Source organism: Salmo salar, chromosome ssa06 (assembly GCF_905237065.1).
Source record: "Salmo salar chromosome ssa06, Ssal_v3.1, whole genome shotgun sequence".
Taxonomy (NCBI): Eukaryota; Metazoa; Chordata; class Actinopteri; order Salmoniformes; family Salmonidae; genus Salmo; species Salmo salar.
The window spans coordinates 29,868,741-30,012,919 of record NC_059447.1 but is presented as its reverse complement, the minus strand read 5'-3'; the positions used below and the strand labels follow the sequence as shown (position 1 = coordinate 30,012,919).

Genomic DNA, 144,179 nt, shown 5'->3' with positions numbered 1-144,179 from the left:
GGCCTGATCACCGACAACGATGAGGCAGCCTATAGGGAGCAGGTCAGAGACCTGGCAGTGTGGAGCCAGGACAACAACCTCTCCCTCAACATGAGCAATACAAAGGAGATGATTGTGGACCACAGAAAAAGGAGGGCCGAACACGACCCCATTAACATCGACGGGGCTGTAGTGGAGCGGATCGAGAGTTTCAAGTTCCTTGGTGTCCACATCACCAACAGACTATCATGGTCCAAACATGCCAAGAAAGTCGTGAAGAGGGCACGACAACGCCTTTTCCCCCTCAGGAGACTGAAAAATTTGGAATGGGTCCCCAGATCCTCAAAACGTTCTACAGCTGCACCATCGAGAACATCCTAGTATGGCAACTGCTCGGCATCCGACCGTATTACAGAGGGTAGTGCGTATAGCCCAGTACATCACTGGGGGCAAGCTTCCTGCCATCCAGGACCTATATACTAGGCGGTGTCAAAGGAAGGCACAAAAAATTGTCAAAGACTCCAGTCACCCAAGTCATAGACTGTTCTCTTTGGTCCCGCACGGTAAGAGGTACCAGAGAGCCAAGTCTAGGTCCAAATATCTATGCATAGTCACTTTTCCCCTACCTAGATGTAAAAATTACATTGACTAACCTGTACCCCCGCACATTGACTCGGTACCGGTACCCCCTGTAAATAGCCTCATTATTGTATTTTATAGTGTTATTTTCTTTTTTAATATTTTCTTTTGTTTATTTAGTAAATATGTTCTTAACTCTATTTTCTTAAAACTGCATTGTTGGTTAAGGGCTTGTAAGTAAGGATTTCACGAGTAAAGTCTACACCTGGTGTATTCGGCGAATGTGACAAATACAATTTGATTTGATTTGGTCGATCCTGACAGAGGCGGAAGATGTCTATTTACTGTATTCCAATAGAATAGTTCTTGAATCTTGTTAAAAATGTCAACATAAGTTTTAAGAGAAGAACTAAACCATGGCGGAATAACCTACCTGATATCACTCAGCTGATTCAAATGTTGGAGCATATTTTGTATGGACTCTTCACTCACATCAGCACCAAGGTTGACCACAGGGATGTCATTCCTTTTTTTTAACATAATTTGACTGATTGAGCTACTGTAACAATGAATATTCATTTCAACATGAAATGATATTCATTACATTATTATGTGGCATTTGAATTATATCAATCACTGCAGCTGTAGCAGCCATCTGTAAATATCCCATCCAACCAACTACCTACCTCATCCACATATTTGTTTTAGTTTTTCTGCTCTTTTGCACACCAGTATTTCTACTTGCACATCCTCATCTGCATATATCACTCCAGTGTAAATTGCTAAATTGTAATTACTTTGCCACTATTGGCCTATTTATTGCCTTACCGCCTTACTTCATTTGCACACACTGTATATAGACTTTTCTATTGTGTTATTGACTGTACGTTTGTTTATCCCATGTGTAACTTGGTGTTGTTGTTTTTGTCGCACTGCTTTGCTTTATCCTGGCCAGTTTGCAGTTGCAAATGAGAACTTGTTCTCAACTGGCCTACCTGGTTAAATAAAGGGTAAATATATATATAGTTTTAGATCACATAAGCAAAATAACCTTGTCAAATGACACATCTGAGAAGGAAGGATAAAAATGAAAGGAAAATATGCTAATATAATAGAAATGCTGATATTAAAAGTGTGTGTGGGATCTTACCCAAGTTAACTATCAGGCTGTGGTCTGATCTGTAATCTCGAAGGGAAAAATTGCATTACATAAGTTAATGTTGAATACATTGTGATGGGAGCTCCACTTACCACTTCTCCATCCTTTTACAGACCTGCTGGCTGATTTGTATGTATCTATCTAGTTGGCAGGCCAGCACCTCTACATTGAGGAGGCTGGGCATAAAGAAGGCCTTAGCATCCCTCTTAAAATGGATGAGGAGAGGGCAGGCCATTCTGACAGCAATGATGACAGCCTGAACACTTGCAGGGCTTGTCCCCTGAGGCAGACAGAGGAACCTGTTCTCCTCAAACACCAACAGACAGGTGACCGCCAGACACTCCACAGCATCCAGGAAGTAATCCAGCTTCTCCAGGCCTCCCAGAGTGTCCTTTAGTACAGCTCCCAGCTCCTTCTCCAGCTCCTCACGCCTACTGTCTGCAGTCACCTGAGTCAGACCGCTCCATACGAACTCCCCAAACGCCTTGGCCTTGGTCGCTGAGTTACGGACATGGTCGAACTTAAGGTCAATTCTGTCTGCCCTCTCCTTGATGTCCCTCATCATTTCCAGTTCTGTCTCCCTCTGAAGGGCCCATTTGGAATGCCTGTCGCTGAACTCCCTCACTGTGTGAATGTGGCTGAGGGTGTCTGAGATGCACTGGCCCTTCAGATAGGAGCTTTACTATTGAATTTAGGATAATCAGTATATCAAATTACAAAGTTGGAGATACAGAGTGCCTATACAACTTTAACATTTTATTGGATGGCCTTTATTGAAAACCTTTGATTCTTTGTCAACACTGCCCTCTGTTGTCTATGTAAAGTAATCCAACAACACAGTAATTTATTGCCCCCAGTTATTAATAGTCTCACCGTGACATGGCGCTCTCCCCGCGTTTTGACATTTCCCGGTTTGGTTGATATTGTTACTGAACTGAATTCTAATTGCCTTGGTCATGTCCATTAACTGTGGATCAAATAGTCAACAATCATGAAAATTCGAGGTATACATTTCTCTTCTGAAATAATTTAGAATCAGGTGGGCAAACATGTTTAGATACTTTTCGAAGTACAACATTTCATTTGTGTAAAAAAAAAAAGATTTATTAAACATCACTCACCTTGACAAAGACCCTACTGCACGCAGACAAAACTGAAATGTAGTCTCTTTAAATGGGTCAACATGCTTCAATTCGACTGGGGAATAGCCAAGTACCAAACGAGCAGGGTTACCAGGTCCAGCTGAAATTACTAGATCAATGACCAGTCAAAACCTGCCCACAGGCCCCGAAAACTAACCTACATGTTGCAGCAAGAGAGGAGTTGCCACATTTATCCAATCAAGCTTTTTTTCATAACATTATGGAGCGAATTAAGAAGGAATATCGACGCAATTTGTAATGACCTAGGCTAAGAAGCAACATTTGGTTTTCAATCAAAATAGTAATTCTTTCATGTTTAAGAATATGTTGCCATATACCACAAACCTCTGTGGTGACTTATTGCTATTATAATCACGTTACCAACGTAATTAGAACAGTAAAAAGTAATTTATTGTCATACCAGTGGTACACGGTCTGATATACCACGGTGTTCAACCAATCAGCATTTAGGGCTCAAACCACCCAGTTTCTAATCGTAAATAAATCCAGTTTGCGCATGTTTTAGTTTAGTTTATTAATTCGACCATTTTACAAAACAAACACACATAAAACTTAAAAGCCATACATGCACATGAATAAAATCATGGAGGATAACACACTATAAAGTCTGGGACTTATTTCCATTGTGGTCCTCTTGAGACAAGATGGCTAGACAAGATCGAACACAGTATGGCAGTGAAATAATAAAACAAAAACATCTATCTCATCATTACATCATAGGGGTTAATCATATGGGCACAGAAGACAAAGATATTCTTACTTTATTTTTAAAGCTGTCCAGAGAGGACATTGTTTTTATAGGCAGAGGCAACTCATTCCATTCTGATGCTCCAGTATACAAGAAAGTACCTTTCCCAGCATTACTCCTGAACCTGTATAAGCACACATCAGCAACACCTGATCTGGTGCTGTGATTGTGTGCATCCCTAACACGAGGAAAGTAAACTCACTTAGATATCTGGGCGCAGGACCATAAATACTCCTGTAAACCAAACCTAGTCTAATCTCGGACACCCTAGCCTCAACAGGCAGCCAGTTTAGTTCCTGAAAGCAGCTCCTGCCTATGTGAGTACGTGGACTCACCTTCAATACTACCCTGATCAGCTTATTCTGGGCTATCTGGAGCTTCCCCTTCATAAGTTTAGATAAGCCCCCAAACCAGGAAGTACTAGCATAGTCAAAATGGCATTGAATGAGGGCAGTAGCTAGCACTTTCATGGAGTCCTTATGCATGTGCATAACTATAGATAAATCCAACAGGAGAGTTTGAGGAGAGTTTGCGTGATGGACGTTGGACAGAGGATCTTGAAATCTCTGTACAATAAATACTTGGACAAACTTAAAAAATATTATATTAAGCTATTTTCTGGCAATTGTGCTATTATTATGTGCCAGATGTTAAGACTACAAAACAATCAGTGGTGATTTTAGCATGTAAATCTTGGTGGAGCAACAACAACAAAAAGCGGGATGCATGCCAGCAAAACCACTACACAACACTAAACAATACATTAATTGCACTATACCACTGCTACACCTGCCTGTCAGCGGAGCCTTGTCTGGCAGCGAGTCAGTTAAGAACAAATTCTTATTTACAATGACAGCCTAGGAACAGTGAGTTAACTGCCTTGTTCAGGGGCAGAACAACAGATTTTTACCTTGTCAGCTCGGGGATTCAATCTAGCAACCTTTCGGTTACGGGCCCAACGCTCTAACCACTAGGCTACATGCCGCCCCATATGACAAGGATTAAAAAAGATTTGCCAGTAGATTGTCTACTTGTTTCATGTTGATTACTGCTAGCTAAGATTTTGAAAGTCCAATTAAACTGATTAATCATGTAACTGTAATTAACTAGGAAGTTGGGGCACCAAGGAAAATATTCAGATTACAAAGTTATAATTTTCCTAATATATCTGATCAATTAGTCTTCGAATTAATGAATTATTATTTACCTCACGTTAGTCTCATTCCAAACGTCGTAAATTGTTGGTTATCTGCAAGAACCCAGTCTTCACTATGAGTCATCCATACATAAATTGTCTTAAAATCATTTATTTACTAACTAGGTAATTCACAGAAATGCATAACAAACAGTAGATATGGTTACAAGGAAATTATAGAATGTGCCCTAGTGGGCTAAACCGGCATGGCGGCTTGTTAGACAAAAGGGGAGTGGGGGTCAGCTGAGGAGGCACTACAGAGTTGATAATTATAACAATTGAAATGCTAATCCTTTGCACATGAACGCTCACTCATTCGGGAATAATTGCAATCAATATATATATATTTACGCTCAGTGTGTTGTCGGGATCTCTGTTGAAAAGTTTGTTTCTGCTGGAGAGCTTGTCCGCTCTCTCTCTCTCTCTCTCTCTCTCTCTCTCTCTCTCTCTCTCTCTCTCTCTCTCTCTCTCTCTCTCTCTCTCTCTCTCTCTGCATGCTGGGAGTTTTTTGGAGTTTGAGTGTTTGGTGCGGAGGACTCTGGCCTAACTAACTTTCTAGACTCTTTTCTTGATCTTTTTCTTACATTTTATTTTCTATGGTGGAGGGTTAATGCAATATTTGTTTTAGCGGTATCCACCGTTTTTTTTCAGAGTTAGGGTGGAAGAAGACAGAGTAAGGTTTCTGGGGTTTGCAAGGTGTGGTATGCGCGATGGCTTCTCAGCCTAGCGCGGAGGAGACGCTGTCGATACGGCATGGATTCAGGTGTGTTCCTGAGAATGGAGTTAAGGTGGAGGAGGTTCTGCTCGCGGTCGGCGAACAGGTAGGAGCTGAATTTATACATTCTGCTTCTAGAATGAACAAAGCGGTGGTGGTGTTCATGAAAAGAGAAAATTTGGTTGGTAGGCTAATTGCTAGCGGAATATTTGTAAGGGATGTGTTGGTGCCAGTTTTACCTCTTTCTACCCCTTCGAGAAGAGTAGTTGTTGCAAATTTACCTCCGTTTATTACGGACGATCAAATCAGGAAAGAGCTGAGTCGTTTTGGTAAGTTTGCTAGCGGGTTTCGTGTACTGTCGGCAGGTTTTCAGGCAGCTGCTGTTAAGCACGTTGTTTCGTTCCGGAGGCAAGTGTTTATGTTTCTGAACAACAATGAGCAACAGCTAAATGTGCATTTTAAAGTGAGGCATGGGGAGGGGCTCTATGCAGGGTTTGCCAGCACAGACAGTCTACGGTGTTTTGAGTGTGGGGATTTGGGGCATAAGAGCTTTGCGTGCCCACATAAAGGCCATAGACAAAGTGAGGGTACAAGCGCCGGTGGGGGAAATCGAGGTCAAAGTGCAGGGGGAAATGAGATGCAGACAGCAGAGGCTGGGCCTAGTCATACCAGGGATGGTGGGGTAGCTGAGGCTGGGTCTAGTAAGGCAAGAGATGGTGGGGTAGAGGAGGCTGGGTCTAGTCAGACTAGAGATGGTGGTGTAGTGGAGGCTGGGTCTAGTCAGGCTAGAGATGGTGGTGTAGCGGAGGCTGGGTCTAGTCAGGCTAGAGATGGTGGGGTAGTGGAGGCTAAGCCTAGTCAGGCTAGAGATGGTGGGGTAGCTGAGGCTGGGCTTAGCTATGATATGGAGGATGGTGTAAATGATGCTGGGCCTAGTCATGCTATGGAGGGTGGTGTAGAGGATGCTAGGTCTAGTCAGGTTATGCTAGTGGATGAGGAGAGTATAGTGGGGAAGTGTAAGAGACTAGGGGGGGAGGAGGAGGGTGCCAAGCGGAAAAGGAAAAAGGGTGTGGTTAAAGGCACAATGGACATTTTGCCTGTTGCTGTGGGGGATGCCATGACCAGAGAGGAAGAGCAGGTGGTCAGGGTGGGAGATGGAGATGAGGAGGAAAGTGAGTCTGAGGAAGAGGATGAGGAGATATTTTTTTCAGACTCCTCTTCAATAGGCCCGGAGCTGACAGCAAGTCAAGCAGAGGGGTCTAAGTACACGTTGAGAGAACTGACAAGGTTCCTGAATGAGACCAAGGGGAAAAAAGTTAATCTTGAGGCGTTTTTCCCTGATTCAAGAAAGTTTGTACGATCAGTACAACATGCTGTGAAAAATGAGGGGCATGGTGTCCTCTCACCCAGGAAACGGTTTAGGTTGAGGAAGTGGGTCACAACAGTGCGTAAGGGTTTACCTTCGGACACTGTTTAGATGTATACTTTCTTTCTGACACTGGGGTTTTTGAGCTTTGCTATTGGTCTTTTTTCTCTGCTGGCTTTTCTCCCACTTCTTATGGAGACTCTACGGGTAGGCTCGCTCAATATAAATGGCGCCAGAGATGCGGGAAAGATGAGTGTGTTGGGTGAATATGTAAAACAAAAAAAAGTACAGGTGTTGTTTCTGCAGGAGACACATAGTGATGTGTTGAATGAAGTCGATTGGGGGCTCTGGTGGAAAGGGGCAAGTGTGTTGAGCCATGGGACAAATCTTAGTGCAGGAGTGGCAGTCCTTTTTGCACCGGGTCTGTCTGTAAAAATGTGCTCCTCAAAGGAGGTGTGTAGGGGTAGGCTCCTTGTTGTTAAAGCAGAAATTAACAACATGGGTTTTGTCTTTATAAATGTGTATGCGCCTAACACAGGGAGAGAAAGAGGGGTTCTATTTGGGAGTCTTAGACAGGAACTCTCACAGGTAGCGCCTGAGGAGACACTGGTGGTCGGAGGGGACTGGAACTGCACAATGGATTTTACAAAAGACAGAAATGGGGAAGAGCCTCATTCAGTGGGAGTGTTAAGGGACATTATTAATCAGTTCGACTTAGTGGATGTTTGGAGAACTAAACATCCGAACACAAGACAGTACACATGGGTGAAGGTTTTTGGGGCTAGGGTGAGTGCAGCCCGACTTGATCGGTTTTATATGTCTAGGAATCGGAGCAATAGGCTGTTGGGCGCTACCATTCTCCCGGTGGGGTTTTTCGATCATCACATAACCATGGCTCGGCTGTCTATTTCACCAGGGCCCCGGCAGGCATCCTATTGGAAATTCAATGTAAAGCTCTTACAAGATGCCACTTTTTGCGCAGGTTTCCAGACCTTCTGGGAAAGGTGGAGGCAGCAAATAGAGGAGTATGAGTCTCTGAGCCAATGGTGGGATGTGGGGAAAGTCCAAATTCGGCTTTTCTCTCAACAATACACAGCTCTCTCATCCTCAGAGGCTAGGAGAGTATTGGGGGAACTAGAGCGGTGTATTAGTGAGATGGAGGTAGAGATGGTGGGGCAAGGCAATGTAGGCCTCCAGGCTAATTTAGCTGAATTACGCAGGGACCTGGGCAGTTTTTTCCAGGTTAAAGCAAAGGGAGCACTTGTAAGAGCTAGATTCTCCATGCTCAAGGAGATGGATGCTCCCAGCTCCTTCTTCTTTGGTTTGGAAAGACAGAGCAGTGAAGCCAAGGGTATGCATTGTCTACGGCTGTCTGATGGGCGGGTGACCTCTGTGGTGGGTGAGATGCGGGAGCGGACTGTGGAGTTTTATACTGAATTGTATAGGGCAAAAGAGTGTGATCCTTTGTGTGCTCAGGTCTTGTTCACAGAACTCCCTAAACTCTCTCTGGCACAGAGGGACGATTTGGACGTTCCTCTGTTGTCCCATGAACTGGCAGAGGCCGTAACCCAGATGTCCCCCGGTCGTGCACCGGGGGTCGATGGACTCCCAGTGGAGTTTTATAAAAAATTCTGGGGAATAATTGGACAGGACTTATTTTGCGTGTTGCGTGAATGCGTCGGGGTAGGAGAGTTGCCGATGAGCTGCCGTCGGGTGGCTCTGACTCTCCTGCCCAAAAAAGGGGACTTGTGTGAACTTAAGAACTGGAGGCCTGTGGCATTGCTCTGTGCGGACTACAAGATATTTGCCAAGGTCCTCTCTAACAGACTGAAGTCCCACTTGGACTCGATAGTACATAAGGACCAAACATATTGTGTACCGGGACGCTCAATCACGGACAACCTGTTCTTAATTAGGGACATGTTGGACTTGTCGAGAGGTTCTAATGTGAACTTTGGACTGGTCTCTTTAGATCAAGAGAAGGCTTTTGACAGAGTGGACCATGAATATCTGTTTAATGTGATGTCTGTGTTTGGGTTTGGGAGGAGTTTTTTGACCTGTGTGAAGCTGTTGTATGCTGGGGCATCATGTATGGTTAAGGTGGGAGGGGGGCTCAGTAGGCCAGTCTGGGTGAGACGGGGCATTAGACAAGGATGCCCTCTATCTGGGAAGTTATACACATTAGCCATTGAGCCTTTTTTAGGCCTGCTACGCAGGAGACTGCAGGGAGTGTGCTGGACAGGTATGGGTGTGGTGACAGGCATAGCAGTGTCAGCATATGCAGATGATGTTTCTGTGATGGTCAGGGATGGTAAGGATATGCAGGCACTGGAGACCAGTCTGAAGGTGTACGAGGGAGCTTCATCAGCTAAGGTAAACTGGGGCAAGAGCAAAGCTCTGTTATGTGGGGCATGGGGGGATAGGGCTCCTCCTCTGCTTCCAGGGGGTTTGCAGTGGGGTTGTGAAGGGCTTAAAGTGTTGGGGGTGTACCTGGGCTCGGAGAGGTGGGTCAGGAAGAACTGGGAGGGGCTGTCACAGGCAGTGGTGTCAAGACTGGCCAGGTGGAGGTGGCTCCTGTCCCAAGTGTCATATAGAGGGAGGGTGCTGATAATTAACAACCTGGTGGCATCTTCCCTGTGGCATAAACTGGCTGTCCTCAACCCCCCCGCCGGTCTGCTTGCAGACCTGCAACGCAAGCTGGTGGACTTCTTCTGGTCGGGCCATCACTGGCTGAGGGCGGCAGTGTTGTATATGACCGTCCACGAAGGAGGACAGGGCCTGGTGGAACTGGAGAGCAGGATGGCTGCTTTCCGGCTAAAGGCGGCACAGAGACTGCTGTACCATACTGATGTTGGCTGGAGGGAACCAGCATGCGCGCTGCTGAGGAGAGCTGGAGATTTAGGGTTGGACCGGCAGCTGTTCCTCATGAAGCTGGAGAGGCTGAGTACAGCAGGTCTCTCAGATTTTTACTCTGCGGTGCTGAGGGCCTGGCAGCTGCTAAGGCACACACGAGAAGGGGGTGTGGAGCCTGGGCTGTGGGTGTGGGAGGAGCCTATCTTCCACAACCCAGCCATCCCTTTGAGATCGGTCCAGTCGGCCACCCTGCAGAGGCAACTGATGGCAGGGGGTGTAAAAAGGCTGGGTGACTTGAGACTCCTGGGAGAGGAGGGGTGGAAAAGCCCGGAAGTCTTGGCACAGCAAACAGGAATAACGTCTCTTAGGCTGCTGGAGAGATTCCTGGAGGAGGTCCAGGAGGCACTGTCTGAGCCGGTAAGGGGGATGTTTGAGCAGCCAAAGGGAGAGGGGCCACCAATGTTTCCGCCACTGCAGGTGACGGCAGAGACTGGAGACTGGCAAGGGGGTCTGGAGGACTTGTTAGATTTTAACACTCCGAGCCTGGGGGAGTTTGAAGGGGTGGGAGGTAAAGCCCTCTACAACCTCTGTGTTAAGGTGAGGAACATTAGGAGCCTAACAGGAGTGAAGGCACATCAGTGGCAGGGGGTATGTGGGGTGGAGAGTATGGTGGGTTTTAGATGGAGGGGGCTCTACAAACCCCCAGTACCAAAGAGGTCAGGGGACCTCCAGTGGAGGGTTCTACATGGAGCCCTGGCCACTAACAGCTGGTTGGCACGGGTTGAACCGGGAGTCGGGCAGGAGTGTCCTTTCTGTAAAATGAAAGAAACTGTGATTCATGTGTTTTCTGTGTGCACCAGATTAATGCCATTAATGTCTCTGTTGGAATGTCTGTGTGAGAGGTTGGGGGTGGTCTTTACTGTTGGGGTGTTCATAATGGGATACAGGTATTCAAGTAAGGAGAAGGAAAAATGTGTTTTGTTGAATTTTCTGTTTGCTCAGGCAAAGTTAGCTATTTGGCTAACAAGGAGGAACAGGGTCAAAGGTGGGGGGATAACAGACCCTTTATTATTGTTTAATGGGATGGTCTCTGCGCGCCTTAGGGTTGAGTTTGAGTTCTATAAAATGATAAAAAGTGTAGAGATGTTTCAGGAGATATGGTGTGTTGGGGGGGCTGTCTGTATAGCTGGGGAAGATGTTTTGGATATACGGTTGTAGGAGTGGGTATTGTCTTGAGTATTGTGATGTTGGCTTGTATCATGTGGTTGCTGGAAAGGCGAGTATGGTACATGTATGCATTACAGGATGTATTTTTGGTTTTATTTTTAAGGGGGAGGTTGGGTGGTGAGTTTTAAATGAAATGAGAATGTTTCAGTAAAGAAAGACAAAAAGTCAAAAAGTCTCTCTCTCTCTCTCTCTCTCTCTCTCTCTCTCTCTCTCTCTCTCTCTCTCTCTCTCTCTCTCTCTCGTGGTTAGAATGGATAGTTCAGAGTGACATTCATTCATGTCGTTATAGAATAGATGTTTCGGCGGTTGTCGGTCTTCGCGTTCAATGATACCGAATTCCTAGCTGCAGACTAGTAATTAATATCAAAGACTTGTTCTTATTCTGTCGGTATCGATAGTCTAAGAGTTTAACCACGTGGTATGGTTAAAAGTTCAGCAAGAGAAATGCTTGGTCTGCAACCTTTAGCCATCTCGTAATTGAGGTAAGCTTGGTCTCCTCTCAAACCTTGACCTCTCGTTATCGAGGTAAGCTGGTCTGAAGTGGGAAAACCCAGGAACATCGAAAGGCTGTCTCATGACGCCAGGTCCTGTCTGTGCCCCTGGGGGTGTGCCAATGACTTAGTGAAACTTTTTAGGGAATTTGAGTTTCCTTCATTAAACAGTCCAAAATCACATTACACAATTTCACAAACAGTATCATCCTCACTCATTCATCTTATACAACAATTAGATGTACGCCTCATAACTGAGGCTATTGTCTAAACAGCGTTATGGTAATGTGGCCGTATTGTCTCCCATGAGTTTCACAAAATTGTACCAAACAGACCAGTTCGTAGCTGGATTCTTCACCGATCTTTAATACCTTCTCCAGAACCTGAATATTGTTCAGTTGTCAAGTTCGGTGAGGTGGAAGAAATTCCTTTGTTCTCTCTATGAAAACTCACTCTCTCTATACTGTCTGGCCATGAGGCAGGATCTTCTATAGGAATTTACGACCTCTTCTGACCACAGCAGCCTGGGTGTGGGAGACAGAGGTAGGGGGATGGTGCATAGAAAAGGGCTGGTGCAGAGGGAGGGGGGGAATAGTGCTCGCTGTACCTAAAGAGGGCAACGTCATGACACCCCCTCAAAACATATTTTTTGTATTATAATTTTTTTGCTAAAAATGTGGGGCTATAAACAGGTGGGGCTCTGACCCCCCTGCCCTGAATGATGGGTCGCCTCTGCAAACAATTATATATTGCCTATTTACGAGATTGACTTGTTAAGTCAATTGGCATAGGCGACCGACTAAAATCTGGGTTTATAATTGCAATTCAACTTTGCCATGGTTTGTTGAGCTAGTTGCAGGTAGACTAGCCCCTGATAGGCCAATATCTCATTTCAGAGAAAAGTCCACAATGAAATTGACATTAAATGTGGAGAATGATACATTTGCGATAGAGCTGTGACCATGAACACAATTGATATCTTCCAATTTAATAAACTAAACATGGCTGAAGTAATAGACTAATACACTCCCTTTAAGAGTGTGCTCCTAATCTCAGCTCGTTACCTGTATAAAAGACACCTGGGAGCCAGAAATCTTTCTGATTGAGAGGGGGTCAAATACTTATTTCCCTCATTAAAATGCAAATCAATTTATAACATTTTTGACATGCGTTTTTCTGGATTTTGTTGTTGTTATTCTGTCTCTCACTGTTCAAATAAACCTACCATTAAAATTATAGACTGATAATTTCTTTGTCAGTGGGCAAACGTACAAAATCAGCAGGGGAACAAATACTTTTTTCCCTCACTGTAAGTATTTCCAGTTTCAGAGATTTTTGTAGTTCGTTCCAGTCATTGGCAGCAGAGAACTGGAAGGAGAGACGGCCAAAGGAGGAACTGGCTTTGGGGGTGACCTGTCACGATCGTCAAAAGGAGTGGACCAAAGCGCAGCGTGGTAATATGTTCAATGTAGTATTAATTTACCTTAGAACACTACAAACAAAAGGAACAAATGAATACGACCGTAACGTCTTGTAGGCTTAACAAGCAGTACAAAATTAAGATCCCACAACTACAGCTGGGGAAAGGCTGCCTAAGGATGATTCCTAGTCAGAGACAACGATAGACAGCTACCTCTGATTAGGAACCATACTCGGCTCAAAACAAAGAAATGTATATCATAGAATGCCCACCCCACACCCTGACCTAACCACATAGAGAAACAAACCCTCTCTCTCAGGTCAGGGCGTGACAGTACTCCCGGCCGCAAACCTGAACCTATAGTGGAGGGTCCGGGTGGGCATCTATACTTGGCGGCAGCTCTGGTTCGGGGCGTAGCCCCCACACCGCCTGCTGATCCCCCCGCTTCTGTGTCGCCGGAGGAACCAGACCGTGGATCATCGCCGGAGGCTCTGAACTGCCGACCGCCGCTGAAGACTCTGGGCTGCAGGCCGCCTCTGAAGACTCTGGGCTGCAGACCGCCGTTGAAGACTCTGGGCTGCAGACCGCCGCTGAAGACTCTGGGCTGCAGACCGCCGCTGAAGTCTTGGTGCTGCAGATCGCCGCTGCAGACCATCGCTGAAGACTCGGGGCTGCAGACCGTCGCTGAAGACTCTGGGCTGCAGACCGTCGCTGGAGGCTCCGGACTGGGGAGCGTCGCTGGAGGCACCGGACTGGGGAGCATCACTGGAGGCTCCGGACTGGGGAGCGTCGCTGGAGGCTCCGGACTGGAGAGCGTTGCTGGAGGCTCCGGGCTGGAGAGCGTCGCTGGAGGCTCTGGACTGGAGAGCAACTCTGTAGATCCGGACTGGGGACCGTCGCTGCAGGCTCTGTGCCATGGATCATCACTACAGGTTCCGCGCCATGGATCATCACTGGAGGTTTTGTGCCATGGATCATCACTGGAGGCTCCGGGCCATGAATTATCACTGGAGGCTTCGTGCCATGGATCATCCCTACAGGCTCCGGGCCATGGATCATCACTGGAGGCTTCGTGCCATGGATTATCACTGGAGGCTTCCTCCGTGGAGCTGAAACCGGTCTCACCGGACTGGGGAGACGCACAGGAGACTGGGTGCGCAGAGCAGGCACAGGATATACTGGGCCGTGGAGGCGCACTGGAGGTCTGGAGCTTAGGTCTGGCACACCCCGTCCTGGCTGGATGGTTATTGTAGCCCAGCAAGGGCGGGGCGCTGGTACAGGACGAACTGGGCTGTGCTGGTGAATGGGGGGTACCGTGGGTAGAGTAGGCGTAGGATAACCTGGGCCGTAGAGACGCACTGGAGACCAGATACGCTGAGCCGGCGCACTTCTTCCTGGCTGACGGCCAACTCTAGCACGGCAATGGTGAGGAGCTTGTACCGAGCGCACCAGGCTGTGAGTGCGCATGGGCGACACAGTGCACATCACCGTATACCACGGTGCTTGTTCAGTCACTCGCTCCCCACGGTAAGCATGGGGAGTTGGCTCAGGTCTTAAAACCGCCTTAGCCAATCTACCCGTGTGCCCCCCCCCCCAATTTTTGGGGGCGCTGCCTCTCGGGCCTCCGTTGTTGCCTTGCCTGTCGATCTCGTCGCTGTACCTCCCTCGCTGCTTCCACCTGTTCCCATGGGAGGCAATCCCTTCCGGCCTGGATCTCCTCCCACGTCCAGGATCCTTTGCCATCCCGGATGTCCTCCCATGTCCAGTCCATCGGCCCACGCTGCTTGGTCCTTTGGTGGTGGGATCTTCTGTCACGGTCGTCAAAAGGAGTGGACCAAAGCGCAGCGTGGTAAGTGTTCATCGTAGTATTTATTTACCTCAGAACACTACAAACAAAAGGAACAAACAATGAATACGACCGTAACGTCTTGTAGGCTAAACAAGCAGTACAAAATTAAGATCCCACAACTACAGGTGGGGAAAGGCTGCCTAAGTATAATTCCTAATCAGAGACAACGATAGACAGCTGCCTCTGATTAGGAACCATACTCGGCTCAAAACAAAGAAATAGACATCATAGAATGCCCACCCCACCCCACACCCTGACCTAACCACATAGAGAAACAAACCCTCTCTCTCAGGTCAGGGCGTGACAGTGACCAGAGAGATATACCTGCTGGAGCGCGTGCTACAGGTGGGTGCTGCTATGGTGACCAGTGAGAGGAGATAAGGGGGGACTTTACCTAGCAGGGTCTTGTAGATGACCTGGAGCCAGTGGGTTTGGCGACGAGTATGAATCAAAGGCCAGCCAACGAGAGCATACAGGTCGCAGTGGTGGGTAGTATATGGGGCTTTGGTGACAAAACGGATGGCACTGTGATAGACTGCATCTAGTTTATTGAGTAGGGTATTGGAGGCTATTATGTAAATTACATCGCCGAAGTCGAGGATCGGTAGGATGGTCAGTTTTACGAGGGTATGTTTGGAAGCATGAGTGAAGGATGCTTTGTTGCGAAATAGGAAGCCAATTCTAGATTTAACTTTGGATTGGAGATGTTTGATGTGAGTCTGGAAGGAGAGTTTACAGTCTAACCAGACACCTAGGTATTTGTAGGTGTCCACATATTCTAAGTCAGAACCGTCCAGAGTAGTGATGCTTGACGGGTGGGCAGGTGCAGGCAGCAATCGGTTGAAGAGCATGCATTTAGTTTTACTTGCATTTAAGAGCAGTTGGAGGCCATGGAAGGAGAGTTGTATGGCATTGAAGCTCGTCTGGAGGGTTGTTAACACAGTGTCCAAAGAAGGGCCAGAAGTATACAGAATTGTGTTGTCTGCGTAGAGGTGGATCAGAGACTCACCAGCAGCAAGAGCGACATCATTGATGTATACAGAGAAAAGAGTTGGCCCAAGAATTTAACCCTGTGGCACCCCCATAGAGACTACCAGAGGCCCGGACAACAGGCCATCCGATTTCACACATTGAACTCTATCAGAGAAGTAGTTGGTGAACCAGGCGAGGCAATCATTTGAGAAACCAAGGCTATTGAGTCTGCCGATGAGGATGTGGTGATTGACAGAGTCGAAAGCCTTGGCCAGGTCAATGAATACGGCAGCACAGTATTGTTTCTTATCGATGGCGGTTACGATATCGTTTAGGACCTTGAGCGTGGCTGAGGTGCACCCATGACCAGCTCTGAAACCAGATTGCATAGCGGAGAAGGTCTGGTGGGATTCGAAATGGTCGGTAATCTGTTTGTTGACTTGGCTTTCGAAGACCTTAGAAAGGCAGGGTAGGATAGATATAGGTCTGTAGCAGTTTGGGTCAAGAGTGTCCCCTCCTTTGAAGAGGGGGATGACAGCAGCTGCTTTCCAATCTTTGGGAATCTCAGACGACACGAAAGAGAGGTTGAACAGGCTAGTAATAGGAGTTGCAACAATTTCGGCAGATAATTTTAGAAAGAAAGGGTCCAGATTGTCTAGCCCGGCTGATTTGTAGGGGTCCAGATTTTGCAGCTCTTTCAGAACATCAGCTGACTGGATTTGGGAGAAGGAGAAATGGGGGAGGCTTGGGCGAGTAGCTGTGGGGGGTACTGTGCTGTTGACCGCGGTAGGGGTAGTGTTACGGGAATTAAGTTATCAATGTTCTTAAACCGAACTTCAATTTAACTACTCAGTTTGTATACCAGAAGGTGTAAGGTTCCGGTTGAAAGAAACAGACTGAGACCCAGCCTACAATGATCAGAATGTTTATTTACGAGGGCTCTAAAATTCATACAATGCACACAGCCTTTTATATTACCACACACACACACACACAAATAAACTTACATCAGTAGAGAACTCCACCTCGCTTTAGACGGCTGTATTTTTCCACAGTACACAGACCACCTGTCTCCTTATTTTTTGCCAGCCTAGCCGTTTTCGGTCAGTTGTTCCCCTCCCTAACTTAGGGAGGCCCATTTTCCTGTTCCTTTCACAAGGTCGTCTTATCAACTATGCCCTGTTCAATTTGAAATAGTAACAGTGTCTTAGTCTTAAACAGTCTTCTCACACACAGTATTGGATTATAGTTTTTAACACATTAATAATACTTATAAGTCTAATATATTTCACAAAGTTATATGGTATCAGGGTGAAATCATTTAGTCAAACCTTTAATCATATAATTTCCATTACAGGTAGCCAGGTGGAAAGCATGGCCAGCCATAGAAAAATGCTTATTGAAATTCTCAATTATAGTGGATTTATCAGAGGTGACAGAGTTTCCTATCCTCAGTGCAGTGGGCAGCTGGGAGGAGGTGTTCTTATTCTCCATGGACTTTACAGTGTCCCAGAACTTTTTTGAGTTTGTGTTGCAGGAAGCAAATTTCTGCTTGAAAAAGCTATCTTTGGCTTTTCTAACTGCCTGTGTATATTGGTTTCTAACTTCCCTGAAAAGTTGCATATCACAGGGGCTGTTTGATGCTAATGCAGAACGCCACAGGATGTTTTTGTGTTGGTTAAGGGCAGTCAGGTCTGGAGAGAACCAAGGGCTATATCTGTTCCTGGTTTTACATTTCTTGAATGGGGCATGCTTATTTAAGATGGTGAGGAAGGCATTTTTTTTAAAATAACCAGGCATCCTCTACTGATGGGATGAGATCAATATCCTTCCAGGATACCCGGGCCAGGTCGATTAGAAAGGCTTGCTCGCTGAAATGTTTCAGGGAGCGTTTGGCAGTGATGAGTGGAGGTCGTTTAACCGCTGACCCATTACGGATGCAGGCAATGAGGCAGTGATCGCTGAGATCTTGGTTGAAAACAGCAGAGGTGTATTTAGAGGGCAAGTTGGTTAGGATGATATCTATGAGGGTGCCCGTGTTTACGGCTTTGGGGTGGTACCTGGTAGGTTCATTGATAATTTGTGTGAGATTGAGGGCATCAAGCTTAGATTGTAGGATGGCTGGGGTGTTAAGCATGTCCCAGTTTAGGTCACCTAGCAGCACGAGCTCTGAAGATAGATGGGGGGAAATCAGTTCACATATGGTGTCCAGACCACAGCTGGGGGCAGAGGGTGGTCTATAGCAGGCGGCAACGGTGAGAGACTTGTTTTTAGAGAGATCTATTTTTAAAAGTAGAAGTTCAAATTGTTTGGGTACAGACCTGGATAGTAGGACAGAACTCTGCAGGCTATCTCTGCAGTAGATTGCAACACCGCCCCCTTTGGCAGTTCTATCTTGTCTGAAAATGTTGTAGTTAGGGATGAAGATTTGAGAGTTTTTGGTGGCCTTCCTAAGCCAGGATTCAGACACGGCTAGGACATCCGGGTTGGCAGAGTGTGCTAAAGCAGTGAATAAAACAAATTTAGGGAGGAGGCTTCTAATGTTAACATGCATGAAACCAAGGCTATTACAGTTACAGAAGTCATCAAAAGAGAGCGCCTGGGGAATAGGAGTGGAGCTAGGCACTGCAGGGCCTTGATTCACCTCTACATCACCAGAGGAACAGAGGAGGAGTAGGATAAGGGTACGGCTAAAAGCTATGAGAATTGGTCGTCTATGACGTCCTGAATAGAGAGTAAAAGGAGCAGGTTTCTGGGGGCGATAAAATAGCTTCAAGGTATAATGTACAGACAAAGGTATGGTAGGATGTGAATACAGTGGAGGTAAACCTAGGCATTGAGTGATGATGAGAGAGATATTGTCTCTAGAAACATCATTGAAACCAGAAGATGTCATAGCATGTGTGGGTGGTGGAACTGAAAGGTTGGATAAGGTATAATGAGCAGGGCTAGAGGCTCTACAGTGAAATAAGCCAATAAACACTAACCAGAACAGCAATGCACAAGGCATATTGACAATAAGGAGAGGCATGCTTAGCCGAGTGATCATAAGGGTCCAGTGAGATTCAGACAGCTAGGCGGGCCATAGGTAGCAAGCTGGCAGAAGATGGAGGGAGGTCTGTTTTTAGCCACCTCGTGCGTTTCCGTCTATAGATTAGTGGGGTTCCGTGTGGTAGGGGTGACCAGTCCAATTGGCAAAATAGTTATAGTTATAGTGGCCTAAGAAAATTGTCCGATTGACCTATTCAGATAGCAGCCGATAAGACAGCTAACGATTAGCGGGCCGCAGATGGGCGTTCAGGTTACGTCGCGATGGAGTGGCCAGTTGGATAACTCCCTCGGGCAGATAATGTCGGTAGTCCAGTAGTGAAGGCCCGATGGGGCTCCGCATCGGCAGTAAAACGGGTCCGGATAGGTGATTGTAGCCCAGGAGTGGCTGATGGAACTCTTCAGCTGGCTAGCTCTGGAATAATGGATGTTAGCTCCGGGGCCGACATTAGCCAATAGTCACTCAGGTAGCAGCTAGCTAGCTGCAAGATCCAGGTGTAAATGTCCAGAGCCTCCGGTAGAAATCCGGGGATATGGAGAGAAAATAGGTCCGGTATGCTCTGGTCTGAGTCGCGCTGTACAAAACTGGCGATAGCTTTTCTAGCTAAGGGATAGCTGATGACCGCCAACCGTGGCTAGCTGAACTCCAATGTTAGCCAGTGAACTGGCCAACCTCTGGCTAACCTCTGGTTAGCTTCTGTTGTGGATTTCACATTTGAGGTAAATAATATTTTTTAATTTTTTTAATTGGTGAGGTGGGTTGCAGGAGAGTGTTTTGAGGTTGAGTTTTTAGAAAAAAAATATAAAAAGATATGTGAAGAAAATATGTAAATATATATATATATATATATATATATATATATATATATATATATATATATATATATATATATATATACACGGGACACGACAAGAGGAGGACAAAGGACGTCTGACTGCTATGCCATATTGGAATGAAAGAATGAGGGGTTAAGACGGAGGGTGACACTCCTCTTGTCTGGACCCATTCTGAAAAACATTCAGTGCTCACTGAAAAGGCATGAAGTTCATTCACCCTCTTAGTGGAGGTAATGGCCAACAGGAATGCCACCTTCACAAATAGGTGCTTCAAAGTAATCAACTCTTGGGGTTCGAGAGTGGCTTAGCAAGCGCTGACAGCTCCACGCCAACGTTCCAGTTTGGCACTGAGCCACTGCTGGACACAGACATCGAACTCCCTTCATAAATTTGAGAGCAATGGCTAGCCAGCCATGGGTCCCTCTTGGCATCCGTCATGGCATACCAAGACAGCGGCTAAATACACTCTCAATGTTGATGGCGCTCGGCCCGCATCGAGCAGTGACTGTGAAAAACGTAAAACCGTTTGCACATATGGCTTTCAAACCAGGTACAGAATATGCCCCACCACAACTGATATGATGCACTGGTGGAAGAAACCATGGCATCCCGCAATGTGTTCGCCACATTGTTCTGAAGGCCTAGACTGGTCCACTAACGCCTCTCAGAGGTCAAACACGAAGCTGGAAGCGGTGCGGGTCCGGATGCCACAGTGTCTCCCCAGCCTGAAATGAAGGTCAGGCCTCAGGGGTAGCTGCCATGTGGTACTGAGAAGAGAGACAACAGAAGACTGAACCATGGTGGTCTCAGCCAGCATGGAGCTATTAAGAGCAGCTGGTGGCCAATCAAGATGACCCTGTCTAGTGTAGCTGTGATCAGGGGAAATGGTGGGAAAGTGTAAAGCGGCATTGCCGGCCAATCATGAGAGAGGGCATCGAGAACTAGCTGGGGCAATAAGTGTTCTCCTGAAATGCAAACCGGTCCACCTGTGCTCTCCCGAACCTGTCCCAAAGCTGTAGCACAGGTCCTGTGCACTCATCACCAACAGTTGACGGTGTCTGTGTTATTTTGGGTGCACAGCAAAAGACAAAGACAAAGGCTTCATCTGAACTCATTCGGAAACATTCAGTCAACCAGGGCTTCAACATTAGAAGACCCTGAGACATTAGAGGCACCAGAATTATAGTGGTGGCCAGCATCGGAATTGGAGTTCGCAGCCTTACATCACTGTATTCAGTGCCCATGGGGATTCCACTTGCCTCTCTCACTTTGGCCTTTGGACCTGTGAGAAGCTGCCAATGCCAGTGGCAAGCACCTCAGGGTGACAGCAGAGTGCCAACCTTCTTACATGCAGTCCGCTGCCTGTGGGCAGGGACACCTCGCATTTCTCAAGGCAAAAAGCCATGCTGGACATGGTAGTTTCTCTCTGTGGGAAGAAGAGATGGATAGTGTATACCCTGCAGTATAACAAAATAATATGGCAACCCCATCTATACACTGTGTAAGACCAGCAGTGTAATCTTGCTGTTATGGGAGTTTCTAAAGGAAACTAGGATAGTTACTGTCTGTACTGTAAACTAATGTAACAAAAATATAGTAAACCCAGCTATATATTGAAACCCTCAGTGTAATAGATCTGAGATGTGCGTTTCCAGGGGAAACTAGGAGAGTTACTGTCTTAACTGTAAGTACAACAGAAAACTAGTAACACCTGCAGTGTAATAGCTGAAAAGTGAGTTTCCGAGGGAAACTAGGAGACAGAAAAACTACAGTAAACCCAGCTACACACTGTGTAAAAAACAGTATTGTAATAGAGCTGTCAGTTTCCAATTAAGGGATAGTTACTGTCTGTACTGTAAAGTAGTGCAACAGAACTATAGTCAACACAACTACACACTGAAACCCTCAGTGTAATAGAGCTGTGATGTCAGTTTCCAAGGGAAACTATGATAGTTACTGTCTGTACTGTAAAGTAGTGCAACAGAACTATAGTAAACACAACTTCACACTGAAACCCTCAGTGTAATAGAGCTGTGATGTCAGTTTCCAAGGGAAACTATGATAGTTACTGTCTGTAGTGTAAAATAGTGTAACGAAAACTATCGCAACTGTGTGAAAAAACACCAGTGTAATCTCACTATGGTTGGGCTAACATAAACTCAGCCAAATACTGGAAAATTAAGCCAACAGTGTAATATTACTGTCTATAATATACACTGTGCAATACTGTACGATAGTATAGAATGGGACCTACAGTATCAGCCTTTGTCTCATAAACTATCTGAATGAGAGGAGACGTAAATGGGTGTACCTTTTCTTTGTGGAAAAATAATCAAGCCAACAGTGTAAACTGCCTGACCATGATAGGTTTTTTACCTCACACGTTTATAGCTTTTTTCTTGCTTTATACATGGAGGTGCTGGTTGGCAGGACTTAAGGGATAGTGTGTTTATAACCGTCCTTAGTCCTGCAATGGTCACCTCTCGTTAAGCTACTTTGCATAGCTCTTTCACCGTGGAACGCACAAGTGTCTAAACAAGATGGCTGCGCCCTGTGAGAGATGAATCGCGGTGCGTCTCACGACAACTAGCTCGCTCTCAGGGGAGAACTGCAAGCCAGCTGGTGTGAAACATACAGGTCCATTTTCTACATTGTAGAATAATAGAGAAGACATCAAAACTATAAAATAACATATATGGAATCATGTAGTAACCAAAAAAAGTTTTAAACAAATCAAAATATGTTATATTTGAGATTCTTCAAAGTAGGCACCCTTTGCCTTGATGACAGCTTTGCACATTCTTGGTATTCTCTCAACCAGCTTCATGAGGTACTCATCTGGAATGCCTAGTTAAAAGTTAATTTGTGAAATGCATTTCCTTCTAAATGCATTTGAGCCAATCAGTTGTGTTGTGACAAGGTAGAGGTGGTATACAGAAGATAGCCCTATTTGGTAAAAGACCAAGTCCATATTATAGCAAGATCAGCTCAAATAAGCAAAGAGAAACGACAGTCCATAATTACTTTAAGACATGAAGGTCAGGCAATATGGATAATTTCAAGACCTTTGAAGTGCAGTCATAAAAACCATCAAGTGCTATGATGAAACTGGCTCTCATGAGGACCGCCACAGGAATGGAAGACCCAGAGTTACCTCTGCTGCAGAGGATAAGTTCATTAGAGTTACCAGCCTCCTTTGTTCACTGTTTTATCCATTCATCCATTTACACACTCATAGATTCATTTATATGCATGTTGGATGTTTTTATTATTATACCTGCAACCTGCAAATGTATTATTTTATTTTATTTGCATTTATGCCACCGCAATCATAATGGCACTGCCTCTGTCCCTCAGTCAAGGTTAGTGATGGTGCAGGTTTAAAATCAGTTCAATAAAGTGAGGAGGTAGACAGTGCACATCTAGCATACAGAGTGGAGCAGAGAGAGATGAGGTGATTTGCCACCATGGCTCACAAGCAGCTCAGGTGTGTGAGGGACAGAGTGACGAGGGAAGGAAGAGAATAAGATATCACCATAGCATCTTTCTATGAAATAAAGGACAGAATAAGAGTATGTTGGGGAAAGGATTTGTTTGAGACAGAAGTGGAGGCATTGTAATAAAAGAAAAGCCTAGAGAGTGGTTCATTATTCCCCTGAAAATACTGCATATTTCCTTGTGTCTCTAAGTCACGTGTCTCTGTCCTTCATCTTTCCTCCCGAAGGCACTGGGTTCAGGGAGATTAAATATGGGCCCTGCACTCACATTGGGATTCCCCAGCATGTTCGCACCACACTACTTTGGTGGTGACACATTGCTCAGCTAAATAGATTGGATTGAAAAAGTGCTGTGACTGGGAAGGTCAAGTCTTCCTATACCACTGAAGCAAGCACAACCTGATTCAGCTCGCCTGCTTTAACCTGGTGCTGGGCTGGCAGACCCCTCCCCACCCCCCTACTCTCTTCCTACTAATAACATATAGTTAAAGCTGGGTTCCAACACGAACATTTACTGTAGATGTGGAATAAGAAAGCGAAAGCTGGTGGACGAAATTAGAACAATACTATAACTGATTGGTTTCATAAACTGATCTGTTATAACAAGCGAATTAGGGTCATATATGAAATACCCTTAGGAATAAAAAGGGAAAAAAACAGAATGAAATAATTGTGCTGCGTTTAACTGTGTCTTAATCAAAATAAAGCTGTACCTTTTGTCTCAGACCATTCTTTGTGACGTAATGCTGAGACAGAGGCAGAGATGGTCCTGCATACAGAGCCACAGCATACTGCAGCTAGAGAGAGAGAGAGAGAGAGAGAGAGAGAGAGAGAGAGAAAGAGAGAGAGAGAGCGTGCCCATTCACATACATTCGTATGCACAAATGTACACACACCCTCACCAATGTGCACAAATCAACGTTGAGATGATCATGACGTATACAACATACACCCCCTGAACATATTGTGCATGCAGGCTCTTTAAAGCGCACACACAAATTCACACACAAAGTCTCTGCTCACAAGCGGCAGCAGTCGGGAAATGTCTAATGGGCCAGCGCTGAAACTGGGAAACTATTTATAGCTATCGCCATTCATGGATTAAATAAGGTCAATATATGTATGTATTTTATTATCTCTTCACTGTGTCCCTGTTTTTCTTTTCCTGCAGAGTCTCTCATCTGCTATGTTGCTATCTAAAGCAATCTCTCAATCTCCCAAGCACACTTACACAGTCGCACGCATAGACCAACTCAAAAATACATAAACACAATTAAAAGAGCATGGAATATACATGGACATTGATCCAGGAATTCACAGACATGGTTTATGGCACATCTATAGGCAAGTGTGAACCAGGCTGTATGTAGCCTAGCGTGTGCAAGCTGAAGATGTGGATGAGGTGGAGGGCAGGATTGGTGCTGTTTCCATGGAAACAGAGCAGTCAGCACATCTGTATTTCTGCCACTGTCACAGCAGGATCTGCCGGGTACCCCCTGCTGCTTCTTTACCACTGCCCTCAGTACGATCTCGGGCTCACACCACACCACAGCATGCACAGCCCGCTCTCTAGTACAAACAGGTCTCAGAGCAGATTACAGTACTATCACAAGCAGCCATTGCAGAGCATCAATGATGTCATGAGCAGAGGCAGTTGGAACGGGATGTTGGAATATGAGGACTGCAGAAACTACACTCTGATCCATCTCCCAAACCCAGCATTTTGTACAAAAACCAAACTCTAAATCCTCACTCTCACTCTCGTCCATCTCTCTTTCTGTCCATCTCTGTCTGTGTCTGTCCCCACTCTCTCTCTGTGTCTCTGTGGCTGGGAGTAAGGGAGGCCAGAAGCTCTAATTAGAATGCGAGGGAGCGAGTCACTGCTGTAAATTGAAAACATATTGATTCCCTGTGCTCTGCTCTCCAGAGTGTGGAACCAGCAAAGGGAGAGAGAGAGAGAAAGAGAGAGAGAGAAAAGAGAGAGAGAGAGAGAGAGAGAGAGAGAGAGAGAGAGAGAGAGAGAGAGAGAGAGAGAGAATGGTGGACTACAGGGAAAAGGGGGATGAGCCTCACAGATGAAGTATTTCCTTGAAATGAACATGGGAATATTAGCATATAGTGGTCTCATAAGTCTTCCAAATTATAGTGCATTCAGAAAGTATTCAGACCCCTTGACTTTTTCCACAAATTTGTTATGTTACAGCCTTATTCTAAAATTGATCAAATAAAATGTCTTCCACACAATACCCCGTAATGGAAAAAGCAAAAACAGGTTTTTAGAAATTTTAGCAAATTTATAAAAATAAAAAACAGATACCTTATTCACATAAGACCCTTTACTATGAGACTCGAAATTGAGCTCAGGTGTATCCTGTTTCCATTGATCATTCTTGAGATATTTCTACAACTTGATTGGAGTCCACCTGTGGTAAATTCAATTGATTGGACATGATTTGGAAAGACACACATCTGTTTATATAAGGTCCCACAGTTGACAGTACATGTCAGAGCAAAAACCAAGTCATGAGATCGAAAAAATTGTCCGTAGAGCTCTGCGGCAGGATTGTGTCGAGGGACAGATCTGGGGAAGGGTACCAAAACATTTCTGCAGCATTGAAGGTCCCCAAGAACACAGTGGCCTCCATCATTCTTAAAAAATAATAATTATGTAACCTTCATTTAACCTGTTAGGGCTAGGGGGCAGTATTTACACGGCCGGATAAAAAACGTACCCAATTTAATCTGGTTACTACTCCTACCCAGTAACTAGAATATGCATATAATTATTGGCTTTGGATAGAAAACACCCTAAAGTTTCTAAAACTGTTTGAATGGTGTCTGTGAGTATAACAGAACTCATATGGCAGGCAAAAACCTGAGAAGATTCCTTAAAGGAAGTGCCCTCTCTGATAAGATCTTGTTGTTCTTGTCTCTGTTTATTGAAGACTGAGGATCTTTGCTGTAACGTGACACTTCCTACGGCTCCCATAGGCTCTCAGAGCCCGGGAAAAAGCTGAATGATGTCATTCCAGCCCCAGGCTGAAACACATTTGCGCTTTTGGCAAGTGGCCGATAAGAGGATAATGGGCTTAGGCGCGTAAACGAGTCGATCCCGTGCTTTATTTTCTGTCGTCTATTTTCCTAAACGCAGATTCCCAGTCGGAATATTATCGCTTTTTTATGAGAAAAATGGCATAAAAATTGATTTTAACTAGGGAAGTCAGTTAAAACCTCTTTGGGCTAGGCGTGCCTCAAGCGACCCACCTCAACAACATCCGGTGAAATTGCAGAGCGCCAAATTCAAATGACAGAAATCGTAATATTAAACTTTCATGAAAATACAAGTGTCATACGTCATTTAAAAGATAAACTTCTTGTTAACCTGTTAGGGCTAGGGGGCAGTATTGACACGGCTGGATAAAAAACGTACCCGATTTAATCTGGTTACTACTCCTGCCCAGTAACTAGAATATGCATATAATTATTGGCTTTGGATAGAAAACACCCTAAAGTTTCTAAAACTGTTTGAATGGTGTCTGTGAGTATAACAGATCTCATATGGCAGGCCAAAACCTGAGAAGATTCCATGCAGGAAGTGGCCTGTCTGACAAGTTGTGTTTTATCTGGGCTCTTTTTATTGAAGACTGAGGATCTTTGCAATAACGTGACACTTCCTATGGCTCCCATAGGCTCTCAGAGCCTGGGAAAAAGATGAAGGATATCGAGGCAGCCTCTGGCTGAAACACTTTATCGCGTTTGGCAAGTGGCCATTCAGAGTACTGTGGGCTTAGGCGCGTGCACGAGTCGACCGAATGCTTTATTTTCTTTCCTCTGTTTACCTAAATGCAGATTCCCGGTCGGAATATTATCGCTTTTGTACGAGAAAAATGGCATAAAAATGGATTTTAAACAGCGGTTGACATGCTTCGAAGTACGGTAATGGAATATTTACAATTTTTTTGTCACGAATTGCGCCATGCTCGTCACCCTTATTTACCCTTTCGGATAGTGTCTTGAACGCACGAACAAAACGCCGCTGTTTGGATATAACTATGGATTATTTTGGACCAAACCAACATTTGTTATTGAAGTAGCAGTCCTGAGAGTGCATTCTGACGAAGAACATCAAAGGTAATCAAACTTTTGTAATAGTAAATCGGAGTTTGGTCAGGGCTAAACTTGGTGGGTGTCTAAATAGCTAGCCGTGATGGCTGGGCTATGTACTCAGAATATTGCAAAATGTGCTTTCACCGAAAAGCTATTTTAAAATCGGACACCTCGATTGCACAAAGGAGTTCTGTATCTATAATTCTTAAAATAATTGTTATGTTTTTTGTGAACGTTTATCGTGAGTAATTTAGTAAATTCACCGGAGGTTTGCGGGGAGTATGCTAGTGCTGAACGTCACATGCTAATGTAAAAAGCTGGTTTTTGATATAAATATGAACTTGATTGAACAAAACATGCATGTATTGTATAACATAATGTCCTAGGTGTGTCATCTGATGAAGATCATCAAAGGTTAGTGCTGCATTTAGCTGTCTTCTGGGTTTTTGTGACATTATATGCTAGCTTGAAAAATGAGTGTCTGATTATTTCTGGCTGGGTACTCTGCTGACATAATCTAATGTTTTGCTTTCGTTGTAAAGCCTTTTTGAAATCGGACAGTGTGGTTAGATTAATGAGAGTCTTGTCTTTAAAATGGTGTAAAATAGTCATATGTTTGAGAAATTGAAGTAATAGCATTTCTAAGGTATTTGAAAATCGCGCCACGGGATTACACTGGCTGTTGCGTAGGTGGAACAATTTGGTGCCACCTAGCCCAGAGAGGTTAATCCAGCCGCGTTGTCAGATTTTAAAAAGGCTTTACAGCGAAAGCACACCGTGCGATTATCTGAGGACAGTGCCCCGCATACAAAAGCATTAAAAACATTTTCCAACCAAGCAGATGCATCGCGAAAGTCAGAAATAGCGAATACCTTCATCTGGTTGCAATCAAAAGGGTCCCTGTTACATAACAAATTATCCTTTTGTTCGATAAATTCCTTCTTTATATCCCAAAAAAGTAAGTTTATTTTGGCGCGCTTCATTCAATAATCCACAGCTTTGCCCTTGTTCAAAATGTATACAAAATGAATCCCAAACGTTACCAATAAACTTGGTCCAAACATGTCAAACAACATTCCTAATCAATCCTCAGGTACCCTAATATGTAAATAAACTATAAAATTGAAGACAGAAAATAGTATATTCAATACCGGAGATAAATAACCAAGTGCGCGCCCTCACCGGAGCGCGTCACAATAATTTTCCAACCAAGCAGATGCATCACGAAAGTCAGAAATAGCGATAAAATAAATCGCTTACCTTTGAAGATCTTCATCTTTTTGCAATCCCAAATGTCCCAGTTACACAATGAAAGGTCGTTTTGTTTGATAAAGTCCTTCTTTATATCCAAAAATGTCAGTTTATTTGGCACGTTTGATTCAGAAATACATCTGTTCCAACTCGCCCAACATGCCTACAAAGGAATGTTAAAAGTTACTTATAAACTTCGTCCAAACATTTCAAACAACATTTCTAATCCAACCTCAGGTACCCTAATATGTAAATAATCGATAAAACTTAAGACGGAATAAACTGTTTCCAAGAGAAAGAGAAAAACGAGGAGCGCGCAGTCATTCACGCGCACCAAAATACTAGAGTCCTTCTGAGTGACACTTAGAAAGAATATGACTACTTCTTCATAATAATTCGGCTTTCCCATAGAAAAGCATTGGAAAGTTGAATGACTTCAAAAAATAAATTCCTGGATGGATTGTCCTCGGGGTTTCGCCTGCCAAATCAGTTCTGTTATACTCACATTCATAATTTTATCAATTTTAGAAACTTTAGAGTGTTTTCTATCCAATAATACCATGCATATGCATACCTTAGCTTCTGGGCCTGAGTAACAGGCAGTTTACTTTGGGCACCTCAGTCATCCAAACTTCTGAATACTGCCCCCTATCCCTAAAAGGTTTTAAGAACTAATTCTTATTTACAATTGGCCTACATCGGCCAAACCCGGACAACGCTTGGCCAATTTTGCACCACTCTATGGGACTCACAATCACAAGCAATCGGGGGAGAAGGGCCTTGGTCAGGGAGGTGACCAAGAACCCAAAGGTCACTCTGACAGAGCTCCAGAGTTCCTCTGTGGAGATGGGAGAACCTTCCAGAAGGACAACCATCTCACTCCACCAATCAGGCCTTTATGGTAAAGTGGCCAGACGGAAGCCACTCCTCAGTAAAAGGCACATGACAGCCCACTTGGAGTTTGCCAAAATGCACCTAAAAGACTCTCAGACCATGAGAAACAAGATTCTCTGGTCTGATGAAACCAAGATTGAACTTTTTGGCCTGAATGCAAAGCGTCACGTCTGGAGGAAACCTGGCACCATCCCTACGGTGAAGCATGTTGGTGGCAGCATCATGCTGTGGGGATGTTTTTCAGCGGCAGGAACTGGGAGAGTAATCGGGATTGAGGGAAAGATGAACAGAGCAAAGTACAGAGAGATCCTTGATGAAAACCTGCTCCAGACTGCTCAGGCCTCAAACTGGAACGAAGGTTTACCTTCCAACAGGACAATGACCCTAAGCAGCCAAGACAGCGCAGGAGTGGCTTCGGGGCAAGTCTCTGAATGTCCTTGAGTGGCCCAGCCAGAGCCCAGACTTGAACCCGATTGAACATCTCTGGAGAGACCTGAAAATAGCTGTGCAGCGATGCTCCCCATCCAACCTGACAGAGCTTGAGAGTATCTGCAGAGAAGAATGAGAGAAACTCCCCAAATACAGGTGTGCCAAGCTTGTAGCCTCATACCCAAGAAGACTCAAGGCTGTAATCACTGCCAAAGGTGCTTCAACAAAGTACTGAGTAAAGGGTCTGAATTCTTACGTAGGTAAATGTGATATTTCAGTTTAAATTTTTTGAAAATTCTAAAAACCTAGTTTTGTCATTATGAGGTATTGTGTCGAGATTGATAAGGAAAAACAACTATGTAATACATTTTAGAATAAGGCTGTAATGTAACAAAATGTGGAAAAAGTCAATGGGTCTGAATACTTTCCAAATGCACTGTATTTGCTTAAGGCCCATTCACACCATAGAAAAAGATTGATTAATGAAGAAAGGACAGAGGGTGAGAATGATCAAGCATTGAAGTGGCACACCAGAAAATAGAAGCAGAGAGAGAGAGAAAGAATGGTCATTCATTACCTCCAGCCACACCCCCATTAAATATGGACAAACCCCTCCCCTTTATCCATTGTACACACCTGATTGATTATGAGAACAGGGTGAGAGTTGGAGGGAGGAAAACAGCGGATAGCGCGAGAGGTGTGTGTGTGTGTGTGTGTGTGTGTGTGTGTGTGTGTGTGTGTGTGTGTGTGTGTGTGTGTGTGTGTGTGTGTGTGTGTGTGTGTGTGTGTGTGTGTGTGTGTGTGTGTGTGTGTGTGTGTGTGTGTTGAGGGTACAATCAGGCCCTTGCTGAGCCTGTATGTCGGTTAGAAACAGAACACAAGCAGAAATGAAATGGGAAAAGACAGATGGTAAGTTCGAAGTGAGTAGCTGTCAGGTTGAGTCGCACACATACCTGTGTGTCTGCCCCTGGGCACTACAATAGCATCCTCACTCGGTACAGTACTGTCTCTCCATAGCACAGCAGTAACAATAAGTGCCTTCAACAGCACCAGGCACTGAACACATACTGCTCCAATGCTGAGATATTGAGTGTCATGTAGACTGGTCACGCCACTCTGCCAGACAGAGTGCCTTGCAGAAAGCATGCACAGCCTTCATGTCTTTAGTTGCACAATGACATTGATGCACCATGTAGGCTATGTTTCTGATAGCACTGACGTTGTACATAGGGAAATCACATAAGGTTATGCTAGATAGAGAGCCATGAAAAATACCTTTTATGGAACATTGGGTGACCAAGACAATGACCCAGTATTGAACCCTGATTGGATGCCATCCAGGCGGCCAGTGTGGATCACAGCCGCAGAACACCAGTCAGGTAAAGAAGCTGAGGCGCTGCAGCAGAGAGAGACAACCATGTCAGAACGCTCACTCAGCTCAGCTCAGAGCAGGCACCCGGGGATCAGAGAGGAACCGCTGCTGACAGGGCAGTGTCCTCAACATGCAACACAGCCGCAGAACACTGGAGAACACAGCTAAACAAAAACGCATAAGACTGAGGATCACAGCAGAACAGTGGAGAAGAACACAGGCTAACACAGGTCAACACCACATAACACAGTGGAACAGGACAGAGAGGAACCAAGGAATAGAGGAACCAAGGAATAGAGGAACAGAGGAACAGAGGAATAGAGGAGTACAGGAGCAGAGGAATAGAGGAATAGAGGAACAGAGGAATACAGGAACAGAGGAACAGAAGAATAGAGGAGTACAGGAGCAGAGGAATAGAATAATAGAGGAACAGAGGAATACAGGAACAGAGGAACAGAAGAATAAAGGAGTACAGGAGCAGAGGAATAGAGGAATAGAGGAACAGAGGAATACAGGAACAGAGGAACAGAAGAATAGAGGAGTACAGGAGCAGAGGAATAGAATAATAGAGCCACAGAGGAACACAGGAACAGAGGAATAGAGAAACAGAAGAATAAAGGAACAGAGGCATAAGGGAAGAGTAGATAGAGGGTTAGGGAGGAATTGTGGCACCTGTCATGAGAGTGATTCAATTCGTCACACAGATAATCTTGTGGAGAGAGGGGAGGAAGGTGGGGATGGTGGCAGGGAAGCTGTTTGGTACGTTGTCTTTTGACTGTCTGAATGTAGTTGGATGGAACTGGAATGCAAACAATTTTGTGGCACATGGACATGTTTCCACTGGCAGCCTGTTTCACAGGCTACTCTCAGTCTGAGAATGGGACTGCTGTGGAAACTGTGGTCTATCAGTTGGTAATGATGAGAAACAATAAGTAGGTCCAAGCCCCCCACATCTACCTGGTGAAGAGAAGACTAGCACCCCCTGGTGAAGAGAAGACTAGCACCCCCTGGTGAATAAGTCTAGTTATTCTGGAAGCCAGCTGCCAGTCATCAGCTTTATCTAAAATAACTGTCAATGGCCACAATGAAACATTATGCTATCCATTTAGAGGGGAAGAAATTGTTGTATTTTTACACTGTCCTGTGAAACAGACTGGAAAATGAAAGCAAGGGGTGACATTTGAGTGGGGTCAGCAATGGGATGAGCTTGGTGGATTTATGCAGTTTGTCCAACACAACCATATCCATTGTGTACCCTGTTAATATAGACTACAGAAGCACATGATGTACTGTACTGTTAGCCCCTATGGCAGCAGTGCAGCCCTGTCTCTGGGATCCCTTCCTCCCTGCCTCAGAGCAGAGCTGTAGAGACTAGAGAGATCAGCCCCAGAGACCAAACGGCTCCAGGGTAGAACCTCACCCAGAGACTCCCACTTAACGGGGATCACCTTCAATTAACAGGGATCGAGACGGCTGCTGCCTCCTTCAAAGTAGGCCAACACTTTTCTTCCCTCTCCTCCCTCTCCTCCATCTTTTTTACTCCAGAGCACAATTTACTTAAAGCATTCCTTAAGCCAATGCTCCAGGGGTGCTTTAGCAAGGCCCTGATTAGGCCGGATCTACAGATTGACATAAAGAGTCCATTTGGGAGTTGTGTGGGTGCGGAACTGGGCTCCCTCTGATTGGTGCAGGCTCGACCTGTCAGGGGTAATTGTTTAATAAACCCGAGGGTGTCCCAAATCCTGACCGCGACGGCGAATCAGAGAGGTCTTTAGTCAGAGCACAAGGCCCCCCTCCCAGCTGGGTAGTGGTAGTGTGAGTGAGGGATCCAGAATGGATGAAGAGAGGGGAAGGGCAAGCAAACGAAGACACACAGAAAGACAGTCTGAAAGACAGATATAGATGAAAAATACACACAAATATGAGGGTGAAATGAAGGTGCTGTTTATTGACATAGGAAAAATAGCATTTTCCACGGGACTAGGGATTACAGAGACTAAGCATTTTTCATCTTGACCCAGATGAGAGGAAGAGAGGAAGAAATAAGTAAAGGAGAGAGAGGACACAGTGAGCTGACAAAAAAAGTATGTGAGGTTTCCATTCACAGCAAGACACCGATGAAAATGTTTCATCTCAGTCGCACATTAAAGACCTACAGCGTGAGGGAGTGTTTCTCTGTTCAGAACTGATAAATGCTGAAGTAAGAGAAACACACATCACCTTGTCCAAACGTGTCACGGAGACATTGGCCACAGCTCATAACCTAATGCTTGGGAAGAAAATGATGATGACTTTTCTTTTATGATGAAGCTCCCAGCCATTCAACCTGCACAGACCAGATGACAGAGCCAGTGGTATGTGTGTGCCAGGGCCAGGTTTCTGCTCACCTTATAGGCTCAAGTGTTTATTTGATATCCAATGGAAGGGCTGTGTAGATCAGAGGTGGGTCCCATGGGTCTATTACATCAGGCTTATTAATGAGTGGGGCGCTAGGGACTGCCAATACAGTTAGTAACCAGGTTCAAAATGGCCTGCATTTTAAAAACACTCAAATTAGGACGGATGACTATGGCCAGCAGGTTTTCCTGATCATATGACTTGCCCAGGAAAATCTCCTGGCCCCGTTAGGTTGTACCTAAAACTAGGCCCAGAGTTTTTCCAGATCATGTCGATCTTGCGTTGACATCTCACTCCAACCCTATGCAACAGTCACTGTGGACCCAATACCCAGCTCCCAGTCCAGTGTTCATGCATCAGTTTATTTGCTCCATCGGTTTGTTGAGATCACAGAGTCCCTGGCCAAACTAGCAGTGCTATTTGTTTGCTAATTGCTCGGTAAAGCAACTGGGACACGGGCTAATGGGCCCCCAGATCTGTGCACATGGCTGGGTTGGGTAAACATTAGAGATGAGTGATGGAGGGAGTAGCCTGCCATAGTTGAAGAGTTGGACTTAAGAATCACCAGGAAGATCAAATTAATTCATATTAATATTACGAGGAGCAAGAATCGACAGGACTCCGCCCTAATGGAATGGCAGAATCATATCCATATGCAAACTATAGCCATACATTGCATGAGTTAATTGCACAAATGTATGGTAGGCCTATGGTTGGTTCTCTACGGAAGTCCAGAGAGCACATATTAATACAACAATTATTGCATTGTTATGTCGAGATCACAACTTATCTATCTTCTGATCACGACGTAACAAAAGTTGTTTTGTCGAGATCACAAGATAAACTCTGTAAATATGAGTGGCTGTATTGATGATAGATTGACAGCAGTGTCATAGTGGACCAAAAACAGAAAGACTCTACAAAGATCTAATATCTTTGATCAGAGCACATCTGTTGTCAGTGTCCTATAGGCCTGGACCTTCTCATCAAAGCTCCAGCAATATAAGACAAACTGAGGAATTACAAACAAACTGCACGTTACAGTATGGAAAGGGGATACCTAGTCAGTCGGACAACTGAATGCATTCAACCGAAATGTGTCTTCCGAATTTAACCCAACCCCTCTGAATCAGAGAGAGATGCCGGGGGCTGCCTTGATCAATGTCATCTGCACAGTGGTTTTTGGGGGTTAACTGCTTTGCTCAAGCTCAGAACAGCAGTTTTTTTCCACCTTGCCAGCTCAGGGATTCAAACCAGTGACCTTTCAGTTACTGGCCCAACGCTCTTAACCGGTAGGCTACCTGCCGCCCGAAATGTGTCAGTGAGAGGATTTTTAGAACTGGATGAATGGTGGTGCTGTCCTTCAGTAACACAACATTTTGCCCACCATTTATGGCTGAAATGACAAATAGACTGTAACCTTCATGAAATGTTTGAGTATTTAGAAACCTCAACATGTGATTCACTTCACCTGTTTTACTAGTTTTATTTTTCTGTTGACACGACTTCCGCCAAAGTCGGCTCCTCTCCTTGTTTGGGCGGCGTTCGGCGATCGACGTCACCGGCTTTCTAGCCATCGCTGCTCCATTTTTCATATATCCATTTGTCTTGTCTTGTTTCCATACACACCTGGTTTTCATTTCCCCAATTAAGCTACTTGTATTTAACCCTCTGTGTCCCATCATGTTTTGTGTGTAATTGTTTCATGTTATGTGGTGTTAGTTTACGTGCTTTACTTTTATGTTCTGTTTTTTGAGCGCGTTTGATTTATGCAGTGCTCTCGTTATTGAAACTATAATAAAAGTGTGCCTGTTCATTATACTCTGCTCTCCTGCACCTGACTTCGCCTCCAATACACCTTTTGACATCTGTACTAGTTTTTAATTGTTGTTTGTGACTGTGTTTGGCTGCTATTGACAGGCCAATCTCTCTGTTAAAACTATTCAAGAAATGAAAATAAACTTTCATTGGTAGTCTGCAACCACAAACCTCAATGTTAACTTTTCTTGCCATAAACATTCAACATTCAATTAAAATAGTAGTGCAACATCACTTTTACATGTCTTTAAAATTGGATTGTACTGGAGCCAAAACTGGAAGCAATATATAACTGCCAGACAAAAGGCAATTTCTGCCTGGGTTAATCCCTTATCAAAATAGAAATGGATGCATTGATCCACCCTTGGCTCTGCCTTAGCCATATTGTCAAGCTATCATCAATACATCCATTCCTATGTATAGAGTTCATCTCGTGAACTCACAAAACAAATTTTATGTAATGATCAATAGAAAATATCTCCACAATAGGAGGGAATCTTTTTATTTATTTATATGTCCTCTCTGAACTTCCGTAGTTCTTTCTAAAGCTGTTGGAATGAAACGCTCAATTGCAGTTGCGGCGCATGAAAGCTAGGGGGAGACAAGCTCCTGAACACTGAACGACGCTTATGGCGCGCGGAGGGAGCTGTCCTTTCAGCACTTTGAGAGTGGACCACACAATCAAGAGCAGTGGCGGACAACCCCCGCGCGTTTCTCTGGCTTCCTGCTGCTTATTTCTCCATTCAGAGTTATTGCAGTAAGGTGCGTGGAGTAATTACTTGTATAGGACCGAGAAAATATTTTGCTGGCAGTGGCAGGAGCTAATAAATCTGATTGCTTTGCAATTATAAATGACACCGTGATTGTTTGGATCAAAATGGCCAAGTCTGAAAACAGCCCAAAAGCGAGTCCATCTCATAAGGCTGTCCTGCGTCAAAATATGGAAATGTTATTTGGTAATTAAACAAATTATGATAGAGGGAGAGAAACCACAGCTGCACTAAAGGTGTAGGCTGTAAAATCTGAGAAATTGGCACCCAAAATCCAATCCAAGCGAGCACGAAAAATAGTAGAGTCACGCAATTCAGACTCAATCCAATAAATCATTTTGGGGGATTATTTTAGGAACATTATGAGCACCATGAATAGACTATCATAAAATCCTGTGGTGGCAATAACCCAAAGCACGTCAGGGCTTATAATGCTAATGCATAAATATAAAATACAGTTCTCCATAATCCTTCAACCAGTTCTAACTAACCCCACCCCCCTCTTTTCACACACACACACACACACACACACACACACACACACACACACACACACACACTATACCCATACACACACAAAACTAGCCCGCAACCCCCGCACCCCCTATCCACCCCTCCCTCCACTCCAGAAATGGAATTAAAATCTTTAATAGGCTATCTTTCCAGCATCGGTGGACGAGCACTGTAGCCTACTAAAGCCAGAGTATAGCACCAGTCAGTGTGGGAAGAAAATATACTCATAATCTTCAGCACTACAATCAGCATTCAAACACTGACATAAACCATCGTTTTAGAGGAGAAAACCTCAATTAAATGCATAGCGCTGTGACACTGACATCCAGAATATACGGACTCCAATTTGCGCCCCTCTCAACGGCTCTGTGGATCTGTGCTGTTGGGTCGGCGTGGCGTGCTGTCGGTCTCTTCCTCCGGTTGTGTAATATCTTTCTAGCCCAGCTACACACTCCTACACCCTCAGAAGAAAAGCTCCGCTCTCATCTGAACGAACAAGGGAAGGAACAAGGATTGGAACATATACTGTCGTTTTTTGCTTTGATTTGCAACTGAGTTTTCTATCAGATTATTTTCGATTTACATGGCGCAAGGGCTATGCAAGTGGGAAGGTTCTGGTTCCGGTTCTGGGTGTGATGCAACCGTGAGTTTGGATATCCAAGTAACAACGGTATTAACAGTGGTACTAAAACGGATCAGTTCCGGAGGCATCCCCAACTCCTCTTTCTCCTCTTCCCGGCTTTATGTCGAGTAATGGTCGGCTTGCCTTGCTGGATGCACCCCGCTCTCTCCGGATCGTCGACTGCACCCTTTCCAACCGCAAATCCCCATTTTCGGCGGAAACCTTCAAGGAGCTAAGGGCTACATATGGAAACTGGGGATCAGAATTTTAGGAAAAAGGAAATCTAGCGCTTGTTTAATTTGTTTTCGACCTGATTTATCTGTTTCTTTACTAATTAATTAATTTATTCATTGGGCTTGATTTCTTCATTCCATTGTTGGTTGATTTATCAAATTGATGCAAGCCCTATAGTATTTTACTTTCTTATATAATATAGACCCCAGGATTATTTTCATTTGTTTCCACTGGACTTGAATCGTCCATTTATTTACAATTGCTTTTCTTATTTTCCCTGTCCTTCATTCCCGTCCCTGTTTCTCTCCTTGCTTTTCCATCTGGACTATAATAGCCCTGACATAGGGTTATTCAAACACAATTAAACATCAAATATATACACATTCAGCATTATATGCCAACAATAATTGTAATTCATTTCGCATCTAAGAGACGTATTGACTTGCCAGGCAGAATTGTTGTAAGCCTACCATTACTCTAACACCACCCCCACCCTCTTCTCTTCATCCATTTGAGCTCATATTCATTCAGCGCTATCCATAGAATAGTACTTATCTGCAAACCTTGCACATCAAGAAACACATTTCCAGCGATCTACATGTGTTAAATGCTACATTGTAAAGCATGAGACAAAAGCTAGTCTCAAAGCAGAATAGCCTACTGAATTTTGATTGAGGCTATCCCCTTTTCCATTTATATTACAGTCTCTCTCTACCTATCACTTACTGTGATTGTATATTATACATAATATTATCTTTACATTAGTAGGTTTATGCTGCAACTGCCAGTGTAGGCTAGTTGTAGTCATAGGGATAACAGTTGACGCTATAGTCCATTTTAGAGGCCATTACCTTGTCCGTAATTCTTATATTTGGGGTAACATTTAGTAAGAACCCATCTGGGGAGAGAGACACTGCGTCCTCCTCCCCAAACTACCCTAAAAGGAAACCCAATTTCTCTTAGTCAGTCCTCACCCAAACGCAACCATAAGGTTCCTACCGCATCCACCTCCTTCCCCCTCCTTTCGCTCAAATATATCCCATTTTTTTAGTTTGGTTTGGTCCCGTAAATTTTCAAATATTTATTTCCTATATATCAAGAGGAAAGGGGGTCCCCCTTTCATGGAATGCGGAAATATGGGTCTGTTTGACCGCGGAGTTCAGATGCTATTGACCACGGTCGGCGCATTTGCCGCCTTCAGTCTCATGACCATCGCGGTTGGCACGGACTACTGGCTGTACTCGCGCGGCACGTGCAAGTCAAAGTCGGTCAGCGATAACGAGACCAGCAAGAAGAACGAAGAGGTGATGACCCATTCGGGATTGTGGAGGACGTGTTGCTTAGAAGGTAATTGAGCCACATGCGTTTTGCAGTCACCTTATTTTCTCCATGTCAGTATAGCATAGTGATTACATTTGAACCTTTAGCTACATGTAGTAAAACCTATCCCACTCGGTGACCTTATAACATGTATCCCTTCCTTTGCTTTTCTACTGACATATGCCATGTGGATCAGGTTTATCTTAGCCCCATACAGTGTATCAAACACATAATTGGGTCAATGAACTACTGTAAGAACCCTCCATTTCACACCTCTTAGGCCTATACACAATCCCCAAGTGACACCTTCAAAACATGACTTTTCTACATTCTTTGCCACCAGTCGATTGTATTGTTCAAAACAGCACCAAGTGACCATGTCATTCTTCAAGCATTTCTAATTGTGATAACATATGATAATGACCAGTGCACAAGAGCAACAGAGAGTCAGCCATTCCTGTCAAAGGTCTATTTCCATCCAGACCCCACCTTTGACCTCAAGATGATGGGGTGCCTTAACAGTGCTTGTCATTTACCCTTTGACCTGGCAGTGCTTAGTATTTTCTAAGTTGTCAAACACAGTCACCTCTCAAGCGCAGGTTCAAGACCACCTCCCACGTCCTGACTTGACACACAGTGGGGTCTTGTTTCCTGTCATGCGGAGGCGTCAGATGCTGACTTTGAGCGTAACCTTGTGAGGTCACGCAGCGTTACATCTTCTTAGCAGAGAGATTCACACAGGCCTCCTGTCTCTCTGCACACTCCTCTGTCATTTGATAAGCAGTAAGCAGTCAGTCTCAGGTCAGATCTCTGCTCTAACAGCCTGAGGTGAAGTCAGCCCTAGGAAGTGGTTTATGAAAATAATGTCAGTGCCACTCAGCTGTAAAGATCTGATGATTTGAACTCTTCAAAATGTGTATGATTGCACAGAATAAAGATATGTGTTTTTTGGCATGTTAAATTCACATTGGCAAAAATGTATTAAAACATTGGAAATTACAGGGATGTATTTTTCCTGGGCAATAAAAGTACTGTTGTATGTTCATTTATTAACCGACATTACTGGGTGATTTTTACCAAGGTAGGATGGCTGACGTTGGCCATATCTGTCAGGGCGGCCTAAGCATCTGCTTAAGGTTTGTTCAAGGTCTGTCTGACACCCTCCAGCTACCCTTTCCAGGAACTCTGCATCTCTTCTCCTGTGCTAGCCAGGACATACAGTGGGAGAGCCATTTTAGGTCTCAACGTGACCCATCACGGGTTAACTACAGCTGTGGAGAGGTTTTCAAAGACTAGAGATTTTTAACCTCTGTTGAAATTCACACTTATCTGTGAAGGTGTAGAAAATCAGTGGTGTGATATGACTGGCCTTTGCCTTAGTCAGGCTGTTATGTAATTAACAGACAATTGTTCATAGTCCAGACCTGACCAAAATCTCCTATACTTGGCACAAGGTGAATTATAATTACAAAGCCCATATGCCGCAGCTTCTCTTTTGTGGCAAGATAACAGCCATCCTCCTTTGAATTGGTGATCCAAATAGCAGGAAATGAACACTGATTTGTAATTTGCGATTCATGAATGGTCTCAGGCCTTGATGAGGGGAGGAAGCGGAGAACGGCACCATCGCATTTACACATCGAGGTCAGATTCATTTGAATACCAATCCAAACGACTTCCTGCTGTGGAAATTGGGCTTAAAAAAACCGCAATTGGGTAAATTTATTCATGGGTAATTAGCACAATTTATACCGAAATCTGTGATATTGAAAAATAGGAAGTAAACTGCAGAGCCGGATCCAGCTGCAGTGGAGAATAAGCAGCAGCTCAGCCACAAGAAGCTCCTGCTACGGACCAGGTGTGCTGCTGCTATGTCTGCCATCTCAGGTGGATACTGTAACTACAGCATGAAGAGGTTCATGCCAATGCTGAAATCAAGTGGGTACTTTGTATGGAAAATCATCATCCTACACATTGTGTCTCATATATCGGTAGCTACCTTGTTGCGATGGATGATGATGCATCCTGTCTGTATCACAACTGACAATGCAGACAGTGATTTGCTGTAGCCCAGCTCTGGCCCACTCATACAGCTCATGTTGTGTGCCCAGGTGGGCGAGGGGTTGTGTTTGTTTAATCAGCTCCTGTAGAGGAGAGCCCCTGATCACAGAGGGGAATGCCCACACAACCATCTACCACTCTACTGCTCACTCCAGTCACTGTAATACCATACCTAGCCTCACCCATGAGAAAGTAACCATACAGGCTGAGTGTGTGTGTGTGTGTGTGTGTGTGTGTGTGTGTGTGTGTGTGTGTGTGTGTGTGCGTGCGTGCGTGCGTGCGTGCGTGGGGGCGTGTATGCATGTTTGTGTGAAGGTAGAGGCACTTCTCACTGATCTCTCCTCCGGTGAACATTCAGGTCCTTTTCCCTCTCCAGCACTGGAAAGAGAGTGGAGCACTTCGATGGTTCCATAAAATATGGCTTATATAGATTTTGTAGATTTACACTTGTTTTCACTAGTCGCCTGTGCTATCAGTCATACTGAAAATGCAATAGCATATGCCATCGCCAAAGCATGCGATTAATTTGTGAAATCTCACATTGCCCTTGGAGCTGGTTCATATGAATGCTGAGTCCCTTGATCTGTTGCAGTATTTGATTCAATTGTCCTGACATCAGAGAAACCAAAAGATGTGTGCTATCAGCAAAGAGCCCTCCACAAGATTTGGCAACAATGTGCTCCTGGCTTACTATTTGGGCAAACAACATCTAACAGGAGTAACACAGTCCATTACGAGGAAGGTCAAAGATTAGAGTTCAGCATACATCACAGTTCTATGCTTGCTCCACTCATTCACATCAAATGAGACGCAGTCATTTGAATATGTTTTGTATTGTAATTTGCACTGTATTATACAGTAAATTGTATTATGTAGGTGGGTGGCCTTGTGAGAGCCAGAACGGCTCATAGGGCAGGAGTCATTTCCTGTTTCTGAAGCGTTAGGTAGAGGCAGGAGGTTATGTAGTGTTATGTATATTATTCACATTTACATGTTAGTCATTTAGCAGACGCTCTTATCCACAGTGACTTACAGTACATACATGTTCATACTTTTTTGTACTGGTCCCCAAGGGAATCGAACCCACAAACCATGCTCTACCAACAGGAGGATTATGCATATTATATTATGAATTTTAGGTATTTTATTTGTTGTTTTGTTTCCTGTTTGGACCCGAGGAAGAGTACTTAGGGATCCCAATACAATACTAAATACTAAATGCCTCTTCTATAGTGAGAAATAAATATCCAAGACTACATTTTAAACGCAGAATAAAATCCTTTGGAGCCTCTATTGTCATAGTCACCCTAATACACTAGCACCCAGTTATACTGGCAGTTATACTGGCAGTTATACTATCAGTTATACTAGCAGATATACTAGCATATATACTAGCTGTTATACTAGCAGTTATACTAGCTGTTATACTAGCAGTTATACTAGCTGTTATACTGGCAGTTATACTAGCTGGTATACTGGCAGTATACTGGCAGGTATACTGGCAGTTATACTATCAGTTATACTAGCATATATACTAGTTGTTATACTAGCAGTTATACTAGCAGTTATACTAGCAGTTATACTGTCAGTTATACTAGCGGTTATACTAGCGGTTATACTGGCGGTTATACTATCAGTTTTACTAGCAGTTATACTGGCAGTTATACTAGCAGTTATACTAGCTGGTATACTGGCAGTTATACTGGCAGTTATACTGGCAGTTATACTAGCAGTTATACTGGCAGTTATACTAGCTGTTATACTGACAGTTATACTAGCAGTAAATACTAGCTGTTATACTGGCGGTTATACTGGCAGTTATACTAGCTTTTATACTGGCGGTTATACTAGCAGTTATACTAGCAGTTATACTGGCAGTTATACTAGCTGTTATAGTAGCAGTTATACTGCCAGTTATACTAGAAGTTATACTAACAGTTATACTGGCTGTTATGCTGGCAGTTATACTGGCAGTTATACTAGCAGTTATACTGGCAGTTATACTAGCTGTTATACTGACAGTTATACTAGCAGTAAATACTAGCTGTTATACTGGCGGTTATACTGGCAGTTATACTAGCAGTTATACTAGCTGTTATACTAGCAGTTATACTAGCTGTTATACTGGCAGTTATACTGGTAGTTATACTATCAGTTATACTAGCATATATACTAGTTGTTATACTAGTTGTTATACTAGCAGTTATACTAGCTGTTATACTGGCAGTTATACTAGCAGTTATACTAGCAGTTATACTGGCGGTTATACTATCAGCTTTACTAGCAGTTATACTAGCAGTTATACTAGCTGGTATACTGGCAGTTATACTGGCAGTTATACTGGCAGTTATACTAGCAGTTATACTGGCAGTTATACTTGCTGTTATACTGACAGTTATACTAGCAGTAAATACTAGCTGTTATACTGGCGGTTATACTGGCAGTTATACTAGCTGTTATACTGGCGGTTATACTAGCAGTTATACTAGCAGTAATACTGGCAGTTATACTAGCTGTTATAGTAGCAGTTATACTGCCAGTTATACTAGAAGTTATACTAACAGTTATACTGGCTGTTATGCTGGCAGTTATACTAGCAGTTATACTAGCTGTTATGTTGGCAGTTATACTGGCAGTTATACGAGCAGTTATACTAGCAGTAAATACTAGCTGTTATACTGGCGGTTATACTGGCAGTTATACTAGCTTTTATACTGGCGGTTATACTAGCAGTTATACTAGCAGTTATACTGGCAGTTATACTAGCTGTTATAGTAGCAGTTATACTGCCAGTTATACTAGAAGTTATACTAACAGTTATACTGGCTGTTATGCTGGCAGTTATACTGGCAGTTATACTAGCAGTTATACTGGCAGTTATACTAGCTGTTATACTGACAGTTATACTAGCAGTAAATACTAGCTGTTATACTGGCGGTTATACTGGCAGTTATACTAGCAGTTATACTAGCTGTTATACTAGCAGTTATACTAGCTGTTATACTGGCAGTTATACTAGCTGGTATACTGGCAGTATACTGGCAGTTATACTGGTAGTTATACTATCAGTTATACTAGCATATATACTAGTTGTTATACTAGTTGTTATACTAGCAGTTATACTAGCTGTTATACTGGCAGTTATACTAGCAGTTATACTAGCAGTTATACTGGCGGTTATACTATCAGTTTTACTAGCAGTTATACTAGCAGTTATACTAGCTGGTATACTGGCAGTTATACTGGCAGTTATACTGGCAGTTATACTAGCAGTTATACTGGCAGTTATACTAGCTGTTATACTGACAGTTATACTAGCAGTAAATACTAGCTGTTATACTGCCGGTTATACTGGCAGTTATACTAGCTGTTATACTGGCGGTTATACTAGCAGTTATACTAGCAGTAATACTGGCAGTTATACTAGCTGTTATAGTAGCAGTTATACTGCCAGTTATACTAGAAGTTATACTAACAGTTATACTGGCTGTTATGCTGGCAGTTATACTAGCAGTTATACTAGCTGTTATGTTGGCAGTTATACTGGCAGTTATACGAGCAGTTATACTAGCAGTTATACTAGCAGTTATACTGGCAGTTATACGAGCAGTTATACTGGCCTATGCTTTGGAAGCCTGTGCAAACTAGTCTGTGTATTATTGTCATACTGAGGCAGAGCCATACGAAGGGGATGAGGTAGGGGGATTTGTCTGGGGCTATGTTCTGTGTGTGTTAAGCATACGGTAAACATGTGTGGTGCTAATGGATTGAGCCCCAGAGGGAGGGGGGAACACTGCTCCATCCTGTCTGGGCTGGGCGACTGCCTACCGGAGCATCCACATCGGTCGGCACGGCCTCCTCTCCTCACAGCCAGGTATAGCACACCGCCACGCCATCGCTCCACGCTAATCTGCCCCATTCATCTTCATTACAGCGCCCCCCTCTGCCTCGGCTATAGGAGGAGAAACGGAGGAAGGGAGGAGGAGGGAGGGCGGGCAGGAGGTGCAAAAGAAGATGGGAAAATCCTTTGACAAAAGAGGGCTGCTTTGGTGGCTGTGTTTCCCCCCCTTTCCTCCTATCACCTGTTGTATGAGTGGTTTTCTTCAGTAAGACCAATAATTCAACCCCTGCCTCGGGGTTCACTGGCAGAGCCGTTTCCCATGAAGGACTATCAGCAATAGAAGGAATACATGTGATTTGTTTGCTACCTTGATGCCGTTTGGAAGAGTAGTCCAATGCTTTGTGATGCCATATGAATGAAAATATATGGGGGCCAGCTTTACCCTCTAAACTTGAAATCCACCCACTTGGTACCCTTTCCTGGTTTCTCAGTTGTGGAAATGGACTGGTGCTGAAGAGAATGCATGTAGGATGGTTGAGGAAATGAATGACCAAACTCCAGGACTTGTTCGTGTGGCCTCCCTCGGTTCTTTCCTGTCAATCATCTTGAGACTATACCAGTGTGTGTGTACAGGCACTGTATCTTATGGTCTTCTACATGTGTATGTGGGTGTAGTGTTGTGAGTACATGACATTCATGCATTTTGAACAGGTGGGAGTAATGTACTAGTGTTTTCTCCATGTGTATGTTTTGTTGGTGTATGTGTGTTTGAGCCTGAGCACTTGTTTGTGTGTGTGTACACGTTTGTGTGTGTGTCTGTGTGTGTGTGGGTGTGAATGTTTACATGCATGTGTATATATCCGGTGTGTGTGTGTGTGTGTGTGTGTGTGTGTGTGTGTGTGTGTGTGTGTGTGTGTGTGTGTGTGTGTGTGTGTGTGTGTGTGTGTGTGTGTGTAAGAGAGAGACACAGAATGAGAGATAGTGCAGAGATTGTTGGGCTGGGCAGTGCCAGTGCTCCAGAGCAGGATTAGTTTCATAGTCCAATCAGATAAGGATTATACCGGCTGGCACATGCCCACCCAGGCTAATGACCCGACCCTAAAGTGGCATTAGGCTGTATTATGACACGGCTCCACTGTACACCCAGCTGCATGAACAGGATAACATGCCCGCATATCTGCCATCAAGGAACCCAAGCGTAGCCACGCACACCAGTGTACTGGATGGCCGTATCAAGTTGAATACGGAGTACTGTATCCGTGGCAGTTCAGAGTGGTCTGGTATTCAACCACTTGTTGAGATAGGGGCAATAGGGGTTCATGGACAATCCCTCCCTTAGTGTTTCATTGGACTGGCTCATTGGAATGACATCTGCCCCAGTCACATCCCTCCACTCAGCTGCTATCTAAGTGACTGGGCTCTATTGCACTGTCACCTCTCCCAGAGCCCATAGATAGATGGGATTCATTTAGCTCTGACCTGTCTGCCGCTGTGGCTACAGTAGCTCTGCTCTGCTGGGACTGCAGACAAACACTACTGGTCTGGACTGTTTTATTGGTCTGTACACTGGTCTGTTCTATTGGCCACTAAGGCCTGATTATTACAGTACAGTCATTACTGGATGAGGCTGTGTGGGACTCAATCACCTTCATTACGGTAGTACAGTGTCTGTGGTGTCAGTCTGTCTGTCATTGGGGTGGCAGAGTAGCCTAGTGGTTAGAGCTTTGGGCTAGTAACCGAAAGGTTGCAAGTTTGAACCCCCGAGCTGACAAGGTACAAATCTGTCGTTCTGCCCCTGAACAAGGCAGTTAACTCACTGTTCCTAGGCCGTCATTGAAAATAAGTGTCACGGCTGTCGAAAGGATCGGACCAAAGTGCAGCGTGGTTGTATTTCCACATTTTACTAAATCCGTGAAACTTTGCAAAACATAAATAACTGAATTTACAAAAACAACAAACCGTGACGCAGAGAGCAACAAACACTACTAAAAAGATAATAACCCACAAAAACAGGAAGAAAAAACCCCTACTTAAATATGATCTCCAATCAGAGGTAATGAGGACCAGCTACCTCCAATTGGAGATCAACCCAAATAACCCCAACATAGAAATAGAAAAACTAGAACTTAAACATAGAAATAGAAAACATATAAAAACACAAAACACCCCCTGTCACTCCCTGACCTACTCTACAATAGAAAATAACCTCTTACTATGGTCAGGACGTGGCAATAAGAATTTGTTCTTAACTGACCTGCCTAGTTAAATAAAGGTTAAAAAAAAAAATTGTCCCACTGTGGAGATGGCCATGTACTGTAGTTCTACTCCTTTATAATGTACTGTCCATTGCCTTGGAGAGAGTGAATAGTGGGAGTGATTATGGTTCAGTACAGTCTTATATGCTGTTGCAGTGTTTTGGTCATGTGTAGGTCAATCACTAAGCCCCTCCTTTCTGACATTATAACATGCTTTACTACAGTGAAGGTTATATCATTTTCCTATCTGGTTTTCTCATTCTCATTCTATGCTCCAGTATAGTGGAGGTGTGTAGTATGTAGGAGTCTCCATGCTATTCTGAATCTCCCCTCCCCCACACTTAGCTTACTGTACCTGCCAGAAAAGGCCTCTCCTGGCTTGGCAGTGGTGTGAAGCGGCATAATCCTCATCTCCATCTCCTCCATGTGCCCGTGTTGTGTGATGGGCTATGGAGAGGGAGATGCCATAGGAATTGGTTTAGGATATGATTAATGGCACTGATGGCTTTGATCGATGGGAAACGTGCTGTAAACTTTGGTAGCCCTGTCCCGTAAAAGCCGCCCTCCTGCACGCCCACCTGCCTGCCCGCCTGCCTGCCCGCCTGCCCACTCAGCGTGTAGGAGTCCCCCTGCTCCACTAAACGAGAGGGCCAGTCGTAAATTAGAAAAAAGGATACATGTCAAAGAGGGGACGGCGTCCGGGTCACCACATGATAATTACATCAGTCCTCTCCAGTAACTGAAACTCACGTGTGTGTGTGTGTGTGTGTGTGTGTGTGTGTGTGTGTGTGTGTGTGTGTGTGTGTGTGTGTGTGTGTGTGTGTGTGTGTGTGTGTATATGTGTGTGGCTCTAGCCTTCATTTACACATGTTATTTTTAGCTGCAGTCAGTTGTGTTGAGGGGGAGTCTATCTTTATCCTACATGGCCAGGGAACAAATCAATAGTGCACATGGGCTGGGCAGCTGGGCCAGTCATACCCTGGGCCAGTCATCAAACCCTGGGCCAGTCATCATACCTTTGGACAGTCATACCCTGGGAGAGTCATAACCCTGGGCCAGTCATACCCTGGGACAGTCAATATACCCTGGGACAGTCATACCCTGGGACAGTCATCATACCCTGGGGGAGTCATACCCTGTGAGTGTCATACCCTGGGAGGGCACACCCTGGGCTAGTCTCTGTAACACTATTGAATGGACAGGGGGCACTGGACTCTGGCTGCCAATAGATGTTATTGTACCGATTACAGTTGACTGTTATAGTACACAAACGTCATGAAAATACATGTGATGCACTGACACCAGAAACAGTGAGATGAGACTGAAAGAAATGAATGTATCCTGGCAGGATATTGCATGGTTACAGGCACAAATAAATAGTTCACTGCTCCTAACAACACAGTAGTCTCTTACCTTGGTTCCACATCGGCGGCCATTTCCTTAAGCAGTGGAAATCTCCCAAAGAGACCCAATAGTAAATAATAATTAACCTCAGATACAATCCATTCATTTTAAGGAGGTGAGATCCACTCCTTTTTCCTGCGATAGTGAGGAGAAACTACAGCAATCTGCCTTTTGATTAATTGGTGGTGTCCACAGTGCAGTTCATTTGCCATCTATTACACCGTATTTGCTTTGTGTCAGTGCAGAGCCCAAACACACTGCATCATCCCGGAGAGTGGGAGTGGGTAGAGTTATGTCTGCTCCCCAACACCCTGCCATACTGTATGGGGTGTGAGGTGAGCCTGCACCTGGATCCAGTAAGACCAAGGCCCCGGTCCTTCACGGGGTTACGACTCCAGCCCTAGCACAACATCCTCTCAGTGTTGCTGGGGAGAGGAGAATGAGATGTTCCCACCTCTGTAGAACCCTCTTAGCACCTAGTGGGAAAGGTGCTGACAGCTCCACTCCCTGCCTGGTCCAGGTATATTTACTGTAGAGAGCGTAGCTCCAGTTTCATATACTCTGCAATCAATGTGTTTTAGGTATAACAATACAATGGAGCTAGACAGAGTTGTAATATGAGATGTGCAGAGTTTTGAGGGTATTGGATTTCTGCACAGCTAAAGAGTTGAGTCCTGACTGCAGGGCAGACAGATAGAGTAATGATTTTGTTGTACTCACCTGAGCCCCCCGTTTCTTTTTTCATTGTCAATCGACCCGGGTCAGAGAGAGTAATGTCACATTTTGACAACATTATTGAAAAGTAACATTTGAGGTTGCAAAGGCAAATGGAAATCTTTCTCACAGCACACTGACTGAAGGTCTTCTGTGCCTTACCTCCTTTAAGGGGATGTCGGTGGCCATGTTTGTATGGGGGCCTGCAGAGGCCATACTGTGCTCTGACTGTGTGTCAATCTCCAAAGACGGGACTGGCCACTGTGTGTGTGTGTCTGTGTGTCTGTGTGTGTGTGTGTGTGTGTGTGTGTGTGTGTGTGTGTGTGTGTGTGTGTGTGTGTGTGTGTGTGTGTGTGTGTGTGTGTGTGTGTGTGTGTGTGTGTGTGTGTGTGTGTGTGTGCGTGCGTGAATGCGTGTGTTTGTGTGTGTACTCGCACATGTGTGTGCGTGTGGGGCTGTTCAGATGGTCCTGTTAACTGCACTCCAGAATGAGTTTTTACTGCAGCCGACAGAGCTGGCAGACCCCACTGTCACAGCAAATGGTGCTGTTGGGAAAACAAACACTTGTAATGAGACTCTATCTGTCAAATCCGACCGTCAGAAACTGCTCCAAGCTAAGAAAAAAAATGGAAGGTGGTGATGTCACTGCCTGACTTGAATTGGAGTAATGATGTTGACAAGGTCAAAGGGAGACTGCTGAACATTTGATTATTGGTAAAAAAAAATATATATATTTATAGTTATGCAATCCAAATATTTATTTTAAACAGAAAAACATTATTAAAGCCATCCCATTTTAACCTACACAAGCTTTGTGTAAGTTACACTCAATGTTATTTCAGAATGAGTCTGTCCCAACTTGTATCTTACCTGTGAACTGTAGCTTTAGCAGTGACGGAGTGAGTTGGGGGTTAATCTGAAGGCTGATGATGGAATATGTTCTCTACAGGAAATGATGTAAACCTGGTGTCCAGGTATGGCTGACACTCGATTATTCATGTCTATGGAGGGATAATGTATGTACTCTGACTCTGAAGCTCAGCCACAGCCTTGGCCAAAATGCTGACAACGCATCTGATTTTCCTGAAGATGAAAGACAATGCTACGGTAATCTCCAGATCAGGTTGAATCAGGGAGTTTGACAAAATGAAGGTGCTACATACTGATGTAGCTGGGGATAAGGCTCTGCTAAATCACAGAGGAAGATGCCAGTAAGGAAGAGTATGAATTGTTAATGGCGAGCAGCGTGGCTTTCCTTTGCTCTCTCAGATCGTTTTCCAGGACAGGAGTCTCTCATGAGTTCACAACAGCATGCACATGGACTGCTCCTGTGCCATAACATACACACACATTCACAACCAGGGTCAGGAAGGAATTCTTCACTATCACAGCTAGTGTGCACCGCTACTCTTACTGACACGCATACCTGACAAACACATGCATGCAGAGAGGGAGAAATACAGCAGCCTGTACTCGAACCAGCCTAAAGGTGCTGTAACCACCATACCCCAGACCTGCTGGTCTCATGGTGCTGTAACCACCGTACCCCAGACCTGCTGGTCTCATGGTGCTGTAACCACCATACCCCAGACCTGCTGGTCTCATGGTGCTGTAACCACCGTACCCCAGACCTGCTGGTCTCATGGTGCTGTAACCACCGTACCCCAGACCTGCTGGTCTCATGGTGCTGTAACCACCGTACCCCAGACCTGCTGGTCGCATGGTGCTGTAACCACCGTACCCCCAGACCTGCTGGTCTCATGGTGCTGTAACCACCGTACCCCAGACCTGCTGGTCTCATGGTGCTGTAACCACCGTACCCCAGACCTGCTGGTCTCATGGTGCTGTAACCACCGTACCCCAGACCTGCTGGTCTCATGGTGCTGTAACCACCATACCCCAGACCTGCTGGTCTCATGGTGCTGTAACCACCGTACCCCAGACCTGCTGGTCTCATGGTGCTGTAACCACCGTACCCCAGACCTGCTGGTCTCATGGTGCTGTAACCACCATACCCCAGACCTGCTGGTCTCATGGTGCTGTAACCACCGTACCCCAGACCTGCTGGTCGCATGGTGCTGTAACCACCATACCCCAGACCTGCTGGTCTCATGGTGCTGTAACCACCGTACCCCAGACCTGCTGGTCTCATGTTGCTGTAACCACCGTACCCCAGACCTGCTGGTCTCATGGTGCTGTAACCACCGTACCCCAGACCTGCTGGTCTCATGGTGCTGTAACCACCGTACCCCAGACCTGCTGGTCTCATGGTGCTGTAACCACCGTACCCCAGACCTGCTGGTCTCATGTTGCTGTAACCACCGTACCCCAGACCTGCTGGTCTCATGGTGCTGTAACCACCATACCCCAGACCTGCTGGTCTCATGGTGCTGTAACCACCGTACCCCAGACCTGCTGGTCTCATGTTGCTGTAACCACCGTACCCCAGACCTGCTGGTCTCATGGTGCTGTAACCACCGTACCCCAGACCTGCTGGTCTCATGGTAATGTAACCACCATACTCCAGACCTGCTGGTCTCATGGTGCTGTAACCACCGTACCCCAGACCTGCTGGTCTCATGGTGCTGTAACCACCGTACCCCAGACCTGCTGGTCTCATGTTGCTGTAACCACCGTACCCCAGACCTGCTGGTCTCATGGTACTGTAACCACCATACCCCAGACTTGCTGGTCTCATGGGGTTGCACAAGTCAAAAATGAACATATTGTGTCAAAATGAAGCTAAGTTGTGATGATGGGCTGTAAGGAGCCTGGCTTTTATATTTAGTTTCCCCTCAATACGCCTCATATCACCTGTTGGAGAGCTCCGCGGCAGATGGCAGACAAAGGCTCAGAACACAACACTGTATTACTGTCGGCCTCAGTGTCTGCTACTGACAATGTCAGTATCACTCATACAATTGACTGAATATCTCACTGGCTCACTATATCTGTGTAGGAGTGACATCCTACGGCAACCCTGTAACCAAGTTAGCCATTGTCAAATGTGTCTACAGTGGAAAGATGAGACTCTCACAAACACATACATGTTGGTTGTTTTGCTCTAGGATGCCCACAGGCCTCACAAGACTTGTCTGAAGGCCCCCAGTATCAGTTGGAAACATTAATGGAAGAACAGTTTACTGTATATGGAGACTGTTTGGTGCCAAAAATAAGGGGTTAAATACATGTAAAAAAAATAATGGTCATTATATTTCTTATATCGCTCAGATATAGGACATACACTTCGGAACAAACTTCCTTTACATTTTTTGGGGGGAATATCTGTTGTTCCATGTAGTGAATCTGTTATTCAATGCATTTGTATGGGCTTGTAAGGCCAAATTACATTTTTTATCAAATACATTTTTATATACTGTATATTGATTTTTTATACTTCAAGGGGTCTTAAAATCAAATAGCTAAATGATCCTTGGTTAAAATAATTCCATATACAGTGCATTCGGAAAGTATTCAGACCCCTTGGCTTTTTTCATATTTTGTTACGTTACAGCCTTTTTCTGAAATAGATTTTTTTTTCAATTCCTCATCAATCTACACACAATAACCCATAATGACAAAGTGAGAACAGTTTTTTACATTTATTTAAGCAAATTTATAAAACATTTAAAACAGAAATACCTGATTTATATACGTTTTCAGACCCTTTTCTATGAGACTCGAAATTGAGCTGAGGTGTCACGTCCTGACCAGTAAAGGGGTTATTTGTTATATTAGTTTGGTCAGGACGTGGCAGGGTGTAACGGCCGTCGTATGAATTGGACCAAGGCGCAGCGGGTTGAGTGCTCATATTTCACTTTTATTGAACACCAAAACAAGAAAACGTACGAATGAACAGGATGCAGGCTAAACACAAAGCTATGCAACTACAACTACCCACAATACCCCATACAAAACAATCCCTATACATAGGACCTTCAATCAGAGGCAACGAGAAACAGCTGCCTCCAATTGAAGGTCAAATCAATAAACTGAACATAGACGTAAACAACCTAGAACTAACATAGAATATACTAACCTAGAACCTAAACTTAAAACCCCGGTACACTCTAAACCAACACCCCTCTACATAAACACATAGCCCCAAAAAACCCGAAATCTCTAAACAAATACCCCTTCTACATAAACACATAATATAACAAACCCCTAAACACTCTAAACAAATACCCCCTGCCACGTCCTGACCAAACTACAATAACAAATAAGCCCTTTACTGGTCAGGATGTGACACAGGGGGTATTTGTTTAGAGTGTTTCGGGGTTTGTTGGGCTATGTGTTTTGTAGAGGGGTGTTTAATTAGAGTGTTCCGGGGTTTTGGTTTATGTTCTATGTTGGTATATTTCTATGTTCTAGTCTAGTCTTTCTAGTTCTATGTTTAGTTTATTGATTTGGCCTTCAATTAGAGGCAGCTGTTCCTCGTTGCCTCTGATTGAAGGTCCTATGTATAGGGGTGTTTTGGTAATGGGAATTGTGGGTAGTTATTTCCTGTTTAGTGTATATAGCACCTGATGGGACTGTTTATTGTCGTTCGTTCGTTTTTGTATACGTGTTTCTTTTGGTTTTTCCTTCTTTTATAATAAATAAGAAGATGAGTATTAATTTTCCCGCTGCACCTTGGTCCATTTCACACGACGACCGTTACATCAGGAGGAAGGAGCAGCAAGAGGACTGGACATGGGAGGACATCCTGGACAGCAAGGGATCCTACAGTTGGGAAAAGATCCTGGCCGGAAGGGATCGCCTCCCATGGGAACAGGTGGAGGCAGCCAGGAGAGCGGAGATAAGAGAGGCTAAAGAAGACCGGGAACGCTACAGGGGAACACGGCTGGCAAGGAAGCCGGAGAGGCAGCCCCAAGAAATGTTTTTTGGGGGGCACACGGGTAGTTTGGCTAGGGCAGGCAGTAGACCTAAGCCAACTCCCCGTGCTTATTATGGGGAGTATATGGAGTGGAGAGCGCCGGAGTATGCGGAAGTGCGCATGATCTCACCCATGCGCACGCACAGTCCGGTGCGAGCGATCCCAGCCCCTCGCAAGTGCCGGGCTAGAGTGGGCATCCAGCCTGGAAGGAGGATGCCTGCGCAGCGCATCTGGCCACCAGTGCGCCTCCTAGGCCCAGGCTACCCTACGCCTGCTCTACGCACGGCAACCATCAGGCTTCTGCACAGCCCAGTTCACCCTGTGCCAGCACTCCGCTCGTGCAGGGCTGCTATTTCCATCCAGCCAGGAGGGGTTGTGCAGAAGGTACGCTCCAGACCTCCAGTGCCTACTCATGGCCCGGTGTATCCAGTTCCCGCTCCTCGCACTAGCCCTGAGGTGCGTGTCTCCAGTCTGGTGTGTCCAAAGCCAGCACTACGCACCAGGCCTCCAGTGCGTCAGCCCAGTCTAGTACGTCCTGTTCCCGCTCCTCGCACTAGCCTTGGGGTGCGTGTCTCCAGTCTGGTACCTCCACTACCAGCCCCACGCACCAGGCCTCCAGTGCGTCAGCCCAGTCCAGCTCGTCCTGCTCCTGCTCCTCGCACTAGCCCAATGGTGCGTGTCCCTAGTCTGACGTGTCCTAAGCCAGCCCCATGCATCAGGCCTTCAGTGCGCAGTCCCCGTCCAGAGCTTCCGACAACAGAGCCTCGTCCAGAGCTTCCGGCAACAGTGCCCCGTCCAGAGTGTTCGACGACAGTGCCCCGTCCAGAGTGTTCGACGACAGTGCCCCGTCCAGAGTGTTCAACGACAGTACCCCGTCCAGAGTGTTCGACGACAGTGACCCGTCCAGAGTGTTCGACGACAGTGCCTCGTCCAGAGCTTCCGACGACAGTGCCTCGTCCAGAGTGTTCGACGACAGTGCCCCGTCCAGAGTGTTTGACGACAGTGCCCCGTCCAGAGTGTTCGACGACAGTGACACGTCCAGAGTGTTCGACGACAGTAACCCGTCCAGAGTGTTCGACAACAGTACCCCGTCCAGAGTGTCCGGCGACAGTGCCCCGTCCAGAGTGTTCGACGACAGTGCCCCGTCCAGAGTGTTCGGCGACAGTGCCCCGTCCAGAGTGTCCGGCGACAGTGCCCCGTCCAGAGACGGCCCACAGTCAGGAACCGAGAGAGACGGCCCACAGTCAGGAACTGAGAGAGACGGCCCACAGTCAGGAACCGAGAGAGACGGCCCACAGTCAGGAACCGAGAGAGACGGCCCACAGTCCGGAATCGACGCAGCGAGAGTCGCTCTACAGTCCGGAATCGGCGCAGCGAGAGTCGCCCTACAGTCCGGAATCGACGCAGCGAGAGTCGCCCTACAGTCCGGAATCGGCGCAGCCAGAGTTGCCCTTCAGCCCGAGGTCTCCAGCGACGCGCATCAGCCTGAGGTCTTCAGCAATGCACATCAGCCCGAGGTCTTCAGCGATGCGCCATAGCCCAGAGACTTTGGGAAGGGTAACAATTAATAAATATTTAGCGGGGGTGGACAGGTTAGGTTGGGGAGTAAGGCCCGAGCCTGAGCCACCTCCATAGTAGGTGGGTTGGGGAGGGGGGTGTGTAGCACAAGAACCGTCGGTGACGGTAGCCACCCTCCCTTCTCTCCCTTTAGTTGGGATTATTTTTTTTGGGGGGGGGTATTTTTGTGTTTTTTGTGTGAGGTGCATCCGGGGTCTGCACCTTTGGGGGGGGGGTACTGTCACGTCCTGACCAGTAAAGGCGTTATTTGTTATAATAGTTTGGTCAGGATGTGGCAGGGGGTATTTGTTTAGAGTGTTTCGGGGTTTGTTGGGCTATGTGTTTTGTAGAGGGGTGTTTGATTAGAGTGTTCTGGGGTTTTGGTTTATGTTCTATGTTAGTATATTTCTATGTTCTAGTCTAGTCTTTCTAGTTCTATGTTTAGTTTATTGATTTGGCCTTCAATTAGAGGCAGCTGTTCCTCGTTGCCTCTGATTGAAGGTCCTATGTATAGGGGTGTTTTGGTAATGGGAATTGTGGGTAGTTATTTTCTGTTTAGTGTATGTAGCACCTGACGGGACTGTTTAGTGTCGTTCGTTCGTTTTTGTATACGTGTTTCTTTTGGTTTTTCCTTCTTTTATAATAAATAAGAAGATGAGTATACATTTTCCCGCTGCACCTTGGTCCATTTCACACGACGACCGTTACATCAGTTTCATCCTGTTGCCATTGATCATTCTTGAGATGTTTGTACAACTTGATTGGAGTCCACCTGTGGTAAATTCAAATGATTAGACATGATTTGGAAAGGCACTGTCTATTTAAGGTCCCACAGTTGACAGTGCATGTCAGAGCAAATACATAGCCATGAGGTCAAAGGAACTGTCCGTAGAGCTCCGAGACAGGATTGTGTCGAGGCACAGATCTGGGGAAGGGTACCAAAACATTTGTGCAGCATTGAAGGTCCCCAAGAACACAGTAGCCTCCATCATTCTTAAATAGAAGAAGTTTGGACCCACCAAGACTCTTCCTAGAGCTGGCCGCCCAGCCAAACTGAGCAAACGGGGGAGAAGGGCCTTGGTCAGGGATGTGACCAAGAACCCAAAGGTCAGTCTGACAGAGCTCCAGAGTTCCTCTGTGGAGATGGGAGAACCTTTCAGAAGGACAACCATCTCTGCAGCACTCCACCAATCAGGCCTTTATGGTAGAGTGGCCAGACGGAAGCCACTCCTCAGTAAAAGGCACATGACAGCTGCTTGGTGTTTGCCAAAAGGCACCTAGAGGACTCTCAGACCATGAAAAACAAGATTCTCTGGTCTGATGAAACCAAGATTGAACTCTTTGGCCTGAATGGCATCCCTACGGTGAAGCATGGTGGTGGCAGTATCATGCTGTGGGGATGTTTTTCTGCGACAGGGTCTGGGAGAGTAGTCAGGATTTGAGGGAAAGAGAGATCCTTGATGAAAACCTGTGCTCAGGACCTCAGACTGGGGTGGAGGTTCACCTTCCAACAGGACAATGACCCTAAGCACACAGCCAATAGAACGCAGGAGTGGCTTCAGGACAAGTCTCTGAATGTCCTTGAGTGGCCCAGCCAGAATTTGGACTTGAACCTGATCGAACATCTCTGGACAGACCTGAAAATAGCTGTGCAGCAACGCTCCCCATCCAATCTGAAAGAGCTTGAGAGGTTCTGCAGAGAAGAATGGGAGGAATTTCCCAAATACAGGTGTGCCAAGCTTGTAGCGTAATAACCAATTAGACTCGAGGCTATAATCGCTGCCAAAGGTGCTTAATTTTAGGGACAGACGTTCCGCTAGCGGAACGCCTCACCAATATCCAATGGTAGAGCGTGGCGCGAAATGCAAATGCCTCAAAAAATGCTAGAACTTAAATTTCTCAAACATATGACTATTTTACACCATTTTAAAGACAAGACTCTCGTTAATCTAACCACATTGTCCGATTTCAAAAAGGCTTTATAGCGAAAGCAAAACATTAGATTATGTCAGGAGAGTACCCTGCCAAAAATAATCACACAGCCATTTTCAAAGCAAGCATATATGTCACAAAAACCATAACCACAGCTAAATGCAGCACTAATCTTTGATGATCTTCATCAGATGACACTCCTAGGACATTATGTTATACAATACATGCATGTTTTGTTCAATCAAGTTCATATTTATATCAAAAAACAGCTTTTTACATTAGCATGTGATGTTCAGAACTAGCATACCCACCGAAAACTTCCTGTGAATTTACTAAATTACTCATGATAAACGTTCACAAAAAACATAACAATTATTTTAAGAATTATAGATACAGAACTCCTTTATGCAATCGCGGTGTCAGATTTTAAAATAGCTTTTCGGCGAAAGCACATTTTGCAAAATTCTGAGTAGATAGCTCGGCCATCACAGGCTAGCTAATTTGACACCCACCAAGTTTGGTGCTCACTAAACTCAGATTTACTATAAGAAAAATTGGATTACCTTTGCTGTTCTTCGTCAGAATGCACTCCCAGGACTTCTACTTCAACAACAAATGTTGTTTTGGTTCCAAATAATCCATAGTTATATTCAAATAGCTCCGTTTTGTTCATGCGTTCAGGTCACTATCCGAAGGGTGACGCGCGAGCGCATTTCGTGACAAAGAAATTCAAAATATTCCATTACCGTACTTCGAAGCATGTCAAACGCTGTTTAAAATACATTTTTATGCTATTTTTCTCGTAAAATTGCGATAATATTCCAACCGGGCGACGTTGTATTCATTCAAAGGCTGAAAGAAAAAAATGGAGAATTCTCGTGAATGCGCCTCTCAGTCTCACTGTTCCCAGGCTGACCACTAACAAATTCTCCTGCTGTTTTTCGCCCAGAGACAGCAGACACCCCATTACACTTTCTGGCGCCTTCTGAGAGCCAATGGAAGCCTTAGAAAATGTCACGTTACAGCACAGATGCTGTATTTTCGATAGAGATGCTACAGAAGGACAAGAAATTGTCAGACAGGGCACTTCCTGTATGGAATCTTCTCAGGTTTTGGCCTGACATATGACTTCTGTTATACTCACAGACACCATTCAAACAGTTTTAGAAACTTTAGAGTGTTTTCTATCCAAATCTACTAATATGCATATTCTAGTTTCTGGGCAGGAGTAGTAACCAGATTAAATCGGGTACGTTTTTTATCCGGCCATGAAAATACTGCCCCCTATCCCAAACAGGTTAAACAAAGTACTGAGTAAAGGTCTGAATACTTGAAAATGTGATATTTCTGTTTTTTATATATTTTTTATTTGCGAACATTTCCAAAAACCTGTTTTTGCTTTGTCATTATGGTGTATCGTGTGTAGATTGATGAGAAAAAAACAATTAAATCAATTTTAGAACAAGACTGTAACATAACAAAATGTGGAAAAAGTCAAGGGGTCTGAATACTTTCCGAATGCACTGTAGCTTAGTGTTAGGGTTAACCCTAATTGCTCCAGGGTTGCCGTTGATAATGGCAGATCCTGGCTGTGACCCCACTCTCTGAGGGTGTCTCAGGTAGTTGGGATATGCAAAAAACACATTTCCAATTCACACATGTGAAGTGTGTGAAATAGCAAAAATATTATCACCCACCAAATTATTATTATTACTATTATAATAAAATGTGCTTATACTATGTGAAGGGTTTTCACACACAGGAAGTTTTACCCAGAGGCCTAATTAAAACGATTAATCAAGTGAATTAAGTAGAGATCACACACAGCCTTACCATTGCCCCCCAGGCCAAAGGCTGACCATCGCTAGACTACGTTTCTGCTCTAATGCTAATGCTAACCTAACACTGCTAGCTCTAGCCTTTTGCTAGCCTCGTTTCCTTATGTCTGTCTGATTTTGGTCAATGTTGGCACTAGTGCTGTTTGCCCTCTGTGTTTAGAAGATAAGCGGTGTGTAACAAACAGAGACTCTAGAGCTGGAGTCAGAAGCTTAGCCCATCATGTTGTGTGACTTGCTGCAGGGCGCCCATCTTTGTTCACAGTACAGAGTAATTGCATTGGATCGCAATGCTGCAGTGCTATGCTATCCGTATAGCTAGAGGCTAAAGGCTCCCGCAGACTAGATTTGGTTTGCTCCTAGCAGAACTCGGCTAGGCGAAGTGAACGTCTGTGCCTCGCATACTCCCTTAAAAGACCTTCGCTTAAAAAACGAGAAAAAAATGGCAATGTTACTGTTTGTCCCTTTTGAAACGCCGTAGCATCAACATAGCCAGTATACACTTTCTTAAAAAAGTCAGAAATAATCTAAGATAAACCAAGAAATCTGTAATTCATTTTGATGTTTTTGCTGAGGTCTAAAGCCTTCTTTTTCCTGCAGTCTGAACAACCAAAATGCTAATGGAATCGACTATTTCAAGCCACATTTCAAACCACCTTCGTTGGTGGTTTAAAGTCAGATACAAATCTGATCCCCGGCCATGCAACTTGTGTCTGAATGGTCAAATCTTATTATATTTGCCCTCTCGTGGTTTTTAGACTGTTATTTGGCATATCTTGTTGCTTGCTAGCAATTCTCCTGACAGTTTACAAGAACATGTGGTAGCGAACTAGCTTGTTAATTGTTTACTTGGCTCATCGTGATCTAGCAACTTCTTGTGGCTGGCCGGGTGCCTGCAGGCTGACCTCGGTCGTCAGTTGAACGGTGTTTCCTCCAACACATTGGTGTGGCTGGCTTCCGGGTTAGGCGGGTGGCTGTTAAGAAGCGCGGTTTGGCAGGTCATGTTTGGGAAGACACATGACTCGACCTTCACCTCCCGTGAGCGTTGGGGAGTTGCAGCAATGAGACAAGATCGAAATTGGGGAGAAAAAGGGGGTACATTTGAGCATTAAGGCCTGCAGTGTGAACAAGGCTTTAGTCATGCAATCTAACTAAGATGTTTGGTGCAGTATTTCTCAAGTGAAACATTTGCATGAAAACTAGTCATCTCTCGATGAATGACAACAAACACTTCCTTGAAGAATCCCCTATGAGTAGTACTGTCGACCAATCACTGACGAAGCGGTGTAGACTTCAGTTACCAAACTTCGACATGCCACAAGAAAATAATGTGTGTGCGTGAAAAACTGCCAAACACCAAAACAAACAAAAATATCACAACATTTCGTCATAATATATGCACAAACAATTTCGACTGGGAAGCTTTACACAAGCACCTAGGCCCGAACCTTTGTATTTTTAGGGGAATTTTGCCATAGAAGAGAATATAACAAGAGAACAGGTCATATGGCTACTGCTTCCCTCTGCCAAGCTACATTTTGATGAGAAGACAGTGTCATGGGTTCATAGCAACACTGTCAGGGCAGAAAGAGGAACAAAGACACTGATAGGAGGAATGAAACACTGTATTACAGCCAATTAAGATATTATATTCCCCTGTAAAAGATTCATGCTGAATTTTGGGGGATTCAGTTGAAGGCAAAGCGGCAAAAGAAAAGAGAAAGGGGGAGAGAAAGAACAACAGCAAGAAAGACAGAGAGAGACAGGAAGTGATATATCAGAGAGCACTGATGTGTCTGAGAAGCTGCTTGTCTTGTATGTGTTTGGGGACTCAAGGAGGGAGAATGCAAACACAAATCCAGCGACATTTACCTAGATGTAATAAAACAGGGAAATAGATTAATACCCTCCTCCACCCACCCAGCCATCTTGCCCTCCCTCCCTACTCCCCATCCCTCGCTCTCCCTTCCGCTGCAGAAGGGCAGAAGATGACATGTGGACACTCAGTGAATTGCCAATTGCCAGAGAGAGGAGAAAGGAGAGAGTGCGAGAGAGAGCACGAGAGAGAGAGAGAGAGAGAGAGAGAGAGAGAGAGAGAGAGAGGAGGTGGTTTGACGCATCCAGACTGCAACCATTGGCTTTTTTTCCTACATTAAAGATCAGAAAAAAAGAACTGCAGAGAAGCACTAGACTGAATACTGGATGTATTCTTCTCTCTCTCCCTCTCTGTTCCCTCTCTCTCTCTCTCTCTCCCCCATCACATATAGACACACCGATTCTCTCTCTCACACACACTCTCTCTGTCCCTCACTCTCTCTCACACACACAAACACACACTCTTTCTCTGTCTTACACACAATCACACACATTTTCTCTCATTCTCTCTCAGTCTCTCACACGTGCTCTCACTCTCTCTCACTCTCTCCCACTCTCGCTCTCTCTCTCTCTCACATACTTTCAGCTCAGAAAGAGAAATCAATAGCCACAAATTAATCATTGTGCCTTAGGCAGTCCGTGAGATAGGGGGAGGGGATGAGCCAGGGAGAGAGAGTGTGTTGTTTAGAAAGATAGAGAATTGAGGGGTTTTTGGACCACACACACATACACATGTGAACAAACACACACAGTGAATTTGACCATCAGGGTCCAGACTTGTCAAGGCTTAGTTAACAACAAGGTACAACAAGGTATTTCAATGAAACTGTCACACCTTGATCTGTTTCACCTGTCGTTGTGATTGTCTCCACCCCCCTCCAGGTGTCACCCATCTTCCCCATTATCCCCAGTGTATTTATACATGTGTTCTCTGTTTGTCTGTTGCCAGTTCGTCTTGTCAAGACTACCAGCGTGTTTTGCCGTGCTTCTGGTTTTCCTAGTCTCTGTTTTCTTACCCTCCCGGTTCCGACCTGTTCTGCCTGCCCTGACAATGAGCCCGCCTGCCTGACCATTCAGCCTGCCCTGACACTGAGCCCGCCTGCCTGACCATTCAGCCTGCCCTGACCTCGAGCCTGCCTGCCCCCCTGTACCTTTCGGACTCTGACCTGGTTAATGAACTTCTGCCTGTCCTCGACCTGCCTATTGCCTGCCCCTTGTATTTGAATAAATATCAGAGACTCAAACCATCGGCCTCCTGTGTCTGCATCTGGGCCTCGCCCTGTGCCATTATAGAAACATTAGAGGTAGCACACATTTTTGCTATTTGAATTAGCTACTGTATTGAATATAATCTTGCTCATTGCTGACAACTGGTTAACAATTCAATGTCTATGTAGCTGCCTGAAAGCACGTCTTTACCAAGACTCACCATTAGTTAAATATGTAGAGACGTACCTGAATTCACCTGATAGAGTAGCTATTTTTCATTTTTAGCATGACTCCATAGTGCTCCATTTTTCCTCCTGCAAAGACTTTGTTATCTACGCTGAATAACCTTATCTTCCAAACTGCACAAGTGTTGCTGAGGAATGCAATTGTAAGGAGCAAGGGAATTTTTATGGAATTATTTAAATTCAATGAGACTTCGATTTAAATCTTTATTTTTTGACGCAAGGGTATTAAGCACTTAGACACACTCGAATGTAATGTGCATAGACAGATACACTTGCCTGCATACAGGTAAGCATATCTTACCGCGTGTGCATGCAACCACACACACACAAACACACAAACACGTGATCGTTTGACACTGATCTAAACAGCTGCTGGTGCAATACTGTACTTAGTCTTTTTCCAAAGTTCAAACAATAACGAAGCGCCACCCCACCACTTGTCTTGGTAAACAACTGAAGAATGGGGCTTGAGAAATATAACCACTCTCAAGCTGATAGACAGAGCTATGGATGCCAGACGGACCATCAAGCCATAACATATGTTCTGAAGCTATACAGTCATCAATGAATTCATCAATGAATCTGAAATTCACTATAAAGTGCTTTGTTCACAGAATATCCACACGTTGTTTTCATCAGAAAAGAAAAGGTTGGAAATGTGTTCACTGTTTCCGGGCAATCAGTAAATACTACTGCACGAAAATGTGCATGTCTTTAACAGTAGTATGCCTGAAACAGGTCCACTATAGGGAAAGATCTAGGATTTTCTACAACATTGCAGAGATGCAGAGAATGAAGTTGAGTTACTTCTAAGTAACTTTGGGTTCCTCCTAAATCATCTCTCTCCAACATTGTGATCTTCCATTACAGAGCTTTGCTTTGGTGTGGACTGAGGCCTATACATTCATATCATTTGTGTTCCTCCACTCTATTCACTATTTCTAATGGAGATTGTGTTTCTGCCGCTGAAGGAAAGTCTACAAGCCTATGTATTGAATGCATGGAACTGGATTGTGATGATACCAGTAGTGAATAAATCCTGCACACAATGTGCTTAGTTTCCATTTTCTTCTTGATTAGGAATCATATTTGATGTGTATGAAACTGTTTGTTGTAATATACAGTACATGAGAGTAGAGTAATTACTCAGAATTCTGCACCTTTTGATAGTTGTATTTCCAGTTTTGATCGTCATGATTTAGTTACTGCAAAGAGAATCTATTAATCTACTGGGATTTAAAAAGGAACTTTCTGTTTGGACTCAAAAGATAAGTATGTTTGGCTTAATGTTTTTGCAAGAAGTTGTGTTCATTTGATGAATGTATTTACATTTTGACGGTGCAATATAGTTTAGATGAATGTATTTGCATTTTGAAGGTGTAATGTAGTTTTGATGAATGTATTTGCATTTTGACGGTGTAATATAGTTTTGATGAATGTATTTGCATTTTGACGGTGTAATATAGTTTTGATGAATGTATTTGCATTTTGACGGTGTAATATAGTTTTGATGAATGTATTTGCATTTTGACGGTGTAATATAGTTTTGATGAATGTATTTGCATTTTGACGGTGTAATATAGTTTTGATGAATGTATTTGCATTTTGACGGTGTAATATAGTTTTGATGAATGTATTTGCATTTTGACGGTGTAATATAGTTTTGATGACTTTACATTTTGAAAACGCATTTACTGTTTATCAAAAGGGTACAGAGTGTGTTTTGAAAACAGACAACATAGTTCCAAAGAATCCTTGTAGGTGATCGAGAAAAACTATAATTTAACAGTCCAAAACTGGATGTAACAACTGCAGATTGCTCCTTTAATGCAAAAAAACCACATAATTTATGTACAATAAAAATAAAAACATAATATATGTACAAAATGTAGTGCTTGGGTGACAGGGGAGTAACCTAGAACCATTTGGATATCTCCCTCAGCTACGTCCAAATCCAGGCATTTCCGACAGGATTTTGGTCCAACATTAACCCTGCACATAGCCTAGTGACTTGGGGTTGGTGCTTGAAGCGGTGGTACTGACTCCACCACCACAGTGTGTAGATGTGACAGGGGGTCTCACGTACAGAGAACACCTCTCAAGACATAAGCCTTGAGAAATCTGCACGAAATTTCCCCAGCTAGACCTTAAGCCTGCGTTCAAAACGGGAGCGTGTTCCCCATCTGCCAGTTCTCACTCCACTCAAAACGACAAGTACTTATTTTGCCTGGGGAAATGCTTCGCTTCTCTCTCTCACTGTGTTGGTGGGAGTGATCTTTTACCAGACACTTCTGAGAGGGGGAGAAAGCGGGGAAGGGGAGGGGAATGGGGAGGTAGAGAGGAAATTTGAAAGAGGGGGAAGGGGATTTAAGATTAAAAAGAGGGAAAGATTCATATCATATCTGTGCAGAAAGAGGAGAAAGCAGGAAAGAGAGACAGAAAGAGTGGGAGAGAGAAGGCGAGTGAGGAAGACCAACAGATTTATATGTTTATAATGCCTCATGCATGTAACGTGTATCTATTTGAGTCATATACATACAGTATGTGGATTGAGGTATATATATGAGATATGATTTATGAGAGACATATGAGTGATGTATAAAAGACAACAGGTCTAAACAGTGATTCATTTAGCTTTGTGCTATACTGAAAACAATGTAGCCTCCTCGCACCCGTAGCATACGTGCTTGCATATATGACTGTTTGTGTGTGTTTGTGTGTAATGCATGCATGATGGATAGGGAGTAATTGCTCATGTTGAAGGTATGGCATACAGGCCTTTATTATACACAGTTAACAGTTTTCTTTCACCCTCTCAAGCTGTTGGCAGCCATCCATGTCTTTATGAGATCTCTTCAATACGACGTAATTGATGATGACTTATTAGTGAAGGACAGAATACCAAACACCACCTCTCACAGACATGAAGGATTCACTGCCTACCAGGTCTAGAATGTTACTTTTGTGATACATTTTCTCATTTCATATAAAACTTGCTGAAGCAAATATTGGCAGATGGTTCTGCTATACAGAAATGATATGTTTTAGGAATAGATTCCTGATCCCTGCAAAATGCACCGTATTACAAATGTACTGTATTACACTGTATTACTGTTGTCATCACTCCCAGCGAAATAACATGGCATATGCTATCCTTTCTAAAGCGAGTCACTCTAAGTGTGAGCTCAGCCCTGTTTTACAATACAGTATATTGGCCTACATAGGGAAAGGGAAAGGGGATACCTAGTCAGTTCAGCAACTAAATGCATTCAACCAGAATGTGTATTCTGCATTTAACCCCTATGAATCAGCGCATGAAGTGAAGTGCTTTCCCAGCCGTGTGAGTATCCCAGTGTCACCCAATGATCTTTCTGGCAACCAACCTAAAGAGGTCTACAGTAACAACATCAACAGCTACAACAAATCAACACTGTGTTCAGCACCAATAGCTCCGTCAGCTGAATGGCGTGGCTTAGCTTGGCTTGGCCGGGCTTGGCTCTGTGTGCAGTGTGGGGATAACCGGATATGCCACTGGTGCTGTTGCTGGCAGAAGCCTAACTGAGGAGACGAGGCAAGTGGGAGAATGGAGGCTTCCTAGAGTATACTGGCAGACAAGACAAGTAGGCTCTGGAGAGTTGAGTCTGGAGCAAGATCTCAGTTCTCAACCCTGTCTAGCAGCACCTTGCAGTTGGATGGGAGAGTATTTGTGTGTGAATGGTGGTAATAGTTTGTGTTATTTTATCATTTTGTAGGTGTATATGTTGAGTTAGGTACTGTGTGTGTGTGTGTGTGTGTGTGTGTGTGTGTGTGTGTGTGTGTGTGTGTGTGTGTGTGTGTGTGTGTGTGTGTGTGTATGGGTGTATTTGGGTAGCATCCATCCCTGACAGCAGTGCTGAAATGTGTGAAACAGGAGAGTGTACTGAACCCAGAAGTCCCAGCGCAGTGACTCCCTCTACTGCTGTGTTCCTCTCCTGCACTGAGTCAATGGAGATGTTCATGGACACACACACACACACACACACACACACACACACACACACACACACACACACACAGTGCACACACACACACACACACACACACACACACACACACACACACACACACACACATCCTATGCAATTACACAGGAGCACACAGAGAAGAAATAAACATTCACATAGCCCAAGTCCACATTGAGGACGACTTAGTTGGCAAACCACACTCTGACATCAATCTGTATTTGTCCTACTCACATAGTGGTGGCAGGCAGTGTGATCGTAGTGATGTCATCATCAGTTCAGTAATCAGGGGGATTCAGGGGGCAGGAAGTCTCCCATGACGACACACCAGTGGAGGCTGCTGAGGGGAGGATGGCTCATAATAATGTCTGGAATGGAGTCATTGGAAAGGTATCAAACACATCAAACGTCAAAGGAATGTTTGATACCTTTCCATTGACTCCATTCCAGACATTATTATGAGCCCCCCTCCCCTCAGCAGCCTCCACTGAAATACACTGAACCCACACTTCCTGCCTGCTTGACTTCCTGCTTTCTGGCTCTCTCACTCTTTTTTACTCTCAATCTCTTTCGATTCTCCCCTCCATTCTCTCTCTCTCTTTCACCCCCCTCTCGCTCTATTTCTGCGTTACCCTCTCTCCCCTTGTTCCTCCCCATCTCTCCCTCCCTCCCTCCCTCCCTCCCTCCCTCCCTCCCTCCCTCCCTCCCTCCCTCTCTCTCTCTCTCTCTCTCTCTCTCTCTCTCTTTCTTTCTTTCTTTCTTTCTTTCTTTCTTTCTTTCTTTCTTTCCTTCCTCCCCTCCCTCCCTCCCTCCCTCCCTCCCTCCCTCCCTCCCTCCCTTCTCTCTCTCTCTCTTTCTTTCTCTCCCTCTCTCTCTCTCTTTAATCCTCCCTCTCATTCTTTAACCTCATCCCTTCCCGTCCCTTCCCTGCTTCTCCCATCTTCACATGCCCCCAGCTACTCTCTATCATTCTCCCTCCCTCCCTCTCCCTCTCTCTCTCTTTCGCTTTCTCTCTCTGTGGGTCAGTGCTCATACAGTCATCTTTATAATCTAGTGAAACAGCTGCATCGACCGCCTTTGATTTGTGATCTTTTATAGTCTCTAGTAAAAGTAACCCCCCCGCCCAGCAGATCTATCCTGAAGTGTTCACACTCTTATTAATGTTGGTTGGAAATCCAATTGATTTAGATAAGAGTACGACACGTCCTAAGATCAATGGCCAGCTGTTTTAAGGGTGAATTTATGATGCTCAGCCACTGCCTCACTGTGCTCACTGTGCAGATTTTACACTGATAGCATGAGCTCACTTCCACAGCAATAATGTAAATCATAGCAAAGGGCGGCAGAGGGGTCAAATCGCTTAGGTTTTCATGAGAGTATATGAGCCTCGGCCACAGCTTTATCACCTCTGTAGCACAGCGAACAATCTGCCTTGTAGATTGGGTTTTGTTACTGGCTGTTTATTAAATTAAATTGCCTTTGTGTGTTAACATGACTGGGCTGTGAACGCCTTGGTTAATGTGCGTCTTGCAGAAAAAAGTCAAATACATTGCAGGCTTTTTATCACTTTGCATGTGCTACATTTTCACAACTCTAAGCACACAAATCTAAACAGATCATCAACATGGCTCATGACTGAGTAGAACAAAAACTCACAAATCACTCGATCAATTTGGATACATATTCAATCTAAGTATCTGCTTTTCACTTTACTTTTGATATGATTTTCTTGTCATTTCTTAACAATAAAATGAACAATCACATCACACTGCTCCAAACAGATAACTACTGAATGAAAACGAAGTGCTGCCTAGTTAGCTTATTTACACTACATGTCCAAAAATATGTGGACACCTGCTTGTCGAACATCTCATTCCAATATCATGGGCATTATTAGGAAGTTGGTTCCCCCTTTGCTGCTATAACATCCTCCACTCTTCTGGGAAGGCTTTCCACTAGATGTTGGAACATTGCTGCAGGGACCATTCAGCCACAAGAGTGAGGTTGGGCACTGATGTTGGGCGATTAGGCCTGGCTCGCAATCGGTGTTCCAATTCATCCCAAAGGTGTTCGATGGGGTTGAGGTCAGCGCTCTGTGCAGGAGAGTCAAGTTCTTCCACACTAATCTCGGCAAACCACTTCTGTATGGACATCGCTTTGTGCACGGGGGCATTATCATGCTGAAACAGGAAAAGGCCTTCCCCAAACTGTTGCCACAAAGTTGGAATCACAGAATCGTCTAGAATGTCATTGTATGCTGTAGCGTTAAGACTACCCTTCACTGGAACTAAGGGGCCTAGCCCGAACTATGAAAAACAGCCCCAGACCAGTGCTTGGCCATGGAAACCCATTTCATGAAGCTCCCGACAAGCAGTTCTTGTGCCAACGTTGCTTCCAGAGGCAGTTTGGAACTCGGTAGTGAGTGCTGCAACCGAGGAAAGAACATTTTTACGCGCTACGTGCTTCAGCACTCGGCAGTCCTGTTCTGTGAGCTTTTGTGGCCTACCATTTCACGGCTGAGCCGTTGTTGCTCCTAGATGTTTCTACTTTACAATAAGAGCACTTACAGTTGACCGGGGCAGCTCTAGCAGGGCAGGAATTTGACTAACTGACTTGATGGAAGCATTCTATGACGGTGCCACGTTGAAAATCACTGAGCTCTTCAGTAAGGCTATTCTACTGCCAATGTTTGTCTACGGAGATTACATGGCTGTGTGCTCGAATTTATACACCTTTCAGCAAAGGTGCTGAAATAGCAGAATCCAATCATTTGAAGGTGTGTCCACATACTTTTGTATATATAGTGTATATAGTTTGATACCTGCTGAACACTATTTCTATATTTTTACCTCAGAAATGTGTCAGTTTGAAATCAATTTATGTTGGAAGATAAAACCAAATCATATATGGATGTGGCTGTAAATACTACATCATCATTCTCCATCAGGCAGTGTGCTTGAATAGGACAACGTGGAAAGAGTCACTCTATGTGCTACATGTATTGGTGACTAAACTTAATGTTCTCATGGTATTTCACACAAAACGTTGATTTTGCATGGATGACTCAGGGGTGAAAGTTGTGTGAAACCCCAATGAACGCACAAGATTCTGAACATAAAATAGGGGCATTACAAGTGTTTAGTTTAGAGTTTTGTACTTAGAGTTTTGAAAATATACCACTTACACCTGAAAAATGGGCCAAGACTGATTGAAATAAAATGAACAGAGTTGTGGGTAAATGTGTGTGTAGACGTATGTGTGTGTTGTGTGTGCATGTGTCCGTGCGTACACGCACGTGTTACTTTAATGTGTGTGTACACTTAATTGTGTGTTTACACAATATGATATCCATGCTGGATAGAGGCATCACGCGGGATAAAGTGGTTGTCCAATGGGGAAGGCAGCACTGCTACTGTATAATGCTAATAAAATTAGCCCTAGTGCTGCTAGGGACTTGGCCAGGCCTTAGCCTGCTAATGAGAGCAGCACAGCCACTCACCTGTTGGCTTAACAAATAACTGGCTATAGCCATATCACATCACAGCCCCGGACATGCCCTCTGTGTGTGTGTGTGTGTGTGTGTGTGTGTGTGTGTGTGTGTGTGTGTGTGTGTGTGTGTCTGTGCTCTGACCACAATGATGACATCACTACGATCACACTGCCTGCCACCACTATGTGAGTAGGACAAATACAGATTGATGTCAGAGTGTGGTTTGCCAACTAAGTCGTCCTCAATGTGGACTTGGGCTATGTGAATGTTTATTTCTTCTCTGTGTGCTCCTGTGTAATTGCATATGAAGAGTGTGTGTGTCTGTGTGAGTGTGTGTGTGTGTCGTTTTGTGTGTGTACGTGTGTGTGTGTGTGTGTGTGTGTGTGTGTGTGTGTGTGTGTGTGTGTGTGTGTGTGTGTGTGTGTGTGTGTTTGTGTGTGTGTGTGTGTGTGTGTGTGTGTGTGTGTGTGTGTGTGTGTGTGTGTGTGTGTGTGTGTGTGTGTGTGTGTGTGTGTGTGTGTGTGTGTGTTCTGACCACGATGCTGTGTGTATCTGAGTTCACAGACTATGCTCAATAGGGGCCAAATGTAAACTTTTATTAAAACATATTACTTGGTCTTATGCAACACATTTTCGCTTAGGGCCTCCAAAAGGCTCTGACTGCATATGTGGGTATGGATGTGGATACGCAGAACCGCCAGCCACTCTCCCCCTCATGATGAGTTCAGATTTTTTTGTGGCCCCCACCCCCATCAACGTTGTCCATCCCTGATGTAGGCTCTGTGTTCATGTAGGTGTAATAATTTGCATTCTGTGTATCAGATGAGGGAGCTGAATGTATCGCTGGTGTCCAAGTCACTTCCGGACCATTAACTCAGGGATTAGTCTGTGTGGGTATGGTTGAGCTTGGCTCCATGCTCCAAGCTTCAGCCTACTCATGCAGAGGGGAGTGTTTGGGTCCTGTGGCGGAGCAGGGAGGAGGGCCTAACGGCAGAGCCCAGCCCAGACTCAGAGCTCCATCTCCTGCCTGTTGACACAGATACAGCAGGGACAGGGATAGGGACAGAGACAGACAGGGCCAAGGGCAGAGAAAGAGACAGACAGGGACAGATACAGAGAAAGACAGGGACAGAGACAGGTACAGAGACAGGGATAGGGACAGAAACAGAGACAAAGAGAAAGGGACTGAGATAGAGACAGGGACAGAGACAGAGACAGACAGGGACTGGGACAGAGAAAGAGACAGACAGGGACAGAGACAGAGAAAGACAGGGACAGAGACAGGGACGGAGACAGAGACAAAGACAAAGAGAAAGGGACCGAGACAGGGACAGAAACAGAAACAGAGACAGAAACAGAGACAGAAACAGGGACAGAGACAGGGACAGACACAGAGACAGGGACAGAGACAGAAACAGGGACAGAGACAGAAACAGACACAGAGACAGGGACAGACACAGAGACAGGGACAGAGACAGAGACAGAAACAGGGACAGAGACAGGGACAGACACAGAGACAGGGACAGAGACAGAAACAGAGACAGAGACAGAAACAGACACAGAGACAGGGACAGAGACAGGGACAGACACAGAGACAGGGACAGAGACAGAAACAGGGACAGAGACAGGGACAGAAACAGAGACAGAGACAGAAACAGGGACAGAGACAGGGACAGAGACAGAAACAGGGACAGAGACAGGGACAGAAACAGAGACAGAGACAGAAACAGGGACAGAGACAGAGACAGAGACAGAAACAGGGACAGAGACAGAGACAGAGACAGAGACAGGGACAGAGACAGGGATAGGTGCAGTGTCATGCTGAAACGGGAAAAGGCCTTCCCCAAACTGTTGCCACAAAGTTGGAAGCATAGTATCATCTAGAATCTCATTGTATGCTGTAGCGTTAAGACTACCCTTCACTGAAACTAAGGAGCCTAGCCCGAACCATGAAAAACAGCCCCAGAGACAGATAGGGCCAGGGCCAGGGCCAGGGCCAGGGACGGGGACAGGGACAGGGACAGAGACAGAGACAGAGACAGAGACAGGGCTAGGGACTGAGACAGAGACAGAGACAGAGACAGGGATAGGGACTGAGACAGAGACAGGGATAGGGACTGAGACAGAGACAGGGATAGGGACTGAGACAGAGACAGGGACAGGGACTGAGACAGAGACAGAGACAAAGAGACATGGACCGATTGTGGTGGCTAATTTCTGCATTACCAAATGAGGAGAGTTACAAACACACCAGTCCGAGTTAACTACATCTTTAATAATTAAGATACTTTTGCAAAAGTACTTTGACCTTCAATAATGCACTCTCTCGAATGAACCAGGAAGGTCCCAACACAATGGCTACTGAGATATTTTATACCCAAATATCCACCCCCTTTTGACATGACAAACCACAGATAGTTAGGAACGGTTCACAAAGAGACTGTTTACTTTAGAGAGGAGTATTTACAGCCAGATAGCATTCGCTATAAATTATCGTTCAGTTTGATCCCTAATGACGAGGTTCTAATCTCGTCCCTGGTACTTCATAGAACAAAAACACCATTTCATCCAATGGCATATATCAATTGTCAACTCTAGATACTCCCATCTCAAGCAAACCCCCTCTTGACCCCACTCCTGGACAGGCTCACTGGGGGGAGTGAGCCTCTAGGCCATATACTATCACAGGATAAGTGTGAGATCTAAGAGAGGACATACGATGTTCCCAGACACTGCCATAAACCTCCCCACAATAAAGAAAAGGAGGGAGTGACTTGCTCACAGACATTGTGGAGACAAGTCATTGGTTCCCCCTTAATCACGCCATCCCTTCACATGGTTTAAGAATAAGTAAAGACACATTCACATATAAAAGACAAGTCTGACCTCTCCCCTCTCTGGGCCCCAAGTGTCTGAGCCCCAGCTAAGGGAAACGTGCAACTGAAACATACCAGAGTCCAAAGGACACTTTCTAATGACAAGTATCTCACATAAGCATATTATACTAATAAAACATCTTAATCATCTATGTTACCCAACTAATTCTGATTCATCCACCACACGATAGAGAGACAGGGACATAGACAGGGACAGAGACAGAGAAAGGGACAGAAACAGAGACAGAGACCCCTCACTCTTCTCTCTAGCCTCTATCTCTCCTCTCCCTCACCAGCTGTTTTTAGAATGCCCTACAGTCCCTGTTGACTGTGTGCTCCTCTTCCTCTCCTCCCAGTCCTGGAATCCCCTTTCTTTCTCTCTCTCTCTCTCTTCCTTCCTCTCTTTCTCTCTCTACAGTTCCCTCCCAACTCTGTACTCTTGTGTTAAGGTGAGAAATGAATCGGGGGCGACCTAAAAAAGTTTCCATCCTAACTGGGATACAAGTAGTTGTTGGATTTAGAATGTGTCTGTCTACAGAAGACTATGATCGAGGAGTCTGCTTTAAAACAAGCTAGATAAAACCACATATAAAAAACGGGTTGATATGACATGCCCTATTTTGTCTGCACATTTGACTCAGAGGCTAATAGAACAGCAGAGCTCCATCCTATTTAGTCTAATACGCATGCTGGCTCAGATCGTACACTGTATATACAAAAGTATGTGGACAACCCTTCAAATTAGTGGATTCGGCTATTTCAGCCGCAACTCTTCCTGACAGCTGTATAAAATCGAGCACACAGCCATGCAATCTCCATAGACAAACATTGGCAGTAGAATGGCCTTACTGAAGAGCTTAGTGACTTTCAACGTGGCACCGTCATAGGATGCCACATTTCCAACAAGTCAATTCGTCAAATGTCTGCCCCACTAGAGCTGCCCTGGTCAACTGTAAGTGCTGTTATTGTGAAGTGGAAACGTCTTGGAGCAACAACGGCTCAGCCGTAAAGTGGTATGCCACACAAGCTCACAGAATGGGACCGCCGAGTGCTGAAGTGCGTAGTGTGTAAAAATTGCCTGTCCTTGGTTACAACACTCACTACCAAGTTCCAAACTGCCTCTGGAAGCAACGTCAGCACAATAACTGTTCGCCAGGAGCTTCATGAAATGGGTTTCCATGGCCAAGCAGCCGCACACAAGACTAAGATCACCATATGCAATGCGAAGCGTCAGCTGGAGTGCTGTAAAGCTCACCGCCATTGGACTCTGGAGCAGCGGAAACAAGTGCTCTGGAGTGATGAATCACGCTTCACTATCTGGCAGTCAGACAGAGGAATCTGGGTTTGGTGGATGCCAGGGGGACAGTGCCTGCCCCAATGCATAGTGCCAACTTTAAAGTTTGGTGGAGGAGGAATAATGGTCTGGGGCTGTTTTTCATGGTTCGGGCTAGGCCCCTTAGTCCAAGTAAAGGGTAGTCTTAACGCTACAGCATACAATGAGATTCTAGACGATTCTGTGCTTCCAACTTTGTGGCAACAGTTTGGGGAAGGCCTTTTCCTGTTTCAGCATGAAAATGCCCCCGGGCACAAAGCGATGTCCATACAGAAATGATTTGCCGAGATCGGTGTGGAAGAACTTGACTGGCCTGCACAGAGCCTTGACCTCAACCCCATCGAACACCTTTGGGATCAATTGGAACACCGACTGCGAGCCAGGCCTAATCGCCAAACATCAGTGCCCGACCTCACTAAGGCTGTTGTGGCTGAATGGAAGCAAGTCCCTGCAGCAATGTTCCAACATCTAGTGGAAAGCCTTCCCAGAAGACTGGAGGCTGTTGTAGCAGCAAAGGGGGACCAACTCCATATTAATGTCCAGGATTTTGGAATGAGATGTTCCATGTACTTTTGATCATCTAGTGTATTAATTGACTTTGCACATGGATAGAAAATAGACACAAGTCTCCCATGTGGAGATAATGAGATGGTTGTGATTGGCATAGGTGGGTTGTTGTTGATATTGTTGTTGTTTACGCTGATCTTTGTTCTGAGAATGTCCTTGTCTCTCTCTGTGTGCTAGCCAGCGCTGAAGGACTCTTCTTCTGAGAATGGGGCGTCTCTGGCTCTGACTTTGTCTGACCAGAAGGCAGTGACGCACCCCACTTAGACACCCGTTACTCACTGACTCACTGTTCCTGGATCTGTGAAATCTCATCACTCACTCTCTCTCTCAGCTCCCATCATGCCCCTTCATGACCTCGCTTCCCCCAAAAGTGTCAAGATTCTCAGCTGGGCTCAGTCATCTTGGAGTCCTATGGGCAGTCAGGAGGAATCCGTCACTCCACTCTTTCCCTTCTCTCCCCTCTCTCTCTTCTCTCCCCTCTTTCCCTTCTCTCCCCTCCCTTCTCTCCCCTCTCTCTCCCTTCTCTCCCCTCTCTCTCCCTCTCTCCCTCTCTCCCCTCTCTCTCCCTCTCACCCCTCTCTCTCCCTTCTCTCTCTCTCCCCTCTCTCTCCCATCTCTCCCCCTCTCTGCCTTCTCCCCTATCTCCCATTCTCCCCTCTCTCCCTCTCTCCCCTCTCTACCCTCTCTCTCTTTCTCCCCTTTTTCCCCATCTCTCCCCTCTCTCCCCTCTCTCTCCCTCTCTCCCTCTTTCCCCTCTCTCCCCTCTCTCTCTTTCCTCTTTCCCCTCTCTCCCCTCTCTCTCTTCTCTCCCCTCTTTCCCTTCTCTCCCCTCTCTCCCTTCTCTCCCCTCTCTCTCCCTCTCTCCCCTCTCTCTCCTCTCTCTCTCTTCTCTCCCCTCTTTCCCTTCTCTCCCCTCTCTCCCTTCTCTCCCCTCTCTCTCCTCTCTCTCTCTCTTCTCTCCCCTCTTTCCCTTCTCTCCCCTCTCTCCCTTCTCTCCCCTCTCTCTCCCTCTCTCCCCTCTCTCTCCTCTCTCTCTCTTCTCTCCCCTCTTTCCCTTCTCTCCCCTCTCTCCCTTCTCTCCCCTCTCTCTCCTCTCTCTCTCTTCTCTCCCCTCTTTCCCTTCTCTCCCCTCTCTCCCTTCTCTCCCCTCTCTCTCCCTCTCTCCCCTCTCTCTGCCTCTCACCCCTCTCTCCCTCTCTCCCCTTTCTCTCCCCTCTCTCTCTAAACCCTTTCTCCCCTCTCTCCCCTCTCTCTCCCTCTCTCCCATCTCTCCCCCTCTCTGCCTTCTCCCCTATCTCCCCTATCTTGGCACTTTGGTTATACAGTATGTGGAAATGGCTTGTTGAAAATAGGGGCAGACACAAAAGAGTCGAAAAAGAGGGGAGAGAAAAACTTGAGAGGTTGAGAAGACTATAAATAATTGTATTTGTATTTATTATGGATCCCCATTAGCTGCTGACAAGGCAGCAGCTACTCTTCCTGGGGTCCAGCAAAATTAAGGCAGTTTATACCATTTTAAAAACATTACAATACATTCAAACTGTGTGCCCTCAGGCCCCTACTCCACCACTACCACATATATACAGTCAAAATCTATGTGTACGTGTGTGTATAGTGCATATGCTATAGTGTGTGTGTGTGTGTGTGTGTGTGTGTGTGTGTGTGTGTGTGTGTGTGTGTGTGTGTGTGTGTGTGTGTGTGTGTGTGTGTGTGTGTGTATGCTTCACAGTCCCCGCTGTTCCATAAGGTGTTTTTTTTATCTGTTTTTTAAATCTAATTTTACTGCTTGCGTCAGTTACTTGATGTGGAATAGAGTTTTATGTAGTCATGGCTCTATTTAGTACTGTGCACCTTCCAAAGTATGTTCTGGACTTGGGGACTGTGAAGAGACCTCTGGTGGCATGTCTTGTGGGGTATGCATGGGTGTCCGAGCTGTGCGCCAGTAGTTTAGACAGACAGCTCGGTGCATTCAACCTCTCGTAAATACAAGTATCCCCCCTATATCCCCCTGTATACCCCTGTATCCCCCCATATACCCCTATATACAGTACACCTGTATCCCCCTATATACCCCTGTATCCCCCCTATATACCCCTATATACCACTTTATCCTCCCTATATACCCCTATATACCCCTGTATCCCCCCTATATACCCATATATACGCTTGTATCCCCCTTGTATCCTCTTTGTATCCTCCTATATCCCCCCTATATCCCCCTTGTATCCCCCTGTATCCCCCCTATATACCCCTGTATCCCCCCTATATACCCTTGTATCCCCATTGTATTCCCCCTGTATCCCCCCTATATCCCCCATGTATCCCCCTTGTATCCCCCTTGTACCCCCTACATCCCCCCCTACATCCCCCTATATCCCCCTTGTATCCCCCCCGATATCCCCTTGTATCCCCTATATCCCCCCCTATATCCCCCTTGTATCCCCCTACATCCCCCACATCCCCCTTGTATCCCCCTTGTATCCCCCTATATCCCCCTTCTATCCCCCTATATCCCCCTTGTACCCCCCTACATCCCCCCTACATCCCCCTATATCCCCTTGTATCCCCCTACATCCCCCCTACATCCCCCTTGTATCCCCCTATATCCCCTTGTATCCCCCTATATCCCCTTGTACCCCCCTACATCCCCCCCTACATCCCCCCTACATCCCCCTTGTATCCCCCTATATCCCCCTTTGTACCCCCCTACATCCCCCCCCTACACCCCCCTTGTATCCCCCTATATCCCCCCTGTATCCCCCCTACACTACCTCCATCAACACATCATCACACAAGTAAACACTGAGACATAACCCCTCCTCAAGTCCCTACACGTTCCTCCATCTTCTACTGTACAGATAGTGTATAACTAGTGTGTCTGTACATCAGAAACACTTCCCATCCCACAGCTAAGGGCGGGAATCCCAGATTCTGAAAGACAGTCTGTAGGAAAAGATCTGTCGAAATGTATAGTCAGCGTTCTTCAAAGAGGATGATATGTAGATGTTTTGCAAAGAGAAGTCTGCCAGGATTGTCAAATCAGTTCATCAGTCCATCAAACATCAAGCAGTATTAGCACAGTAGAGAGAGCTATAGCTTATCCACAGCATACTGGCTTCTATTCCATTGCAGATTAGCAGCTACAATAGTCAATATGTATTTACAGTATGCTTTATCCAACACAATTATTATCATCCCCATGTCTCTCCCTTTCCTGTGTGTGTGTGTGTGTTTTGTGTGTTGGTTTGTGTGTGCGCACGTGAGTGCCTGTGTGTGCATGAGTGTACGTGTACGTATGTGTGCGTCTGTGTGATGCTGCGCTAGGCTCCCACCTTAGCAGGGTCATTATGAAGATGAATAGTGTGATTATAAGGATGAATAAGGTGATTAGGCCTGTTGTCCTTGCTGCTGGGTGCTGGGGCTGCCTACCACGTCATGCACACATTAACCACGTTACCCAGTCATCCATAGGGTACACATCCATAGGGTACACTTTAAGGACTTTTGAAAGACTAGTCCTTGGGCTAAAAGAGATCCTAATAAAATCTAAATCAAACGAAACTACGGTTTGGGGATGCCTCTGTAAGTGTGATACCAGGACAAGGGAGATGCATTGTGTTCACCTGAGTGCTGAGCTCTAGTCATGTCCTTAGTAGCTGTTTTGTATGTCTGCTGCTAAATAATACTACAGTGAGCTCCAAAAGTATTGGGACAGTGACAATTTTTGTTGTTGTTTTGGCTCTGTACTCCAGCACTTTGGATTTGAAATGATACATTGACTATGAGGTTAAAGTGCAGACTGTCAGCTTTAATCTGAGGGTATTTGTATCCATATTGGGTGAACCGTTTAGAAATTACAGCACTTTTTGTACATAGTCCCACCATTTTAGGGGACTAAAAGTATTGGGACAAATTCACTTATATGTGTATTAAAGTTGTCATAAGTTTAGTATTTGGTCCAATATTCATAGCACGCAATGACTACATCAAGCTTTGACTACAAATTAGTTAGATGCATTTGCTGTTTGTTTTGGTTGTGTTCCAGATTATTTTGTGCCCAATAGAAATGAATGGTTAGTAATATATTGTGTCATTTTGGAGTTACTTTTACTGTAAATAAGAATACAATATGTTTCTAAACACTTCTATATTAATGTGGATGCTACCATGGTTACGGATAATCCTGAATGAATCGTGAATAACGATGAGTGAGATAGTTACAGACGCACAAATATCCTACCCCCAAGACATGTTAACCTCTCACCATTACAGTAACAGGGGAGGTTAGTATTTTTGGAGGGGTAGGATATTTGTGAGTCTATAACTTTCTAGGTCATCATTATTCACGATTCATTCAGGATTATCCGTAACCATGGTAGCATCCACATTAATGTAGAAGTGCATCCAACAAATCTGAATAGTCACAAGCGTGATGTTGTCCAAAGTGTTGGAGTACAAAGACAAAACTGTATGTTATTGTAAGTTGTAAACGATCAAATAATATTTGATTGTTTTCAACTTACAATAACATATACAGTGAGCTCCAAAAGTATTGGGATAGTGACACATTTTTGGTTGTTTTGTCTTGGTACTCCAGCAGTCTACAGACATTATTCCATATGTGTTATTTCATAGTTTTGATGTCTTCACTTTTTATTCTACAATGTAGAAAATAGTAAAAATAAAGAAAACCCCTTGAATGAGTAGGTGTGTCCAAACGTTTGACTGGTACTGTATGTTATGTTAAACAAATCAAAATGTATTTTATACTTTAGATTCTTCACAGTAGCCACCCTTTTCCTTGATGATATGCTTTTCCAACAGTCTTGAAGGACTTCCTTCACTCTGCGGTCCAACTCATCCCAAACCATCTCTATTGGGTTGAGGTCAGGTGATTTTGGAGGCCAGGTCGTCTGATGCAGCACTCCATCACTCTCCTTCTTGGTCAAATAGCCCTTACACAGCCTGGAGCTGTGTTGGGTCATTATCCTGTTGAAAAACAAATGATAGTCCCACTAAGCGCAAAGCAGATGGGATGTTGTATTGCTGCAGAATGCTGTGGTAGCCATGCTGGTTAAGTGTGCCTTGAATTCTAAATAAATTACTGACAGTGTCACCAGTAAAGCACCCCCACACCATCACACCTCCTCCTCCATGCTTCACGGTGGGAACCACACATGCAGAGATCATCTGTTCACCTACTCTGCGTCTCACAAAGAAACGGCGGTTGGAACCAAAAATCTCAAATTTGGACTCATCAGACCAAAGGACAGATTTCCACCGGCCTAATGTCCATTGCTCATGTTTCTTGGCCAAAGCAAGTCTCTTCTTCTTATTGGTGTCCTTTAGTAAAGGTTTCTTTGCAGCAATTCAACCATGAAGGCTTGATGTTGAGATGTGTCTGTTACTTGAACTCTGTGAAGCATTTATTTGGGCTGCAATTTCTGAGCCTGGTAGTTCTAATAAACCTATCCTCTGCAGCAGAGGTAACTCTGGGTCTTCCATTCCTGTGGTGGTCCTCATGAGAGCCAGTTTCATCACAGCGCTTGATGGTTTTTGCAAATGCACTTGAAGAAACTTTCAAAGTTCTTGAAATGTTCCGCATTGACTGACTTTCATGTCTTAAAGTAATGATCGACTGTCATTTCTCTTTGCTTATTTGAGGTGTTCTTGCCATAATATGGACTTGGTCTTTTACCAAATAGGTTATCTTCTGTATACCACCCCTACCTTGTCACAACACAACTGATTGGCCTAAATGCATTAAGAAAGAAAGAAATTCCACAAATTCACTTTTAACAAGACACACCTGTTAATTGAAATGCATTCCATGTGACTACCTCATGAAGCTGGTTGAGAGAAAGCCAAGAGTGTGCAAAGCTGTCATCAAGGTAACGGGTGGATACTTTGAAGAATCTCAAATATAAAATATATTTTGATTTGTTTAGCACTTTTTTGGTTACTACATGATTCCATATGTGTTATTTCATAGTTTTGATGTCTTTCTTCACTATTATTCTACAATGTAGAAAATAGTAAAAATAAAGATGACCCCTTGAATGAGTCGGTGTGTCCAAACTTTTGACTGGTACTGTATAGAATGTTGCTAACATGTAGAGGTCGATGTGCAGGTGTAGCCGAATGCTATGTTATACTAATCTTGGTTAGCAACATAAAGGTGTAGGGCAGCTTAGTGAGTAGGAACACTGCATAAAGCCAAGTGAGCAGTGAGTCAGTCCAGGGGTTAAACACATCACTAGATTGGCCCAAACATCAGCTCCACCCATGTGATCATCTTCAAGTGGGTCCCAGATAACTGTCTCCATGGCAACCCCCACACCAGGAATCTCTTATTTTTTTTCACAGCGACTGGTTCTGATGTCCACATGGCAACGGCTGCCGTGGGGACAGTGCAGGGAGGAGGGAGGAGGGATAGAAGGGAGGGTGTGGGGATAGAGGGGAGGGGGATGTGTGGGGGTGGCTGCTGCTGACGCACTAGGTGGCTGCCTGCAAACTTTTCCAGAATTCCGCCCACCGGCACAGAAGTAAGCACTCGGCTGGAATCCGGTGCACCAAAGCTGCGTTTCCTCTCTCTTTTTCTCTCTGTCTGTCTCTCACCCTCGAACAACGCCTCCTACTTGAACCAGGCCTGTTGACCCTCCCTTCTTCATCCATCCACAGAATCTCATAGCACCTCCTCCATGGTTATGTCCCAGAACAACAAACCTCTGCCTGTGTTTCGGGAGCTGTGGTGGTGACATCACTGTTAGGAGGTCAGTGTGTGTGGGCGGGCCCTCCCGTGTGTCTGTCTGTGGCTAGGGGTCTGGGGATTGGCCGGTTCTCTATGTTCTGTTCTGTTGTGTCCTAGGGGAATCTCTGGAGTCTTAGACACCACTGATGGATGACATCAGCAGCAGCAGCAGGGGGGGTGGTTAAGGAAGAGGAGGAATGCTTAGCTCTCTCACCTGCAACCATACACACACACACACACACACACACACACACACACACACACACACACACACACACACACACACACACACACACACACACACTCCCATATTGTCAAGGATGAGTGTTTTTGTCTTTCTTTACCAGGACTGAGCTGACCGTGTCGAGATCATGTCTAGACATTGTGGTTTTTGTTTGGGCACAAGTGTCACATCCAAAATGTATTACACATGTAGTAGGGAGAGTATTTCAAGATGTCATATTAGTTGGAGAAGTTGAGGGGGGAGGTCGGGGGAGGTGGGAGGTGGGTCAGTTGGTAATTGAACACTCCCAATTATCTTGAATAATCCCTCAGTAATCTTTTCCTGTGAATGGAAATTGTGTGGAAAGAAAATGTGTTGAGAGTCAAAGATTACAATTAAAATAAAAATCACAATTTCTTCTGCCGTAATTTGGCCCATTGTATCTGGTGGCTCCCCGGGTTTTATGGGCCAGTGCTTATTTCTATCAGCCGGACGTTGGGAGAGAGAGCGAAAAAGAGAGAGAGAGAGAGAGAGAAAGAGAGTAAGAGAGAGGGGAGAGACAGAGAGAGAGAGAGAGAGAGGGGGGGGGGAAAGAGAGTAAGAGAGAGAGGAGAGACAGAGAGAGAGAGAGAGAGAGAGAGCGAGAGAGGGAAAGAGAGTAAGAGAGAGGGGAGAGACACAGAGAGAGAGAGAGGGAAAGAGAGTAAGAGAGAGGGGAGAGACACAGAGAGAGAGAAAAAAGAGTGAGAGTATGGTTTCCGTCCAAGTGGGGAAAACCACAGCCGACTTAAACCATCAAAAATCCCAAGCACCGGGGCCAAGAATCCTCTCCTCAGTGAAAGCCAGAGAGAAAAATGTAACTTTTCTCACTCTAGCTTGAGGAGATAACCAGAAGGCAGCCCAGCAGGGGTTGTGTTTGTGGCTTCAATAGCATTGGAAAAAGTACCTCTGTGTGATTCTTAAACAATTAACCCCGACCTTGGAATGTATTGATTTCAATATGAGGATGTTTATCCAGAATGTTGATCCCAACATGACGGTCATACCAATAGAGTAGGACTCCCCAGGGCACAGGCCAATTTACAAATCACAGCCTCATCACTGGAATCTCCCCATGAAGACACAACCTTGGAGACATACTATACAGCCATCTCTAGGGAACAGAAAATGGGGGCACATCGACCGGAATATCCAGGGGCTGAGCAGACCAGGAGCCTCTGTGGGATGGGTGATTGTAAATCTACACCCACCCACCAGCCCCACTCACTTGACCTTGTCCACCTCCCTCTTCCCTTCTTCCTCCTCTCCTCTCCTGAATGGATCTCAGTCTCACCCTGGTCTGCTCTAGTATTGAAGTGCTTTATGGCAGTGGGACAGGGAAGACAGGAGAGGACCTAGGTGTTAGGCCATAGCTCATCGCCACAGTAGGGGTCATGGTGGCCAGTGGTCGTCAGGGTGATTGAGGAAGTCCAGTGCTGACCCCTAGTATGGAGCCAGCTGATGGGACCCAGTGGGTCGGTCAGTGCAGGAGAGTCCCATGGCCTGGCTCTGCTCTTAATGCTAACTGCTTTATAAATGATTAGCACAAGACTTATATGCCCAGCTAGAAGGCTAGCTATACTTACAATGCCTCGATTGCTTTTTAACACTAAGCACTTTCAACGGGGCTGAGTATGTACTGACATGACGCTATTGTAGTACTACAGCTTGCTATAGTGAGCAACCCTCCGATAGAGGTAACATAGTGGATACTATGGCCTGTCTGTAAACGCTGAATGAAGATGTCGTGACCCACCAGACACCTGTTGTGGGTCCCCTGCCAGATAGGCCTCCCCCTCTCCCCCCTACTCTCCCACCTCCGCCCTGCTCCTCCCTTCCTCCCCCTCTCCGCCCTCCTCCCTTCCCTCCCCCTCTCCCCCCTCCACCCTCCTCCTCCCTTCCTTCCCCTCTCCCCCCTCCACCCTTCCTCCCCCCCTCCGCCCCTCCTCCTCCCTTCCCTTCCCTCCCCCTCTCCCCCCTCCACCCTCCTACTACCTTCCTCCCCCCACTCCCCCCTCCGCCCTCCTCCTCCCTTCCCTCCCCCTCTCCCCCTCCCCCTCCTCCTCCCTTCCTCCCCCTCTCCCCCTCTCCGCCCCTCCTCCTCCCTTCCCTCCCCTTCTCCTCCCTCTGCCCTCCTCCTCCCTTCTCTTCCCCTCTCTCCCTCCACCCTTCACCCTTCCCAGGGTCACACACTTTTGTACAGGAGGTTTCCGAAAAATAAAAATGTCAGTATAAAACATTTACCAGCGTGCTGAGTTTACATGTCTGACAAGAAAAGGACAGTTTGGAGCGCTTAAGTGTCACATAAATCTTTCAGCGCATTAATTGAAGTGGTTCCCCCAACAGGCTACTCTCTGCAGCTGCTTGAACAAATGACACAACTGTGGACGGGACAGCCAGCTAACTATACCATACTCCCACTCTGTGATGTCAGCTGTTGATAAGACAAAGACACATGGTGCACTGTGGGTGGATGCTGTGTTCTCAATGTTACAACTCCGTGGCGACTGTGCTGTGTAACTACATAAACAGTCGTATCCTTATTGAAATGGATTTGAAATGAAAGAGTTCAGGATACTCCTTGTTTTTCTCCTTCACTGCATTTGACCCACTTTTTGATAGATGTTGTTTATTGTGGAGGCTCAGTGGCTGTACTGTGGTGTCAGTGGTGGTAAGAGTCGCAAACTGAGTTTGATGTGCTTTTTAGGCCTATGAGTTTCGATCCAACAATGATGAAAGTGTGACAATGGAAGCAGATCTATCCCCCTCTCTTCTGGACTTCAACCTTCTCTCTGTTCATTGCCCTTCCTCTGTCTCTCCCTCTTTCCCATATATTCCTCCCTGTCTCTTGTTAATTGCCGCAGAGCTTGTTGATGGAAATCAATGAGTGCTTTTTGATTATGAGCCAGAGCTGGGGAAGGTGAGAGAGAAGTGGACACACACACACCGTCAGCACTTTGGACTCTGTCCACCGAGGAAGGATTAGTGTGTGTTTCACACGGAGGTTCCCACACTCCTCTGCTGCGGCCCAACTCCAACCTAGCATGGCCTCTGCCAACCGCTCGGTGAAAACTCAATGACATTGGAACAATCACAACAAACTCTCCTCTGATGAAACCTTAACTACCCTCAGACAGTTAACAGACAGTTACGTCTGTGGTATCAAACACCGTCTCCCCTCAGCCTTGTGAGCCCTACCACACACAGTGTGCACAGAAGGAAGAGCAGTGTTAAGTCTGTTTGATAGCTCTTCCTGCAGACGCCAGTCGCTCTCATATCCGAGCGGTTCTCGCCGGGGGTCCGTTCTCCGTACGTAGGGTCCATTCACAAAACCAGCCCCCCACCCAGCTGTACCCGCGGCACCCATCCTGCCTTCCCGCCATCTTCTCCTCGGCAACACCTGGCACCCGGCTAACAAACACCTGTTCACCTAATTAGACAGACACTGGAGGGAGAAGGAGATGAATAAGTTAATGAGACAGTGATCTGGCCCAATCACATGCCCCGGCGTCTGCTTCCTCCTCGTCTGTTTCCTCCTCGGCAGCAGGGGTGCAGTAATGACCTCTGTATTGGGTGATTCCTTCGCCGTGTGACCTTGAGTGACCCCATCACGGATGGACCTTCTGTGGTACCACAGCATGGAGGAATGGAAGGATGAAGGTATAGAGAAAAGTGGGAAGTGGGGAGAAGGACAGGCCAGGCCAGGCCAGGCAGGCTGCTTCCTGAAAGGGCAGTGCGAGTGACTTGGCAGCCTGGGCACTGAGGCGTCAGCCAAGTGAATGAGCATTAGGAGATGAAGTTCCCATTGCACAGCAGTTGGAGCCGCTCCAGGTCTCACCAGCTGTGCCACTCTTGTTTACAAGCTGCCACCTGCTGCCGGAGAGGCCTCCATTCTGACTAGCAACCTCAGGCTCGCATGACCACCAAAGCCAGACCAGGGCATGTGCTGCCTGGGCTAGGGAAACCCAGTCCCTGGTGCTTATGAGAAGGGCAGAGCGCCCACTCCTCTGTGGAGTTTCATCATCATGTTTCCTAACATCGCTGTGTGTTACATTTACATGCATACATAAATACAGGCAGGGGCGCAACTTTGGTTTTAGAAGTGAGGGGGACATATTATTATCCAGTCAGATAAAAACCGCGACCTGGAGACCCATGGGGCGGCGCACAATTGGCCCAGCATCATCCGGGTTAGGGGAGGGTTTGGCCGGCAGGGATGTCCTTGTCCCATCACGCTCTAGCGACTCCTGTGGCGGGCATGCGCTGACACGGTCGCCAGGTGTACGGTATTTCCTCCGACACATTGGTGTGGCTGGCTTCCAGCTTAAGCGGGCATTGTGTCAAGAAGCAGTTTTGCTTGGTTGGATCGGCTTGGTTGCATCATGTTTCGGAGGACGCATGGCTCTCGACCTTCACATCTCCGGAGTCCATACGCGAGTTGCAGCGATGAGACAAGACTGTAACTACCAATTGGATACCACAAAATTGGGGAGAAAAATGGGTAAACGTAATATATATATATATATATATATATATATATATATATATATATATATATATATATATATATACATATATATATATATACAAAAAAAATCACAAAATAGCTAAGTTGGGTCGGAGCTTGCAAAACGGCAGCCATCTAGAATGGATGTAATGACTAAATGTCCAGGATCCTATCACTCATTATATATTCATCTCTCTGCAGCCCACACAAACAAATCACTGGCCCATATGTTTCACACACCGGAACTGGATCCACATCCTCCTCCATTCCTCCATGCTCAGGTATCCACAAAACACGCATCCATCCATGCCTTTCTCCATGACTTGACCTCCTCCCGTGTCTCACCATCCCTTCCTTCCTGCAGGCATACAATAAGTGCAGTGTTGCTCCAAAATAATGAATCTGTTCTTTTCAACGCATCCTGTGGATCTCACAAGCTCTTTCTTTATGTTGTTATGCTATGTTGGTGTTTCCTTTATTTTGGCAGTTACCTGTACACTCATAACTACATGGGTTTGAACTGACTCATGTCACACTTTGTGTTACCATGGTGTTTCTCTTGATTCTATTATTATTTTTCCTCTGTGACTGCTTTTCTGACCCTGTGTGTTTTCTCTCTTGTTTCTCCTCCAGGGAATTTTAAAGGGATGTGTAAACAGATAGATCACTTTCCTGAGGACACGGACTATGAAGCGGACCCCTCTGAGTACTTCTTACGTGAGTCTCCTCTCTTTGGCTTCCACTTTTACAGTACAGAGGAACCAGTGAACCTCAAGGGATAGTGTGGTCTGGGCATCCCATCTGCACATTTGATACTGTATTGTAGTGAATAGTGTAAATACTACACAAATACTACACAAATGTACAACTGTGTACTTTCTAATCTTGTTAAGAGAGGGTAGTATTTAATATGAGGTAACCTTCAATCAGGTGACAAGGGGGGACAGAAATCAGCCAACAACGCATCCTCTTACTTCAACTGACAACTTGTTCATATTTAATACCTGAGCCCACTTTCCCCACCCAGCCCCTGACAGTCAATACAGACAGTAGTTCTGGTGGGCCTGTGTGTTATTTTAGATATCTCTAAACTGTATCCTGCTTTTAGTGAGTGCCTGTCTGTCTGGTCTGAACTCTACCAGGCACCACTCCTCTTCTCCTGGCTGTTTTTACTGCATGCCATGTGTAATATAACGTGCAGTATTACAGTCAACTGTGTACCCTGTAAACTCCCCACATTGATTTGTGCTCTGTTTTCCTCACTGCTAGCAAGACATAGAAATGTGTGTCAGACAAGCTGTGGTAATAATCCTAAAATTACATGATTTCAATGCCAACATAAATTGTATTTGAATTCCATAATTTAGAATTTGTATTAGGATTTTGAATTTGAATGTAATATTTTTGAATTTGTAATGCACAAATGTGTATTTCATGATTTGAAACTGAATTGAGTGAATATTGCATTCAGTTTTAAAATTCAATTTACATTTAATTGAATATTCAAATTCAATATTTATATATTCAGTTTCAATATGATAGATATTGCATTCATTGTCTGTGTATCAAGTTCACAAACTAACATTTCAAGTTTATAAAAGTTTTATATTTTAAACTTCTCAGATGCGTTTAGATTAAGTTTTTAAGTTCAGTTCTCTAAATTCAGATTCAAAACCAGAGACAACATCCTGGCACTTTGCCAGCCAGGAAAAGTAGAGGAGAACAGATAGATTGAAATGCTCACTGTGATAAACAGAAGCTTCTGGCGGTTTCTGAAGTCAATGTGGCATGTTGAATGAATTTTTTTCCTATTAATTTGGCTCTAGCATTTGAACCATTTTGGCTATGAGCTCTTATGACCCCATTCCTGAAAGACTCTCTGGAACATGGTCATGCCTTCTGTTTCCCTCTATGATGATCGCAGGCCTTGTTAGAAGGGAGTGTCATAAAAACAATTTGGCCCCAATAAGAACATACTGTAGTTGAATAGCCAAGTCACAGCCCTTCTAAGGATAGTCTTTCCACTCCCTATTTAATGTTTCTCTTGGGACTAACTGGGATCAAAACATGTCTCCCGCATCTCACAAGATTCCTGTGACTGTGAGACTTTGAAGTGTACGATGCTCAAACCCAAATGATGGGTTTTGTTTATTTTCATATAACAATACACAGTTTCAACACAGTATTGAGAGTTTCAAACAAATAAGTTAAACTAACACTACCTCTGCATATTGACCTAGTACATTCAAAAAGTGCTGCAAGGTCCCCTCATTTTTCCCCTGAACAGTTCTCACTCAAAATATAGGAAAATGAGTAATTTTACCACAAACAACCCATTGGGTGGATCAGTGCTTTGATCCAATTGATTAGCACACATTTCCATGTTACGAGCAGTGCCTCGGCCCCACGCCTGTTTAACAATGCTCCAGACATTTGACCCCTCCCTTCCCCCACCAGTGATGCTCAACTGACCTGGATTCAGGTTGTGTTCATCTCCTGGTCTCCATCAGAACAGACAGTAATTGAAGCCCACTCTGAGAGAAGAGGAGAGCGGAGCAGTGCGTGTTACTGCCAGTCCTGGAGATGAGGCCTAGCCAATTAGGCTGTGTTTGACTTAACGCTCTGAGCGACTGTGCTCGTCCATATGGGCCAGAGAGGACGGTTATGATAACAGCTCTGGTAATGATTCTAACGATGCTGAAGCCTTAACGAAGCCGGATCAGCCCTAGCGAAGCTGGGCCTTAACTAGGTGCCCGAAGTCACTGGCCTTGACAGGGGCACAGGGGCGAGGTGACACTGTGTGTGTGTGTGTGTGTGTGTGTGTGTGTGTGTGTGTGTGTGTGTGTGTGTGTGTGTGTGTGTGTGTGTGTGTGTGTGTGTGTGTGTACATGTGTTTTAACCGCTTCCTGCTCTGTGATTGGACGAGAGGGCCGCAGTGCTCCCAGTTGCTTGCCAATTAGGACACTCACATCCATAAATATTTCAGCCTCCTTCCTATATAGGTCAGGCCTCCATCACTCTCTCTCTCTCTCTCTTTCTGCCTCTCTCTCCCCACACACCCGTCTGTGACTGGCATGTCTTTTTAGTCTGGAGTTGTACCTCTGTACCACTGTAGTGACAAAGTGAGCCCCTATTCAGGCCACTCAGTGTGTCTGTGTGTCTGTGTGTCTGTGTGTCTGTGTTTGTATGTTTGTGTTACATTTATGTGTTCTCTTCTGTGAAGGTTGGGCAGGGTGAGGTCATGAGGGTACAGTGGGCCACATTGGGACAGGTTCAGAGAGAGGTGGATGTCATACTGTAGCTTTAATATCTCTGCTGCCTGTTTCATCATAGCCAGGCTGGTGTGGTCTGTGAAGGGAATTCGTTTATATACTTACCCCATTTGACTTTAGTGGAGGACACACAGCTGGTATTTCCATAATGAGGTGTTGCTCAGAGCATCTGGAGGGAGACCAAAGAGAGAGAGAGGGTATGCCAGCCACTTACAGGGTAGAACGAGAGGGGAAGGGTTATGCAATAGAGATTATGTCACCTCAGGTAAAAACCCACAGGAAGTGACGTCAGAGGGAGTTCACACTCAGACTGAGGGGACTCGTCTATGATGTATGTAATCCTGTGATTCAGCACCTGCTAGCTCACAGTACACCAGCCTACACCAGTATTGGAAGTGAGCAAATCTGACATATACAGATGAAAGGCACAGAATGTTCTTGAATACGTACGTGCACCACCCCTCCCCCATACTTGAACACACACAGACAGACACAGCCATAGACACACAGACACAAACACACAGACACAAACACACACAGACACACACATAGCACACACAGACATCCCCAAACACAAACACACACACAGTAGCAGGCTGCTTTGCAGTAGTGACTGTAGTGACTGTGAATCCTCGGCTCTCCCCATAGCCAGGCGGTTCACACATCCACACACGGTTATATAACCCAGCTGAGGCATACTAAAGCGCCAGTGGGTTTTTAGATCATGTCGTGTCCGAGCTCCCATCATCCACTGCTCTACTGGGCGCTAAGCAGCAGAGAGAGAAAGAGAGAGAGAGAGAAGAGAGAGAGAGAGAAGAGAGGAGTAAAAGAAAACATACAGAAAGAGAGAGATGCAGAGAGAGATGCAGAGAGAGATACAGAGAGAGAGAGATAGAAATAGAGAGATACAGAGAGAGATACAGAGAGAGATACACACAGAGAGAGAGAGAGAGAGAGAGAAATAAATAAATAGAGAGATACAGAGAGAGATACAGAAAGAGAGAGATGCAGAGAGAGATACAGAGAGAGATACAGAAAGAGAGAGATACAGAGATAGATACAGAGAGATACAGAAAGAGAGAGAGAGATACAGAGAGAGATACAGAAAGAGATACAGAGAGAGATACAGAAAGAGAGAGAGATACAGAGAGAGAGATAAAGAAATAGAGAGATACAGAGAGAGATACAGAGAGAGATACAGGAAGAGAGAGATACAGAGAGAGATAGAGAGAGAGATACAGAAAGAGAGAGAGAGAGATACAGAGAGAGAGATATAGAAATAGAGAGATACAGAGAGAGATGCAGAGAGAGATACAGAGAGAGATACAGAGAAGTATACAGAGAGAGATACAGAGATAGATACAGAGATAGATACAGAGACAGATACAGAGAGAGATACAGAGAGAGATACAGAAAGAGAGAGAGTGATACAGAGAGAGAAAGAGAGAGAGATACAGACAGAGATACAGAGAGAGAGATACAGAAAGAGAGAGAGAGATACAAAGAGAAAGATACAGAGAGAGAGATACAGAGAGAGAGAGAGATACAGAGAGAGAGAGAGGGATACAGAGAGAGATACGGAAAGAGAGAGAGTTACAGAGAGAGATAGATACAGAAAGAGAGAGAGATACAGAGAGAGAGAAAAAGAGATACAGAGAGAGATACAGAGAGAGAGATACAGAGAGAGAGAGAGACAGACGGAGCGATACAGACAAAGCGATACAGAGAGAGAGAGAGATACTGAGAGAGATACTGAGAGAGAGATGCTGAGAGAGAGCGAGAGAGACAGCGACAGAGAGTCAGATTGAGTAGAAAATACGTTGTGAGTCTTGTTGTAGCAATAGTGGATGTTCTGTCAGTTTATTTGTATTATTTCACCTTTATTTAACCAGGTAGGCTAGTTAAGAACAAGTTCTCATTTGCAATTGCGACCTGGCCAAGATAAAGCATAGCAATTCGACAAATACAACAACACAGAGTTACACATGGAATCAACAAAACATACAGTCAATAATACAGTAGAACAAAAGAAAACAAAAAGTCTATATACAGTGAGTGCAAATGAGGTAAGATAAGGCAATAAATAGACCATGGTGGCGAAGTAATTGCAATATAGCAATTAAACACTGGAATGGTAGATGTGCAGGAGATGAATGTGCAAGTAGAGATAGTGGGGTGCAAAGGAGCAAGATAAATAAATACAGTATGGGGATGAGGTAGATAGATGGGCTGTTTACAGATGGTCTATGTACAGGTGCAGTGATCTGTGAGCTGTTCTGACAGCTGGTGCTTAAAGCTAGTGAGGGGGATATGAGTCTCCAGCTTCAGTGATTTTTGCAGTTCGTTCCAGTCATTGGCAGCAGAGAACTGGAAGGAAAGGCGACCAAAAGAGGAATTGGCTTTGGGGGTGACCAGTGAGCTATACCTGCTGGAGCGCGTGCTACGAGTGGGTGCTGCTATGGTAACCAGTGAGCTAAGGCGGGGCTTTACCTAGCAGAGACTTGTAGATAACCTGTAGCCAGTGGGTTTGGCGACGAGTATGAAGCGAGGGACAACCAACGAGAGCGTACAGGTCGCAGTGGTGGGTAGTGTATGGGGCTTTGGTGACAAAACTGATGGCACTGTGATAGACTGCATCCAATTTGTTGAGTAGAGTGTTGGAGGCTATTTTATAGATAACATCGCCAAAGTCAGAGGATCGGTAGGATGGTCAGTTTTACGAGGGTATGTTTGGCAGCATGAGTGAAGGATGCTTTGTTGCGATATAGGAAGCCAATTCTAGATTTAATTTTGGATTGGAGATGCTTAATGTGAGTCTGGAAGGAGAGTTTACAGTCTAACCAGACACCCAGGTATTTGTAGTTGTCCGCGGATTCTAAGTCAGAGCCGTCCAGAGTAGTGATGCTGGACGGGCGGGCAGGTGCGGGCAGTGATCGATTGGATAGCATGCATTTAGTTTTACTTGCATTTAAGAGCAGTTGGAGGCCACAGAAGGAGAGTTGTATGGCATTGAAGCTCGTCTGGAGGTTAATTAACACAGTGTCCAAAGAGGGGCCAGAGGTATACAGAATGGTGTCGTCTGCGTAGAGGTGGATCAGAGAATCACCAGCAGCAAGAGCGACATCATTGATGTACACAGAGAAGAGAGTCGGCACGAGAATTGAACCCTGTGGCACACCGATAGAGATTGCCAGAGGTTCGGACAACAGGTCCTCCGATTTGACACACTGAACTCTATCAGAGAAGTAGTTGGTAAACCAGGCGAGGCAATAATTTGAGAAACCAAGGCTGTCGAGTCTGCCAGTAAGAATTTGGTGATTGACAGAGTCGAAAGCCTTGGCCAGGTCGATGAATACGGCTGCACAGTAATGTCTCTTATCGATGGCAGTTATGATGTCGTTTAGGACCTTGAGCATGGCTGAGGTGCGCCCATGACCAGCTCTGAAACCGGATTGCATAGCGGAGAAGGTACGGTGGGATTTGAAATGGTCGGTAATCTGTTTGTTAACTTGGCTTTCGAAGACTTTAGAAAGACAGGGTAGGATAGATATAGGTCTGTAGCAGTTTGGGTCTAGAGTGTCACCCTCTTTGAAGAGGGGGATGACCACGGCAGCGTTCCAATCTTTGGGAATCTCAGACGATATGAAAGAGAGGTTGAACAGGCTAGTGATAGGGGTTGCAACAATTTCGGCAGATAATTTTAGAAAGAGAGGGTCCAGATTGTCTAGCCCGGCTGATTTGTAGGGGTCCAGATTTTGCAGCTCTTTCAGAACATCAGCTATCTGGATTTGGGTGAAGGAGAAATGGTGGGAGCATTGGCGGGTTGCTGTGGAGGGTGCCGGGCAGTTGGCCCGGGTAGGGGAAGCCAGGTGGAAAGCAAGGCCAGCCGTAGAAAAATGCTTATTGAAATTCTCAATTATAGTGGATTTATCGGTGGTAACAGTGTTTCCTAGCCTCAAAGCAGTGGGCAGCTGGGAGCAGGTGCTCTTATTCTCCATGGACTTCACAGTGTCCCAGAACTTTTTTGAGTTTGTACTACAGGATGCAAATTTCTGTTTGAAAAAGCTAGCCTTAGCTTTCCTAACTGCCTGTGTATATTTGTTCCTAACTTCCCTAAAAAGTTGCACATCATGGGGGCTATTCGATGCTAATGCAGAACGCCACAGGATGTTTTTGTGCTGGTCAAGGGCAGACAGGTCTGGAGTGAACCAAGGACTATATCTATTCCTAGTTCTACATTTTTTGAATGGGGCATGCTTATTTAAGATGGTGAGGAAGGCACTTTTAAAGAATAACCAGGCATCATCTACTGACGGGATGAGGTCAATGTCATTCCAGGATACCCCGGCCAGGTCGATTAGAAAGGCCTGCTCGCAGAAGTGTTTTAGGGAGTGTTTGACAGTGATGAGGGGTGGTCGTTTGGTCGCAGACCCATTACGGATGCAGGCAATGAGGCAGTGATCGCTGAGATCTTGATTGAAAATTGCAAAGCTGTATTTGGAGGGCGAGTTAGTTAGGATGATATCTATGAGGGTGCCTGTGTTTATGGATTTGAGGTTGTACCTGGTAGGTTCATTGATAATTTGTGTGAGATTGAGGGCATCAAGCTTAGATTGTAGGATGGCCGGGGTGTTAAGCATGTCCCAGTTTAGGTCACCTAGTAGCACTAGCTCAGAAGATAGATGGGGCAATCAATTAACATATGGTGTCGAGGGCACAGCTGGGGACAGAGGGTGGTCTATAGCAAGCGGCAACAGTGAGAGACTTGTTTCTGGAAAGGTGAATTTTTAGAAGTAGAAGCTCGAATTGTTTGGGTGCAGACTTGGATAGTAATACAGAACTCTGCAGGCAATCTTTGCAGTAGATTGCAACACCACCCCCTTTGGCAGTTCTATCTTGGCAGAAAATGTTATAGTTAGGGATGGAGATTTCAGGGTTTTTGGTGGTTTTCCTATGCCAGGATTAAGACTCGGCTAAGTTATCCAGGTTGGCAGAGTATGCTAAAGCAGTGAGTAAAATAAACTTAGGGAGTAGGCTTCTAATGTTGACATGCATGAAACCAAGGCTTTTACGGTTACAGAAGTCAACAAACGAGAGCATCTGGGGAGTGGGAGTGGAGCTAGACACGTGGAGCTAGGATTAACCTCTACATCACCAGAGGAACAGAGGAGAAGTAGGATAAGGGTACGGCTAAAGGCTATACGAACTGGCCGTCTAGCACGTTCGGAACAGAGAGTAAAAGGTGCAGGTTTCTGGGCACGATAGCATAGATTCAAGGCATAGTGTACAGACAAAGGTAAGGTAGGATGTGAGTACATTGGAGGTCAACCTAGGCATTGAGTAATGATGAGAGAGATATAGTCTCTAGAGACGTTTAAACCAGGTGATATCATTGCATTTGTAGGAGGTGGAACAACATTGTTGGTTAAGGCATATTGAGCAGGGCTAGAGGCTCTACAGTGAAATAAGACAGTAATCACTAACCAGGACAGTAATGGACGAGGCGTATTGATATTAGAGAGAGGCATGCATAGCCAAGTGAACATATGGGTCCAGTGAGTGGTTGGGCTGGCTGGGGACACGGCGATTCAGACAGTTAGTGACAATGATGGCAGTCTGTGGTAAAGATGTCTCATGTTTGTGGATCCTAGCCAGGGTTCACTAGGGGTCAGAGCATGGTGTGATGAGCTACAGTGAGGGAAAAAAGTATTTGATCCCCTGCTGATTTTGTACGTTTGCCCACTGACAAAGAAAAGATCAGGCTATAATTTTAATGGTAGGTTTATTTGAACAGTGAGAGACAAAATAACAACAAAAAAATCCAGAAAAACGCATGTCAAAAATGTTATAAAATGATTTGCATTTTAATGAGGGAAATAAATATTTGACCCCTCTACAAAACATGACTTAGTACTTGGTGACAAAACCCTTGTTGGCAATCACAGAGGTCAGACGTTTCTTGTAGTTGGCCACCAGGTTTGCACACATCTCAGGAGGGATTTTGTCCCACTCCTCTTTGCAGATCTTCTCCAAGACATTAAGGTTTCGAGGCTGACATTTGGCAACTCGAACCTTCAGCTCCCTCCACAGATTTTCTATGGGATTAAGGTCTGGAGACTGGCTAGGCCACTCCAGGACCTTTATGTGCTTCTTCTTGAGCCACTCCTTTGTTGCCTTGGCCGTGTGTTTTGGGTCATTGTCATGCTGGAATACCCATCCACGACTCATTTTCAATGCCCTGGCTGAGGGAAGGAGGTTCTCACCCAAGATTTGACGGTACATGGCCCTGTCCATCGTCCCTTTGATGCGGTGAAGTTGTCCTGTCCCCTTAGCAGAAAAACACCCCCAAAGCATAATGTTTCCACCTCCATGTTTGACGGTGGGAATGGTGTTCTTGGGGTCATAGGCAGCATTCCTCCTCCTCCAAACACGGCGAGTTGATGCCAAAGAGCTCCATTTTGGTCTCATCTGACCACAACACTTTCACCCAGTTGTCCTCTGAATCATTCAGATATTCATTGGCAAACTTCAGACGGGCATGTATATGTGCTTTCTTGAGCAGAGGGACCTTGCGGGCGCTGCAGGATTTCAGTCCTTCACGGCGTAGTGTGTTACCAATTGTTTTCTTGGTGACTATGGTCCCAGCTGCCTTGAGATCATTGACAAGATCCTCCCGTGTAGTTCTGGGCTGATTCCTCACCGTTCTCATGATCATTGCAACTCCACGAGGTGAGATCTTGCATGGAGCCCCAGGCCGAGGGAGATTGACAGTTCTTTTGTGTTTCTTCCATTTGCGAATAATCGCTCCAAGTGTTCTCACCTTCTCACCAAGCTGCTTGGCGATAGTCTTGTAGCCCATTCCAGCCTTGTGTAGGTCTACAATCTTGTCCCTGAGATCCTTGGAGAGCTCTTTGGTCTTGGCCATGGTGGAGAGTTTGGAATACGATTGACTGATTGCTTCTGTGGACAGGTGTCTTTTATACAGGTAACAAACTGAGATTAGGAGCACTCCCTTTAAGAGTGTGCTCCTAATCTCAGCTCGTTACATGTATAAAAGACACCTGGGAGCCAGAAATCTTTCTGATTGAGAGGGGGTCAAATACTTATTTCCCTCATTAAAATGCAAATCAATTTATAACATTCTGTCTCTCACTGTTCAAATAAACCTACCATTAAAATTATAGACTGATCATTTCTTTGTCAGTGGGAAAACGTACAAAATCAGCAGGGGATCAAATACTTTTTTCCCTCACTGTACATAGTTAATACAGAGAGGGGGGCTGGATTCTGGCCTAATCTGGCCCAATAAAATCAATGGGTCTGGGGTAGGACACACACAGGGGGCTTGCATGTAGGGCAGCAGGGGTGGGACAGTGGGGCCTCTGGGGCGATGGGGGGTGTAGGCAACATTGGGGAGATCATTGGTTGTGGCCCAGCATGGGAGTTCCCGCAACAGCTCCAGAGGGGGGATGGGCAGCCGGTCGCTCGGCCCTGAGCCCTGGTGGGTCACGCCGGTTCCACCTGAGGCCAGGACCGTGGACCACGGTCACAGCCATTGGACCAGAGGGAGGGTCACATCACATGACCTCCACTGCCTCGGTAGAGGATAGTCATCAGGATAATGTGTTAATCATGAGTGACAGCCTTAAAGTGATTCTATTAGAGACTATTATTACTATGACTGTCCACTTGGATTTACTGTGTGGTGTTAGGTAGCTAGAGAGAGATGTCACAGTGTAGCTGTGTAACAGTGGTGGCCTAGGCGACAAATATGGAGTCCATCGACAGATACATTAAACACATACAGGCCCATAAATTAAAAGGCAATCATTTTAGTGGCCTGGTGGAGCGAGCAAGTACCAGCGCTCTAACTACACATCTCATTAAGGCTGGAAATATGGAACTCAGAGGTGAGAGAATGTACAGTATCTCATAAACAAAGGGACAGTAACAGTAACACAGAGGTTATACAACCGTTATTTGTGACTGCATATGGACACTTGTTAGTCTTCCTTCACACACACATTGACATATCCACATTGAATGCAGCGTTTCTCTGTATTGACCCATGTTAGTCCGTGCTGTGGTACTATGCTAACAGTGGCGTAAACTCGACATAAACCACCGTATTCCCAGTCTTATCCATATGTATTGGAGCATTTCTCTGTGCTATCATGCCATTCACTGTTGTACCAGGCAAGTTTTAAATTGAGCTTCCTCTGCCCTTTGCTCTGGGCTACTAATTGTGTTTTTCTGGCTGCTAAGCTAGCTAACAGACTAAGCAGGGTTACTGTTCAGTTTGTTCAAACTAATAGGGCCTCCTCTACCCTGTGTTAGTCTATGGGCTACTGTGCTGTTTGTGTAAACGCTAAGGCTAAGATAAGCTAACACAGACAGCAGTGATTATGTGGGCTACTGTGTCAATGCTAAGCTAACAGAGCGAGTAGTGATTCTGGGCTGTTGGTGCTAAACTAACCCAGAGCAGCTAGCTATGGCACAGTGCTGTCAGGCAGGCAGGCAGGCAGGCAGACGGGCAGGCCTGATCTATGGGGACATCAGCAGTGAAGTGGAGGGTAATTACAGTAATTGAAATGTGGTCTTTAATTGTCTGAGCAGTCCTGTCATGTGAAGGAACTTCAATGTGTCAGGCGGCCCAGATTCTTTTCCACCGTGCTCCAGTGACCAGTCTGTGTGTGGATGAGTGTGTGAGGGGTGTGTGTGGACAGGGATTTTGCTGTGTAATATGTTATGTTAGTATGACAGAGCGATATTCAGTGGGGGACTGCAGTGTCAGAGAGCATGAAGCCCACTGTAGTCCTATGTCGTACAGTACTTGGATTTTCCGTGTAAGAAAAAAATTGAGAAAAATAAACTTTGGCTGTGTGCATATGGAGAGTGTACGTGTATAGGGGTAGTGTGAGAGTGTGCATACACATGCTTGTGTGCAACTCTGAGGGCATATGCTAACTGGTGGCATGTTAATTGGGGAGGACAGGAGGATATTAATGGCTGGAACGGCGTAAATGGAATGGTATTAAACACAGCAAACATGCTGTTTCTATGTGTTTGATACCATTCCATTTCAGGCATTATTATGAGCCATCCTCCCCTCACCAGCCTCCTGCAGGAGGCTTCTTGGTTGAGGCTGAGTATTGAGGAGGAGGAGGGCGGGCTGGATTAATAAGTGTTTGTAGTTTTAAATCAATGTGCCTGGGAGCTGAGGCACCTGATTAGCATGACCCTGTCCTGCACATCAGCACATTCAGTGCTGGGGGAGGCTGATTAAGAGCCAATGCTAATTTCCTCTCACAACGCTGTCAATGAGAGAGGGAGAGAGGAGAGAAGAGAGAGAAGGTTCAAAGAGATGCCTTTGTCAAGAGAACTCTTTGCATATTTATTGGTGTATGTACCTGTGTGTGTGTGTGTGTGTGTGTGTGTGTGTGTGTGTGTGTGTGTGTGTGTGTGTGTGTGTGTGTGTGTGTGTGTGTGTGTGTGTGTGTGTGTGTGTGTTCATGCATGCATGCGTTTTTTTGTGTGTATACAACATACTATTTGGTTTATGTGCTGAAGCCGTAAACTGGCAATGTACTGGTAAATGGACATGTTAAGTGGGAATATGTGTTATGTGGCGTTAATGCAATAGAGTGATCCCTGGCTGTGAGTCACTGTGAGTCACTCTGGAGCTGTGTTGGGTAGTGTTGGTAGGGGAGAGTGGGGTAAGCTGATCCACCATTGTTTCTAAGACACCATACACAAAATGTATCATTTGACCAAATATTTAAGAAGAGGTCATCATTTCATGGAGTATGTGAAGGAAGAAACCACATGGAAAAAGTGGTAAGTAAGTTCGGTCCAAAAAACAGATTTTCAGCAAGTCAAATTAATTTATTGGGTTAGAGGTTTGTAGCTGTGTGGGCTAATATAGTCATAATGTTTGCCTTGGGGTAAGTTGAGACAATTGTTGAGCCAATGGTATGTTGAGCAAATTGAAGTGTTTTCTTTCCAGGCAATAATGCAAGGAATTATCGCTTGGATATGAAGTAACAGGGCCTATGTTAAAAGTGTTTGTTAGGTGTTCAGCCTGTCTTAAAATATGCTTAAAATGATTCAAATACAAAAAAGTGATTGTGATTGTGTTGAATTGTGTTTGGGAAATAAAGATAGACATGATTTTAAAAAGGTAGTGGTAATATTTCATTCAGTACAGACATTTGTAGGCGGCTTAACTTATCCTGTTCCTCAGCTAAATTTACCCCGTACCTGGAGTAAGTTGTGCCAAGAGACCAGTTTTTTTGGACAAGCTTTGTTTTCAAAACTGTAATGTTTAGATGAATTCTAATTATTTCTAGGGATACGCAACATCCTGAAATATATGTAGATATCTTTATTAGAATGAATACTATATTTCCCTTGATGGAGAAATGCTGAATGTAAAAAAAGGCTCACCTTACCCCACTCTCCCCTACTACTTCCTTATGAGGTGATCAGCATGTGTGGAGAGGTGGTTAGATACTGTAAAGACACTGATGTGTCACATATGTGTACAATAGTCTGCGTGAAGTAGTGTGTAAGAACAGGGTCAGTCAGTGTTCAGGAGTGCCACTGCCACTACCCAGGTGCCAGCCTAAACTGTAGTTGTGCCAATCAATACAGCGCACACCAACTCTGTATCTCTGCGGGCAGCCTGGCACGCACACTGGTACTCACAGACAGGCGGCAAAGCGGGGCAGGGCAGCTCTAACAAGCCACTATCAGTCATCACTACGCCTTTCCCATCCTAATAGGAGCAATGACAGGCAGGGACAGGGACACATCCATCCCAGGCAGGACTGCTTTCTATCTGTCTAATGAGGCAGGATGGAGGGTATGTTGTAGTGGAGCTGATAAAGCACAGGATAGCATAGGGCTTCTGTGTGTCACTACTTTAATAACCAGCCTGACTGGTAACGCTTTGGGCTTAGCGAGAACACAGGGAGGGGACGAGGTGAGGAGGCAGAGATGCCTCTCCCCAAATAGGTCCCAGGCGACCCACACAGACAGAGGTGGGCCCAGGCGACCCACACAGACAGAAGTGGTCCCAGGTGACCCACACAGACAGAAGTGGGCCCTGGCGACCCACACAGACAGAAGTGGGCCCTGGCGACCCACACAGACAGAGGTGGGCCCAGGCGACCCACATAGACAGAAGTGGTCCCAGGTGACCCACACAGACAGAAGTGGGCCCTGGCGACCCACAAAGACAGAAGTGGGCCCTGGCGACCCACACAGACAGAAGTGGGCCCTGGCGACCCACACAGACAGAAGTGGGCCCTGGCGACCCACACAGACAGAAGTGGGCCCTGGCGACCCACACAGACAGAGGTGGTCCCAGGCGACCCATACAGACAGAAGTGGTCCCAGGCGACCCACACAGACAGAAGTGGGCCCTGGCGAGGCTCTTTGTGATAGTGACCTCGACCCAAATCAAAACGGTGACCTGGCTGATAATCACAGGGCTCCAGAGCGCATTCTCGATTAGCGCTCCTCCTTTCATGTGCCGTGTCGCCGAGAGGGACTTCGGAAACACAAGACGCAACCGAGGTCGCCGCTGTCTCTGGCTATCAGCAGAGAGGTCAAAGCTTTCATTTAGACAGGGTCATTGTTTTCCAGCTTGATAGATTTCTGAAACACAGGAGTCCCCACAGCCACCTCCCAGGACAGGGTCCATAGTCCACCTCCCAGGACAGGGTCCATAGTCCACCTCCCAGGACAGGGTCCATAGTCCACCTCCCAGGACAGGGTCCATAGTGCACCTCTCAGGACAGGGTCCATAGTCCACCTCCCAGGACAGGGTCCATAGTCCACCTCCCAGGACAGGGTCCATAGTCCACCTCCCAGGACAGGGTCCATAGTCCACCTCCCAGGACAGGGTCCATAGTCCACCTCTCAGGACAGGGTCCATAGTCCACCTCCCAGGACAGGGTCCATAGTCCACCTCCCAGGACAGGGTCCATAGTCCACCTCCCAGGACAGGGTCCATAGTCCACCTCCCAGGACAGGGTCCATAGTCCACCTCCCAGGACAGGGTCTATAGTCCACCTCTCAGGACAGGGTCCATAGTCCACCTCCCAGGACAGGGTCTATAGTCCACCTCTCAGGACAGGGTCCATAGTCCACCTCCCAGGACAGGGTCCATAGTCCACCTCCCAGGACAGGGTCCATAGTCCACCTCTCAGGACAGGGTCCATAGTCCACCTCTCAGGACAGGTCCATAGTCCACCTCCCAGGACAGAGTCCATAGTCCAACTCTCAGGACAGGGTCCATAGTCAACCTCTCAGGACAGGGTCCATAGTCCACCTCTCAGGACAGGGTCCATAGTCCACCTCCCAGGACAGGGTCCATAGTCCACCTCCCAGGACAGGGTCCATAGTCCACCTCCCAGGACAGGGTCCATAGTCCACCTCCCAGGACAGGGTCCATAGTCCACCTCCCAGGACAGGGTCCATAGTCCACCTCTCAGGACAGGGTCCATAGTCCACCTCTCAGGACAGGGTCCATAGTCCACCTCCCAGGACAGGGTCCATAGTCCACCTCCCAGGACAGGGTCCATAGTCCACCTCCCAGGACAGGGTCCATAGTCCACCTCCCAGGACAGGGTCCATAGTCCACCTCCCAGCAGCCCAAAGTCAGAATAATGTCCTACTCAGATAATGGGATATTACTGTACCTGCCGCGGTAGGATAACTAATCACAGGACACTTAGTCGGCATACGGTGTGTTGTTGGTTCATAGATTATGTTGGGCTGTTACAGTGAGTGTACTGTATGTGTTTCATTACACCTGGAACGTTTAGGGAAAGCTTATCAGAAGTTATGCTCTGAATTGAGCTGTTCAAGCACGACTACAGTTTCTCAATCCGAAATCCATCTACTCTCACTCACACAAATCTTACTACCGTCCACTAAAGCCCACTGTTAGCCACACATCACACTGGCATGACTGTGGAGAGGAACCTTCACTTACTGTGATAATCAATCCTATACTCAGCTGGAGGACACTGCCTGTCTGTCCAGCATCCCGCAGGTTATCTGCCATGTTAAAACACACCCCTCCAGGCAGGAGCCAAACCCCTGACAGACGCTTAAAAGAACCAAAGAAGATGTGAAACTTCCTATATTTGGCAACACTGAGGTATTTTTCACTGGGTGGAGGTAGCAGCACTCACTGCCTTGGGGCATAGTTATCTCTCCGTCTCCCTCTGAGAACTTCCATCTCCAGCCCTCACTCATGCCCTCACTGGAACGAAGGAGCAGGAGCCCTCATAAAAACGCCTTTCTGAATTTCATACATCCACTAAGCGAACACTTCACTGACATATTCAACATTATAGTAAAATAGAGTGAGTTCTGGCGTAAGAAATCTGCAGGGACCCCAGCCTTTCTTCGTTTCGGAGGTAGAGCGTGCTTAGCCAAACCCAGGGGCACTTGGCGCAGAAAACGGCAGCCTGAACCGAGGGAAGGCACAGCATGCTGGGAGGTTACTGTGAAAGTCAATGCACTTTGGAGTGCGCTGCTAAGCATCGTGGGTAATATAAAGATAATACATAGGCACTCTGGGCTGACTGATACCATTCTCTTGCCCTTGAAAAGCTCCCCATCGAAAGTCTATACTATAGTTGCTTTCAAGATTTCCCGCTGCGGTCATAACCTAGGGAGTTCTGCCTGGGAGTCCAGCTGCTTCTCAGTCCAGTAAGTGATTCTTAAATCTTTGACTCAAAGCACATTAAATGTAGTAATGCATTTCATAAAGAATGACATTCGTTTTTTAACAAGGCCCAAATGATAGCTGAACATACCAAAGAGCTAAATTATTCAACTCAGCCTAATGTGCAGTTTTTTTTACGCAATGTGGCAAACTTACCCAGCAACCACTGAGCTGGCTCTTCTCTCTCTCTCTCTCTCTCTCTCTCTCTCTCTCTCTCTCTCTCTCTCTCTCTCTCTCTCTCTCTCTCTCTCTCTCTCTCTCTCTCTCTCTCTCTCTCTCTCTCTCTCTCTCTCTCTCACTCTCTCTGAGGTTTCCTTCACATTGGCGTCACCTTGAGAGCTGCAGTATTAAAAACTCTCTCTGTCAACAATCAATACAATTTGTCTGGCCCTTTATCCCTCTTTTGTCGGTGCAAATGAAGCTGATGGATGAGAAAGAGCCCCCCTGCCCTCTCCCAGGTAATGTAGAGTAACTGGCCATTTTAATATCTCCAGGGTTAACGTGAGCCGGATTGGAGGGATGGAGGGAGGAGGGGGAGGTGTGAGAAGGGGGACAAAAGAGCAGGGTCAACTTCCAGGACAACTTCATATTTAATCACCACGCCACCTGTAACTACACCACACTACTCCCTCTGCTCCAAGGACAGGGAGAGGAGGAGGATGAAGGGATGGAGAGAGAGAAAGAAGGGGAAAGAGAGAGCGAGAGCGGGAGAGGGTAAGAGAGGGAGAGAGAGAGAGAAACAGAGAGAGAGAGACAGAGACAGAGAGACAGAGAGAGAGAGAGAGGAAGAAAGAGATACTGCACTTCAAATAATAATGGCATAAAACACAAATTACACTTCCGACTAGTAATACATAACTCCACAACCACATACAGTATCAATACAGTCTTGATGAACATCCATCCTCAGTACCCTACAGGGCCTCCTCAGCCTCTCCTGTCTCCAGTCTTACTGTAGTTACTGTTGTGGGCCCAGTGGAGGGTGAGTGAGTGATGGTGACCCAGCCAGCCGTGGCCACCACTTGGCCCAGTCCTCCTCAGCTGTCGGCCTGCTGCTGCTACTGCCATCTCCCAGGGTGCCTGTGGGCTCACCGTGGCTCTCCTCTCCCCTACCGTGCATGGAGGGGATTGGAGGCTGTGTGATGTGTGATGTGGCGTGTTAGGGCATGGGGGAAGGATGAGAGGGGAAGGGAGGGAGGTGGGCAGCAGGTAGGGAGGGAAGGCAGTTGGGCCGCCAGGAGCCCCGGGTCCCCGCGGGGGTGCAGGCGGCAGAGTTCAGCGCGCAGCCACCCAGCCCTGGCGACGGCGTCAGCATTTTGGGGAGAAGCTGGGGAAAGTGCTGAGGTGGCAGCCGCGCAGAGAGGCAAGGTGAAGTAGTGAAAAAGTGGTGGAAAAAATGTAACCAGCCTGATGAAAGTTTAAGTGTGCATGTTAAACAGGAGAGAGAGAATATGAGGAGAGGGAGGATGGGGGAGTGAGAGAGGAGGGAGGCATAAGGAAGAAGGAAGGAAGGATGGGCAAGGGTGAACTGAGGAGATTGAAGTATTTCCTCTATGCTCTATAGACCTCAGCACGACATTTAGTCTCACCTGTGAGTGCCATCCTCAACACCTTAATGCTCCTCAGTACCTCAACCCTTCAGTTCTACCTCTGTCATCAGTACCTCAACCCTTCAGTTCTAGCTCTGTCATCAGTACCTCCACCCTTCAGTTCTAGCCCTGTCATCAGTACCTCCACCCTTCAGTTCTAGCTCTGTCATCAGTACCTCAACCCTTCAGTTTTACCTCTGTCATCAGTACCTCAACCCTTCAGTTCTACCTCTGTCATCAGTACCTCAACCCTTCAGTTATAGCCCTGTCATCAGTATCTCAACCCTTCAGTTCTTGCTCTGTCATCCGTACCAGTATCAGTCAAGGACGTGAGCTTGGTTTGAAGAGCATCGCCCCCCATCACCCCACAGGCTAGGCCCCTGGAGCTCTGGTGGAGTTAATGTCATTTGCACTACATGACATGGCGTAATGCAACGCTCCAATCTGGGGAGCTGTGTGTGCTAACTGAGTGTTGTGTTGTGCTGTGTGTAGTCAGGTGGCGTGATTACATAACGTTGGGTAACAGAGGCTCACTGAGGAGATACACTCACTGGCTGGTGTTGATCAAGACTTTCACAGCGCTGATGCAGTGTTGATTATGATGTGGCTCAGATAGGGAGCTGATGTTGGGAGTCTAATTTACATTCTCTCTTCTCTCTCCCTTATTTTTCACTTTTCTCTGCTCTTATTCTTCCTCTCCTATCTCTCTCTCTATATTTACCATTTTATTTATCCTATCTCTCTCTTCTTCTCTATCCCTATATAACCCCCCTGTCCGCCCTCTCTTTTATTCTCCTCCTCTCCTGTCCTCTATCTGTTCTCAGGTGCGGTACGAGCTTCCAGCATCTTCCCCATCCTCAGTGTCATCCTGCTCTTCATGGGAGGCCTGTGTATAGCTGCCAGCGAGTTCTACAAGTCACGCCACAACATCATCCTCAGCGCAGGGATCTTCTTTGTGTCTGCAGGTGAGTCTAGAGAAGAATAGAGAGAGGAAGAGATAGAGAGGAAGAAAGAGGGGAAGAGAGAGAGGAAGAGAGAGGGGAAGAGAAAGAGGAAGAGGAAGAGAGAAAGGAAGAGAGAGTGGAAGAAAGAAAGGAATAGAGAGCGGAAAATAGAGAGGAAGAGAGAGAGGACGAAAGAGAGGAAGAGAGAGGAAGAAAGAGAGGAAGAGAGAGGGGAAGAGAGAGGGGAAGAGAGAGAGGAAGAAAGACAGGAAGAGAGAGAGGAAGACAGAGAGGAAGAGAAAGACAAAGAGAGAGGAAGAAAGAGAGGAAGAGAGGAAGAAAGAGAGGAAGAGAGAGGGGAAGAGAGAGAGGAAGAAAGACAGGAAGAGAGAGAGGAAGACAGAAAGGAAGAGAAAGACAAAGAGAGAGGAAGAAAGAGAGGAAGAGAGGAAGAAAGAGAGGAAGAGAGAGGGGAAGAGAGAGGGGAAGAGAGAGGAAGAGAGGAAGACAGAGAGGAAGACAGAGAGGAAGAGAAAGAGGAAGAGAAAGAGGAAGAAAGAGTGGAAGAGAGAAAGGAAGAAAGAGAGGAAGAGAGAGTGGAAGAAAGAGAGGAAGAGAGAGAGGAAAAGAGAGAGGAAGAGAGAGGGAGAGAGAGAGAGGGAGAGAGAGAGAGGAAGAGAGAGTGGAAGAGAGAGTGGAAGAAAGAAAGGAAGAGAGAGAGGAAAAGAGAGAGGAAGAGAGAGGAAAAGAGAGAGGAAGAGAGAGAGGAGAAGAGAGGGAGGAAGGGGTGTGTATCTAGGGCAGGTAGAGGAAGAGAGGAAGGAAGACTGGGAAAAAGAAAGAGAGAAACAGTTACTATGGTGGAGAGGGATAGTAGGGGTTAAATTAGGGAGACTAGCTTTAAATGAGTTGGTTTCATTGATACAAAGTGTACACAAATGCAAATGTTTTCAGTCACTACTTTTTAGTCACTAACATGCAATGTTGTTATGGTTCACTTACATAGAACAGTTGTACAGATGGATGTAAATCCAGCAAAGAAGAGACTGTTGACTAATCCAGCTAAGGTGCAGTGCACAAGCAGTCTCTCTCTCTCTGCTGGTCATCCCCAGTACTGCAACTCCTCAGTCAGCTCTCAGCCTCCACTCAGCAGCAGCCACAAGTCACACAATCCATTCTTCCCTCTTTATCCACTTATTTTCTCCTGATCTGGGTGCTGGGCTAGAAGCTACCCATTGGGATTCAACTCTAAAAATATGGTGTCCCTGACATACTTTCCCAATGATCCATCATCCCAGCTCTACTGTTATACACACTTCTCTCTCTCCGTGACTAAACGCTACAGTCAAAGTAGATATATATACACTGAGTGTACAAAACATTAGACCTCAACATCAGAACATCCTCAATTTGATGGGGCATGGACTCTACAAGATGTCGAAAGTGTTCTTCAGGAATTCTGGCCCATGTTGACTCCAGTGAGTCCCACAGTTCTGTCAAGTTGGCTGGTCCCTTGGGTGATGGACCATTCTTGATACACACAGGAAACTGTTGAGTGTGAAAAACCCAACAGCGTTGTAGCTCCTGAAACACTCAAACTGGTGCGCCTGGCACCTACTACCATACCCTGTTCAAAGGCACTACAATATTTTGTCTTGCCCGTTGACCCTCTGAATGGCACACATACACAATCCATGTCTCAATTGTCTCAAGGCTTAAAGATACTTCTTTAAACTGACTCCTCCCCTTCATCTACACTGATTGAAGTGGATTTAACAAGTGACATCAATAAGGGATCATAGCTTTCTCCAGGATTCACCTGGTCAGTCTATGTCATGGAAAGAGCAGGTGTTCCTAATGTTTGTGCACTCAGTGTATATGAGTATATGATTATTATCCCTATCGTAGGTTGTGATCCCTATGTGAATCAGATGTGTGATCATGTTATGTGCTGTCCCAACAGATCCGTCTCTGGATCTCAGTCTTTGTTCTTAAACACTATAAGGGCAGAGGCTCTGGCTTGGGTCATATTTCTGGGTCGTATTCAGTCATATTTTAAAACAGTGAGAAGTTCAGTATGTATGTACATTATTCTTTGGTGAATCCGTGGCACTTGTCTCAAAAGGTTTGTCTTGGTAATGGTGTATTCACTGTGGTGGATAGATGCACTCAGTTGTAGAACAGGTTCATGGAGGACTACTGCATATGTGGTTTGCCTAGAAAAGGTAAATGTCCTGTCTTAACCGATTGCATAATTCCTCTGTTCTCTCATCCCGCCCCTCCAACTCCCCAACCCTCTACCCCCCACTCCCTCAGGCCTGAGTAACATCATCGGGATCATCGTGTACATATCAGCCAACGCAGGGGACCCCTCTAAGAGCGACTCGAAGAAGAACAGCTACTCCTACGGCTGGTCCTTCTACTTCGGAGCCCTGTCCTTCATAATGGCCGAGATGGTGGGCGTCCTGGCAGCCCACATGTTCATCGACCGCCATCGGCAGCTCCGGGCAGGGGCCAGGGCTGCCGACTACCTCCAGGCCTCGGCCATCACACGCATCCCATCCTACCGTTACCGTTACCGGCGCCGCTCGCGCTCCTCCTCCCGGTCCACAGACCCCTCGCACTCCCGCGACACCTCACCTGTGGGCCTCAAGGGCTTCAGCGCGCTACCCTCTACAGAGATCTCCATGTACACGCTGCCCCGGGACACCCTGAAGGCCGGGGGCACGCCGACCGCCACCTACAACTCGGAGAGGGACCATACCTTCCTGCAGGTCCACAACTGTATTCAGAAGGAAAAAGACTCGACCAACACAGCCAACCGCCGCACCACGCCCGTATGAGGGAGCCCTGAGAGCAGAGCCCGGGGAGCGGAGACAGGGAGGCCCCCACCCAGGTCTCTAATATACCATAGGCCAGGATGAGTTTCCATGTTTATAGAGATTGATGATTTTATTTCATTCAACTGCATGATTTTCCCCATCTACCATTGTTGAGAGAGTCTAAAGGGGTTTGTTGAGTTCCTTTGGAGTAAATGGTAGTACTGGGAGAATGGGACAGATTGTCCTTAGAGACTGAGTCATTTTTATGGGTGGGGATGGGTGATGAGGGTGGGGCACTGAAAGGGAGGGTTATGATTTAAATTCGATTCTTGATTTCATAACCTTTTGGTTTTGACAGTTTGGCTCCACAGTTTTGGTGGTGCAACAAGCTGCTGTATTTTCCCATCATACCACCTGCCATATGCCTCTGATTTGTTGTCATATTTATTCATTTATTTATTTTCTGCATTAAAACTGTGAATTTTTGCAGCTTGGGATTCAGTAAGAATTAGCCCAGTCTGTAAACTCTAACAAAGGTACTATATGTGTATTAATTTTATAAATAAATTATTAAGTTAATAATCAAGAGATACAGACTTTACTGAAGCAAAAAAACAAACAAGTAAACTAAACTAAGTGCTGTTGGTAACACGAGAAAAGACTCTTTTAGGATCTGCTGGAAGGATGACAGAGCCAGAGAGAAAGTACTGTAGGTACACTACACTACGGAGCTGCTGAAACATGACGAGAGACAGACGCAGACAGTCAACAGTAGAAAAATAGAGATTATTTTAATAGAACCTTCTCGCCTTTTTCTGAGTCCCTGTTCGCTTTCTTTTTGGGGGGGGTCGTCATGGGAGTGTTGAACCCCTCAAGAGGAACCACCAACAACAACAATGGGGTCAAAGTTCACACCAAGAAAAAAAGACTCCAAACACGACTTCTCGAAGAAAAAGGAAGGAGGAGAGGGGGAGGAAAAGAAGAGGATGCCAAATACAAAAATAAATACTTGCGTAAAAGGCAAGCAACAAGATAAATATGAAATAGTACAAGAGAAGCTAAGTGAATCAAATTTTCTGAAATTAAATGCATGCTATAAAATTACAGCAAATCTGCTCTTGAGAAACTTAAGTTTTAAAGGATAATGATAATTAGAAGGGGAAAAAAGTGATGACGCCAACGTTTAAACTAGTAATGTTTCATGAGTATTTTTTCTCTTATGTTTTTTTATTTACTTCATTTTATCTTATGCTTTTGTGAAAGAAACCAAACAATCTACATTGAACAAAAACAGATTTTTTTTTAAATGGTTTGGTTAAATTCTTTATATAAATATATATGTACGTATTTTATTTTTCAAATTCACACAGCCTTAGTCATTTCTTTGTTTCTTTTGATTTTCAATGTGTTGTTCAAATTGAAAATGAAATCTTTAAAGGTGCCAAAACCGAATGATGCTTTACTTGGATGCATCAAGTCCTGATGAATAAAATACCAATCCTAGGAGAACAAATCAGCCTGTTTCACTGTGTCTCTAACCTACTGTATCCTTACACTTAACACCCTTGTTCTATGTTTCTGATACACTCTCACACTGTCTCTCTGTGTGTCTCTACTCTCTACCATGTACTAACACTTGTGTTAACAAGCATGTTTCTGTCTTTAGGCTACAGTATGGGAGAAACCATTATTGTAAAGATAAAACAGCACATAAGCCACATCACCGCGTGGTGTCTTTCTAGGACATGACATTCCTGAAAAAGGAACACAGGTTTGCAATAAAACCAGGACTCTGTAGCTGGAGCTATCCATGTAGAAATGATATACGACACCTTTCTACACGACCGCCCTAAAAGCATCCCTTTCAGGACCTGATGCACCCGTTTTTCTCTGCAATGAGGTGAGCGTGTGTGTGTTTATGCGAGCACACGTGAGTGTGTGAGGCAGACACGTAATAGCAGCCCTCTGAGTGGAACCAAAGGGTCTGAGGCTGTGGCAACACTGGCTGTGTTTGTGTACTTTTTATTAAGAGGGAGTAATATAGGGGTCTCTCTGTCCAGCATGGCTCATGAAGAGGGAGTAATATAGTGGTCTCTCTGTCCAGCATGGCTCATGAAGAGGGAGTAATATAGTGGTCTCTCTGTCCAACATGGCTCATGAAGAGGGAGTAATATAGTGGTCTCTCTGTCCAGCATGGCTCATGAAGAGGGAGTAATATAGTGGTCTCTCTATCCAGCATGGCTCATGAAGAGGGAGTAATATAGTGTCTCTCTGTCCAGCATGGCTCATGAAGAGGGAGTAATATAGTGGTCTCTCTATCCAGCATGGCTTATGAAGAGGGAGTATCGTCCTCGATAGTAATATAGTGTCTCTCTGTCCAGCATGGCTCATGAAATGGGTCTCCAGGAGAGCCAATGAAGAGTATGGGATCAGCTCCCGCACAGGCCAGTCAAAGCCCTTCTCTGTCCCATTACTCCCTGATGCTAGGACAGCAGAGTCCCTGACCAATTTTTTTATTATTATTGTATTTTACTACTAGCACTAACTTTGCTGATAACTTCAAGGGATCCTATTATGGTCTCTGTGCAGTGTGGGAGCAATGAGCCATCTGCAATCTATTTGGGCTCCAACTCCATTCAAATTAAAGGACCAGCAGGTTCATGGGAAAAGAAAAAGACCCCAAACTGTTTCTATTAGACAAAGTGCTGAGATCTTGATTCACTGTATTATCTGAGTTCACTGACAAAAGCTTCTCTCCATAAATTTGTCTAAGAATGTGTCCACGAAGCACTCTGAATGAATAGGGCTTTTTATGTACAGTATAGGCATTTTTATTCAGAATTCATAAGAAGCAGCCATTTTACAAGGCTGGATTACATTAAATCCTAAGTGGAGGAGAGGAGATACTGACATTACCATGAAGCCACATCGAGTCCTACTAGCCGTACACACACACACGTCAGTTTTTTATGTTTTGGGATTGGAGGTTCTCCCTCTCTCTTTCATCTCTGTCTCTGTCCCTCCCTCTCTCACTTCCTCCATCTTGTCTGGCTGACATGCTTGTCCTTAATTTGCCTCTCCTGCACAATCTCTCATTCTCTATCCCTCTGTGACTTATACACTCACATACTATCTCCTCCCTTCTCCCACCCGTCTTCCCTGTTGTTTTTGCTTGCTCTCATGAATGCAGAACATCTCTCTCCCTCTAACTCTCCTTCCCTCTTCATCCATCCCTCTCTCTTTATGTCTCTCTCACCGTCTTAGAATGCAGGATATGTGATGAAAGGAGGGAAGTGCTGTTGACATCACTGAAATGTAATTGACAGTGTGGCGGTGGTGTCCGTCCATACGAGAGTCCCAGCTCACTGCGGGGGAAGATGCATTTGTGGGCCACACTCCTAATGAGCTCCTTACCACTGGATTCTCTGTGGCTTCAACAGCCATCCTCTCTTCATCCCTCTATCCCCGTCTCCCATCCTGACAGTGGAGAGTTAGAGTCTGGAGTGGCTAGACGTGCCCTTGAAGAGTCAAGTCCTTTCTTGGCAGCCTGACAGAGTTGGACATTCCGTGGTGACGTCATGGAGGGTTAACTCTCCTCGCCCACCGCAGTGAGAGGAGAGCAAGGCTCCAGCTACACGGCTCACATCATAGGCTGGGTTTCCCATGCTCTGTCGCTGAAGGTTACAAAGTGTCATATCTGAAATGGAGCCAGAGGAGGGAGAGATTTCTCACACTCTAATTGTTTCTCCCCTCTCCTACTGTGTGTTAATATCTGCATTTTAGCATGCAAGAAATTAGCCTCTCACTCTGAGTGTCTCCCTCTGTCTGTGTACCTCTCCCTCTATCCCTCCATTTCCTTTTCTCTCTCTCCCGGTGTTGTGATCAGAGTGCCTGGTGTGTCTCTCTGCAGTGCTGTGTGATCAGAGAAGTGTGGGGGGGGGGGGGGGTTTGGTGAGGCCGGAGGAACATACTGTCCCCTTCTGGCTGGGAATACTAAGAGACCATCCTCTTCTCTGGGCTGTCTTTGTGTCTAAGTACAGCAGTCTCCAAGGTTACATAACCTCGCATCAAATCAACAGTGACCTTTATCTGACTTCAGCAGCCAGTGTTCTGGGACAGAGCACCCCATGGGACCGTCAGGCACGTCACCTGAAGACTCGCCTCTTATCCCCAATGAAAAGGCCACCGCAAGAGAAGGGCTCGGTTGGGCACGGCTGGAAACTGTTCAGCTGAAGAGTGACCCCACAAGGTTAGCTGTACAAGACTGTGTGTGTGTGAGTGAGAGAGAGAGAGAGAGAGAGAGAGAGAGAGAGAGAGAGAGAGAGAGAGAGAGAGAGAGAGAGAGAGAGATATTGCCTCTTGTTTATGCTGACCAGAGATTTGCTGACTGCGCTCACCTAGGTTATTTTTGGGTCAGGGAGAGGTGAGAGGCTACAGATAGCTAGGCATGGCTCTTCTACAGGACATGTCACACGAGGACAAACGAACACTGAGTTCAAAATTACAAATTCAAAAATCACATCGTCACAACAACCGCTATACTCAAAACAGAGGGAGGAAACAATAGCTAAGTGCGCAATCTGTACTTTCACAAAAGCGTTTGAAACAGTAGTAGAAAAGAAACAGGTTCCTCATAAAGAAACAGTAGTAGAAAAGAAACAGGTTCCTCATAAAGAAACAGTAGTAGAAAAGAAACAGGTTCCTCATAAAGAAACAGTAGTAGAAAAGAAACAGGTTCCTCATAAAGAAACAGTAGTAGAAAAGAAACAGGTTCCTCATAAAGAAACAGTAGTGGAAAAGAAACAGGTTCCTCATGAAGAAACAGTAGTAGAAAAGAAACAGGTTCCTCATAAAGAAACAGTAGTAGAAAAGAAACAGGTTCCTCATAAAGAAACAGTAGTAGAAAAGAAACAGGTTCCTCATAAAGAAACAGTAGTAGAAAAGAAACAGGTTCCTCATAAAGAAACAGTAGAAGAAAAGAAACAGGTTCCTCATAAAGAAACAGTAGTAGAAAAGAAACAGGTTCCTCATAAAGAAACAGTAGTAGAAAAGAAACAGGTTCCTCATAAAGAAACAGTAGTAGAAAAGAAACAGGTTCCTCATAAAGAAACAGTAGTAGAAAAGAAACAGGTTCCTCATAAAGAAACAGTAGAAGAAAAGAAACAGGTTCCTCATGAAGAAACAGTAGAAGAAAAGAAACAGGTTCCTCATAAAGAAACAGTAGAAGAAAAGAAACAGGTTCCTCATAAAGAAACAGTAGAAGAAAAGAAACAGGTTCCTCATAAAGAAACAGTAGCGGAAAAGAAACAGGTTCCTCATAAAGAAACAGTAGTAGAAAAGAAACAGGTTCCTCATAAAGAAACAGTAGTAGAAAAGAAACAGGTTCCTCATAAAGAAACAGTAGAGGAAAAGAAACAGGTTCCTCATAAAGAAACAGTAGAAGAAAAGAAACAGGTTCCTCATAAAGAAACAGTAGAAGAAAAGAAACAGGTTCCTCATAAAGAAACAGTAGTAGAAAAGAAACAGGTTCCTCATAAAGAAACAGTAGTAGAAAAGAAACAGGTTCCTCATAAAGAAACAGTAGTAGAAAAGAAACAGGTTCCTCATAAAGAAACAGTAGAAGAAAAGAAACAGGTTCCTCATAAAGAAACAGTAGAAGAAAAGAAACAGGTTCCTCATGAAGAAACAGTAGAAGAAAAGAAACAGGTTCCTCATAAAGAAACAGTAGTAGAAAAGAAACAGGTTCCTCATAAAGAAACAGTAGAAGAAAAGAAACAGGTTCCTCATGAAGAAACAGTAGAAGAAAAGAAACAGGTTCCTCATAAAGAAACAGTAGTAGAAAAGAAACAGGTTCCTCATAAAGAAACAGTAGAAGAAAAGAAACAGGTTCCTCATAAAGAAACAGTAGTAGAAAAGAAACAGGTTCCTCATAAAGAAACAGTAGAAGAAAAGAAACAGGTTCCTCATAAAGAAACAGTAGAACCACTAGACAGCATGATAGGGATTTTAAAAAAGGCTGTGAAGGAAATGGGCCATGATATCCCACCCATCCTGCACTCTGGTGGTGAGAGGCAGTACTTCATGCAGGGAGAAGGGCACTCCTGCTCCTATAAGCTTGGGGAAGAAAGGAAAGCTGTGTCCATGGGAACGGGCTTGGAATACTGATGCCACAGTGCAGGGGTGCATTGGAGCTGCAGTCTATTCTGGCAAGCTCAGGCTAAGGCCTTAGGTATTCTCATTACAGCTGTCCTCTAAATGTCTGAAGGCTATCATCAAATGTTGCCTTTTTGTCAAAACTGGGCTTACAAAGTACCCCCTGTCACTATTATTCGATTGTGAATATCTTAAAGATAATAATACAACATTGATCAAATAGCAGCAGTGAAATAGTCTCTCATCATGTCCACATTGTGTTTGTCACTAAGCTTGTCAAAGTCCCCAGTCAGTCCTTCTGGTCCCCATAAAGGATTGTATGATTTGTGACCCACTGTCTCTACATGTTGAAAGTAAAGAGACATTAGACTAAAATGCACCATGAACTCATTCTTTTCCTCCACTGTCTGGAAGCGGCCGTGGCCAAACTTGGAGGTGGTGTCGATGAACTTGAGGTTGATCTTCTCCAGGGCAAGATGGCTCAACTGCACCAACAGAGACTGAAAACAGAAGTTAATCAATATGACATTTTGCAACCACACATGCCTTTCACATATATAGGTGTATGATTTGTGATCTGCCTTCTACTAATGAGCTTCCATGTTTTTATTCTTCAACTGTCTTCAACAGTTCACGTTTCAGCATGTTGAAATATTGTACTGTATCGTCCCTCTATTACCTGCTGGATGAGGGACGGGGGAGTCAGGGCCTCCTTCAGACAGACAGACTCCTGACCCCATCCTCTCCATGGGACCTGATCCTGAGTGTGAGGTCCTCCCTGATGGTCTGTCTCCCTGGCTGTCAGACTCCCTGCCATATTGCCCCAGTCAGTTCCCTCACCCTGCAGGACAACACTGACTCTCTGCCAGCCTATCTGCCAGGCCCAGGCCAGGACACCCCTCACACACCTACACACAGGCACACGAGCGTGCACAAACACACACACTCACACAATGCTTGGCCCTCTTCTCTCCTGTCCCAGCATGCTCCCTGGCTAGATGGCTCCAGTCCCACAACTAACAGCTGCTGCCTCAGGCCTGGGGCCCGGACCCACTGTACTGGACTGGAGGTTCCACTGCCCCAGGCCCAAAGCCCCAGCCCAGTCCAGCCCAGGACAACAACAAACAACCTTACTGCTCTGACTGGCAATACAATTACATACCAGGTTATCTGAGACAAACCTACATAACACACCAGTTTAAAAAATAATAAAACATCATTACAGTAGAAGAGCAGAGGCAGGGCCTCCCGAGTGGCACGGTGGTTGAAGGCACTGCATCACAGTGCTAGCTGTGCCACTAGAGATTCTGGGTTTGAGTCCAGGTTCTGTCGCAGCCGGCCGCGACTGGGAGACCCATGGGGCAGCACACAATTGGCCCAGCGTTGTCCGGGTTAGGGGAGGGTTTGGCTGGCAGGGATGTCCTTGTCCCTTCACACACTAGTGACTCCTGTGGTGGGCTAGGTGCAGTGCACGCTGACACGGTCACCAGGTGTGCGGTGTTTCTTCTGACACATTGGTGTGGCTGGCTTCTGGGTTAAGTGGGCATTGTGTCAAGAAGCAGTGTGGTTTGGTTGGTTTGTGTTTCAGAGGACACACAGCTCTCGACCTTTGCCTCTCCCGAGTCCGTACGGGAGTTGCAGCGATGAGACAAGACTGTAACTACAGTGCCTTGCAAAAGTATTCATCCCCCTTGGTGTTTTTCCTATTTTGTTGCATTACAACCTGGATTTTTATTTGGATTTCATGTAATGGACATACACAAAATAGTTCAAATTGGTGAAGTGAAATGAAAAAAACTGAAAGGTGGAGTGTGCATATGTATTCACCCCCTTTGCTATGAAGCCCCTAAATAAGATCTGGTGCAACCAATTACCTTCAGAAGTCACATAATTAGTTAAATAAAGTCCACCTATGTGTGTGACAGGTTAAAGGAACTACTCATAGCCTGTTATACATTAAAAAGTATTAGTAAGTTCATAGTATGTGAGGATCTTAAAACATCTAAGGTTAAAAAGATCATGCATTCAGTATTAGTTGATAGAGATTGATAACATTCATATAATTGTGTTAAAAAGTTAAAAATCCGTCAAGCATACAAAGGGTAAGAATTGTGAGAGAAATGTGTAAACGTTATATAGATTACTTTATGTTGTGGTGCCTAATTGAAGGGGAAAAGTGTTCATCTGTGATCTACTAAATGCTCTTAATCTATGAGCCTGAGATCGATTGCTCTAGTCTCCACCCAAGTTCCCGGGGAAACCGCGTCTTTTCCTCATTGCAGTAAAAGTTCTCATTGAGGAAACAATACCGTATCACTCTCGTGATTATTTCTCCCCTTTTTCAGGGGCGTAACATGTGCAATCTAAGTGTCACATTATCTCAGTATATATACAACTGTTCTGAAAGGCCCCAGAGTCTGCAACACCACTAAACGAGGGGCACCACCAAGGAAGCGGCACCATGAAGACCAAGGAGCTCTCAAAACAGGTCAGGGACAAAGTTCTGGAGAAGTACAGATCAGGTGTTGGGTTATAAAAAAAATATCAGAAACTTTGAACATCGCACGGAGCACTATTAAATCCATTATTAAAAATTTTAAATAATATGGCACCACAACAAACCTGCCAAGAGAGGGCCGCCCACCAAAACTCACGCACCAGGCAAGGAGGGCATTAATCAGAGAGGCAACAAAGAGACCAAAGATAACCCTGAAGGAGCTGCAAAGCTCCACAGCGGAGAGTGGAGTATCTGTCCATAGGACCACTTTAAGTCGTACACTCCACAGAGTTGGGCTTTATGGAAGAGTGGCCAGGAAAAATCCATTGCTTAAAACCTGTTGGGGCTAGGGGGCAGTATTTGCACGGCCGGATAAAAAACGTACCCGATTTAAACTGGTTACTACTCTTGCCCAGAAACGAGAATATGCATATAATTAGTAGATTTGAATAGAAAACACTCTAAAGTTTCTAAAACTGTTTGAATGGTGTCTGTGAGTATAACAGAACTCATATGGCAGGCCAAAACCTGAGAAGATTCCATACAGGAAGTGCCCTGTCTGACAATTTGTTCTCCTCTATCGAAAATACAGCATCTCTGCAGTAACGTGACATTTTCTAAGGCTTCCATTGGCTCTCAGAAGGTGCCAGAAAGTGGAATGACGTCTCTCCTGTCTCTGGGCGAAAAACAGCAGGAGATTTTGTGTGGTCAGGCTAGGAATAGTGACACTGGAGATGCGCGTTCATGTGAATTCTCCATTTTTTTCTTTCAGCCTTTGAATGAATACAACGTCGCCCGGGTTGGAATATTATCGCTATTTTACGAGAAAAATAGCATAAAATTAAAAATTGATTTTAAACAGCGTTTGACATGCTTCGAAGTACATTAATGGAATATTTTGACATTTTTTGTCACGAAATGCGCTCTCGCGTCACCCTTCGGATACTGACCTGAAACGCATGAACAAAACGGAGGTATTTGAATATAACTATGGATTATTTGGAACCAAAACAACATTTGTTGTTGAAGTAGAAGTCCTGGGAGTGCATTCTGACGAAGAACAGCAAAGGTAATCCAATTTTTCTTATAGTAAATCTGAGTTTGGTGAGGGCCAAACTTGGTGGGTGTCAAATTAGCTAGCCGTGATGGCCGGGCTATGTACTCAGAATATTGCTAAATGTGCTTTCGCCGAAAAGCTATTTTAAAATCTGTCACCGCAATTGCGTAAAGGAGTTCTGTATCTATAATTCTTAAAATAATTGTTATGTATTTTGTGAACGTTAATTGTGAGTAATTTAGTAAATTAAACGTAAATTACGCAAACGTCCCACCTTGCCCGGGGAGGTTAAAGAAAGAAATAAGCCAACACATTTGGTGTTTGCCAAAAGACATGTGGAGTCTCCCCAAACATATGGAAGAAGGTACTCTGGTCAGATGAGACTAAAATTGAGCTTTTTGGCCATCAAGGAAAATGTCTGGCGCAAACCCAACACCTCTCATTACCCCAAGAATAACATCCCCACAGTGAAGCCTGGTGGTGGCAGCATCATGCTGTAGGGATGTTTTTCATCGGCAGGGAATGGGAAACTGGTCAGAATTGAAGGAATGATGGATGGCGCTAAATACAGGGACATTCTTGGCATTCTGGTTTCAGTCTTCCAGAGAATTGAGATTGAGACGGAGGATCATCTTCCAGCAGGACAATGACCCTAAGCATACTGCTAATGCAACACTTGAGTGGTTTAAGGGGAAACATGTAAATGTCATGGAACGGCCTAGTCAAAGCCCAGACCTCAGTCCAATTGCAGTACACCAGCGGAACAAGATTGCAGTACACCAGCGGAACCCATCCAACTTGAAGGAGCTGGAGCAGTTTTGCATGGAAGAATGGGTAGATGTGCTTGGCTAGATGTGCCAAGCTGATAGAGACATACCCCAAGAGACTTGCAGCTGTAATTGCTGCAAAAGGTGGCTCTACAAAGAATTGGGGGGGTGAATAGTTATGCACGCTCAAGTTTTCTGTTTTTTGTCTTATTTCTTGTTTGTTTCACAATAAAAAATATTTTGCATCTTCAAAGTGGTAGGCATGTTGTGTAAATCAAATGATACAAACACACAAAAAAATCCATTTTAATTCCATGTTGTAAGGAAACAAAATAGGAAAAATGCTAAGGGGGTGAATACTTCCGCAAGCCACTGTACCAATTGGATACCACGAAATTGGGGAGAAAATGGGGTAAAAAAAGGAAAAAAGAATTGCAGAGGCAGAAATGTGCTGTTTCATATTTGATAAAGCCCTGAGAAGGTACTTCGGAGCAGATGGAGAGATTCTTCCAGAAAGAGACCATTGCCTGAACAGTTGACCTCACCTCCATTAGAAAGGCAGGGAGTAATTAGTTCTGTATTTTACAGTGTTACTGGCTGATTTGGAGAAAGAAGTGATATTATGTATAAGAGCGCTGTAGGTGTTGGGACTAGACGTATCTGTGCTTGCGCTGCAGTGAGGGTCAGTGCCTCTGGAGGTTATTATTACATAACACAGGCCATCTCCATGACTCTCCCTCCAGATACAATGACATACTGCTCTGCCTCTCTGTCTTTCTCACTAACAGTCATCCCAGACACTGTATCACTTCTTTCAGTGGATGCATCATGTTCATATCACATTCTTTGGGATTTGTTTCCCCTCCTTGGACCTCAACGACGAGAAATGCTTCCGTTGGGGAAAGCTTTGAAAAACTGAAATGTGCTATTATGTGAACAATGCTCCAAAGACTTAAAGTAGCACTCCAGTCTCATTCTCACCTCATTGAACACCTGATTTACTGAACAAAAGGCACATCTCAATAGGTGGTCCAGGTAAGTCTGACATGGCACAAGTGGGGGTGTTCTCTATTGCTCTTCTATTGTTCCTCGAGCAAGGGGAAGGCCAATGGACTTCCCATCAAACCAACTCCTTGAATGCCCTCCTCCCTGTAGTTTGCAGTTGTGTCTAAAAAACACTATTTTAATCAAAACATATTTGTTTACCCTTTAGTTTGTGTACTTTACTGTCTTTATACTTCGGGAAAGTAAAATAAATCACTGGAGGACATCTTTAAGTTAATAGGAAATAAGGACCTTGAAAATCCTTCTGAAAATCCATTTTTTTGCAAAGGGTGCAGAATATTATGCAGAGATGTGTCTAGCGGGAGATGTGAGGGACGTCTAAATGGAGTGCGAGGCCCTCAGGGTCCTCCTCATTACCTGCTGAAGTGGAGGTGAAAGCACTTTTGAGATGAGTCAGAGTGGAAGGCTTAATTAATTGCTAGGTGAGCCCTGACTGAAGCCAAATATGGGTAGAACACGTGGACATACACAGAGTGTACAAAATATTAGGTACACCTGCTCTTACCATGACAGACTAACCAGGTGAAAGCTATGCTCTCTTATTGATGTAACTTGTGAAATCCACTTCAATTGGTGTAGATGAAGGGGAGGAGACGGGTTAAAGAATGATTTTTAAGCCTTGAGACAATTGAGACATGGATTGTGTATGTGTGCCATTCAGATGGTGAACGGGCACGACTAAATACACTGCTCAAAAAAAATAAAGGGAACACTTAAACAACACAATGTAACTCCAAGTCAATCTCACTTCTGTGAAATCAAACTGTCCATTTAGGAAGCAACACTGATTGACAATAAATGTCACATGCTGTTGTGCAAATGGAATAGACAACAGGTGGAAATTATAGGCAATTAGCAAGACACCCCCAATAAAGGAGTGGTTCTGCAAGTGGGGACCACAGACCACTTCTCAGTTCCTATGCTTCCTGGCTGATGTTTTGGTCACTTTTGAATGCTGGCGGTGCTTTCACTCTAGTGGTAGCATGAGACGGAGTCTACAACCCACACAAGTGGCTTAGGTAGTGCAGCTCATTCAGGATGGCACATCAATGCGAGCTTTGGCAAGAAGGTTTGCTGTGTCTGTCAGCGTAGTGTCCAGAGCATGGAGGCGCTACCAGGAGACAGGCCAGTACATCAGGAGACGTGGAGGAGGCCGTAGGAGGGCAACAACCCAGCAGCAGGACCGCTACCTCCACCTTTGTGCAAGGAGAGCAGGAGAAGCACTGCCAGAGCCCTGCAAAATGACCTCCAGCAGGCCACAAATGTGCATGTGTCTGCTCAAACAGTCAGAAATAGACTCCATGAGGCTGGTATGAGGGCCCGACATCCACAGGTGGGGGTTGTGCTTACAGCCCAACACCGTGCACGACGTTTGGCATTTGCCAGAGAACACCAAGATTGGCAAATTCGCCACTGGCGCCCTGTGCTCTTCACAGATGAAAGCAGGTTCACACTGAGCACGTGACAGACGTGACAGAGTCTGGAGACGCCGTGGAGAACGTTCTGCTGCCTGCAACATCCTCCAGCATGACCGGTTTGGCGGTGGGTCAGTCATGGTGTGGGGTGGCATTTCTTTGGGGGGCCGCACAGCCCTCCATGTGCTCGACAGAGGTAGCCTGACTGCCATTAGGTACCGAGATGAGATCCTCAGACCCCTTGTGAGACCATATGCTGGTGCGGTTGGCCCTGGGTTCCTCCTAATGCAAGACAATGCTAGACCTCATGTGGCTGGAGTGTGTCAGCAGTTCCTGCAAGAGTAAGGCATTGATGCTATGGACTGGCCCGCCCGTTCCCCAGACCTGAATCCAATTGAGCACATCTGGGACATCATGTCTCGCTCCATCCACCAATGCCACGTTGCACCACAGACTGTCCAGGAGTTGGCGGATGCTTTAGTCCAGGTCTGGGAGGAGATCCCTCAGGAGACCATCCGCCACCTCATCAGGAGCATGCCCAGGCGTTGTAGGGAGGTCATACAGGCACGTGGAGGCCACACACACTACTGAGCCTCATTTTGACTTGTTTTAAGGACATTACATCAAAGTTGCATCAGCATGTAGTGTGGTTTTCCACTTTAATTTTGAGTGTGACTCCAAATCCAGACCTCCATGGGTTGATAAATTGGATTTCCATTGATTATTTTTGTGTGATTTTGTTGTCAGCACATTCAACTATGTAAAGAAAAAAGTATTTAATAAGATTATTTCTTTCATTCAGATCTAGGATGTGTTGTTTAAGTGTTCCCTTTATTTTTTTGAGCAGTATATTTAAGTGCCTTTGAACAGGGTATGGTAGTAGGTGCCAGGCGCACCAGTTTGTGTCAAGAACTGCAATGCTGCTGGGTTTTTACATGTTCAACAGTTTCCTGTGTGTATCAAGAATGGTCCACCACCCAATGCACTTCCAGCCAACTGTTGGATAAACCTGTCAATAATCAACTGACTGGCTTTCTTGATGTTTATAGTATTCTCTCTGGTATGCAATCTAGTTTCCGCTCACCGCAACCTTAAAGGTCCTAAATAATGTCACCATTGCCCTTGATTCTAAGCAACCTTGTGCTGCTATTTTCATTGACTTGGCCAAAGCTTTTGATACGGTAGACCATTCCATTCTTGTGGGCCGGGTAAGGACTATTGGTGTCTCTGAGGGGTCTTTGGCCTGGTTTGCTAACTACCTCTCTCAAAGAGTGCAGTGTATAAAGTCAGAACATCTGCTGTCTCAGTCACAACCTGTCACCAAGGGAGTACCCCAAGGCTTGATCCTAGGCCTCACACTCTTCTAAATTTAAATCAACAACATAGCTCAGCCAGTAGGAAGCTCTCTCATCCATTTATATACAGATGATAGTTTTATCCTCAGCTGGCCCCTCTCCAGATGTTGTGTTAAATGCTGTACAACAAAGCTTTCTTAGAGTCCAGCAAGCTTTCTCTGCCCTTTACCTGGTTCTGAACATCTCCAAAACAAAGGTCATGTAGTTTGGTAAGAAGAATGCCCCTCTCCCCACCTGTGTGATTACTACCTCTGAGGGTTTAGAGCTTGAAGTAGTCACCTCATACAAGTACTTGGGAGTATGGCTAGACGGTGCACTGTCCTTCTCTCAGCACATATCAAAGCTGCAGGTGTATGTAGGTTAAATCTAGACTTGGTTTCCTCTATCGTAATCGCTCCTCTTTCACCCCAGCTGCCAAACTAACCCTGATTCAGATGACCATCCTACCCATGCTAGATTACGGATACGTAATTTATAGATCGGCAGGTAAGGGTGCTCTCGAGCAGCTAGATGTTCTTTACCATTCGGCCATCAGAATTGCCACCAATGCTTCTTATAGGACACTCTATACTCTGTAAACGGGTCATCTCTGTACACCCATCGCACGACCCACTGGTGATGCTTATTTATAAAACCCTCTTAGGCCTCACTCCCCCCTATCCGAGTTATCTACTGTAGCCCTCATCCTCCACATACCACACCCGTTTCGCCAGTGAAATTGTGCTAAAGTTGCCACAAGCAGAAACATTCCTGGGTCGGTTGTCTTTTCAGTTGGCTGCAGCTAGTGACTGGAACTATTGAGCTGCAACAAACACTCAAAGTGGACCGTTTTATCTCCATCTCTTCACTCAAAGACTCAATCATGGACACTCTTACTGACAGTAGTGGCTGCTTCTCGCAATGTATTGTTGTCTCTACCTTCTTGCCCTTTGTGCTGTTGTCTGTTCCCAATAATATTTGTACCATGCCATGTTATGTTGTCTTGGGTCTTCCTTGATGTAGTGTCTCTCTTGTCGTGATGTGTTTTGTCCTATATTTTTAATCCCAGCCCGTCCCCACAGGAGGCCTTTTGGTATGCCGTCATTGAAAATAAGAATTTGCTCTTAACGGACTTGCCTAGTTAAATAAAAACGTGGCGTGTGGGAAGCACAGGAGTCAACACGGGCCATGACCCAACAAATTGAGGCTAAAAGAGGGTGCAACTCATTACAAAAGGTGTTCTTAATGTTTTGTACACTGTGTATAGCCAGTTGGCTGAATGGAAAAATGACCTGCATGTAAAAAGACATGTGGCTGTATACTTCCACATTCATGTAAATCAATAATGATCTAAAAACTGACAAGGAATTTAATCGTCTACAGACATACCATCATCCTGATTAGTGCACTCTGGACTGCAGTATTCTTCCCTTGAAAATCTGGACAGCCTGCAGCAGTGGGCCATATGACAATAGTCCAGTCACTTTCGCAGAGGAACATGTGTTGATGGAATAAGTGCCAGGATCTGTTACCCTGACCAAATTCCCATTACGCACCCAAAGAACAAAAATGATTTTAGCGGAGAACATTTATACAATACGTACATCTTGCCGTGTAACCATGCAGGTTATGAGATTCGCAACCCATCTATTAGCCATGGAACTGTACTAATTAACCACATCTGCTGTTTTCATTATTCACTGAGCTGTCATCTGCAGCTTTCCAATATGCTGACAGGCAGCAGTACAAGGCCACCAGTACTGCCCAAACGCATCAACACCCTTCAGCTCCAAGGTAGGCAAACGCTACAGTGAACTACAGGCAAGCAGCCCTTTTGAAGTCAGCCTATTTCATGAGCCATGCTGACCTTGACAAGTTTACTGCCAACAGGTGCAACCTCATAGAGTCCATGACTAGCCTGTGCATTAAAGCAGAGATCACCCCTTCAGTAACAAGATACTAACGCCAGGGAGCAAGCACTGAAAAGGGCTTGAAATTGGTGGCAAGATGAGGAACCATTTTTGCCCATGGGGGCAGATCGGCAACAGGCAGTATATTTTGGCTGTGTAAAATTAATTAACATTTGCCCTAATTTTAAACTGCATTATTTAACTTCTTGGGCAAAGCGACCAAATCCACATAGAAATGTGAGTTAGAGGCACTCATCGAAAGCAAGTCTACGGGTAGATCTGTTCTATGCATCTATTCAGTTTGAGTCTTTGTACACCAGTGTCAGACAACAGCACAGCGGTTTAGGTGGTACAAACCGTATCTACACAACTTTGTCACAAAACAATAAGCTAGCTGAATTTCTCCCTGAAAACCGCTGGGCCGTCAAGTCCTACTTATCAGGACACTCAACTTCATTTGATCAAGCCACATGTAGCAAATAAGCATTTTTTGTTGAACAAATTCACAGACCTCAATACAAAAACTCAACTTGCTGTGCCCAGTTAGGCCTCATATTAGAAGAAGAAACGAGAATGGAGTTTTCACTTGTTTTATTATTAAACAACTCCGCAGTGCAGTATGAGGACTCATACCACCAGACAGAGCTAGAGGACACGGCATTTAGGCCGTCTCTTCCTTGGCAATGCGGTCCTTCTTGAGTGGTCCCTGTAGACAGAAAGGACAAGTGGTCAGTAACGATGCATATACAGAGTTTAATAAGCAACCTCTAGGCCATCTGTGGCTCCAGGGGTGATGTTCCCAGAGAGTGAACAGGGAACAGCAAAAAAATGATGCCGCTCCCCTGCCTCACTGAAGTTTGATCTAGCACCTGAATGGAACCCAAATTCATACCAAGAGTGAACCAGGTTACGATAAGTGCACTACGGGCATAGGGGACTGAGCTGCAATGCCGGTTGTATGTGAACTAGGGTGGGTCCACTACATAGATCCAGGGGACTTGTGAAACAGAGGGAAGACAAGGGAAGAGACAAGTGAATGTCATGGAAACTGAACGCACCATGAACGCCTTCTTTTCCTCCACTGTCTGGAAGCGGCCGTGGCCAAACTTGGAGGTGGTGTCGATGAACTTCAGGTCGATCTTCTCCGTGGCACGACGGCTCGACTGCACCAACAGAGACTGAAAAGAGGCATTTAAAAAAAAAAAAAAAGAGATAAGTGATGCATTCCTTTAACAGGCCATACAGGACAACAATATTTAGCCCATTGTCCATCTGGTATGAAACAAATGCCCTAGAGTCAGTATACGTCAGACCTCTACATGCAACAAGGACAGCACACAGCCAGTCGTTCAGTCGGCCCAGGGAGGGAACTACCCATATTTACCTATTCAGTTTATCCAACTTATAAGTACCTAAATCCCAACTGACAATGCATTGGAATAAACGTGTATAAGATGGAATTGCCTCGTTCCTCACCTTGCGCAGGGTTAGCACCCTCTTCTTGACTCCAATCGTGCAGCCCTTCAGCATGACAAAGTCATTGGTCACCTCTCCGTAGTGGACGAAGCCTCCCAAAGGGGTGATGCTCTTGTTGGACAGATCGTACTCAGTGGCAGCGTTGTTCTTCACCAGCTTGCCGTCCTTGGTGTGGTAGCCCTGGCCGATCTTGTAGATCTTCTTGTTGATCTCTGTGCGGTGGTGGTAGCCCTTCTGACCAGCGCGGGCCACAGAGAAGGCCACACGGGAGGGATGCCAGGCACCGATACAGGCCACCTTACGCAGACCACGATGGGTCTTACGGGGGAGCTTCTTTGTGTGCCAACGGCTGGTGACACCTGAAGGGGAAATTTCAATGTTTAGTACCTGAGGACTTGGCATGAATAACTGAAGCTTGGTTAACTACATGGTCATTAGTGGGTTGTGGTCTCAGAAGGAAGGCAGCATGGAATGTATCCTCATGCGTGTCGGACGCCATGCCTGGCGCAGTGTTCCGTGGTCTCATCACAGACACAAAGCCCTTCTTAAAAGACACATACCTTTGTATCCGTGACCCTTTGTGACACCGATGACGTCGATCATCTCATCCTGGGTGAAGACATTGGTGATGGGGATAGACTGCTCCAGCCTCTCACGGGCCCAGTCCACCTTGTCAGAGATGGAGCCTCCATTGAGCTGCACCTCCATCAGGTGGGACTTCTTCTGCCTCAGGGGCAGCAGCCTCATCTGGAGGGGGAGGAGAGAGGCAGGTGAGCCTGCTAGTCCTGGGACAAGGACCAGTATAGCTGGTACAAACACTATGTTTTCAACCCATAACTGGGTTAAAATGTGATACTAGGGACATTGTCTCAGAAGGAAGGCAGCATGGAATGTATCCTCATGTGTGTCGGACGTCATGCCTGACGCAGAGTTCCGTGGTCTCATCACAGACAGTCAGAGGGAGATCTGATTCATTAAAACTACGAGGCATTGCAGGGAGCGTATTCTATCCTGCTCAGACTCACCTGCGTGTGGGCGATGATGCGGACGACCTGGCAGTACTTCTTCATGGAGGCGAAGTCCTTCTCCAGCTGCTTCTTGCCCTCGTCATCCTGCCACTTCTTACAGTACTTTGTGAAGGCCTTCTTCTTGGACTTGTACCTGAGAGCATGCAGCGTGACCGAGGGTAGGGGAGAAGAGGCACACGGGTTGGCACAGGTCCTTCATAACCCCAGGGGGCCAGCGGAAGAACACTGCACTCAGCTGCTCGCCCAGCCTTCACAGGGGCGAAGGGGGCAGTTACAGCTTCAGAAGAGGTTTCGGCTCATGGCGCGGTTTCTAAGAAGCACTTTCCACCGGCCAGAGGAGCCCAGAGCTCATCAGGCCACGAGGCACCCGAGCGGAGCTGCCACCAGGGGGGGCACCAGATGTTAAGATTCGCTCAGTAAAACACTACATGTTTTATACGTTGAGCAACATCATGCTTCAAAGCGCCTATCTAAATGTAATTATACACTACATTCAATCATCAAAATGTTTTTGTAAATGTCTACTTTTCATGTGTATAATGACTCACCAGTTCCTGTAGAAACGACGCTTGCACTCGTCACTGATGTGCTCAGCGAAGATGGTCTTGAAGGAGCGCAGGCCACGGGGGGTCTCGACATAGCCCACAACACCCACCACAACCATGGGAGGAGTCTCCACAATGGTCACAGCCTCAACCACTTCCTTCTTGTTCACCTCTGTAGGAAAATAGTAGTCAGGTATAAAGGTGTGTAATACAGGAGTTCCACAGTAGACTTAAATTGCAAAATGTCAATGCTCATCCACTGCGCTCAGTGCTCGACATTCATCAAGGGTTAGACCCAATATGTCCGCCCGTCGAGGGGATCATCATAGGCAGAAAAATAAAATATAAACTACAGTACTGCAAGACCGAAGCTAATATGGCTCGGTTATGTATTCATAAATCCCCACAGCAATATTCACCCAGTCAATTAAACTAACAAAACAGCATGAAGCCAAATACTCACTTGAGCCAGGTCTGTCGACTTCACGCACGATGTGAGTCATACCAGCCTTGTAGCCAAGGAAGGCAGTCAAGTGGACAGGCTTGCTGGGGTCATCCTTGGGGAAGCTCTTCACCTTACCACGGTGACGTCTGCTCCTCTTACGGGGCAGGAAGCCCAAGGATCCGTGGCGTGGAGCCGAAAATTTACGGTGGGACTGTGAAGACAACGCAATTCAGCACATTGTCCATGAGGCATACAAAAGGACATGAACGCACGCCAGTCAGTATGTCACAACTCGACATTGAACAGGAACAGCACGAGGCCAACCATTCTGTCCGCCCGTCGAGGGAATCGTCTCCCATATTCAATGATTTCTACCTATTGGATGTTTGATCAATAACCGGAGTAGCAACCTCATTAAATAAATCCCAACTGACGATGTAAACAGCGTCTTGGAATAAACATGTGTAACGTTAGAGGTTCGGAGGACCTCGACTAGCTACTGTTGGGCGGGCTAATGGGTGTCAGGCCTCATACCGTAAAGCCCGTTATCGGTAGAAACTTAACTAGCACGTTGTCGGTTTTAAACAAGTTTCATTGTGAACTTTACAAAATGTTTATTTAAAATGTATTTGAGTAACGAAGCATGCTAGGCCTCAGTGTATCAGCCATTTAAACTACCAGTATGCCAACGATTACTGCATACATTCATTCTGTAATAATCTAAGACCATGTTATTATGGTAAGGTCTAACATCATACAACTGTATTAATTACAAATACACATTTTAATTGCAAATAGACACATATTGATTTAGAGCGGGGAACATATAAGGATTGCGAAGATGCAAAACGGATTGAAAACGCAAGTCTCAAATAAGAAAGATGAACTCACCATTTTGTCTCAGAGCCGGTTGAAAAAGAGGCCTGTGGAAGGGGGAGGTTTGGTATTTATACAAGGACGTGCCCCGTCACGTGATTAACGTCGCCAACCAGCATCATGGCTCCGCCTTCCGGCTGTACAAACCCTTACACTAGAATTGTAGATTTTGAGCAACAGAAATGCATCAGGTAATAGATAACGCAAAAGCTCTTGTGATTGGTGCAACACCTTTTTTATTTTACAACTGTCCATCTCAATGTTTTACAACTCATCTCAACTAGCCTACCTGGTTAAATAAAAGGTGAAAAAAAAAGTATTTGAATCCAATTAGGCATTCTGTTAGATGATCTGTATCCCTCTGAATTAAAAAAAAACGAGTAAAACCCGTCACAGCATATAAAACATTCTATACATCCATGTAAGGTACACAAGAAATAATAAAACACACAAATTGAAGATCAAGGCAACAACTCAGTTCAGTCCAGCAGCCTACTTAGTAGAACTCCAGATCTTTCTGAAATGCTGAAAAAAAATCTAATAAACGTTCTTCAAAAGATTATATTGACTCTGAGATGGATCAACAGAAAACCTGCATACATTCAATCATGTAAAAAAAAGTATGTCAACCCCTTTTAGATTGCATAGTCAATTTGTCAGCTGTTTTGTCTGAAGTATTTAATTTGATTGAATAACATGTACCAAATTAACTTATAAAACCCAGTTCTCATCCTAGGGGAATGAGCCATGGTTACCCACGTATTGTATTTATTCCCATCACAAAAATGGACATTGAATAGTAGGCTACCATTGGTCAGATGACAAATCAATATGAGAGAATGCTACATTAAGAACATCCACTCATCCCAGCTCAGCCATGCATTTGGTCTGGGCTAGTAGTTGAAGGGAAGGTCTTGATTGAATGGATTACTTTGCGTGCAGTTTTATTAGGGTTGTTGTTAGAAGTGTTCTCCCAGGTATGAACAGCAGGGGGCTGCACTAGCAAATATGAACAACTCTTTTAGCGTGCAAGGAAAGCATGCTAACGTCTGAATAAGCCTTAGGTCACAGGGCCGTTCCCCCACAGTTCTGAATTTAACTAATGGACACATTCATGGATACACGTAAGACAGTGTTCACAGTTGTAGGAGTAGCCTCCCTGTGGGCCAATAGAAAGGGCTAGAAAACAGACAAAAAAAGACCATTCCTCATGTCTTCGCCTTTGTCTGAATTGAGACAGAACTCCTCCATGGTGATTTGAAGCTCAGGTTTCTAGGTGCAAAGTCTTAACCAGGAGCAGTCTTGCACAGCGTGCATGTGAGCGTGCATAGGCAGCTGCTAATAGTCTCTTCCCATTCTGCCCCAGAAGAAGGAAGCCAACCCTGCTTCTCCACACATACAGCCCCTCAGCAGGCCTGTTGCTCCCGGTCAAGGTTCATCTTCTGGAAGAAGATCTTCCCAAACTCATAGGTGCTGATCATGACAGCACAGGCTGGGGCCACTTTGATCACCCTGGGTAGGAAACCTGAGGGGGATAAAGAGACACAATTTACCTGATTTAGTCCTCCATTCAGACTGCTTACTATACCAGCGCTTCAGGCATTGCAAATATATACTTTTTATATATCCTTTTGGACTTACCTGCAAAGAGCCCCCTGTATCCCGATTCAGCCCAAATTCCCCTCATGATATGCCATGTGGATGTGGGATTCTTCACAGGGACTGGGAGGAAGGGGAGAAAGACAGCTATTTAGCGGGCAATCCTACGTTCTATCAGAGAGGATAAAATACGAGACGTGAATGTCCATATGGGTACATAAGACCCTGTAATTACACACCTCCCAGTGTCTCCATCTCTCCCAGTTGGATCTGTCTCCGCGTCTTCACCACGTCAAAAGGTAGGGTCATAATGGCAGCCACCTGGGACAGAAGACAATAGACACACTCTCTATAAGCAATACCCAGTGAAATCAACAGCAATACCCAGCGAAATCAACATAACTTACCCCCTGATCTATTGATCAGCAGTACGTTATGTAACAAGACAGGTGAAACACTAACAACAGGCTTTAACCAGGGATCCACCTGTTATCAATTATCAACAGTCTAATGGTTGTCACAATGACACAGCAATTCTCTATTTTTTTCTGGTGTCAACTCAACCCTTATAATAACTCATGAGGACTGTAGAACTGCCATGATTTGACAGGGAACTTCTTGTTTTACTACCGATCTAGGCTAAGTAAGTGTGTCCACTTCTCTCACATATGACAGAATCTCTCTAAACAAACAAAGGCCTGTTTTCAGCAGGGAGAGGCATTTGATTTGATTTATCATGGCCTCTTTCTGTCATAAATACAAATAACATCTGTTACAACTGGCTTTCCTTTCCTGGTGAGAGATAGCACACTGAAATCTTATCCATATTTGTCAATGATCTACCTATAATAAAACACACCGCTGCCTCACTTACAGTAAACTGAAAAGAATAGGAGCGGGGGGAAAAAGAGTTTGACTATTTAACTGTATACACCTTGCAATGTACAAACCATCCTCCATCTTCATGAAATCTAATAGAACACATCTGCTTTAGATACATTGTAAATTCCCAGTAGAGGTATCAATGGGATACTCACAGCTCCAGAGATGGCCCCTGCTGTGAAGCTGATGGAGAAGGTGGCCTGAGACACATCGTACTGATCACACAGCTGGGCCTTCACCAGCTCATAGTTGAACCAGTACAGGGCTGCACACACAGACACAGAAAAACAGTCAGGTTGAAAAGTCACTGAGAAACATTATTACACCGAAGATAGTATTTATTATTCACCCACACAGGCAGTCTTCATTATGTAACCCCCAACTTCTATCAACCAGTCCAACTAAGCCCTAGCAGTGACAGATAGATGGTTAGTGACATAACGTCCATAGAGGTGAAGTCTCACCTGAGAAGGGGACGTCTCGTAGGACGGTGGGTCCCCAGCCCCTCCACAGGGACAGCCAGCCATCCTGGGCAACACTAGAGCGGATACACACCCTCAGCTCGCTGTAGGTCAGCTTCTGGGACTGCATCTTGGTACGCACCAGCTCTAATGGGCTGATCACACTCACTGCTCCCACTGGAGAACACAGAGACGGGGGAGTCAACGGAAGAGGGGCAGCAACAAACACAATATGTTACAGAAGGGAACAATGTAATAATGCCATTATTATACATCTACATTCTTAGTGTGGTGTGTGACAACTGAACTGTATCATAATCAAGACTTAATCAACTTCCAGACATTGTGACCCCCCCGTCCCATGTAGTCCACTTACGTCTAGCGAGACCCCCTGCCACCAGGGGGATGTAGTTGCCTTGGAACCCCATGCCGTAGCGCAGTAAGTCTCTGAGCTGGTCATAGCAGGTGAAGTAGATGACCGTGGCAGGCACCGCCATCACCCTGTACACAAACAGGAAGAGACTGTCAATCTCAAAGCTCTGCAAGCTGTTACATGATTAGGAGCAAAACAACACACTGAAATTGAAACCATAAAGTCATAGTTCTGAGTTTCTCTTTTATACAATCAAGGACTGATCGCTCTTGTTACCGTTCTTTATTACAAATACATGTACTTGAAATACCCCAGTGACTCACAGCGTGGGAGGCAGCCCGCTCCACAGAGACCTGACCCCCTCGTTGCGCGTGATCTTCACAAAAGCATCCTGAGAAAAACAAACACCACACAGTGTTTGTCCTTGGGAACTGTGGAGTTCCAAAAAAATACAAACATTTGGGACTTCAAAAGACAGGTCGTTCCCCATCCAGTGCTTTAATGATGTCAAACCAGGTGATGTGGTGCTGTGTTGGTGGGAGCGAATAAGAGGGTTCTGAGTCTCTTACCAGGGTGCCACTGAAGTGGGTTGGTGTTTTGTACCAGCTGGTGCAGCTGGCCCCATACTGACACACATAGATGTGATCCATCAGGCCATTACAATACAGGAAGCACTTCCCTGAGAGACAAAACACAAGAACAGGGTCACCAAAACATAACCATACTGGTTAATACGTTACTGTACGAGACATGAAGCTCTACTTCTATCTAGACTATAGATGGGTAAATGTGAACCTACTGGGAGTAATGCCAAACGTTGGCGTCTCTGTAGGGCACACATTCATGTGTAATTACAGTATGTCCGTTTGATACATCTATAGCTTCTAGTTCTACGTCAAATGAATGGATATTCAATAGTTCTATAAAATAATGACATTGGTAAAAAAAAAATATATATAATACTTTAACAGTTTGTTTTTCAGTCAATACTTTAACTTATATTGATGTGAGGGTGTCCATGACAGAGGTTAGTTAAGCTATTAATAACAGAGGTAATGGCAATGACCGGTCAGACAGACACTGGGGACGATAACACCAATGCTGCTCTGGCCAAGGCTGCTCTGGCCAAGGCTGCTCTGGCCAAGGCTGCTCTGGCCAAGGCTGCTCTGGCCAAGGCTGCTCTGGCCAAGGCTGCTCTGGCCAAGGCTGCTCTGGACTACTAGTGTCTGCCTTATTTTAGGTATTGGCAAATGGTCAATCCAAGGCAAAGGATTTGAGGAGAAATCTATAAACAAACAAACGAGCTCCTCTAGTAATAGAAAATGACATAGTAAAATGGGTGTTATACAGTATAACCTATGAACTACTTGTTTGTTTCTTTGAGATTCGTAAACACAAATACCACAAAGCACAATTTGATACCCGATAGCTATGAATCACATTGAATTCTTTCAAGTACCAGAAAGCACTCATTGTTACCACGTCATTTCATTGTGAAGTTCAATATGCTAATACTGACTAGCTGGTTGCACTATCTGGGCTAATTTTCCTTAGTTTTCTTTATAAAATGTTCAGAGTGATTCATGGTGTAGCTGAGTGGAGAGATAGAGAGAGCCAAGGCTGTAGCCCATATAATCATTCAGCTGAGAGTATGAGTGTGCACTGAGGAAGAGTATGGGGCGCACTGAGGAAGAGTATGAAGTTACATATATAGACATAGAGGGTACATGTAATTGCCAAAGACTTCAAAATGAATTTGCTCAGACTATGGTTAAAGTGCATTTGTTTTGTTTTCCCAGGAAACCCAGTTTGTTAGTAGGTCATATTGGCAGAGCAGTGCCAGATAGACACATGTAGTCAGTCAGACTGGGCAAAGTCTGGGCATGCAGCGAGCAGCGCCAGAGAGTTATACTCACATTTGGAGGGGCGGATTACACCACTCCATGAAGCAGAGTCAGCAGCTAAAGCTATGAAACAAAGCAAAGAGAGAGAGATAGAAACACAGAGATGGAGAGACAATGAAAGAGCACAAGACACAGAAAATAAGCATTTGAGCAGAGAAAAGCTAAAGCATGTCTCACATTCCACTAAATGTAGCCTGACATGGCTGCCGAAGCTCAACATTGCCGACATAAGGACTTCTAAACCCCCTTTACCTCAGCCCCTATTCTATTATTTAGGCTTAGGGAGCAGATGGGCGAGAGGCTTAATGTAGTCTCTCACAGGGAAAGTGATGACAGTGCAGTTTAGTTTTTTTCAATTTATTATTTAACTAGGCAAGTCAGTTAAGAACAAATTCTTATTTTCAATGACAGCCTAGGAACAGTGGGTTAACTGCCTTGTTCAGGGGCAGAACAACAGATTTGTACCATGTCAGCTCGGGGATTCGATCTAGCAACCTTTCGGTTACTGGCCCAATGCGCTAAGCACTAGGCTACCTGGCTCCCCAGTTTTCAGGGGTGGGGAGTGGGGACATAAACATCTAATTCTCAGGCTATCGCCGCAATGGTAAGAAGCAATAAGCAGACTCATCGTATAAGCAGTGAATGTTATCTGTTAGTGTTCTACCTTGATAGAATGGTGTTTGCTGGGCCTGCAGCCTTATCTTCACCACGTCCAGTGGTGTGACTGTGAAAGAGAGAGAGTCAATTATACTGATCTATTTACACCCATCATGGGCCTCGTCAATGAGGAACATGCTCATACATGAGTGTGAGCGTGTGTGTGTGGTGCAGTGTGTGTGTGTGGATCTAGGAAAATGGAATAGTGTTCTACAAGAACAGTGTCTTCCCTGAAGAAAAAAAATCTGTGTGGGCGGGGGGGTAGACAAGGCTTGGACACTTGTTCCGCAGGCTTTGGAGCCTGGTAAGACTAGCCAGACCTCAACCTGTACAACAGACTGGAGTGAAGCTCAGATGGACACAGGCTGACACACAAACTGAACCAGTGACAGCCTCTGATGCAGTTGTGGCAGACTCCTGTGTTGTCGTGGAGGCTTTGGTCACCCATGATGGAACATTTCATCCTAGTTCTACAGTTGCCATGGCACCTAGTGGCAGGCTAGGCAGAGAGCTCATGTAAATTCTCTACATATTTAATAACATTTAATCGTTTTTATACAAATACTTTTTACAAACATTTTATTTTTCAACAGCTAAGAGTGCAGATCAAGTCTTGATATCATGAATCGTAATCCTGCCTGTAACCTGATAAAACAGCATGGTCAACAAGCTAGCTAATTCTGTAGAGACAGTATCTAATATAGCTTTGTTACAATTGACAGTTACAGCTGATTTCAGTACTGTATATCGATTCACTCTCCTTAAATATTTGTCATCTGATTTATTTGTTTCAGTCTCTGATTTATTTAATCTCACTTTTCGCCACCAGCTCCTGATATCAGGGCATAAAATCTATAATCTGTCTCCTGAATTTGCCTGGTGCACATGCGCACTAGGTCCGAGCTCATTTTCCCTGGCTAAACTAGCTGGCTACTGAACTATGCTAGTTTTTGTCCTCATTGCCAAACTTCAGAAATACTGCACCCTCAACTTCAAAACTCCTTTGCTACAATAGTTATAATTTGCTGGAAAGAAACTTAAATAATGTTTTTTTTTTAACAGTCATGACTGGTTTGTGAAATCTGTCGTAAGACGGTGGAAAAGGATATCATTGCTACTTAAAATGGATCCAACATCAGTTTTCAGATTCACCGGCGTCATTGGCGTAGGGTTAGCTGGACGTTTCTGACTGGTCTTGGAACTGTGACAACAGGCAGCCTCTCCTCGCTAGGTGCGATGGGATATGTAGTGATTTTGCCAACACAGCCAGATATGTACACAGTGTTGTACCTTTACCCTTTTGTTTTTACCCTGACTATCGTTGATTTAAAATCGGACTTCTCTGGTATTATTTAGTGTTGTTTAGACTGTTCAAAATTGTCAGAAAAATAATATTTATAATAATAACCCTCCTATTTATGGATCTCCTTATTGTTATCATTACTATTATTATGATCATCATTCTAATAATAAGTCATGTCATTATCATTAGTAGGCTTAGAATAGCAGCCTTGTATAACCACCATCAAGCTGTAGGCCTAAGACCACATCCTGTGTACTGTAACTTTCTTAGGCCTATATTTCAATAGTTATATAGGCTACTGCATCAATCAATCATTAATTTGTTCGTGCCATCACACAGCATACGAGACATTCATGAAGGCCAGCATCCTGGAGTCGCCTCACTGTTGACGTTGGGACTGGTGTTTTACAGGCACCATTTAATGAAGCGGCCAGTTGAGGACTCGTGAGGCTTCTGTTCCTCAAACTAGACACTAATGTACATGTCCTCTTGCTCAGTTGTGCACCGGGGCCTCCTACTCCTCTTTCTATTCTGGTTAGAGACAGTTTGTTCTGTTCTGTGAACGGAGTAGAACACAGCATTGTATGAGATCTTCAGTTTCTTGGCAATTTCTCGCATGGAATAGCCTTCATTTCTCAGAACAAGAATAGACTGATGAGTTTCAGAAGAAAGGTCTTTGTTTCTGGACATTTTGAGCCTGTAATCGAACACACAAATGCTGATGCTCCAGATACTAAACTAGTCTAAAGGCCTGTTTTATTGCTTCTTTAATCAGAACAACAGTTTTCATAATTGCAAAAGGGTTTTATAATGATCAATTAGCCTTTTAAAATGATAAACTTGGATTAGCTAACACAACGTGCCATTGGAACACAGGAGTGATGGTTGCTGATAATGGGCCTCTGTACGCCTATGTAGATATTCCATTAAAAAAAATCTGCCGTTTCCAGCTACAATAGTCATTAACAACATTAATGTCTATACTGTATTTCTGATCAATTTGATGTTATTTTAAAAATGGACAAAAAAAGTGCTTTTCTTTCAAAAACATTTCTAAGTGACCCCAAACTTTTGAACGGTAGTGTGTGTCTGTACATAAACTCAGCAAAAAAAGAAACGTCCTCTCACTGTCAACTGCGTTTATTTTCAGCAAACTTAACATGTGTAAATATTTGTATGAACATAAGATTCAACAACTGAGACACAAACTGACCAAGTTCCACAGACATGTGAATAACAGAAATGAAATAATGTGGTGGGGGGGGTCAAAATCAAAACAATAACAGTCAGTATCTGTGTGCCCGAAGTAACATCAAAATCAAAACAATAACAGTCAGTATCTGGTGTGGCCACCAACTGCATTAAGTACTGCAGTGCATCTCCTCCTCATGGACTGCACCAGAATTCTTTTTTTTGGGGGGGGGGGGGAATGGCCCTAGCCCTCACCCTCCGATCCAACAGGTCCCAGACGTGCTCAATGAGATTGAGATCTGGGCTCGTCGCTGGCCATAGCAGAACATTCCTGTCTTGCATGAAATCACACACAGAACAAGCAGTATGGCTGGTGGCATTGTCATGCTGGAGGGTCATGTCAGGATGAGCCTGCAGGAAGGGTACCACATGAGGATGTCTTCCCCGTAGCGCACAGCTTTGAGATTACCTGCAATGACAACAAGCTCAGTCCGATGATGCTGTGACACACCGCCCCAGACCATGACGGACACTCCACCTCCAAATCGATCCTGCTCCAGAGTACAGGCCTCGATGTAACGCTCATTCCTTCAACAAACGCAAATCCGAACATCACCCCTGGTGAGACAAAACCGCGACTCGTCACTGAAGAGCACTTTTTGCCAGTCCTATCTGGTCCAGCGACGGTCGGTTTGTGCCCATAGGCGACTTTGTTGCCGGTGAGGTCCTGCCTTACAACAGGCCTACAAGCCCTCAGTCCAGCCTCTCTCAGCCTATTGTGGACAGTCTGAGCACTGATGGAGGGATTGTGCGTTCCTGGTGTAACTCGGGTAGTTGTTGTTGCCATCCTGTACCTGTCCCACAGGTGTGATGTTCGGATGTTCTGATCCTGTACAGGTGTTGATACACGTGGTCTGCCACTGCGAGGACAATCAGCTGTCCGTCCTGTCTCCCTGTAGCGCTGTCTTAGGCGTCTCACAGTACAGACATTGCAATTTATTGCCCTGTTTGTACAGATGAATATATTTAAGTTGTTGGTTTTCCCACTAGTTTTTGTGGGAGATTATTTTGAGTTAGTGCATGTTGCACCTGTCGTCACAGTTTGTTTGTTTATAGTTTATTGTTTGTGTTGCGAAGTTTCACATTTAAATAAAAGATGTGGAACGATATTCACGCTGCGCCTTGGTCCGTTCCTACACACAGACGTGACAAAAGTCAAGGTATTAGAGTGGCCATCACAAAGCCCTGACCTCAAACCTATAGAACATTTGTGGGCAGAACTGGAAAAGGCGTGTGCGAGCAAGGAGGCCTACAAACCTGACAGTTACACCAGCTCTGTCAGGAGGAATGGGCCAAAATTCACCCAACTTATTGTGGGAAGCTTGTGGAAGGCTACCCGAAACATTTGACCCAAGTTAAACAATTTAAAGGCAATGCTACCAAATACTAATGGAGTGTATGTAAACTTCTGACCCACTGGGAATGTAATGAAAGAAATAAAAGCTGAAATAAATCACTCTCTACTATTATTCTGACATTTCACATTCTTAAAATAAAGTGGTGATCCTAACTGACCTAAGGCAGGGAATTTTTACTAGGATTAAATGTCAGGAATTGTGAAAAACTGAGTTTAAATGTATTTGGCTAAGGTGTATGTAAACTTATATATACAGTTGAAGACAGAAGTTTGATAATTATATAGACCTGATCATCTGTTGAAGAAATTGACCAACACTGACTAGTTCAAGTATACCCAGTTTGTCATTTATTGATTTTAACAGATCGGTTTTGTCCTTTACCATTCCCAGTGGTGAAAATATTAAACCTTCTGTGTCTGTAGAAGAGTCACGTTTTCGTTTTGAAATAGGTTCCCCTGTCTTACTCTCTGCCATGTTTGGGTGTTGCTTGTTTTCATCATATTTGTTGATACATTTCTCTAGTCTGATTTGTTTTGTGTTGTTATCCAGATTGAAGGTTATTACCCACCAGATTGTGTAGTGCTAATATTTAATCTAACTTACCGATTTTTAATATTACATTTTTATCTTGAGGTGGTCTACATAGCTGTGTTCAGTCCACCATCTTGGTCTTTGCAATCTGTGATTTTACTGGTTCCCCTAAATGTACCTTGGTAGGTTTATTTATTTATTGGCAGAGAGAGGACATGTTTGTTGTTGTGCCCCTCTATTGGACATTGATCTTACCGAACAGTGATGTGAGCAGCGCCCCAGTGCCAGAGGCCAGCATCTGCTGCACTGGAGTGATCCCAGCCGAGGGGGTAACAACAGGCCGCTCCCCCATCCTGACCACCTGAGACAGACAGGGAGACAGAAAACACCAACTTTAACTACACTACTCAAATGTCATAGTGTTACTTTAATTTTCTCTTCTAATGAGAGGCTAGTTAGAGCTTGACAGATTCCATTATATGTGAACTAAACAAGGCTGTTGGAGAGTGCCTCTGCTTTGAGCTAGGCTATACTATGTCAAACTGTGCCTGATTACTGAGACAGAATACAGAATGTCCTCAGGGCAAGACGGCCAGCCTGGTCACTGCCTGGACAACAGCAGAGCTATTGTAAAGCTTGAGCTTAGCCTAACCCCAGGCTCCTGCATATTATCCAAACGTGTGTCTTAGGGGTCCTTGAATAGCCAACAGCCATTACTAGTCCAAATGACAAACAGCTTGATATTCAGGAGTCTATTTCTAAGTGATAGTGACTAGACGTACAGTAGCCTCGTTCATGTGGGATAGGAGGGGTTATAATAGAGAGCTTGACACACTAAGATAAGGTATCTGTTGTGGGCACGTCTCCTCTCTCCTAGCTACTGCACCCAGTTCTCAAACCCCACACACTCCCACAACACCTCACTGATACAATAACATATCTGGTGACATAACAACTACTATCCACAGAAGATTGACTAAGCCCACATTCAATACAGACAGCGAGGGGGATTAGAACCTGGCAAATTGAAAATGGGTGACAACAAATGTGTTTACTAAGATAAATTAATAATTGGCAGTTTATGAATGAAAGCGTCTAGAAAGCAACAAGAGAGAACATCTACCTCTCTCTTTCCAGTACCACTAACATAGCTCTGTAAAGGGCTAATCATTTCTAGAGTAGATGTATAACCATTTCTAGCCCAGTTCTTAAATCAGAGGGAGCCATCTCAAGCATATGATCGAATGTGTTGCTGAATGTGTTTGTGCACTGCAGAGGAACTGAGCACTTATCAAGCCATGCTGAATGTCTCGTACTGCAGGCTTGCTGGCAGACGATCACGTTCCAATTTCCCTGACTATCACCTCCCCCTACAGCAGCTGACTGTGGCAGGATTACTCTAAAACAAATCCCACCATATCCCGACCCTCAGCAAAAATATGAACACAGGCCAGGAACTGATTCCTACATTTACAACATTGTCTAAGCTAATTTCACAGAATTAAGACAGCATTGGTTATAGCAAGTTGTTAAGAGTAAAGATTATAACAACTACTTCCTCTATGGCTCATGCATCTGATTATTATGCATAATATTTCTAATCCATGTGCTTCATCAATCTTGCCCTGTGTTGTGTGATAAATGGCAGGGTCATTCCTACAATGGTGCCTTTTCTGTCCCCAGGAAATATAACTTCTTATTTTGTGTAAAAGGTGGATTCCAAAAGGCGTTAAATATAAGGTCAGCTGTCCTTTACCTTAAACTCAAAAATATGGATCTTGAAAGGGAATGTCATGCATTTTGAACACTTTTCAGTGGATGTAGGCATTTTTACCATGTCCCCTGGCGTTACTCATCAACTTCCACAAGAAATATGCCATAAAATAAATAAAAATCTTTCTTCATTATTTTATAGTCCTAGTTAAATTATCTCGTCAATAATGTTTTCTTCATGATTATTGTATTTATTATTTTATTTAAGATTATGTGTGTTCCTGATATCACTTTCCACCCTGTTAGTTGCTCCCGAGTAGCACAGCGTTCTAAGGCACTGCATCTGGGGCAGCAGGTGGCCTAGTGGTTAGAGCGTTGGGCCAGTAGGTTGCTAGATCGAATCCCCGAGCTGACAAGGTAAAGAAATCTGTCGTTCTGCCACTGACCAAGGCAGTAAACCCACTAGGCCATCATTGTAAATAAGAATGTTCTTAACTGACTTGTTTAGTTAAATAAAGGTTAAATAAACATAAAATAAATAGTTTGTTGTAATTCTCCATTTAAGAAAACAACCCCTTCTTACAATGACACCATTCAGGAAGTGTAATTTCATTGGTGGGAAAACAAAGCGCAAAGCTTAATAAATATAAACAGTTTTATATATTTTTTGTCTGCATGTCCCATCTCCACTGTTAGGCAAAATTTAGAAAATTCACCAAATGTAAACATTTAAAAATGTCTGAAAGATTAATTAAAACCCTGTTAAATTATGCTAGTTCAGGTATTCCCAAACTGGGGTACGAGCAATAATATCAGGGGTACGCCAAATAAAAATGTTATTCACATAAAAAAAAAAGATAGATATATTTAAACTATACATTTGGGTGAGGTTCTTTTCTCGCCTGAGTAGCCTCGTTTTACTGCCCAAAATAAAATTAAACCATCTAGTGTTCAGCGAAATAACAACACAATGTCAAATACAGGTAGCCTAGTCAAATAATTAACATCCAATCACATTAACCGTTACTCTCTCGCAGGAATTCCACTAACGGTCAGTATGTAGCCAAACGTAGCTGCTGCTCATGTTGGTATCTGTACTTATGGAGCAAAAGCCATGACAGGGAGACATAGCGGAGTGGTAACGCGCATGCAAGCAGTTGCTCCAGATGCCACTTGGGTACACTGCAGCATCCACCGAGAGGCTCTTCCTGCCAAGGGAATTTTTTTATTTTACCTTTATTTAACTAGACAAGTCAGTTAAGAACAAATTCTTATTTTCAATGACGGCCTAGGAACAGTTGGTTAACTGCCTTTTTCAGGGGCAGACCGACAGATTTTTACCTTGTCAGCTTGGGGATTCAATCTTTCAACCTTTCGGTTACTAGTCCAATGCTCTAACCACTAGGCTACCTGCCACCCCAAGCTGTCAGGAATGCCTGACAGCTTGAAATACATTTTGGACACTACAGTGAAAATGGTTAACTTTGTTAAAGCAAGGCCCCTGAACTCTCATGTATTTTCTGCAATATGCAATGATATGGGCAGAGACCACGTAACGCTTTTACAACATACAGAAGTGCGCTGGTTATCAAGGGGCAAAGTATTGACATTTTTTTTTAATTGAGAGATAAGCTTAAAGTTCTTTACTGACCATAATTTTCACTTGTCTGACCGCTTGCATGATGATGAGTTTCTCACACGACTGGCCTATCTGGGTGATGTTTTTTCTCACCTGAATGATCTGAATCTAGGATTACAGGGACTCTCTGCAACTATATTCAATGTGCAGGACAAAACTTAAGCTATGATTAAGAAGTTGGAGCTCTTCTCTGTCTGCATTAACAAGGACAACACACAGGTCTTTCCATCATTGTATGATTTTTTGTGTGCAAATTAACTCAAGCTCACGGAAAATGTAAAATGTTATATAGCGAAGCACCTGAGTGAGTTGGGTGTGCAATTACGCAGGTACTTTCCTGAAATGGATGACACAAACAACTGTACTCATTATCCCTTTCATGCCCTGCCTCCAGTCCACTTACCAATATCTGAACAAGAGAGCCTCATCGAAATTGAAGATTTCTGGATTGGGCTGTGCTCAGAGTATCCTGCCTTGGCAAATCGAGCTGTTAAGACACTGATGCCCTTTGCAACCACGTACCTATGTGAGAGTGGATTCTCGGCCCTCACCAGCATGAAAACTAAATACAGGCACAGACTGTGTGTGGAAAATGATTTAAGACAGACTCTCTCCAATACAACCCAACATTGCTGAGTTATGTGCATCCTTTCAAGCACAACTTTGTCATTAACCTGTGATGAGTTAGTCACAATTTTCAATGAACAAATAAGGTTGTATATGTAAGATGGTTAAATAAAGAGATAAATTATATTATTATTTGTGCCCTGGTCCTATAAGAGCTCTTTGTCACTTCCCACAAGCCAGGTTGTGACAAAAACTCACACTCATTCTTATGTTTAATAAATGTATCTTGTGGCAGGCTTACAATGACGGCAAAAAACAACATTTGAGAGTGCACTGACCCTGGTGCTAGAGGGGGTACGCAGCTGGAGGTTGAACGTTTGAAGGGGTACTGGACTATAAAACATTTGGGAACTGTGCTAGTTCAATCTCTCACTCACAGAGCTATGGCTAATTTAGTCTTTACATTTCCACCCCGTTAGGATTATGCACATAACAGATTGGAAAAGGCACCTCAAAAAATGTAAGTGCCTGAGTTTGTTCAATATGTTTTTCTGAAAGTCAAACATGTCCTTTTTCTGATAGA

The 144,179-nt window shown here is 45.0% G+C and overlaps 3 protein-coding genes, 3 non-coding genes and 1 pseudogene across 8 annotated transcripts in view; 1 reads left to right on the top strand and 6 right to left on the bottom strand.

Moving 5' to 3' along the window:
* The window catches only part of LOC106606984 (uncharacterized), a 7,297-nt pseudogene extending 4,675 nt beyond the window's left edge, over positions 1–2,622 (bottom strand).
* A 34,157-nt stretch (positions 2,623–36,779) lies between these two features.
* Positions 36,780–110,291, top strand: LOC106606871 (voltage-dependent calcium channel gamma-2 subunit). The gene is made up of 4 exons (XM_014203279.2): positions 36,780–38,852; positions 87,053–87,136; positions 105,849–105,989; positions 108,285–110,291. The coding sequence occupies exons 1-4, from the start codon at positions 38,627–38,629 to the stop codon at positions 108,809–108,811; spliced, it is 978 nt and encodes a 325-aa protein (XP_014058754.2). The 5' UTR covers positions 36,780–38,626; the 3' UTR covers positions 108,812–110,291.
* A 15,272-nt stretch (positions 110,292–125,563) lies between these two features.
* Positions 125,564–129,406, bottom strand: rl3 (60S ribosomal protein L3). Its single transcript, NM_001141606.2, is given in 8 exon segments — positions 125,564–125,694; positions 126,047–126,166; positions 126,465–126,823; positions 127,025–127,211; positions 127,490–127,625; positions 128,041–128,209; positions 128,501–128,693; positions 129,374–129,406. Coding segments are annotated over 8 exon segments (1,212 nt in total). The 5' UTR covers positions 129,377–129,406; the 3' UTR covers positions 125,564–125,649.
* On the bottom strand, positions 125,780–125,910 carry LOC123743621 (small nucleolar RNA SNORA54). The gene has a single exon (XR_006770477.1). It is a non-coding gene; the product is annotated as a small nucleolar RNA SNORA54 (small nucleolar RNA).
* LOC123743626 (small nucleolar RNA U83B) lies at positions 126,908–127,000 on the bottom strand. Its single transcript, XR_006770482.1, has one exon. It is a non-coding gene; the product is annotated as a small nucleolar RNA U83B (small nucleolar RNA).
* Positions 127,327–127,420, bottom strand: LOC123743627 (small nucleolar RNA U83B). The gene has a single exon (XR_006770483.1). It is a non-coding gene; the product is annotated as a small nucleolar RNA U83B (small nucleolar RNA).
* Positions 129,407–129,576: 170 nt separating the features above from the next.
* Positions 129,577–144,179, bottom strand: part of s2540 (Solute carrier family 25 member 40) — a 15,594-nt gene continuing 991 nt past the window's right edge. Inside the window, exons 2-12 of one of the 3 annotated variants that reach the window (XM_045719435.1) lie at positions 139,933–140,038; positions 135,242–135,301; positions 134,590–134,640; positions 133,243–133,352; positions 132,997–133,064; positions 132,677–132,801; positions 132,304–132,477; positions 131,995–132,104; positions 131,197–131,278; positions 131,000–131,080; positions 129,577–130,883 (exon numbers count right to left, since the gene is read on the bottom strand). In XM_045719435.1, the coding sequence (XP_045575391.1) occupies positions 130,765–130,883; positions 131,000–131,080; positions 131,197–131,278; positions 131,995–132,104; positions 132,304–132,477; positions 132,677–132,801; positions 132,997–133,064; positions 133,243–133,352; positions 134,590–134,640; positions 135,242–135,301; positions 139,933–140,029 (1,077 nt within the window). In that variant the 5' untranslated portion in view covers positions 140,030–140,038 and the 3' untranslated portion in view covers positions 129,577–130,764. 3 annotated transcript variants of the gene reach the window in all.

Bases quoted from the DNA above. Each gene is read 5' to 3' on its own strand.
- LOC106606871 (XM_014203279.2), top strand. From the start codon at position 38,627: ATGGAATGCGGAAATATGGGTCTGTTTGACCGCGGAGTTCAGATGCTA. The intron at 38,853-87,052 runs GTAATTGAGCCA...TTTCTCCTCCAG, and splicing joins GAGGACGTGTTGCTTAGAAG to GGAATTTTAAAGGGATGTGT. The intron at 105,990-108,284 runs GTGAGTCTAGAG...CCACTCCCTCAG, and splicing joins GATCTTCTTTGTGTCTGCAG to GCCTGAGTAACATCATCGGG.